The sequence below is a fragment of the Eleginops maclovinus genome, chromosome 1 (genome assembly GCF_036324505.1).
Source record: "Eleginops maclovinus isolate JMC-PN-2008 ecotype Puerto Natales chromosome 1, JC_Emac_rtc_rv5, whole genome shotgun sequence".
Classification (NCBI taxonomy): Eukaryota; Metazoa; Chordata; class Actinopteri; order Perciformes; family Eleginopidae; genus Eleginops; species Eleginops maclovinus.
In genome coordinates, this window is record NC_086349.1 from 21,007,905 (window position 1) to 21,129,800 (window position 121,896).

Here is a 121,896-nt window from a genome sequence, read left to right on the forward strand (position 1 = left end):
TAGTCCTGCTTCTATTCTATACACAGCTGGCTAATCTACACATACTTTTTCCATGCTACAGTAACATCCTTTGACTGTAACAATCATACACTATCTGCCTGCAGCGCTCTACTGTACCTCTCTAATGATTTGAGGAGAAAAAATTCTACCAGGAATCAAAGAAAAACTGCTTGGATCAGGATTTCTTTTGCAGTGTTTAATAAGAGCACACTGGCAACCCAATTAGCAAGGATGCAAAGCTTCAAACCTAATACCCTTTGATTCCCTGTTTGTATTGCTGTAGTTAACACTCACTTTCACTGCTCTTGGCATGCTCATAACATGCTCTTTCAGCCACACACCAGCTGCCCAGCGTGAACATTTGACAAGATGAAGAAGGGCAAAGAAAATCACTTTTATAAAATCTTTAGTCTGGGGATTAAATCCATGTCATGAGACCAAAGGATGACTGGGTTCCCTTTGAAGCTGGATAGATCCCTTTAAGAAGAGATGAATGGTAAAATCGAGGAGAGATTTCAGTGTTGGCACATAGAATTAAGCAAGCTGGGCTGTGCTCTCTAGTTTATTAGCAATGATAACAGTAGAAAGGAAAGGGTGGTTTGATGTTGACAGGGACCTTTGATAGGAGTGCCAAACAGCATGTGGCCTGATACTCTGGCAGCTCAATATCAATATACCGTTGACCTGTAAAATAGTCAACTATGGCATTACTGTACCACAGTTTAATACAATTTGTGACATCTCATTCATAGAAGCTTGAGTAAAAAAGAGAAACATATATGCAGGGTTCATCAGCTTTCAGGGTGGTCTAGCAGCCATGTTTTCAAATAATTCCATTTTAAGACTAAATGGTTTTGCAGACCGGGGTTCACATCGTGGTTGTCACTTGGTTAAGGACATATTGTGGTTTGGATAAAGTTGGATAACATCCTATGTAGCCATGACAGGAATCTAACTGCACTAATACTGTCATACTAATGATATTCATGGAGCATGATTTTTATCTGGAACTGTGCAGAAACACAGGGTTTAAACAGACGAAACAGACATGCCAAAAAAAAGAAAGGCGGCACAACATTCAAATGTTGCTTGAATCAAATTAACATTATGATAAGGTTCACAGCTTCAAAATATTTGATGCAGCCCTTAATAGGCTGCATCAACTGAAGATCTATTCCCAACTTCTTCAATGATCAGTTATCAGTCATATTTTATGCACATATGCCAAACATTTATTGCTTTTAGTTTCTCAATTGTGATATTTTTTGGTCCTTAACCTGTTTGAAAAGTAGCTATGACTTAAATTATAGTAATGTGTAATATGTATTACCTTCACACCCCAGAAAAGCAATAGTCTGTTTTACAGTCACCATTTTCTCCAGTCCAGCTGTCCAGTAAAACCTTGTGCAAAAGGGACGATTAGTTTTGCGTCACCACCCACCTCTGACAAGGAACAAAGAGCAGCTATTCTAGAAGCTGTAAAATAAAAGGTGTAGATACCACACAGGAACATTAAAAAAAATCTATAAAATCATAGACATCCATGATCTTGGTTATAAAGGAACCAGTAAAACTGATACATACGGAGATAAAGCTATGAATATAACTGAGTCGATCTCAGAGATCTAAATCCTGACAGTTTAGCTGAGTTTTTGCACAAAGGACCATCGAAAGAAGAGTCAGTGCTTTTTTCTGTACGCTGGGGTTGTTATTAGGGCCCTGCTGCTATAACTTCCTGACCCCTCATTCAAATCCCCCTTCTTATGCACCATTTGGCCCTGCCAGCATGCCCCATGCTGTGTAATGATAGGGGTGGAGTAAGCCACTTAGAGCACAAGTGACAGGTATTACACTGAATCACTACTGACTGAAAATCAGACAAAATTATTCAACAGAGGCAGGTGTTGTGAGGAAAGTCATAGGAACATTTCTGAGAGTGAACAAGTTACATTAAGTAACAGGTAAAAATCATGAATATCAGGTAGACCCAATGGTGGAAGAAGTACGAGTGATTCCTAAAGAGGCCCTATCATGCTTTTTGGTCTTTTCCCTTTCTTGTAGTGTGTGAGCATTCGGAAATGTAAATGGTCTGCAAAAGCTACAATCCCAAAGTTCCCGCCCGAGGAAGTTTCATGGCATCCAGATATACTTAAAATGTAATTCTTGTAAGGCACATTTCTGAATTATATATATATACATGTCATTCTAGGAGATTTCAAGATTACCGATGCATAAAGGTGTCTACCAAAGTTAGTAAAGGTGGAGCTATAAAAGTATATAGAGCTGCTTGATATATTAACCTATAATCATTTTATATAAATGTTTATTTAGTGGTTTATTTATATTAGTTAATAATCAGAATCTGTGAAGTTACTAGTAATCAAAGCTGTCAGATAAATGTAGTGGAGAAAAAAGGAAATACTAGCATACAATGAAAATACTCTTTTACATTTTAAGTACCACAAAATTGTCCTTCAGTTTAATATTTGAGTACATGTGCTTCACTACATTCCACTCCTGAGTAGGTCAACATATTAAAGATAATAATTACTGATTTGAAGGCAACTGTGTGACAACACTCCAGTGTTGACCAGTCTCAGGCTCTCACAAGGCATGAGTCATTTTGTGAGCCAAATGTAAATGAAGGGGAAGCCAAACCCATTTGGCACAAACCAGCAGTGTGCTGGTAGGGTTTGTAGCTCACTGTTGTTCCAAGAAAACCCCATTTATCAGAAAGGGATGTAGTATTGTCTCCACCAAGGACAGCACCAGCGAAAATGTGGTGCAGGTGTTGAAGCAGTAGAAATCATGGCAGGGAGCTGTGCTGCATTAAATTGATAAAACTCAGGTGCTTGCTTTTACCACCGCGTAAATCTTTGGTGCAGAGGAAGAAGTGGAAATCAACACACAGGTAGCAGTCACTGTATCTCTTTCTGCTCCGATTCCCCTGTTGAACACTTGGACCTCGTTTTTTAACTGGGTCTTTGGTCAGTGCAGACAATAATACATCACTTTGATGTTTACAGTTTTCAGGAAATATTTCTCTGTCATTGTTCCTCAAGTATAATGTTGCCTTTGAGTCCTCCAGGAACAGTCAGCTCCCCTCTGCCTCCCACGTCTTTATGTAAAGGAACTCAGATGAGAAGTGAATTCCACTTTATCCATTCATGCATGCCTCAACATTGAAACCCTCTTTGACAGGGTGGCAGCAACCAGGGGGATGCAGTATTCATACAGTCGCTTCTGTCTCCAGGAGCGCAGATAAACCGTGGCTAAACTTAGAAGCTCAATGAGCGATTTGAAATATGTGATTCCTCACAAATACGTCTTTGCCCCCCTATTGTCATCACCAAGGGAGGTGCATTTGGTGCATTCGCTTCGTGTAACAAAACTGTCTCCCCTGCACACTCTGAAATGTGCTCGGCACTCTTTGCCGGCTATTACTTCACTATTAGGGTGCTGCTCTTCGAGAGAGATTTATTGGATTCAGAGAGCGCTTTACATGGCAGCTGCCACAGTCTTCCTTCATTTGATTTCCGTGCAGCACACACCGTTTCATTCTAGCTTTAAAGAAATGTTCCTGTAAGCTTTGTTGTTTCTTCAAACGAAAATGTATCTAATATCAACTTCTATAGGCGGAAATGTACTTCATATCATACAATTCTACCTAAACATGGTTTTAAACCGCTTTAAAAACTGCCAAAAACTCACAAGATACTTCACTTTTCCCGTGAAAATTACATTCAAATTCTAGCCATCATGTCATTTTGACTTCATGTGTCATTCCTGTCTCTCTGTTCCTCCATCTCGCCATTCATGACACTGGTTTATCGATCTGCAGGATACGAGACTTGACTTTCAATCAGTTCGATTGGTTGTATTCATTCTCACTTGAGACCGTAGTTAATGAAGTGGCAGATGTGGAGCAAGTTCGAGAACTACACACATTATTGTTTTATTAATGCCGTTTGGACTGGTCATCTTTTCTGAGTGATGGTTGACGATAAAGCAAACAAGGAGCAACTTATAAGGGCAGTGAGAGCACAGACCTCATCCAATGTCACAATGTGAACAAAGGGGAACATACAGTGTCTCTGTATCTTCATACATATCTGGTCCAAAATGTAATGGGTTCTTCCTTCCCGCCACACCCTTCAACAAAGTTTCATGAAATTCTAATTAATTTCCGTGATCCTGCAGACGAACAGAGAAACAAACATAATCTCTGGCAGCGGTATCAATAACCAGCTGCATTAATGCAATATAAGATGATTGGGATGGTTGCTATTTGAGTTATTCTGCAGCCTTGAATTAGAACAAAAGGATTAAACTGTAGCCGATTCTTCATACTGTCCACTCTTTTGGTCGTCCCATTTGGCACATTTAGGCACATTTGATTCAAGCATTTCCCCTTGCCTGGCTCCTCAACGGCAAAGCTCAAACGGTTCTTTTATGTGTTGATGTTGTAAACTTTGGCGCGACATGAAAAATTAGTTCAAGCTAAGTGGGACACACACAAAGCCTCAGCTAGTGTCTTTTGTTCACTGCCTCTCATCCACACATTTCTTATCTCTCGTTCCCTCTAAAGAAGATGTCTGTCTTGAACACAACGCGGAAACACCGGGACGACATCATATCTTTCCTTCACCCCTACCCTACAATCCCTCTGGCCTTAATTTGTGCATACTATGGCAGGACCTTGAAGGATTTACCCATGAATAATTCACATCTTACATGCATGCATCGAAAAGGACACAAGGTTTGAAACCGCAAAGATTGGAAATTGCGTCATGTGGCACGGAATATGTATGAAGAGTAATTTAACCGCTGCAACCCAACATCAGAACTACGGTTCAATCCCGGGATTCATCTCCATCATCCTGATCCATAAAGGCAACAAACGCAATCCAGCTGAGAGGAAGATTTTTCTCTATACACAGATGATATTCGGTCTGAATGCAGCCTCTATTGATAGATTTTGGTAACAAAGACACCATATGAATTCAAGTATGAACACAGAAAAAATGTATTTTGAGACTATAATCTCATTACGATGTCTTCATGACCTCTTTAAAGAGTTGTTTTGGATTCAATCTGCATTTTCACTGTTAGATGTTCTCCCCAGAAGTCTTGAATCATCTTCCCTGTTAGCCCAGGGCAGTAACACAGACTGTTTGTTAATGGAATCTGCATTCTGCATGATGAAAGTGTTAATGAGTGAATATGAATCGACCCTAATATCCCCGGCTCTGGTTGAGTGAGCTAATGGACAATGTCCTGGAGAGGAAGGAAGAGGGTAATGGACAAGAAGGGGGGATGAGCTTTGAGGTGGGTGTCTAATGAATGCAGGTAGCCTAGAATGTAGAGTTACAATGCATGTAATGAACCTTTATGCACACTCCTCTCTGCCTTTCCTTTCTTCGGATTCTGCATATTTGTTCCTTTGTTTCTGGTCTTACTTTGAATCTGACTCATCATACTCGTAAAGTTTCACACAGATTGAATGTGACAGTGAATCAGAATATGATGCATCCGCAGTGATTTGTGCAATAACTGTAAGAGAGGCGACTCCGTATTCTTCAGAAGAATGTTGCATCTAAGGTCATATCACTGTTGAGCACAGGGATTTTAAATCTGTTGCACATATTTTTACATTAAGTGCGACTTCAAATTTGACATAGGCTACTTTTAATGGTTTCAATTTGCCAGAATGTAAACAGTTATAGATTTACCATTTACCAATTACCACCATCTAATTTACTATTTACCTAGGCATCAAATCGAAAAAAAACAAAGTGCATCCTTCTCAAACGCTATAGCCGGTGAGTCACTGCATTTACAGGATCCGTCACCACTTTGCTCAGCAATGAGGACAGGCTTTTTTTCCCACCGCATTTATCGTCAACAAAACGATAGTCACAGTAATCTGTTTGACGGCAATAATAAAGCCCCTGTTTCTTTGTATTTTAGCTGAAACTGAAACAGAAAAATGTAACTGACATCTCAGGATTACAATTCTCTTCCTCTGATGGATTTAAAATCATGAGACAATGGTAAAATGACAAACAGCTGTGCGTTGAGTCACAAGGAGCTGCTGCAAGAATCCATCGTCTGTTCTGCCCTCATTTGTTTTTCATATGTGGGTGAAGCTTTATTGTAACTGACTATTTAAAATGAAAAAACCTTGATAAAATGCATTGAACAGAAGAAATCTGAAGCCACAAAAGACGTTTATGTATTCCAGCAGCCCAGCAGACCGACAGTGCAGCTCTCTCTGTACTGAGGACTTTATCTCTATCCTCCACTGTGATCATATTGGTCTTTTGGGCCTAAGTATGTCCTCTGCTGAAGCAGAACGGCCAAAACAGCAGTTCCCTGTCGGATTAGGACATCACTGTCAGACGGCTCCCGCTACACGCTGACAGACCTATTAGCAGGACGCATGTCATTGTGAGGCTTTGCAGTGACGACAGGATGTAAAATCGAGGGGTGTGTCTTGCTGCATTTCTTTGGTGCTTTGGCTGGAGAGAATGAATAAAACATCAAAACATGACACCATTATACACGTGAAAAGTATGTGGTATTAGCAGTACACTTGTAGCACCACGATTTCCTGCACATATTATTTATTATTTCTTGAAATAAAATATTCATATCCGGCTGGTTGCATAGCTTACCACATTCTTAGGTCAGATATGCAGATAATAGTTGAAGCTTTTTAATGGGACTCTTGTTAAATAAGAGACTTTAATTGAGTACTTAAAGACTGCTGCGGGTTTTGTTAACAGCAACTATAAAGATGGCTTTGATGCTGCACCAGTGCCAGTTCAAAACATGTGTTGATGTCTTGTCCCTCCGGTATTGATGCTTCAGCTTTCTTCACCAAACAATTTCTCCCTCTGCGCTTTGCTTTACTGGGTCCTCAGGATTACAAACACCAAGAGGGAAGTCGATTGGATGAACATTAGATTGGGAAAAGACAAATACATTTGTTTCATTGTAAATCTCCATTCTTTCTTTATTCATTTGTTCTTGAATTTACTGTAGCAAGCGTCAGTTAAATTACTGGATATAATGTCTAAGAATTTATCCGTACATCACGAGCCACTTGTAAAGATGAAGCTTATTTAAATGACTATACATACTTCTTGGTAAATAAACCTGTAATATACTTTATCATTTATTTACTTTTTACTTCACTGTATATACGAAATAGCTGGAAAGATATTTAGTTTCTGATTATTGACCGCGGTTTGTCAGAAGCAGTCTGACCTGGTTTGAGTTTGCTTTTCTTTCTGCCGTGGTGTTGGCTGGAGAGCAGCCAGAGGCAATCTTTGATCATTTGGCAGGGAGAAGGTTTGTACTGTTCTGAGCAGTTTCAGAGGCAGTTCTGAAACGTCCCTTCATTCTCTTTTAGGATTTAATAGTTTTCCAGCTCTCCAATATATTTCTAAATCGCAAAGAGAGGCTCCTTAGTGAGCATTAAACTTTCGCATTCTTGTAACAAAGTGTGTAAATTGCACTTAATTATAATGTCAGAACAAAGTGTGTGTGGTGCTGCTGAAAAGAGCTTTCATTAAAAAATAAATGCAGGTAATTGCTCTGGAAACAATTACAAGATGGATTTTTAAATAATTCCCCAAAATACAAGAAGTCCTTCTCCACAACTGTCATTTGATGTACTATGCAACTTTAAAGAGAATTCATTGACCTAAATCACAGTTTACTCAGTGCTCGGCCTTATATTTAAACCCCCTTTTTTCAAGTGTAAAATTACCCAACATTGACAGAATTAACTTTACTTAAATAAATGGTTGCCACTCACTCAACCGTGTGGGGAAAGCACAGATGCAGACGCAGAAAAAAAGGCTCATAAATTCTTCAGACACTCCAGTAAACATATATTCAACACCTTATATCCAGACGATGAGTGATTCCATTTTAGAGAAACCCTTAGTGGAGTAAACCTTGCAGATCTATCAGCCATCAGTGTGACGGTGCACACAGCAGCGGGGGGGGGGGGGGGGGGCCGTGGTCGAGCTGAGGAAGCTGGAGTCCCTCCACGTCACAGTGAAGGGAGGCGGTCGCCGTGTGGATTTAGCAATTTCCCCAAACTCCCTCTCTCTGCAGACAGCTGATGCATATCTGCTCTGCCCATCTGGGCCTTGTGACTAAACATCTGGTGAAGCTGCCACTGTGCAGCAGTGTTTCAGAGAGTGATGACAGTAAAGGGGCACTGCTGTCCACCCCTTCCCCAAAGATCTTAAAATGCTGGGAGGACTTCATATCCCAGATGACAAGGATTTTTTCTACAACAACTTTTTGTCCTGCACTAAAAACATTTATCTGGTTGTCGTGTTCATCCCAATTGAAGCTTTAATAATCACAATATTAACGGATAAGGTGATGTGGTAATACATTTATTGCCTGCAGCTTTTTCTCTTAATTTCTTTCAGGTTGAGATTATGATCTTGTTAACATAAGCGTTCATACAATGTGTTTTATTCATATGAGTTTGCAGGAAAAGGGCCCTTACTGATCCAAAACATGAGTGTATACAGCTGTGTTTTGGCAGTGTGTTTGAATCTTTACTCTGAGGAAGAGGAACATTCCTAAGGAATCATGAGAAAGTGATCTCCACATCTGTTTTAGATTAGCTGCAACAGGAAAGACATATGAAATACGACATGACTGTTAAATTTGGTTTGCCTTTTGTAGGCGGTGTTTCAACCTGTATAAATGCATTCGAAGCTTTCTGAGGAACTACGATTTTACCTACCATTGAAAACATCACTACAGTAAGTGAGAATATACTGAATAATTGACTCTGAAGCGGAAGAGGGAGAAAATGAATGCATCCACTGTTGTGTTTGACTTTTTAAAACATTTAAAATGTTTGCTTGTTGTCGTTAGTGATTGTTAAGGTTTGTCTTTTAAGTCTTGTGTTTTATGGAATCAGCTGGACAGGTTTCCCATGCCTGCCGGACCATTCAGAGTGGATGGGTTTCCCACGTCTGCGGTTCTGATCGGTTGGAGTCCGATAAAGATTTGAAGGAGAGCTGGATTCTTGCTTTTAATCTCAGGGTGGTCATTGCCCACTCCTATTTGAGGAAAGTGGAGTTTGTTACACATGCCTGCCGGGTCCGTTTCGGTTGAAGTCCGATGAAGCCGAGGGAGTTCTGGTCACTTGCCTAACAGCCTTGTGCACAAGGGGGGTGAGTCAGACTCACGCTTTTACTAAAGGATCCTCTCTGAGTTTAAGGCTCAGTTTAAAGCGCTGAATGATTTTGGTACTCATTGTTTTTGGCCAAAGAGCTGGGAGATTTACAGCTCGAAGTTGTCTGTATTTGTCTGGGAAAAAAGTACTATTTCACACCCCTTTCCTTCTGCATGCCTGAAGGGGTTTGTATTTCTTATTATTTTGTCTCTCCGTCTTGTGTTTTCTATGTTTAAAATAAGTGGAAAGATCAGATGAGTGATCTGAAGTCGAAATGAATACTTTGAAATGAATACATAAATGAGTGATCTAAACTCGGAGTAGATAAGTTGAAAAAAATGAAGACATTTTTACCATTGCTGCATTGTGAATTTCATGGTATTTGTTAATAATTAATCTTGTTGATTACATTTGAGAGGGCTCCAGGGTTAATAAGGGGAAATGCAAATACTTAACAGTAAAGGGTTAAAAAAGGTTTACTGAGTATATGAAGTACATAGATAATGGATAGAGTACAATACTAGTGGAGGCTAAACTTATAATTTATTTACACCTAGAATGGACATAAAAAAAGAGAAGCATAGATAGGCATCTTGAAATGCAAATGATTTCAGGCTGTGTGATTTGATGGGAGGAGCTTGTGAACAGAAACAGCTGCAAAGCACAATCTGAGAAGAGAGAGGAACAGATGTATGTCACATATTTGGAAAGCTTGGTCATTGTGCAAGAGAGTGTTCATTTTATTATAAAATTCCTAGATGTGAAGTATTGGAAAAACATCCTATGATTAACCGCCAAGTGAATGGCATGAAAATATATTGTTTTTTAATAGATAGAGGAACAATATTCTTATGTAGGTCAAAACAAAAATAACCATTTACAGCTGCAACTATACTCTCTTTAGTTTAAAGAAAACAAATGTTGAAATTTAGAACAGAAAAGCATGCTAGTGTAAAAACAATGTTGTATTATATTGTTTTTTAGGACAAAGAAATAAGGGCTAACTGATAAGTTATTATATCAACTAAATATATGGATTTTCTCAGTTTGACGCTAACAGTAATACAACATTTATGTTAGAGGCACAATGTCCTCGTTTTGCTCATTGACTTAGAACTCAAGTAAAGAGAATAGTGTTTTATGAAGACTGTCATTCCTCATGTTTGGAGTTAAACCATCAGTTTTATAGACCTTAATGTAAGTGGACCGAGATATTGTGTTGTTGTACAACTAAATAATAATTAATCAACCATATCTGGGTTTGAGCTTCATTGATCTTTCTCTGTTTATTCTCTCATATTGTGAGCGATTGAATCCACGACAATCTCATAAAATTATCAACAAACATTATTATCAAAAAGCCCATCAAGAGAAATTCACATCAAATAAAAAAGTTATTAATGGACCTTCTGTGCTGCAAGTCTTTTCCAAGTAAAGTGAAGCGTGCTCTCTAGAGAATCACTATGGTCTATACAACCAATAAACAATCTTCCTTCTATATGTTCTTTTCACCATGGCTGTTAAGAAGCAGGTGTTGCTCCAGAATCACTTTTAGCGAGTACAGCAGATCCCCTTCCTATTTGCTGATCTGTTTTCAACTCCTTTATAAAAGACGTCACCACTTGTCCCTCTTCCTTCGCTTCTAGGCTTTCCCCTCTTTCCCTCATACTCCTCTTAGGCTTCCCCTAAGAAGGAATTGTTTCGCAGCGGCTGGTAGGCTTTCATCCATTTTACATGATCTGTTTTAGGCGGATGATCCGTGCAGGATGATATAAATATATTCCTTTGGTTCCCAGCAGGATGGGAGAAGCAGCACTAGACAGGCCCCTGTGTAGTGTTACAGCAGGGCATCTTTATTATTTGATTTGATGTCCAAAGTAAAACACAGCTGAGATGCATGAGTGACTGGCAGACGGCAATACTTGTTTGTAATTTATGAGTTGGGGCGAATCTCTTGACACTGCCATTTCAATGAGATGTTTCTCATGGAGGTATGTCCTCAACATTAGAGAGAAAGATGGTATTGCCAGCCACTTCACCTCCATCCCCAGTAAAATAATTACAAAATATCACAGCTTCAGAGTGACGAGTTCGACAGCTGCTGCAAGGTAGCACGACTTTCTATTCCTGAGCGAGGTCTTGCCCTCTGTGCCCTCCGTTAGAGGCCGCAACCCTGCAGGAGGCTCTGATGATGGCATACAAAAGCAGCATGAAGTAAAGCCAGACAGATACGTGTGTGTGTGAGATGGTCAATTGAGAGGGAGAGGGAGGGTTGCAGGACCCCCCCCACTGTGTCCAAATCCTCTGCTCTAATAGTCTGGCACTGTGGGGGAGGCAATTCTACTGTTGAGAGAACACACACACATACAGTATATAGAGTAATACTACCACCATACAAGGGGAAGGAGATTATTAAGGTTTCAGATGTGCAAACAGCAAATGTGTTCATAACCCGAGGAATATTGTTTCTTTGATTATCAGAATCCCATGCTCTTAATTTTAGTGCTTTATTTCGTAACCTTTTGGTAAAACAGTATGGAGAGGATCCACATGAGCAGAGTAGCGTGTGGTTATGAAGTATATGGAAGGGTGCCAAGCAACAGCGTATCAGTTATGCTCAAGGCACATAGAAATAATTCATTGCAGTGCACTGAAAGCAGGGGACGCATGGGTGCAACGTGGAACAGATTTCCTGTGTGCAGTGCTGGGTTCAGGTATCTGCTGGAGGTTTAGGGTCTTTTCTATGCAAATGTGTTGCTCTGAATATGATGTCAGTAAAAATATGGAGAGGGTGACATTGACTACCATCCATTTATTTAACCATCTGATTTTCAATCCCTGTTTTTTTTTTTGTCTTCTTGTGTTATAATGCTTGTATAACCTCAACCCTGAAAGGCATAATCAAGTAATTATTTTAAGGACAAATTAAGCTATCAGCATATGTAGGCTTCAAGGATGTATCATTTAGAAAAGGTGTGTTAGTGACTAATAGTAGGAAAACCAGCTGCATAATTACACTGTAGATCAGATCAACACAATTCCATTTGATTAATCCATTACCATAGAAAATGCTTTGAGTTGTCTCTTCAGTGTCTAACACCTCTCCTCTCTTTTTTCAGGAGCGTGCTGCTAAACCCACTGGGACCTCTCATGACTTTCTTGCTTAAAGGACGTAAAGGCGAGCTAAATGCACCCGAGTGATCCCGGAGAAGCAGAGAAGAGAGAATAACTTCCCACCTTTGTTCTTGCCTTACGAGCACGCTCTCTGTGGACTCTGTCTCAGCTCACCCTCGTACTGTTAGTTATTGCATTTAGCCACCGATCTCAGGTGCAGTAAAACAGTGAAACACGAAGAGGAAAGAAGAAAGAGGGAGAGATAACGAAAGCGAAGCAGCATAATTATTACAAAGTTTGTGTCAGAGGCAGAAACCATGAGAAGAGGCTTCTGAAGACGACTTCTCTGAATAACATTGCGGCTAACCTTCAGGACATTTGTATGTGTGTGTGGGTATATGTGTGCACGCCTCTTTCATTTTCAAAGGACTTGTATTTGGATGCGGATTTAGCCTTTTCATTATGACTCTGCGAGGAGGCTTTGAGAGAGCTTGGATTGGCTGCAACAGAGGTGTCTGCTGCCGAGTGTTGCTGCTGGCTTGTTATTTCACGATCGCCTTGGCAGCCAAACCCAAAATGCCAGGCCACACACACCTCAACTCAATACGCATTGATGGGGACATATCGCTAGGTGGGCTGTTCCCTGTGCATGCTAGAGGAAACGATGGCAAAGCCTGTGGGGAGCTGAAGAAGGAAAAAGGGATCCACAGGCTGGAGGCCATGTTATTTGCCCTGGATCGTATCAATAATGACAATGAGCTGCTGCCTAATATCACTCTGGGGGCTCGCATCCTTGACACCTGCTCCCGGGACACCCATGCTCTGGAGCAGTCGCTGACATTTGTCCAGGCCCTGATTGAGAAAGACTCAACTGATGTCAAGTGTCTCAGCGGCGGCCCGCCCATCATCACTAAGCCTGAGAGAGTGGTGGGAGTGATTGGTGCCTCCGCCAGCTCCGTGTCAATCATGGTAGCCAACATTTTGCGTCTCTTCAAGGTAAGTTTCTTCCACAGCTTCTACTTCTTGCTTGACTTTTTCTCCAATATCTTTCTGGTTATTACTGCGGTGTGGAGGTATATTAAAGTATTCCCTCCAGGATATTCTCGCAACCTACTTTTGGATATCAAACCGAAAACAATACAAACAAAAGGCAAACTTTTAATCCTACATTTTGTCAATAGCCCCACACTGTGAGCAAGTTAACTTATCAACATGCACACACAAACACACAAACACATCCACTTGTCATTCAGCATTTTGTAGTCTGTGTTCTTTTTCTTTTGACCTTTTCTTTCTCAGAAAATCCCATCATTTTCATTTCAGACATGTTTTCCCACTGTCCACAAAACTAGGATCTATTCATTACGCAATAATTCTCATCACTAATGACAATAATTTGCCAGGAGTCCTTAGTGTTTCCTTCTACTAATTAATTTGAGGAAGCCATGCATAGCACCATGAGCTCATTGCACTGCTATTGAACATGGTGCATAAAATGTCTTTGCATTGTGTTGGCTCAGCAAATGAGTGCAAGATATAGCAAACACAATATGTGAGCCTTTTAGTATAACTTCTTATTGCTGTCAAGCCAAAAACAAACTAATGAGCACAAGGATGTCTCAAAACAGGTTGTTGTTTTTTGATGTTGTTAATTATTTCAATATTCATGCCAGACTAGATGGTGAGAGAAGACAGTGAATATGTATTCCCAATGAACACAAGTGAGGGCTTGTTATAGGGCTTTATAAACTGATCTGTTTTAATCTACTGACCAAATGTGCATGTGTGTGTTCATTAATGGTCATACTTTCCCTGTTCTTTATCTACTTTTTGGTTACGAATAAAATGGCAGAGAACATGGCGAGAACCACCATGACGGTTCAAATAGCAGAAAAATACAATATGCAGCCATTATTCCTTTCATGCTGGCTTTATCTTCTAAAAGGGCCCTAGAGAAGATGAAGTCTGAATTCCCCGCTGTTACATTGATTGAACAGTGTTGTACCTGCCTGCCCGATTCGATGTCTGACTAACTGCTCAGCAGAGGCCAAGAAGGTGAACAGTACGATACGCCACGTCACAAGCTTTACTTGCATGACAGACGTCAAACACACTAAATGCTGCATTCCTACATCCTGCTGTTTTTGTTAGAAATTGATGGATGAGCATCAGTATCAAGCCATCACTATGGTCGTCTTCTCCTGGTGTCATGCCCAGACTTGTCACAGGACACCAGCATACACATACATTATTATTCGTAGAGCTGAGCAAACACTGTCTAAAGCTCAGCAAAACACACATAGGTTGGTCAGTAAGCTGCCCAATAGTCTGTGTCACATGCCAACATTTTCACAGCCTGCACAAGAAAGTTTTTTATATCCATGCACCCCGTCTGAGGGAGATGTTTCCAAGGCAGGACATCAACAACAACCAGTCCCCTATGAGCCATTCTTCTCAAACACAGGGTCTGAGAGACAGCAACCTTGGAGTTTCATCTTGGCACATAGCACAGGGGGGTAGAGGAACATAAACCCATCACAAATGAATATACTACCCCATCCATGCCACCTTTACCTCCCAGCAGAAGCATATATCCAGAAAGGCCAAAAAAAACACAACCCCGCTGCCAGACTCTTTTTAGAGGGGACATGCATTCAACAGGGCCTTGTCCACTCACAGGCTTTTGAGACGTCTTCACACAGCGAACTGACAAGCCACTGTTTGGCCAATGAGCAGTTACGCTCCATATAGCATGCCAAATGCAGCACTGTGAACAAATAATTTAGTTTTCCCCTTTAGTCCCTCCGAAGGGGACTGAGCTGCTTCATCCAGGACTCATTGTTCTTTGTCTAAAAGAGAACAGTGCTACTCTGGTAAGGCAAACAGCTGGGATGGCCTGAAAGGGCGCACAAGTTATTTTCCTTTTGAACTGAAGTCAGAGAGATCAGGAATCATTTTCTATGATGGACAATAGCCTTAAAAGTATATTCCCAACAGCCTGTTTGAGAGGGCCTTGAACACGACGGACAAACCCCGCTAAGGGACAGATGAGAATGCTACAGGATGCTGCCACTCCACTCCAAGCAGGAAACACTATATTTTTCAAAAGATTGATACTAAAAATCTACCTCTCTTCAAACTCACTCAAGGCCAGAGATAGCTGACACGTACACTTTGAAGTTTAAAAATGACATTCAAGTCTCTAGAAGGAGAAAAATGCAAGGGTGTCCACATTTCAACTGTAGTAAGTTATTCTAGATAGTCACGCAAGCATTGAATGGCCAGTGTTTCTCCTTGATATAATACAAGCACTGAGAGGTATTTGGAGCAGCCATTAGCTGAGCATGTTCTGCATATCCCAGCACTGCAGCAGAACAACCTGTCTGCATCTCTGCATCAGCAGTGGGCAGATAAAAGAAGGGAAAGCGTGAGAACAGGCTTTCAGGTTTTAGACGATGTGCAAATGCATCCAGCTGCTATGATGGATTCTCATTGGCTAACGGTGGTAAAAAAAATCACAGGGTTTTCAGTCTGACATGAACACTTTGGATCATTAAAGCTTTAAAAAGCATCTGGAAGTCTTGAGTCAGCGGATGATGACACATTTCAGGTTTATTTTGTAACACCAACATGATATTGCAGTATATCCAGGACAAGCATGGATGGTAAACAGGAAGTTTGGTCATAGTGCTGCTATTTGTAATGTGCATATATATATATATACACACAGTATATAATAACAAATCTAACCTGGAAAACCCACAATTGTCCTGGCATAATAGGAAGGATTCTCCAGTTTTAAAGATACAAATGCTTTATTGTAATATGCAGATCAGTTACAGCATTGTTTTTCTAGCTTGCTCTTCCAACAGTGCAACATACAAATATTTAAGGAATACAAAAAAATAAAGAAGTAAAACAGTGCAATTAACACAATGATGCTCGTAAAATGCAGGAATAAGTAAACCACATTCATGTAAAATCGAATAAGATAAGAAAGAATGTAACATTTGTTAATGTACAGTAGAATAAAATGGTGTTCTATGCTATAATATATAAATATGTTGACTATAAACAGATGTTTGTGCTGTAAACATAAGCAAGTGATAAAGCTTTGCAGAGGTCAACTTCATTTGAATATGTAAGTCTGTGATAATGCGTTGTAAGGTTATGAGTTACACAACTTTCCTATTTGAGCTGTTCCAGTCGGCCAAATAAACAGTGATTCTGTTTCTATGAATAAAATGTGATGGACAAAAGCCTGCCAACGCTGTCTGAGACACAGAAAACTTACAGTGTCACGAAATTGAATATATTTAATCCAACAAACCAAACATGTCGAAGTGGCTTTCCCCCTGGCGTGTCTTTTTCTTTCTGTGTTTTTTGTCATTTGTATGTGTTTTCTTTATGTAAGCAAAATGCCAAGTATATAGCAATAATTGCAAATAAAAAAGAGGAGCAGTCAAAACACTGGCGACTCTTGTTCTTTAGATTTTAATTCCTGTAGTGTTTCAAATAAACCTAAGAAAACTGGGAGGCTTTAAACGCCTTTAATCGTCTTATCTTCTTTTTTGCACACGACAGGCGGAACCATTTTTCATGAATCACCCTGATAGGGAAACAAGAAGCCATGGAAATGTGATTTGTTTTGGGCCCAGGAGTGGCCCCAGGTGAAAAGAATAATACTGGGTTTAATATTTTTAATAATATTAATACACTGAGTCACAAGATGATGCATGAGGTAGACCGTGCAGCTATAATTTCACTTATTGTAGTGAACCAAATGCATATCTTACCTTGCTTTAGTACATTATCACTTATGTTTCCTTCAGTATATAAACTCGAATCTGTAAACTAATGTTATAATGAAATCAGGTTGATGAAATGTTCCTTGTGTGCCTAATTAATCTTGTTATCGCTACAATACAAACTCTCTTTTTCACAGTTGCATTACGTTGGAATTACCTTGATATCTGTGTTTGATTTATTATAATTCCCCTGGTATTTTGGTCAAGATGATTTTTGGAAGATTAATATTCCATAACATTTTTGCTGAGGAGTTTATTCTAAGGGGGAATGAATTACTAGAGGGATGAGTTTAACTTTTGGTAGAAATGCATGATGTTGAGAACAAAATTGTGCTCATTCTCTGGCAATTAGTACGTGGGAAATGTTGGAAAAAGCAGACAATTACTCACTAAAGCAGAGGAAGACGAATTTCAGGATATAAAAGTCAGCGAAACCCATCAGAAACCACTCTGCTGCAATTACATGCAATCATCTGTGCTTGGCTTAGGGATATTGACTAATAAGTAAAGCTAAGGTTGTACTCTTGCAAAGCATGGCTTGGCAGGTTCCGGCTCTTTACTCCATCATTAATGTCACTTTAAACCATAAGTAAGAATCTCCTGAGTAGCATGATGTGTTTCACTGCTCACCACTTCCCCCGAATGACTTCAAAAGTCAGGTATCTTTAAGCCTTTCAAGCTGGAAGTCATTTTCTCACCTTAAATAATAATCATTTAAATAATAAACAATACAAATATGTTGTATAGTTTCTAGATTGTTGTGGATACGAAATTGATTGAATCTATACTAGACTCCATTGGGGTTTGTGCTGGTCAGTAGCAGCTTTTGGCTCTACAGCAGGTCTGCTGGGTTGTTGCAGCTCACTGTTTTCTTTTCATGCAGTGTTCTTTCTTTTAGACTTGCTTCATCAAATTTTCATGTTTATTTGATGATTTAATAAACACAAAGAGCACACGCATGAAAGCATACAATAATCATAATAAACCTCCAATATGATTTTGGAACTACTGCTGTCAGGCTGCTTGCTATCTTCACCAGGGAAATCATTTTGTTTCCTGTATTTGGCATGCAATTGTTTTTCCAGCTCCTTTCTTTTGGGCTTTTCCTTATCCTGCTCACAGTCTTAGAGTGGCTGAGGGTGAAGTGTTTGCTCAGCACTTCAGAGCGGGCAGGATTCCGTCCCCATGGTGCTTCATGAATATTTTACTATATTGTTACGTAATTTACGCTCAGGGATTGGGGTTGAAAGCTCCCTCTTTGCATCCCCGCATAGCTCGGTCCAGCTCTTGGTCTGTTCTCATCAGTTGAGTTGTTATACTGCTATTTATAAGCAGGAACAAAGTGCACCAGCACTCGTGGTAATTAGTGGTTGGTGGCTTATAATACGGAAGACTGAAGCCTGATTTGAACTAAAGCTTCAATCACTGACTGTGTCTCGTATGCATCACTGAAAGTAGATAAAACATCTTAAGATGTAAGGTATATTGCTGCAGCAGTCAGAAACTGCAGAAGCATGCATTGTTTCAGCTATGTGAGTTTACTTGCTGAGACAATCATAAGCTTTCAGACAAAGAGAGGGTAGTTTGGGCAACTTCAACTCAGCAGCTTTCTAAATTGGGTACAAGCAAGCACAGTCAGTCTGAAGGACTAAGTCTTTCCTCTGTGGAGGAGTGAGCTTGGAACTGGGAAGACAGATGAAGTGTGGAGAGCAGAGGTGGTAGCTGGATATAGGCTGAGCAGAAAGAAACAGGGTTATCCGGCTGCCTGTTGTGTGTGAGGGAGACCTTGCAGCCGTCTGTCTCTTCCCTCATTAGAGACAGAGGCCCCCAGGCACACAGCCTTACTCCCCCCTAGCATTTTACTGTGTTGGATTACCTCATCTGCTGACAGTGAAGACAGGCAAAAAACTTTAGAGGTGAAAAAAACACATACTTTTACCTATACATGTTCAATGTCTTATTTTAGCCATGAGGGTAAAACATTATTTTCAATTAATGGTAAACATGAATAAGAAATCAGCAGCACTAAATTACAATGTTGTATGTAAACTGTTGCCATGGAGCTATACAGATTTGTTTGACAGGGTACGAGTTGAAAAAACGTGTGTTTGGCTATGTTTGATTTTCAAGTCAGTTTGACAAGCCCACTGCCATCCACCCTCCTTGAACAGAACATGCCAATCTACCAACTAAATCTTAAGTTCATCTATAGTTAAGGTTAAACATTTTGCACAATTGTGATGTAATCTCTGTGTCTAAATATGTTCACATCAGAATTTGAAACACAAAATGTAAGTACTCAAAACCCCCTCTGTTATAGTTCCCACTACGGTGTTATCCAGGAGCACATTTTACCAAGAGGATGGACACACACACACACACACACACACACACACACACACACACACACACACACACACACACACACACACACACACACACACACACACACACACACACACACACACACACACACACACACACACACACACACACACACACTATTAGTGTTGAGGCAGGTAAATATGGATCTGTGCAGCTTCAAACTGCTTTATTTCTTATGACTTAATGGACATGTTGTCGCCATTAGAAGTCTAATGGGTCTATAATGGCAAAGGCTTCGACTAGCTGGCCTTTCAAAAGGCTACAGTGTGGTCAGATGTCCACTGACTCACAATAATAACAACATAAGAAAGGCAAATGTTGAAGTGTATGTGCTCAGCAGGACTAAGATTGTCGCACAGCTAGACACTGCACTCTGACTTATAACACCTGGACAGTGCTCCTGAGGTGTGCTCGGTCACCTTCACAGAGCTTCAACAACCTGGAACTAGGTGGTTATTTAGAAGGGAATGAGGTCTGGACAGGAGAATTGATTGTGACTAACTTACTCCCATTCTCTGCTAAGTGTAATTTGGTGCACGCTACATGTGCTCATTCATATGTTCACAGAAGCCATTCACCAAAGCCCCACAAACGCACATGTTCACGCCTTAATCCTTTCACCCAGAGAGTCCAACCATCACAAACAAAGAACCCTTAAAAACAAGCAGAAACCAATTGTTTTCAGAGTGATAACCAGGGACCTTCCATCTGTGCCCTTCAAGTTGAATTTTCACAACTGAGCAGATTCGATCCAAGAAGCTGTCTCTCTTGACCCCAGTTAGCAGACAACCCCCAACTTCCCTGCTCTGGCTACAAAGCAGCTAACTAAAGGATCCTTCAGTTCAGTATTAGTTCCAACTCAATTCACTTTGCCCACCCAAGCCCAAGCGGTCAATTCTCAGGACGGTCATAAGTGAAGGCTGCCCGGAGCCTTGCCGTTTATTCTTGGCACTATTTTATCCTCTTTCTCTTGCCGTTTGTAAATCCTTTTGCAGGAAATCAGAACCACTTCTGGTAATCATCCATGAAAGAATAAAAAAGCTGCTGTGTGGCCGACTTCTTCTGTGCAAAGTCCTTTTAGATGTGTATGGTTTTACTTTAATTTCTAGCGTTTATTTAGTGTGCACGTGCAGCAACACTGATGGGATGCTTGCATTCCACTTTTTTTTTTTCTGCTGAGCATTGCTGTAAAATTCTCAAAGCCTGTAACACCGTAAGGGTTTGCTTATGTTCACTGTCGTGGAGCTGTCACTTTACCACATTAGTTGCAATCTCTAACATTTAAGGTGCATCTGGTACTCTGCTCTGACTTTAAAAAAAGTTAAAACACGACAAAAAAACCTTGCTTCTTCGGAGAGAACAAACAGAGCACAGACATCACATAGTTTCCCTGAAAAGAGCGTGGGATTAAAGGCTTGCAGCTGTCTCACCTGCATAATCTCACCATCAACCCAGCAATCCATCACTGTCCTGCTGTGTTGAAACTGTGCTGGTTAAGATTGACTCAGAATTAAACAAAGGCTTGATGCCACAAGGAAGAGAAAACAGAAAACCGTGAGTAGCTTGAGCGTATTTAAATAGGAAGTAATTGATTGAGCTATGACAGCTTTCTTATTGATTGTGGGAGAGTGATTTATATTTTTCTTCAACTTGAGAAGTGACACTGTCAGCTGGAGAAAACAATAGTGATGAACTGAAAGCTCAGTTATGAGTTCCTTTCAGCATAACTGTGTATGGTCCTGCTCTTTACTAATAAATATAAAATGTACAAGCAGCAAAAGGTCAGTGTAATAGAATATTCGTATGGCCACTGAAAAGTTGCCCGAGATATTCAAGGGTTTGTTCTGTCAGCTTAAAGCCAGACGATATTTTGAGCCGACCCAGCAGTGGGGACAGAAAATAAAGTTTGGCCGCCTTCAGGCTAAGTAGCTTGGACATCATCCAACCTTCCAGCACATGAGACAACATGGAGGCTCCCATGAGTCACTGCTTTGTCACACAAAGGGACTCGCTTTCTGGTCAGAGGCAGTTAGGCTTTACCATGAAAAACAGAGCAACAAGCTATATTTCTTTTATTATATACTGTAGGACTGGGGCAAACTCTATACTTTTACCTTTAGTTATCTGTCAAGCACTGTGATATTTTAAAGTGACATCATTATGAATGTCTACTTCCTATGCCCCAGTTAGGTGAAAGACCTACATTGTATTCCATATGCAACAATTGATGTAAGCAAAGACCAATATTTTGGCATTCTTCACAATATTTGATCATTAAAACCATACTTTGTCACACAGCCCTGCAGAAAAAAACAAGACTAGGCATCTGTAGCTTTGTTCACATGCTCAATGAAAACAGGCTAATATTAAACAGATGCAACGTTCACTATGTTCAACATCTTAGCTTTCTTCTAACTATCACTAACTCAAAGTATTGCAGGTATAAGTCATAAACATGTAAACACGTATTGGAAAACTTGTGACAAAAATGTGGTGAATGATGATAACAAATTAAAGGATCATGAAATTATAATTTGTTTTGTGGGAACTGTGAATATCTGTACAAACTTTCATGTCAATGCTCCCAGCTTTTAAAAAAATCACTGAAGACTAAAGAGCTTTGAAATGCTTGTGGGACTAGAGGAAAGGTCATTAGGGGTTGGTCCTCTGGAGAACACTGATAACTGCTCAAACATTCATGAGAATAGTTGTTGATATAATTAATTCGGGTTGACAAAGATGCTAAATTGTCCTTAACTTCAGGCTGATAGTCAGGCTGATAGTCATATTTGCTATTAGAAATGAGAATTTCCAGGCAGAAATCATTAAAATTGATTACACTAATCTCACTCAATATATTTAAAACATGCTCCAGAGACATAATTTAGCTTCTTTATGGATAGATATATTTAAAGCAGGGTTATCCAGTCGATGAGTAAGGTTCTGATTAGCTTGATGATATTTTCTTATCCTTTTTTTTTGGAAAAGTGAGACGTGCCAAGAAAAACTACCATGGGGACCTATTTCCAAATTAGTAAAAAACAAGTCAAGACAGAAAAATCTCCAAAATGAAATGGTTTCAGTCACTGTGACAGATGATATTTATGTACGCCAACAGCCAAAGATGAGATGAGGAAAACAACTTTAGAGTGCCATTAAAATATTTAGATTTTGAAGGTTAAAACATATTCATTCCCTTTGCTTGCTAATTCCTAAAGCCCCTGTATATGTTGTTACACCATATAGTCCCACTGGTTTCATACATTTGCTTACAATTCCTTCTATTATGATTCCTTTGAGCATTTCATCCCTCGCTGCCATCGAGGAAAGAGACTATTTGGATGGCTTTATAGCGAATGCCATTTCATGAAGTCGAGTTGATATTTAAAAACCTTTGCCAATGAGACTGGCTGCAAAAATGGAGACATCATGCATGCTTTCTAAATATTTGCACACATTACCAGCTGTCAGAGGGGGATCAATTCTCATTTACAGGCTAATTACTGTCTCAGTTGCTTCCTCACTCGGTATAAACACAATAAGTCCTTACAGACTATGCTGTTTTGTCACAACCCCATCACCTTGTTACTCTAACCCAAGATCATTAAGTCATCACAATTCCAAAGAGCTTCCATTACAAACAAACACCTGGATATCGACCCAGTGTCTTCGAGCTGGAGTAAAAACATGCCTCATTTCCTGACATGTTTACCTCGCCTCAGTGTTTGGACGCATACAGTGCAGAAATGGATTATATTGCTATTGATTTCTCAAGGTGACATGTTGTTGTAACATTTTAGATGACTACTACATAAAACCAACAAAACTCAGCCATCTGGTTCTTATTCTGAGGATCGTTTTCTAATTTATTTTCATTAAAGGGTCTATCAATAATAATTAAATCCTTGTCAGTGGGGCCAGTTTGTTTAATTCTGTGTTATCTTTCTAACCTTGGCACCAACAGATATAGCTGTCTGCACAATAACAGCAATAAGAATAGTAATACAAAGGAAAAGAGTCATCTCTCATGAGGCCACTGAGCCACGGATTCATTGTGAAGCATTTTTCTCGGGAACCAAACATTTTGTGTTCCACGTTGAAGTTGTGTTTTGTATCCTGAGGTGCTTTGAATTAGTCACTGCTGATCTGTCGCATATAATTCCATTTATTACACAGTTTAACATGCGGTTTGCTCTCTGATGTTACATATCTATTATGTCATCTTATCTATTCTTGGTCGCCATGCACTATAGATGATGGTTTCTTACTTTCAGACCCCTGCAGTATTTATGTATTCAATGTGTGAAAGTGGACCTTGACATATGCCTCATAAATAACAATAACATAGATAATGTGAGAGGAGTGTTTGTGGCAGTCATACTTGAAATGTAATTCTGCATCTGAGAAAAATGATCAGTTGTTTCAGCAGGTGTACCTTATATATGTAACAAACCAGGACTTCTCCCTAGCAACACAACTCTTAAATCAAAATGATATATTGCCAAATAGTGTATTACTACGATTGAGATATTGCACTAGTACATATTGCGAACAAAATGTATGATTCATTGTGCAGCCGTATAGTTGAAGTACGAAATCAAGTAGTGGCAGTGGTAATTACGACAGTTCGGAGGGGAGACTGATTGGACAAAGACATCTTGTACATTAACACGTATTTGTTTTCAACTATGGGTCAGTTTTTTGCTCAAACTGTGACAATAATACCCTATTCAATTCAATTTGATTGTATTTAAAGCTCCAAATCAAAACAGAAGATATGTCAGGTCACACATAGAGCAAATATAGACTCTTCTATAATATTATTATATTCCGACCTTAACTTGTGTAACACTAAAGGAGCTCTATTATGCTAATTTTCAGGTTGACATTTGTATTTTTTGCCTGCACTGTGACATGTTCACGTGGTTTAAAGTTCAATAAGTGCTTTTATTTTTCTCATACTGCCTGTGCTGCAGCTCCTCTTTTCATCCAATGTCTGAAGCCGGAGCCCAGTCTGCTCTGGTTGGTTAGCTAGCCATGTTGTGATTGGTCGATTGCTTAGAGATGTCCCGCCCCTTAGCATATCAATTACAATGTTTTTGAGTATATATATACTTTGGAATTCGAGTTTTTGCAGAAAATGTACATGGACAAACAAAACACCGTGAGTATTTGGGGTTAATTTACACAAGCCATTGTGCAAGTCAGTTTACAGTTGAACACTTTTTTCACATACACAGTAAATGATTCAAAGCCACAGAACAGCCACAGGAGTTTTTACTCTTCCTGTTTGTCTGCACATAACTTTTGTAGGTTATACAGATTTGACTGAGGGAGTCCTGGGTCATTGCCAAGGGTGTTGCAGCTTCAATCCCAAACTGCTTTTAGTGCTTTCATATACCATGATATCATCTCAGGGTTAAGATCTCTCCGCCGTTGGGCTCCTACATAAAACTCTATAAATTGAGACATGATCCACAGCCTCGACAGTGTTGTGGGCCACTGGCAGCTCACAACACTGCTGATTCGCAAGTAATGAAATGTCAACACAGCGGTGGTTTAATCACATTAACAACGTCTCATTCCGTATTTTGTCATGCATGACTTTCCTAAATCAGAAAGAGGGTTTTTACTCTTTATATTACAACCCTCCTCTCTTTTGTTTGACCCCAGATTTACAGTCTTATGAGTCTCAATGACACTGCAAAGTCAACATAACAGATTGTAAAACCCACAAGATCCCATTGAACCCAGCTGGAGCATGACTATAAGTTCAAACCTGAGTATAGTACCGACACAGGGATTAATACAGTGTGAGGATGAACTTGTTCCAAAGTCATTCAAAGGTGTGGTGGCATTGCATTCAAATGATAGTGCAGTTTCTGTGTGGGAAATCAATATCTCTGAATAAGGATAACAACACTTCTTAATATAATTTCTGTTATTGATATGTTCAGGAAACAAATGCTGTTGATACACTTTTGCTTGTGTCAAATGATCTGTTCTCTGCCTTAGGGGAAACACTTGGAAATAAATTACAGTAGCTATTTTAGAAGTGTTTGGCTGGAAAACACGAAGCACAGATTGTTCCATATTATGTAAATCACAAGAGCAATATTCTCAATTTGTTTTGGATTATTTTTGAATAACAATTCAGATATAGTCTTGCACATTAGATATACTGTATGTCTTTTGGGTTATGCATAAAGAGCAACATCGATTAAAAAAAAAACATACTCTGTAAATATAGAAATAGAGCTTACAGTACAACAGAAGATGTTCCTCCCCACAGGTAATTAAGAAGCCAAAGGGAATAAAGCTTTAGATAATTATATTAAATTAAGGCAATCAGTTAATTATGCCCATTGCGAGTGTGAAACGTACTTTTACACAAACACAAATCAGTTCAATGGAGCTTAGAGTGTTCTAGATAAACCCAGAGGAAACTTTGACTTTAAATCAGGTGGTTTTCTTCTTACGGTTGGATCGGCAGCACAGTATAAAGGTCATGGCTGGATAAGGAGGATAACAAGGTTTACATCAATCATGTAATTTTGTCCGGAGCCACAAAATGAAGCCGCCTCTTGAACCCATAAACACAATGTTTTTTAATAACAGAATAAGACCAGACAGCACTCCCATGTCACTTGTCCCCAAACAGCATGTGTCTCTTCTAAAACAGATTACCCGTGCAGAGATGAAACTTTTCTATGAAAGCCATCGCCATTGACGCAGTGAATACATTACCTGCCTGTGCACTGTCCCCACAGTTTATTATCAAGTCCGTATTAATGGAGGCTGCAGATCTTGCACAAACAATGACTCTGGTCAGCCAACATGGTGTTAATATTGTCTACTGCTTTGCACATTGATCACATGTTCTACGTGCTTGAATGCCTTTTCCGGCCATTTAATGTAACACAATAAACTACAGTGATTTCATGGAGGCACATAATCAAAGTCCCTTCAGTTCTCCACATTAGCAACAATAGGTGGTACGTGACATTTCCTTCTCTGTGCTTACAGCATAGGAAAATAACATCTTGCATTGACAAAATTGTTACTGCTCAAGAGGATCTACAAACATCACTGCATTGATTAAAAACTAAAAAAAGGCTCTGTTGATCATCCTGGATTACCCGGTCAGAGATACATGCTGCTCCTATGATTTTCAAAGGTAATTTTCCAGAGATGTGAGCACCACAGACCATTCTAGTTTATATAATACTTCTATTGTACTGTGTGGTACTGCTGCTACAGTGACTCTATTGTATAAGGATCAATATGGGCCTACTGTGGACACATTCTACACAAAGCCTTGTATTTCAGACTTAAAGGGAGATTCAGAGTAAGTGCATGAGTCAAACACCTGCAGCTTTAATGGATATCAGAAAGCCCTCAGCAGCCATGCATTTTTAAATGCTGTGTTTTCAGAAGTCAGCAAAAGCATTCAAACCATGACTTAATAAGGAAACGTGGAAGTTTTGTTAAAATAATTAATTTGTCTCACTCTAAAGTAGTGGAACAACAGTCTGGAGAGTTTTACTTTATTGTTCTATATTTTATGCGGCCGTCAGTGTTTGTAAAAGCCACATCGAGAGTATGGCACCTATTTTGTTTGATTTCCATATGCAGGTCCTAAACATCAAAGATCTACTGTACCTGAGGTGAAAAGCCTGGTTTGCTTACACATGGAGAAGCTGGCTGTCTGTCGGCATCAATGTCAAAGCCCACACAGGAATGACTAGATTGAAACACTCAGGCAATCAGACTGCACTGCTTACAGACTTTAGCTAGGCACAGCTTGATTTTGAGCGGGAGAGACTGCAGGCACACTCACTCAACCCACTCTGTTGTCTCATAACTGCTGCACACTGCATGCGCTATCAATGCTTTTCACCGCTCCACTTCTTTTTTCTGCAAGTTAAGCCTAAAAAAAGGGGAGTGATGAAATATTTATAATGCAAGTATTGGGGTTTTCAGAGAACTGCCTTTGTTTCTCTCCGAATACCTGAGACGTTGCACATATAGGTGAAGTTTGACAATCAATTACCTTTTTTCCAATAGAATGAAACAGAAATAAAGTGAAGACAGGTAAAAAAGGACAGAGTTAAGGTAAGATGTTGTCTATTGGTTCAGGTAAATGAATATACTGTTTCCACTTGTTAACATCAGTATTCAAACTGTTGTCAACTGGGACACTGCCAACTTTGTGCAAACAAATGCAATTTGTGATACATCTTAAATAATTGAAATGCTTCTAAACAAGGCCACACAAGACGCACAACATGCATTTAAAATGTTAAGCATCTAAAAAAGGATTTCAACTTTTACAGATCTTTCTATTCTTGGTGGTTTTATAATGAGACCACACTGTTGTATAAACTTTGTTCAGTGTTCTAGTAAAATGTCCTTTCTGACCTTAATGAGCACAAACTAGTTTAAATAAAAAAATCCTTTGCTTTAATGAAACCGTTTTATGGTCTGTCATAGAAAACGGAAGAAATAACCCTATTACATCTTTTTTTATTTAGAAATGGGGTTTTAATAGCTTTGTAATAGATAATTAAGTGGTACTAATCATTTGCCTTCAAGTACTTAAGGGATTTTCAGAGGAGACTCAAATCCCATAATATTAAAAGGACGGATAAAACTTACCCTAGATTTATTTCAGAGTTACAGAATGACAACACATGATCCACATAAGTTGTAGAAACTTGGCAATGGGATGTAAGAGTTTAGTAACATTGTAAAGTGTTTCCCTTATAAGTTTGAAAGCCTTAAACTTTTTTCCACAATCTTTAATTTTGATGATTCAATACACATCCGATGGGTTACAACCAAAGCACACAGATCAATAGTGCAGTCGGAGGCTTTAAAAGCTGGCAGGATGAAGAGATGACAGAGTCCTTTGAATTATTCAATGGCGCTGTGGATCTATCTTTTTGCGCTGACCGGACTGTTTACACGAGCTTCACTCAGACGAGCAGCAACCAAGACGTTAAATATCAGAGCAGACATCAATGACTGAACACCAGGCTTGGGGAGTAACGGATTACATGTAATGGGATTACTTAGTCAGGATACAAAGGTGTTGCCTTACACATATTAAAAAGTCAGGTTACTGTGATTTCTTTTAAATACTGGGGATTACTTTAGTAGGTTCTTGGTTTCTTCATTTTTAAGGTTGCATTATTCTGTTGTCTTACATCACGCACTTTGGTAAAAAACACTGTACTGTTATTTCTTTTCACTTTTATTTATCTGCACTGTATTTTTGTTGACGTTACCCAGAAGTTTCCGAAAGCAATCAGGTTGAAAAGGAAAGACATTTCTGTTTTCGTACTCAGATTAAGTTACTGATTACGTTTTTTAACCAGTAACTAGGATAAGACTGTACCCTAACTGGGAGTTTTTTTCATTGCAGCAGCATAAAAAAACAAGGCATTGCACACAATTAGACATCAAAAGAGTAGAAATAAAATATTCTAAATTATAAACATCTAAAAATAGAAATAGAAATAAACCGGCATTAGAGAGTAGAAAAAATACAGATGACGTGAAGAAGAAGTTGGAATGGGATACATTTTTGAAGTAGTCCTGTTTAACATCTAGAAAATAAATACCACACCAAGAAATAAGCTTTCTTATTGGAAACAGGCAATGAAATGTATATCGTTTTTAAAACAGATGTCAAATAGATGTGATTCTAGCTAAAATGTGTAGGATGATATCTCAAGCTGTCCAGTGCAAATGAGAATCCTGCCTATTATGCAAAACATGCTGGTGTCTAATGCATTCAGGTCTATTACAGAATTTAGACGACACAATTTTCCCACTGATGAAAGCAATAACTGAAACACACTTCCAAACAACAAATTGGACCCAGGACTCATCAGTGGATACTGTTTGAAACTATGTCCAAGCTGTATTTTACTGAAACAAAGTGTGGCAGTCAATCGGCCTCAGGTCTTGAAAAACTATTTTAAATAACGGATGCAATTTTCCAGCCATACAATTGTGATGTACTTGACTTTATATAAATACACCGGGACGGACCCAAGGGACCAAACCAGTAGATAACAGTGCAACACGTCTATCAAAGGCAATTCAACAATAAATATTCATTAACCATCATCTAACATCAAACAATCATTGCTTCAGCCGTGGAAGATTACAGCTAAAGGCACAACATGCTATCTCGAAAATATGTGATACCATTAAATGAAGTTGACGTGGAAAATAAGTTGCACCATGTTGTTATTCCTCACACCTCACTAGGGTAATCTTAGGGTGTCTGCAATGCTCTGCATTAAAATGTTGTCGAGGTCATGACAGGACGCCAAAAAGCAGGAATACTTCTCGACGTGACTGTTTTCTGAAAACAACAAGAGGAGCATGCTTAGCAGATTATGTTCCTCATATTTCCGATAGCTGCCCACTGCTCCTAGTACTAGGATGGGTTAAATGCAGAGGACTAATTTCACTGTGTGTGCTCTGCTGTGTGCATGTATGTGACAATAAAGAGGGTTTCATCCTCCGGTTCTTCTATCTATCTATCTTAGCTATAAGCAGGCCGGACCCCTATCATGAGCATTGGCAGGAGTAGTCTACCTGTGGCACCGCTCATTAGCCTCGATCGACCAAGGTTAAAACTGCTAAACGTAATTGGTAAATCAAAGCGAAAACAGCTCTGGGCAGCCACAGTGACTGAGAACTGTTGACTGTTTTTAAGCTGATGGTATGACCTCTGTCTGTCATCACACAGGATTGTTGACAGTTACTCAGAGCTAACAAATCTTCATGAAATTGTCAGCTAAATGAAAAAAAATGTTAATCATCGAAGTGCAATTTACCAAATCTTGAACTGCAGACACTTGGGTGCACTTTTTGAGTACTAAAAAAAGCAAAATGAAAAGTTACTGGCAGTCAACAGAAAATAATTTGCTGACATTTTTTATATTATTATTAGCCTTTAAAAAAAGGTCATTTCAGTTACATACTGGCTAAGGGCTATGACCGGTATCTACTATACTTTAGCTCGAGTTTGTTAGGTGAGAGTCTTACATTATATTGTCCTGATTAACATTTACATGTTTCCTTCCTTGAGTATTGTTTTCAAGATCTAGGGGCTACATTCTTCTTTTTCCTACAAAAGCATACAGGACATGGAGACCAAAATACAAAGTCACAGAGTTCCTTTCATTTCCCATTAGGCTTAACAACGAAGGGTGATACTCAGAAACTCAAGCAGCTCTTAAATGAGAAGAAAACTTTCTTCAGCTGTAGATTTTCTGCTCATTAGCTGGAGCCCATCACAATTTTAAGCCCATTTTGTTCCCAAAGCCAATATAGTTAGTGCCATAAAAAGCCATAGGACATTTCCCACTTCTAAGAAATGGCAGACAGAGAGTACTCTGAGGTTGAAAAGGGAAACCAAATTGGTTTGAAGAGTTTGAGCAGAAAATGGATTCCAAAAGAAAATGAATCAGAGACTTTGTGAATATAAGTTGAAAAAGTATGTGTAGCACTTTAAAGTCAAAATTCTTTATGATGTGAACGGATGTATTGCTTTATTGTAGTTAAACTGCTGGGTTCTTGCTCTAAAATGTGTAACAAAGAGATATTCACTCAATAAAAAGCCACAGCTAACACCTAACATTAGGTTAGATATCCCTATTGAATGTTTCCATAGTGCAAAGAGGATATACAAGAGTTGTAATGTATTTTAACACTTTTCTAGAGAGGACTAGGCTACCTACAGCTTCAGGAAAGTTAGATTTAAGACGTTTTTAGACAGTTTTAATGCTATGAGTTACATGTCAAATAAACTTTACACTAACCTAAATAGAAAAAGAATCACATGACTGGTTACCACAGTTACTAAGATAAGGGGAAATGTAGTGGAATGAAAAATAAAACATGACTTTTACTTTCAAGAGTGAAACAAAATATTTAAAAATAGTAGTTCTGCCTCCCATGTCCTAGCATTTTAAAGACTTTAAAAGAAGATGTTTTGAATACCAATTAATGCTTATTTAATTCAGTGTGTTTTAAATTCTTAAAGTGATCCCTGAAATCCCTCGCAGACGGTGTGAAGATCATCATAATGGACAACATTTTAGCAGGGAGATAAATTATTCATGACGGTACGCACTGATTATGTGACGTTTAATGTTCAAACTGTAAGCGTTCTGATGTCCTGTTGCACTCATATAATAACTGCAACAACAGACTCAGTATGTTTGATGAAAACCTTTGGAGAGATGCTGGCGGAAGAGTGGAGAAAACAAAGATGCACTCAGCTGTACTCAAGTCAACACCTGTTTCCATTTATTCCAAAAGACTGACACACTGCGACATGTCAGCCGGAGCTCGGGGGAAACGGGAGCTAATTAGCTTTCGCTCCTTAGCCGCGAACCACAACCTCCGTTTCCCAACTCTAAACCACAACTATACTTTATTACAGATACTCCACAGCAGAACAGTTACTATCAACTTCCAATTTTGAGCTATCTGTAAAAGCACTTGAGTGTTCAGATAATTAGTCGCCTTGGAAAACGAGGAGACTCTCAGTTACTGTATGTGTCGTTTTAGGGCAATCTTTGGGGGAAGATTTGTCAGAAAAGAGATAGGTGAAATAAAACGGCACACAAAAGGGAGAACTAAAGTGAATGATTTTGAAGAGACGGACTCTAAAGTGGTGCAGGGGAGGAAAAAAATCTCGCTTAAAAATCTCCTGAAGTGCTGTAGCAGCCCGTGAAATGACTTCCTGAGGTCTTGTAACCCCAGATTGTTTCAAGTGGCTCTTTATAACAGCATGTCTTCAACCACCTCCTACTAATCCACTGCAAACATACGTACAGTAACTGTGGGCAGAGTCTTCAGGCTTTGTTTCTGTTTGTGTTTATCAGGCATCCACAGATCCCTTCCAGTGTAGGCGTCCGGAGTAATGGATTAGAGTTCTGGTGCCAGAGATATCATGGTTGAGAAAGAACTGCATATTTTAGAGTTTCTTTGTCTCCATGTGCGGCCTGTGTACTTCACTGGTGAGTTAGACTGTTACTAAAATGTCCCCTGGCATGGAGGCCCAGTGTGAGTATAATTAAGTGCAACAACACTGGAGCACCCGAGGGTGGGGAAGAATGGTGGGGTAACAGGCTGGAAAGAGAGGATTTAACGTTAGAGTCACTTTGTGGCTGCGAAAATAAGGGTTTGTTTCTGCATACAAAATGCAGCGATCAACATTTAATTAAAAACTACTGGCAGCAGTTATATGTACTGTATGTATATGTACTACCTATAGTTTTAGTCGTGCCTTTCCTTAAAGCTAAATTCACGCAGATCTTTTTGGTCTTTGAAATTGTGTTTCTGTTGTTTTGATTATTGGAACAACTGCTGATCTGTGAAAAACACTGTCAGAAATTACTAGCAAATTTCAACACTTCACATCCGAGTCATTTCTGTTCCCTCACCTTATTGCACACATTTCTCTGCTGTTTACAGACAGATTGTAGAACCCAGTACAGGTGTAAGTCATCATTTTCAGTAACCATGTCGGGGGAATTTTTCAACAAAAACACAGAAATGTCTAAGACATCCTCTCCAGTAAAGTACATTGTTACTGCTTCCCCCGAATACATGTTCTGTCACAAGCGTTCATTGATATTTGCATCATCCGTCAGCCATCAATATCAAAATGGAACCTTATGGAAGGAACAGATGCAAAGACGAAACAATGATGAAACAATAATGAGATGCTAACTGACATCCCTGTTCTTATGGATACTTCCTGAAATCCTGAGATGCATTTATTCTTCCTACGTCTCCGGCTTAAAGTTGCACAGCTTCATCTTAATATTTGATGTCGTCAGCTTGCATTCTTTGGCTTGGTTGAAAAAAAGAAATCCCACCTCATCAATATTTCCAAGTCAGATTTCCTTTGATTTAAGCTCAGAGCACGTAGCCTGCATCAGTCACTACTGAAGATTCACATTTGTGCATACCATTAGTAGGTTGAAGAGGAATCCAATCCATTCGAAAGGCATCTATTTAAAACAAAGGGGAATTTGAAATAAAGTGCTGTGGGGAAGCGATTATTATCCCTCTGTATAATTGCTTAGAAAGTTGGTTAGAAATCCCTCCTGATATAAGTGCTCACATCAGTCATTCTTGTAGCCCACCTTGGCTTAATCATAGCCCAAAAGGACGTGGTTGAGCTTGTGGATAATCCCTCACATAACTCCTGTCTGCTCGTAGTTACCCACATACAGAGCAAAATTGGGGGCCAAATTTAGGAGGCTTTTGTAGAGCTCAAATGCCAGAGACAAACATGTCAAGCCTTTAGAAAAAGGATACTCAGTTTTCTGATATGTATGAAGTAAGATAATATAACACCTGTATTGACCTTTCATACATGTAGCACAGAATGTGAGATTGTCCATGTCAGAGGCGTTTTAACGTACTGTAAATATTATGTTAGGTTACGGCAATGAGTGGCTCACAGGTAAAGTGCGCAGGATGCACAACATAATGCTGATTACAACACAGTCACAGAGCCAGTTTGTAATTCGGTCACAAACAACCAATTCTGTCGCTTGAATCCGTTGATGTTTTTCTGCCATCTGCCTTTACCGATAGGATTTCCAAAACAGAACTTTTTGTATGCATTGGTTTAATTGACACCCTTGAAACCAACATCAACACTCACTGTGAATACTGCAGACAATGAGGCAATCTATTCCCAAATGGCTCAATCGGACATTACACAGACTTTCTACAGGGAGCTGGCAGGATAAAGTCCTCTTCAACAACTCCTGAATGAAATATCTGGCTGTTAAGATGCTTAATGGTCTAATCTGCTCACCGGGTAGTTACAAACTGTGCTGTTTGTTGCTGATCAGGTTGCATGCTGTAGGGTTTTAAACCTTTTTGTTAAACAAAACTAGCCTGCCTGCTCCCAAACAACGCTGATGGGAGCAGAGACAGAATCAAAAACAATGAGCTGAAAGGAATTGAAGAGCCAGGTGATAATTCTCTGCGGGTAATATATAAATATTGATTATAGCAGGTTTCAGTTTGCTATATGACAGCTTTAGTCATGCTGTTACAGGCTTTTCTTTCTCTTTTAAATTCTGAATCAGCACCAATCCTTGAATTCTTAGTGGGCTAGTGCTTCTCAAATCTAATGCAGTGTGTAATCATCCTCTGTGTGTGTTCCTGCTTCTGTGGTTTTTGACTGTTCACGATTCTCAAAGACAAAGAAAGCTTTGCTCTGCTTGTACTGAGAGGGCAAAACAGCACACCTTACTCTCTACCACACGAAGAGCGAAAAGCAGATCATTAATATGTTGGTGCTTCGAGCCTGACTGGCTCAGATGGATGTTCAAAACAAGGCAGACTGCAGCAGTAGGAAAAGGAATTCAGACTTTGAGATGAAGAATTAACTAGAGGCCTTGCTAAGCCGGACCGAATAAAAATGAAGCTATCCCTAAACCCCCAGAACCAAGCATATGAGCGAGAGAAAGTGGAAAGCCGCCATTAATGCTGAACTAATTAACACTACATGACAGCAGCCCACTGCTTGGGAGCTGACTGGGATCATTATTGAATGAAGTGAGGTAGGAAATCACTACCGGCATTAACTCTGATTTAAAACAGCTGCTGTGCTGCCTGATGCTCAAAAGGCCGAACACTGAAGTCATACATCAACTGATTGGACAGTCACCACAAATCACCCAATTCAAATAAATCTACCTGAACTCTGCTGATGCGTAATAACACTGATGCTGTTTCTGATTTGCTCCTCTGTTGCTACATGCCACTGTAACTAATTAAACCGCTGCCAGTGTCAACACCCGTTAAGGGACCGAGGGTCCATACTCAGATTACTTTAAGCCAATGGCCTTTCCCCATATCAAGGCCTCACTCAGTCATAAAGTCCTGCTTTAGGCCTTTGAAACCGCTCATTATCCTGCTCCTTTCAGCCCCAGCCAACCATCCACTGGGTGTTAAAACACTGTAGATGAGAACACTTTTCCTTTAACTTATTAAACACCAGGGCTTTTACTATGAAATGATGTTTTAAAGATTTTTCTTTACCTGAAAAGACTGCGGTGAAATGCAGTCCTCCTCACCTCCTTTAACCTACGCCAACCACATATCACCGCCTGGATCTGACTCACTCTCATCACACAACAATCTGCACTTATTTTTTTTCTCTTGAAGCTCAAAAAGCATACTATAGTAAAGAATGATAAACAAATAGTAGAGGAACAGTGCGAGATGACAAGATTCACAGCCCTGTCGGATGTGTCCATTAAATAAAAGACTACAGACAGCAGCCACTAGCCTGACTTAACTTAAATACTGGAAACAGGAGGAAAAGTCCAATGGAAACAAAATGATAGTAAGCTAAGCTGAAGGCTGCTGGCTGTAGCTTCATCTTCATTATAGATATGAGTGTTATCAATCTTTTTATAGTTCCCCCCGCAAAACAAGTTTGAAAACTGCTGTTGTACTGTATTCTGTGGAACTGATTGAATATACATTGACTGCAACTCTGGTCAAGATAGAAAAGCATAACATTGCCTTTTAATATGTAGGATTATAAATCATTTTCTCAATAATAAAACTACGTCAGGAGGTTAAATATGTTGTGGTTAATATGAGATCAAGACTGTATCAAGGCATCCTAATTCAGTTAGTAATCTGAACCTATAAAGTTGTGTGTACAAGGAGATTTTTACAATACTTTAAGAAGCGTAACGTAAGAGCAGAGGGAAAGTAGCTACAGTGGACAGATAAAAGTGGTGGAGAAGTATAAAGTAGCATACTATGAAAATACTCAGTCAAGTACCTCAAATTTGAATTCAAGTACAATATTTCACTAAGTGTACTTCACTACAATACACTATAGGCATCAAAGAGAAATACAACATGCTGTTTCCCTCCCAGATACATGAAGGAAAAGGACTGAGATATTGTTGTTGGCTTTATAGTTTAGTGCCGTTTCCAAAGTGCTCTTTGCAAAATTACGGCTTTTTCTTTTTTTTTAAACCTTTTTTAGTTTTTAATTCCTGTGCTCACACAACTGTTTGAAATCATTGGGGAACTATCTTGGAGTGTAGAGCACTTTATGCCAAATTCAGTCTTTTCTGAGTGAAATGGAGCATTGCATTTATTCGGGCAGAACACTGCAATCATGCACTCCATCAGGCGATCGGTATTGGCTCTTACAGTCACCAATCACACTCAAAAAAGTCAATGAGCTGGTCTTCATAATCTGACAGCAGACACTGTCCCTTTGGTGATCATTTCAGCTTATACAACACCGCAAAATAACATTTTAAAGATGGCTGTCGAGTTGTCGTATATCCTGATCAGGAGCAGGTCATCTATAACTATTTACTTAGATATTTTGTTACTGAAACACTCTTATTTCTTTCTTATTATCTGTACTGCTCATTATGGATGGTTGAATATGGTACTGCTCATCCATTGTTTGTGTAACGCCTTTAGACAATCCAATCAGCTTTAATTTGTCAGTCACTGCCACTTCACAGACAGATAAATGTAAGTACTTGACTTTGGAAAATATGGAACTATCTTGATTACACCAAGGTAAGCAACGGGGCGTAATTAGCCATTCGCTCGTAATTAGCATTGACATCATTGTCAACAACAATACAAAATGTTGAGGTCTTAACAGCACTGTGTGAGTTTTTGTGAGCGGGAGGCACACTGTTACACTCATACAAGTGACGGCATTGGCCTCATCCAGGAAAAGTATTTGATTATTAATTGGATGTAACGTCTTGGCCTGGTCTTTAGCCTTGTTCTAATTATGGATTTAATCCACTTGCAGTCTGTTTTGGAGCAGAAACTACATTTACTGTTGTCTCATGAATAAAAGATCCTTTTTTAAATACCACACGCTTCTCTTATTCATCAGCGGGAATCCACTACACTTAAAGACATTCTGCTTACACTAATGTGTTTTCAGGATTTTAGGACAGAGGGTGAGTAATGCATCATTTGTGAAGTCCAGAGAACATTGCACAGACATTCAGTGGAATAACTGTGAGAAGTGAATCGGGATTATACTACAGTCAGGCTGAGTTTGGAGTGCTCAATATTGGTGGAGTTTATAATCAAAAAGAAGGGGATACCATTTTGATGAATCCGATGGGCTTATCCACAGACAACGTATAATAAATTCAAATCGCTCTCATGCTTACCAAACAGAATATATGTTTTTAAATCCAGGAAGGAGACATTTTGTTTTCTATTGAAATGCTAATCGTGATTCAAAGTTATTTTGTAGATCTGCCTCTTCATGAATTAAAGAAAAATACAAAGAATAGATGGTGTTCACTGCATTCAGTATGCTGTATAGTCGAAAAATCTGCATGTTAAAACCTTCTGCAATGCACACATGCTGTGATAGTGTCTGTTTCAAGGTCAGTATTCTCCACATACAGGCTAAAATATGCCCAACATGTCCGGTGAAGCTCACAAGTAAACATTTAGGTTTGTCCTTCTTAGCCTGACTGGTCCTGCAGGATGTAAAGCTTGTTATCAGTTTGCACCACACATATGAGACAGATTTATGTTTATTATAATGAGACATTTACTTTAAATGCCACAGTAAGACATGCCAGTGAGTCAGCATTCATACCACAACGGTGCTGAAACTGGAGATGAAATAAATCCATCTCTAATTGTTATTGTACTTTTCCTATACCAGTGTCTCCATTACATCCTATTGTGTTTTTCTTAATACAATGAGGGAAATAACCAATAAAACATTTCTCTAAAGCAGCATGGTGTGTTTTGCATGGATCTGAACATCTGTATTATAGAAGACATGATCGGATACTGGGACGGCTTGATGGAGTCTACAATACAAATAACTTCTGCTTCAGATGCCTTGCAACAGTTGTTTCCAAATGTGCACTTTGTTTCATAGCTGTATTTGTCAATCCAAACTTGTATCTAATTACCTTTAAGCTCGGTGTGAGCAGTGTGTAAATGGGAGGACCAAAGGAACACAGTAACAGCTGTGCGGTGGCGCTGGAGCCGTTCATCCAGCTTGAGAAATTAAATGATTCTGAATTGATATGGTGTCATTTATCATGTTTTGATGCCTGTTCGTCATCTTGATTACCATCACTCTAAAATATACCTGCCCTCGGCTCATGGCATCTGTTGGCATGGCAGCACACACACCATCGCAGTTAAACTGGCACCATCAGTGGAGCTAATGTTTGCCTTACTAGCTCATTAAGCTGAGACGCAGAGTGAATATTGTTAGCAGCAAACATGAGAAGCAGTTGATTCTTGGACACAAAAAGTTGTCAGAAATGCTTTAATTTTTTTCTTTATTTCTTCGTTGCGTGTGCCATTTGGGTATCTTTACTTATGTGCATGTTTGTTGTCGTTCTCCTCCTGTTCATTAGCAAAGAGAGTTAGCTTAAAGGCAAGTGGCAGTTTCAGGCTTACATTCAACTGGAATAGCGCAGTTAAACAAAATGTTGTGTTTGTGTGAACACTGAAGAACACTGAGTTGATTTTTGAGAAGAAAAACAAATGACTATTTGTGGTAGATGTGCGAGTAAGACGAGTATTAACTGATGTCACACATTATATTTATTAAGCATTAGCTTAATAACAATTCTTTACTAACATAACATCAACAAGTCTACATCTGTGCTAGTAGCTCTTTCAGCAATGGTCTGATTGCTGGTCACTAGTAATAAGATACCCTATAGTACCAAGAGCAATTGAATCTTTTCCATTCAAACAAAACTTGCATTTTATTCTTTTTGCACCAAGAGAAATGTCCTATTTCTATATTATTGCTTGTAGCCAATCTCCACAAACGGTCTTCGATTTAATGCAACGTGTGAACAGCTTACTTCTGCAGCAGCTACAACTCATTTAGTCTGTAAGGTGGGGAAGCCGGGTACATTGGTAGCATTTTACTCCAATAAATCCTACAAAATGGGCATCAAATTAAGTACTTGCTTGGCAGGTTTTGGAATAGTATTTGTATTAACAGTAAGTTATAATTGTTCATTATTTCATCAGCCGTTAGATGCAATGTGGACTCACTGTTCTCAAAAGTCCCTTATATCACATATGACTGCATATTCTGGAGACTGAATGCTACAGTATTATATCTGTCACTATAACTTAGCCAATCCCAGAAGCCGCAGAAGAAATAGCTTTTGTTTTTGCATTTTTTATCATCCCATATGTCTACTTGAAATAGTCATATTTTCTTGGAGACTGTAGAAGACACAAACACACTTGAAGGCTTCTGCCAACAAATATCCTGTCTTATAGAACAGATTCTGTTCCATGAAAGGGGATCTTTGGGATACACATTGTTTTCATCTTTTAGCAATGTGGTTTTGTTCTTCACATTTGTAGCACAGGGGGAGAACATGTTCCAATCTTTAGAGATACATGCCAAGATACGATGACCTCAAATCCAAACATTTTTGCTCTCAATTCTTTCGTGATTTGAGAGCAATATATCAGGATATGTACATTTACTAATCCATAATTAAAGGTCTTCGCATCAGTAGAGTTACATTGTCTTTTACACAAATCATTCAACCAATCTTCTCGTCGTGCCATCAGTTTCACTGCTGTAACTTTTCTTGAAAATATAAACTATCTAATATGAAATGATGTTTTATGAAGATGATCTTTATACATTGTTGAATGGACTACCAAACCACAAAATTGACCCATCAAAAAACTGTATCAAAACTTAAATTCTTGCTTTACACAACCGCATTTAAAATGGCTGTCTTAGTATTTCAGAGGATGTAACTCTGCAGGGCCTGGGACATACAGTATTTCACCAAACTAGAAACCATTTCATCACTGTTTACAAACCTGGGGAAAAGACTTAGGCAAAAAAAAGCTCCAATATTCAAAATGAGAAGTCAACACACATTCAGTACAGCTGAGTGGATAAGGCTTTGAAAAGCTTTGTCTGACTGAGTTGGGTAGAGAGCTATTCTAAATCTTGATTGAAGTTTTCAATGCCAATATAGATAGACATTTTATTCAGGATTCAAACTTACATCCAAAATCTTTAGCGATCTCAGAAGTAGACATAAGTGATGTGAGTTTTATTTTTGGTTAAATGCCCAGAAAAGTTACAACAGTGACGCTGAGACATCCCAGAGAATAACGAGAGACGAGGAGTGACATTTGTTTTCTCAGTTTTTGAGCTGAACCCAAGTGGGTGAATGCTCAGTACATTGTGACAAACGTGTTTACTGCTGTTTGAACAATAGGATATAAAGAGAGGATGTCGTGCAAAAGAAAATGTAATTTGTTTTGGCCCCTGCAACCTACCGTAGGCACCACATCTGCAAAGCAATACTTGTAAGTAGAAAGGCGAGAAAAATCAATCTGCAAAAGTCAGAAGGCAATTATCAAAACACAATAATGACTTGTCGCTACACAGATAATCAGCTAATTTCCATGAATTAATGTGTCTCTTAGCATTATTGATGACTGTATTTCAAGGTTCAGCAAATGTAAACAGTGTTGATTTATGATTTCAAATAAATGTTCAGTCATGCATTCCCAGGGAGGATTTTTTTCTTTACCCTTCAGCAGAAACATCAGCAGAGCTATCGTTTGTTTTTCTCTCCTCCCCAGTGCACTATTTACCAGCAGGGAGGAAGTAAATCTCTTCATCTAATTCAATTAATCAACATACCACAGTTTACTGAAGAAAGACGAGACCTTCATATGAGTGTAGTCAAACATGAATGCATTGGAAAAACAAATTAGCATAGGTTAAATATTGTAACCTTAAACTAAATGTTATTCATTGGATTGTTGTTTGGGGTTGTCCAAATAAAAAATCTGAGGTGAAAGATTAGACACTGACATGCAATGAGTTATATTAGGTTTAATCTCGGGGAGCAATGGACTACATGTTTTTTAGATTGACTTACTTTCCTTTTAGAAAACTGTAGTACGTGGTTATGTGCACTTTCATGGTCTATGGACTAGTTCCTGACTGTTCTTAATAAAAGTATCAAGTATTCATATTTATTTTTCTCTTTTTTTCCTATTTATATGCATTGCATTTGATCAGGTCACATTACTTTTATGAGGTTACTGATTGCAGTTTTTAAAGTAAACCTCACAACTCTGGTTTTAATTATGATGGGGTGTATTTAAGGATAGCTGCAACTTTCACCCAACTTGCCAACAAGTCACATATCGTTAAGTACAATAGTACATATTGTATCGTGTATATGTGAGCAACAACAGCTGTAAACATATCATATTTTGTTTCATTTTGACACAACCTACTGTCATTAATGAACATTTAATGATGTACCATCTCAGAGGAATTTGCACAAACAGGATTATAAATCTACACCAAAACAATAAGGTATCAGACCCTCAAAGCCTGAGCCTCTTTTTAATCTCTGGGTTCACAACATATTTCTAATTTTCCTGTTTTATTTGTATTTTATAATGAACACAAATCCGTCTACATTTCCTGCAACCACCTATCCAGCAGCCTAGAGCAAACAGGCCTCACCGTTGCCTAGGAAACAGCCTGATGCAGATTCAACAAGGTTTTTGTTCCACAGGGATCTCGGTCAGTGCTGACTCCAGCAGCTTCCTCAGCAACAAATTCACACACAAATGCTGTAATACCTAACTGTAAAAGTGCTGTGCTGAACTCTGGGGACTGCTCAACACGTGTTCATAGATATCGCTTGAGATGGATGGAAATGCAATGGAAAGGGAAACATACATATTCATCTGGTGTCTCAAGAAATGACTCAGAACACAGAAGGCTTCTCATCGTCACAAACCTCTTAGCTTCCTGAGGCTTTTTGGGGGTGGATGAGTCAACCATGATGATACAGTGAGGACTTTTTCCAGCCGGTGAATAAACCATAACAGGTGTATGCCCCAACAACGTGTTACTCGGGTAACAATGACTTTGCAAGGAAGCTTAGAAGGAACAGCAGCTAGTTGAAGCAATGCTTGAGATATCATCCCTCTGAGGAGTTATGCAACATACTCAGCACAAAACAGAAGGGTAACTGATATACTGGGAACACTGTACAACAGAGTTAGTGACGGGCACTAGCTTATGGTTAGTTTTAAATAAGACTAAGCTATTTTCTAACTTGTGACACAAAACCAAACATATTCACAGCTGTGGCTAGGCTTGCTACATTTTTTGAAATGTTATCAAATCTGGAAGGGAAGGAAGCGCAGTAATTGGTAAAATATGCTGCAGAGGAGTTCTAAGTACGATCTTCGTAAAGAAAACCCCATCATGATGATTTTAATATATATTTTAATGATAATGTGAATACATTTTCAAAATGTATCATTCACTCTACTACCACAAAGCATATCAAAATTACGATATAAGTCAAACTAATCGCAATGACTTATTATTTCCAAACCATTTAGTCGGGGCTCATTATCTCATTATGTTCTCCATTCTTTCACAATGTATTCATTCTCAGTCTACACTTGTGGGTGAGAGCAGGGCTGCATTAAAAAGGAAGGTACATTATTCTTCTGGAGAACAAATTTTTAAAACTTGGAATGCAGCCATGTAGAGTTAAACCGATGTTTCAGCAGAAGCAAGATGGAAAAGTACCTTATGGTATGCCACTCTTGTTCAAGTGCAACATGTTGAATGGTTTGGTATACTATTCTACTGAGCTGCAGCCCGTACAAACTTCATGTCATGGTCACATACCACTTCTTACATCATATAACTATTCTTACTGACATTTCCTGGTTGCTATATGCTGCTCCTGTATTTAACTTATGAACTGTTTTATCTCCTGTCTTCCAGCAAATTTCACTTGACCAACACTGTCCTGCTTATTTTATATAGGGACTTGCTCGACAATCTATAGGGCTTCCTGAGCACATACTTATTTATACTCATCCTCAATCTTTTTCTTAACTTGTCCCGCACATCTTTTTAAAAACTGCGGCCGTTACGTTTGAATTGGTGGAAATTGGCATCTGTAAGTTGAACATAAATAAATGCTGTAAAATATGTCAGTGGATAATAATTGTTATACAGTCTCTGAGAAGTGGAGTAAATACGAAATTACCATTTATTAGTTGCATAAGTCGGTTAATCGACAGTGGCATATCACTTAGAATCCAACAGCTACTACTAAACCATTACCAGCAAGCCATCCATCACCTTTAGCATCAATTTAACGTTTGGCACACTATGTTTAACCATTACTCAGCAGGTATTTGGTGCGCCATCTACCGCAAAATCTATTAAATTCTCAAGTTGCACATAGGACTAAACCTGCGTGTTTGGACTCAAATTGCTTCTCTGTGCACTTACAGTAAATTGTACTGTATTTGAATACCCAATGGCTTTCCTGATAGCAAAGGTCTTGCCATTCTCCTCTGACCTCTCCAGATAATGAGGCATCCACTGGTTGGCAGATAACCATGTGTTGTTGTTTTGCATTTCATTCTATTAAAACTCTGAGCATGCGAACCCAACTCTAAATGGGAAACTTGAACAAACTTCCCGAAGATCCAATACAGAGGAAAATATCCAGAGGGAGTTCATTGGGAGCATGATAGATTACATGCTATAGAAATATTGGCTGCAGTGGATAATATCGTATGTTTCGTGTGTATCATTTTTTCTCTATCAGCAGTTCTTACTCTTACACTAGTAACTGTCACTCTGATATTTGCATGGATAACATGTCTAAAGGAAATTGATTCATGTTCTTCATTTTGTTTGCCCTAAGGGATATTCATAACTCCAGATTTTCTGTAGGAAACCTGATAATGTACATCATAATGAAAATGTTGAAGGGATAAATTAGAAGGCATATTTTGAGATGTAGTCACGGGGCTATTACCAGAGTTCAGATAACGGCAAGTGCTTTTTTAGGATTTTCTGTTACTCAGCATGCTGCTGTTACTGGAATTTAAATCTCTGGTGCAAACCCTAACGACAGTGGTGCAGAGGCCCTGCTTCTCCAATTATTTAGAGGTTTTCAAACTCACATGATTCTGTCTGGGAAGTCCCATTAGCTCGGTTATACTTGGGATATGTGGCTGAGGGGAGGGATGTCCTGGAGCTCAGTCTGACATTGTGATGCTTTGATCCAACAGCCAGCCTCTCTTGCCCTAGGTGCTGCTGGGTGCTGCTGGGTGTAGCATTAGACCCGCATACAGTAAGTGTAAGACCCTGGCTGTAGGAATGTCTCTCTCTCATTCTCCATGTGCCCTCAGGCTCAAAAACTGATCCACACTGCTCTTCCTCCACTGATGCAGAAATCTGTAGAGGACAGCCAGGATCACAACAAAACAATCCTTCCTCTGACTTTATTGCAGCAATGTGTCTAACTTTGAGAACAAACACAAACAGTGAGGTGTGAGTTTCAGTGTCCATCAAAGTGAAACATATTGCACATTTCTTTCCCCCCGGCTTCATCTTGCCTTCATTCAGGATGGAGCTCTATCTGTGTTCATTTCTGGTTTCTCAGAGAGAGCTACTACTACTGAGCTGGGCAATTCTTTTTTTGGTCTTCCTGGAACTTTTTTCTGCAGAATACTAGCCACAGTCTGATAGAAGTCAGCATCCACAGCAGCACGAGAACATTCAGAAGTTGAAACCTTTGCAAGAGATAAAACTTACATGAAATACCTCCAAAATTGTGTGGCTTAAAGGAAATGGTGTTTGTTAAGGGTCACTTCAAAAGATTGAATAAAACCATATCAGATCGCATTTTAAACACTTCCTTATATGAAATTAATCCCATGACACACTGTTGAGTAAGGCTTTGTTCCAATAATTGACTTTGAGTTAATATCGATGTTGCATTTTATATCTCATTTAATATCAAGCTCACTTATTTCTATGACAGAATAAAGAAGTTTCACTTTTTGTCCACAATTTAGTCAGATTGCATAAAACGATATAAAACAACAGCCCCATTTAGTTCTCAAAATCAATACCAGTCAAATACCAGGAATCTCGATACCCAATTTAATGCAATGGGAACAAATAAAAGGTATGCAATATTACAACAAACTCAAAGCACAAAGTTTCATCCTAGCCCGTCAATGGTGGAACAGGTTGATAAAATAGAATAAACCATAAAGAAAACCCATTCATTCTCTTGATTTCATTGAAACACTCTTACATCTAATTAAAATGTTTCTTTATGTAACTCAGTTTCACTCACAAGTCACTCTCTGCTTAGGTTGTTCATGCTAACAGTTTGCCTATTAAATAAGTAAAGACATATCATATTGGAGTCTTGTGTTTTGTAATGACCGCTTTTGTCCCTCTGGTCTGTTCTTTTACATTATGAGTATGAGGGGCTGCGGCTTGAAAGTGATAAAAGTATTGTTGGAATCTCATTGAGAAAGAAACAGCACAAGGCTGTCAAATATGCACCATTTTTGTTTAAATGTTAGCCCCACTTTTTCTCCTCCTCCATTAATGGCTTCAAAACAGACGCGGTTAAATACGCTGAGCCAGAGAAGACCTTCTTGTTCGTAAGAAGGATAATGAAGAGCAAAACCCTCTTGCTTTTTTTCTGGGAGTGTCTAATGAGAAGAGGTGCCCTACTTTAACAAAGAGTTTATCTTTTGCAGCGCACACATAAATCCAGACAAGACAAATATAGATAACATAATTAAATCAAACAATGTGGAAGGGAAATAGGAGCTCAGGTAGAAGGGGAGCTCAAAATGGTGAACTGGATACTGAACAGCAAAGCCCTGGAGACATGGGAGACATACAGTTAAGATGATTTCTGGGTGATGCTAGTTATTTTCCTGATGCTCTGAAGGGATTCAAATGTGGGTTTGACATACAGTCTTTAATTAACACTCAATAAGAAAAAAAAAAACAATGCACCCCCCCTCTTCTATTGTATCTTCAGAAATGTGTGTGCTCACTTCTTTAAGTTGAAAAAGAGTCGAACATTTTACGACACATGAATCCGTAGTCAGGTGATTAAAGACATAGTAATGACAGGTCTGTTTTTTTGCAATCTGCATACTGGAAAAATCAGTTCAGGTGCAGTCAATCAAATGCACAAGAAAAGATCCCAAGGCCTATAGCTGGAAACCTTTTAGATGTTGTTACAATAACACTTTGTAATACTATAATGCAATACAAGCAGATGAAGAGACATTGTATCACTCCTATTTCGGCGCAATTGTAAAAAAAACAGTCAAGTTATACTGTATTATCAACCACTCATTACCAATTTGTAACAGATGCTTCATAGAAAAGGTTATTACTGTTGGTAAAGACATTAATAAGGTATTTATTAGGGTTTGTATATTTGTAATTAATGGTGAATAAGGTTGATATGGAGAAAATAACACAGCATTTATGCATATTTACACTCAAAGTATGACTCAAGCTTGTGTCAAAATTACATAATATAATACACCCAGTACCTCTTTTAAAACAACGTATCTGTAGGCATTTGGAGATTCCAAGTCAGCATACATGTGGACACAATAGAGTTCACTTAGTTTTGTCACTTTTCCAGAGAGGAAATGAGAAATATTACGTTGTTTGGCATTGAGAGACAGACTTAATAACAGATAACAATGAACACCTGTAAGCTCGATGACCTTGATCACTGCTTCTTTGTGGCAGGTGCCATCATAGTGGTTATTAATAGAATAGCTGAAGACCGCACTCCAGCAGGTCCTCCATGTCTGAGGCATTCAAAGACTCTGATCGCTGGAACTAATGGCTTTCATTTGGATCTGACAGCTTGGTATTTGCTAGTCCCTCTTGAATTGATAAATTGCATAATTTGGAGTCATTTGTTTACCCGGCCTGTCTTGTGTGAGCTATTTTGCCTGCGTAGAACTGCAAAAGAACAGAGCAGGAATAGGATGTGATTAATAGGGCACATTATAACGTTAAAGCCGATTCTTGTAAAATGATACTTGTGTGGGCATTAGTTTCTCCCTGAACTCACACATATTTTCCCCAATAAGTGTCAATGTTATTTCTGCATGATGACAGGTTTAGTAAAAGTCTTGACATACTGTTTGCACATTAGATAGAAACATTATATTGTTAGCTGAATATTCCTCATTGAGATCAGGAGTGTTGACGTCTAGACTCACTCAGGGCTGTTGCTGCAATGTGGTCTAATCACCAACTTGCATAGCAGTCTCCACACACAGATGACAAGATAATCAAATCCCATGCCCAAGCGGTCCAGAGGGAGTTTGTATATGAAGGCAATCTCTGAGCATCTCTAGCCAGGCTGAGACATGATCAAAGACATCAGAGCTGTGATGCTGTAGGGAGGTGGAGGGGCTGCACTGAACACTACAAGAAACTCACCACTGAACAGTGGAGGAATGATGCGCCAAGGAAAGCGTTCATTTTATACGTGCCGTTTAAGAGGAAAATGTAGATTTTCAAAGAATTACAACATTCTCCTTGCCCTCGTTTTGAACCCAAGTCTGATGTGTCAGGTTTTTACTGATACCAACACTGTAACGCTTGATATTGATAAGTGACGTATGCCACAGCTGTTTGTTTTCATTAGACTTCTTTTGATTCATGTGAAGAAAATCTTGGAACACACATGTCAAAAGGACTGCAGTGGCTCACAGAACAGAGAACTATCACCCAGACTGATGTGTCGTTATGTACGTCCTTCATGTCAAGGTAACCAACAGCATCTGGCTTTATGGGTGGAGAGAGACGCATCAGGCCAGAGAGAACAGACTCGAGTAGGGTTGGCCACATGAATAGGAGACACGCCAGCCCACATACACAAACCCAATATGCCATAAGCCTCTCTCTTGAGAGCCTTTCTTTTTATTTACTTCTCCTTTGATTTGAGGTGGTCATGCAGGCTTCATAACGCCCATGGAGGTATTGCATGTGCACAAAAAAACGCACATGCTTGCTTTTGCAGCATGCACACAAATGCTGTGAGTTAAGTGAGAGTGACAATCTCAAAGACAAAATTAGGTTTCAAGATTCTCCTCCGAGCCTTTGTCTTTTTCTCCCAATATTTTATAGTCTATTAAGTCCAAAAATAATGAAATGCTACAAGCCATTGAAGTGGAAAACAACTGTTCATGTATAAGAGTAAATAACTGTACAGATTGTTAACTTAATTAAACGTTGAGATACAATCAATCTGTGTGTCTTGACATCCATGTATTGGAACTCAAGGGAGTTTAACAGACACAGGCACAGTTCAATACAATGTGATATATCATAATAAGTGACAAAAAGAGTCCTTTCACTCTGCACAGCTGTAATCAATTGTCCTCAAATCTGCAGCCATGCGATGAAAGATGGATGTCTACAACAAGGTTGACAGATTGAGAGCACATACGTATACTACCTGATGCAATCAAATGCAATATATGTTTGTCTTTGGTCTTGTCTTTGCTCCCTTCACTTCCAAGTTCAAAAGGCAAAGTAAAAGTACAATCAAAGTGAAAAAATAAGCACCATATACACTCAAAGGTCTTACTTCCCTTCCCCCATATTTGTTTTGACAGGTTGTATCTCATTTTAATGATAGATAACAGCCAGTGTGAGTGGCATGTGGTATTTGGTTTTGCCGCTTTGTAGGGAGTAGACTGCCATATTCAAGCTGTGACACATTGCTGCTGCACAGTGAAGAATGTACTGTATTACTGCATCACAGCCGCCTGCTTTTCTGCTGAGCTGTAAGTGCATTCAGCCTCTCGTTACAACTGAAATTTATGTTAGTATGTAAATAATTCCAAGAGCTGTTTGTTCTGCATTGTTGAAGAACTCATGGAGAGTTGGTATCACAGTATGAGCTTGCTTTAATGATTTAATTGACTTTCAAGGAATGTGATAATACGTCTGTCTTAGGGGCTTACTTTGGTCAGATCAGGGCAACGAGTGGGAGAGGAGGTAAGGCCTGATGGGAACATTGGCTAAATGCTAAACTGTGTAGGACTGTGATGGATGGTTTGGAAGAGGGAAGCATGGTAATATTTTGGGAGGGAAAATCTCATTTTCTCCAAGCTACCTTAAGGGAGCTCTGAACTCAATAAAACATAAATGTAATCAAACATGTCACTGCTCTTTGTGGCCGTATTGGGATCTCTCAAACCACGGAGGTTTTCCCGTTTTTCTACACTTCCCCCACTCCATAAACAAAGACAGGGTGGTTAAAAGTGCACTAGGAATCTACTTTATTGATTCTGTTTGATGAAATTATTCAGTTTTTATATTACCAGCCCAGGCTCACATTTAATAAAAGGCTATGGAAATAATCTGTTAACAGAATACAGTATTTCAGATTAGATTAGATTAGATTAGATTCAACTTTATTGTCATTGCACAGAGTACAAGTACTAGGACAACGAAATGCAGTTTAGTATCCAACCAGAAGTGCAAGTAAAGCAGTAAAAGTGCAGAGAATGTATATACATATGAAGGTAGTGATATATAAATAATAAAGGATATGAACAGCTCGAATAAGGTATGTGCAGTAGAATGGTAAAAAAGTAAACAGAGATGAGTTTAAGGTATGTATAAGTAAACAGCAGCAAGGTAGTGCAAATGGCATAATGTATGTAAAGTGCAGGTGAATTAAAGTGATGGTAGAGGTAAAAATTGCAGAATGAGGTAGGTAGTGAGGTGCTGAGGTAGGTACAGTGTATAAACGGAATAAATATAAAGTATGTACAGTAACATTTGTAAGTAGTGCAAAAAGTTCAGTGGCTGGGGGAAGGTGCATGGCCGCAGATGCTGTGGTGTGTCTGTTTAATGTTACAGAACATGCACAGAACATATTATTTTACAGAACCTGAGATAACTACGTAGACAAAGAGGGCATCAGTTTATGGCGGAGAAGACCCAGACAGGCGGCTGCTGTCGATATCTGCTATACGTGCAACACTTTGAGCGCATCAGCACGAAGCATACATTACATCTCTGGGGAAAACGGAACCATGGCAGTTTATTGATTAACGGGCCCCTCCATTTGTAAGACACTGCTCGCACTGAAGATATTTTCAAAACTCTCTGTAGGCGTGTTTTGAAAATGCTGACACCTAGGCGGTGCATAGAGATTGCTATCTCTAAACAATGGGGTTGTTGTGTAGTACACATGGTGAAATGTACACAGAGGTATAATTGAGCCACTGTGTCCCCTGTCTGGCTGTATGTGCTGTATGTGTATGTGTGATTGGCTTTGACTGTGCCTGTCTGAAGGCATGTGTGAAAACACAACTAGGGATCCAGGGAGATGCATAATGAAGGCCCATTAGCTGGACAAAGGTAGGTCAATGAGTCTCAATCCATCAGATCCTGTGGGATGCATGTGAACTGGTCTGAAGGAAAGAAGTTCTCAGCCTAGTACAAAGACAGCACTAAAGGAAATGATGTGTCTTCCGTTCTTTACCATGACTTGTTTCCCTGTTTTCAAACATATCCAACATAAGTGAATTCCAAACATTTCCAGCAGAGTCCCCTTTTGTAAATACAAATATTTTGAACGCCCCCACTGATTGCGTCCCAGTTTGGGAGCCTCAATGTTTTGAACAATTATCAAGGAAGAGATGTTTTTAAACAGATTTAACAGCTCAATCCCACAATTGTAACATAGTTGAAGAAAAAGCATAGATCTTGAACACGAAATTCAACCAAGATTGGTAGTGAATCAGCAGCAAGTCGTATAGTGCATAAAGGGACTTAAGAAACTATGTTGTCCTTGAATAACTTACATAACACGTTTGGCGGACCATCGCTTCAAGAACAAAATACAACTACAAAAGCTTTATGGATTCAATAATTACAAAAAACCTGAATACTGCTATCAATATCGAACAACTTCACCAGCGTTCAACAAATATGAATCAGACATCGGGCTGTGGCACAGTTGAGTCATCATAAAGCCGAAGTTTAAAAAGTTAACAGTATTGTTTTTGGTTTGAATTTAACTTATGATTTGTAGTGACATACCATTAGGCTCGAACTACAACATACTGTATATATTCAGTACAAACTTACTCATTGATAGTAGGTTTTCTTTCAATGCACTGCCATACTTATATCCTTATATAAAAAGCATTTGCAGCACCCCTGTAATGTGTCTATATACATTGGTAATCCATGTGAAATAAGAAAATCAGATGCGAATGAAGCCTGTTTATCAGAGCACTGAGAAAAGCTATAAGCTACCTGGATATCATCCTATACAGACAGTTATTTCATTTCAGAGGGAACTAAATTATAAGGTTGTTATTTCCATCAGAGATACTAATAAAGACAGAAAACAGTGTTTGTTGTCCTCAGTCCTTATAGATGCAGTGGGTCCTATTAACTGCGGGTTTGAGCTCAGTGGTTGTGTTTCTCCGCCAACAGAGCCGAAAAATGAAAACATAGGATTGCCTAAATTGCAATTTCCCAAAAGCTGCTGCATGATAAATAATGTTTACCAATGGACAATTACCATATCAAGGGGATATGCCTAGCTGAAGTGTAGTTGTGTGGAATGAATAAGAGAGGAACATGTTCAGAGGTTCACACAAAGGTCTCTTCCATTAAGGATCATGAGTTACAAAAGACTGGCAGGATTACAGGTTGTGATTTCTCAAGCAGATTTTCTGTTTGCTGATGGGAATGTGTCAAATGCAAAAGTAATCCCAATACAATGATTGCCTTGGCTTTCCTGAAAACATTCAGTTAATAACCCTGCTTTGGAAATTATAGATGACAGATGTCTACTTCCTTTTATGTATTGCAGTGGGAACAACTGTATCTTTAACCAATGCCATTAAAGTAAAAAACATACAGCAGCTTAGTGGGTTTTGTAATCCTTTTTATGTGCATGCTCTTTTTAACCCTGCCCTCTTCTATCTCAGAAAATGCTTTGAATTACAAATAATCATTGAGAGAGATCACAGCATCGCAAGAGGACTATCTGTCCATTGTTTCCTTTTTCTCACTGATCAGATATGAGCCTATTATTTGTATAACATGCATCAATTAAAGCTGAACCATCAAATGCATTACCTAAATGACTGTTATACTGCTGCAAAGGCTCCTCTTGGATTGCACATTTCATTTGAAGTATTGATAAGGTGAGGCGGGGATTGATATTGGTTTGAGGAAAAGGTCATGTTGAATGACTTCCGAGAGCTTCATGCCAACTTTGAACTAGTCAAATATTAGGTGAGTAAATATCAGACAGAACACAATTTAATCAAAGTGAAAAAAAATAAGCAATTAGTTTTTCCTCCTCCTGCTGCTGCTTTGCTACTGTAAATACAGACAGCACACTGTCCTCAGTGAGCAGGACTTGTGAGCTGTAGATCGATTTCAAGGAACTTTGTACAAATCGCTTTAGTTAGATACTGATGTCCAAACTGTTTCAACCCCGCTTATCGTACAAAAGGTGAACGTTAGGAAGTTTAAAATCTCCTCTAACTGCTGACAAAGCCTGACACTCAATGGTCCCTAACCTGTTTCTGCATGTTGCACTCCAAATGTGATTCGAGCTTAGACTTACTGAATACTAGCGCACAGTAATTTAGTTCTAATGAAAGCAGAACCTTGAGTTATTGAGGCTACACATGTTAATGAGGGCTGAAGGATACCAGGACAAGCTCTTGAGCTGTTAACCACCAAAGAATCCAAAGAAAAGTTGATGTGATAACTTTTCTTCTGGGGCCACTTTAGTCCTGTTATGCACTTAGGGTACAGAGGTACTTAAGGAAACACTCATTTCACTTTCCTATTAACTGCCAGTCCCCATGTCTCCATCCTCTAGTATATTGATTTATCACACAAATAGGGCCTTAGACTAGGCTAAAACTGCATGGGTTTAGAGTATTTTACACCTTTGAAATGGAGTGGGGAGGGTTAGTGTTTGTGATGTTTGGCATTGCTCTACAACATTGATTGTAATACTCTATATATTACCTGATCACCCAACAATGTTTAATGAGTCTACGCAGCCTAAGATACCAGATCCGATAGACATGAAACAATCCACCAGCCTAAAGCGCCGCTCACATGAGGGAGTGGTGGACCAAAATAAATGTGCAAGTATTGGCGAAATAATTGGTTTCAGAAGTTTAATGACAAGGCGCCTTCTCTCGGGGATGGATGGTTAATTGTTGTAGCTGGTGGCTAAGTGTGAACACGCTAGCCATCCGGGACATGCTGGTGCTAGTCAGACACAAGCTCTATTTCTATGTAATTCACTTTCTTATTGGATTGTACATCACTTACTATGATATAGATTATTTTCAATCAATTAGCACGCTAAGTAGCTAGCTTGGTTTTAAAAGGGTTTATTGAAACAACTCCTCTTCTTACAACATTTGTCAAACAGTTTATACTGCCAAAAGAAACAACCCTAACCCTTCAATGAAAAAAAGAAACGGTTTAACATTAATATCAATCTACAAAAGCTTCCTCAGTTTTGGACTGTTTGGCTTTGCTACAGCACTGTTATCTGTCAATAGCGCAAAAACAAGGGAGTTCTGCAATATTGTAATTTGCAAATACTTTCTCATCAAAGCTAGTTTGGTTTTTTTGGTTCAGTGAATGTGTCCACCATCCTAAGAAAGAAAAGCAATGTGATAGTTTTTGAATTGTGACCAACCCTTAGAAACAGTACACTATGTACCTGTTTCAGCCCCTGCTTTTCCCCCAGTCTCACTTAGTGGGTCGTCTACAATCAGCGGTAGTCACACGCAGATATCACAGACTTTCCATCATACCATCGCTCTATTTATAAGCCTCCCCATACACCAGCACCGCTCTCCAGGGAGGTCATTAATTCGCCTCTCTGTCAGTGGTATGCCCCACAAAAAGTCCATCAAAACTTGCAGGCTGCTTATCTACACGGCTGCATTTGCTTCTCTAGAAATTATAGCCGTGTGAATTCTCATTAGAAAGAAGTAATTGAATTACAATGTCAGGACAACCGCTGTAGGAAGCCTTTAATACAGATGATATGTCTTTATTTTGCATTTGTGTTTTTGTTTCAAAGTTAAAAGGCAGTTTTCACACTGATCTAACAATATGTTTGACTGCTTTTAGAAAATAGGACAAACCAACCTTCTCAGTGTCACAGCACAGTGCTACACATTGGCTCAGAAGGAGGACAATCTGTATTACCCAAAATGTTGATTATATATTTAATAGTATTCCTCACTACGTTCCTGTAGTTCAAACTTACAAAGATAAGATGTGAGGGACAGAACAAGGTGGAGCAATGTTTTCCATTGGAGATAAAGTGTCTCCAGATAAATGTAATGCAGTCTGTGACTCTGATAACCTCGGTTTGCTGTTGTGTGGCTCTTCCCTCCCTGCTCCTGTCTCAGCATTTATCAGCGGACTGCTATAGTAGGTTGACCCCCTGACCTGCATGAGCTTATATCGTGCTTTTCAATCCAAGCATAGTGCCGCGGTGGCTGTGGTAGGTGTTTAATGAACTGTCTTGTAAGGATGAGGTGGTGCTTGCCCATCAGCCCTCCTCCCTCCTCCCTGTTTCTGCATCACTTTCTTATTTACAGCCATATCTCAGCTGCTTTTTGCTGAGCTAAGGAGTTTTTCCCGAATTGGAAAGCCCTGGAGGGGTGAATAGTCCATCTGCAGAAGATGCATCATTTGTCGTGATTTGCATGTTACAGAGGAGAGTGGGAAGAACACAAAATGCTGGCTACCTGAGACTGAGATTTAATCCACCTGATGTAACACACAGAAAACAGAGTGCATTTAATCTGAGAAAAAGCGTGAACACATCTTTTGTAGACAGTGAAATCTAAAGGGATGGATAAAAGATCATAAAAATACTTTATGTGAACCAAACAATAGAATTTTTGGTCTTAAAACACCAGCTACTAGTCGATGGTTCTTAGTCAGAATCTGGTTGTTGATTTATTCAATATTGATCATGGAGGTTAAGTAGTAAGTAAGGTTGAGTAAGGAGGTTAAAAATAGAGAAAGGGTTTTTGTACATTGTTGAATGATTGCATATTTCCAATGTTCTTTTTCAAAATTATTATTTTTATCTCGCCACAGAGACTGACTCTGTGCAGTCCGCTGTCTTGAATGTAAAATGATCAGATTTTGCATTGTGCAGAGCACTATGAAAATGCCTACAGAGGAACACATGCACCAGGTTAATTCTAGTGCAGGCAAAAGCACCCCACTTGGTTTCATCTTGAAATTATTTCCCTGCAATTTAGTGAGAAGTACGTCGAAGCACTAGTCATCATTTCTAAAAAAGTGTACAAGTTACTATAATTCAAATGTACTATTATGTATCGTAAGTCAAGGGAACACTAGAGACATATGAAAAGCGCAAGTTATTGATTTTTTTATGCTTTTTGTGTGCTTTTCAATTCAAAATTGGGCCATGTTCTCAGATAGTGAATGTCTGTTTCTTTTTGCTGTAAAAATTGCTTTTGAATAGGTAGTTGGTAGTTTGTGCAATCTAATAATAATACTTGGAAAGCCCTTACTGCTTGGAGACATTATAAGAAAGGCGTTTCACCTGCTGTGCTCTGTAAAAATGAACATGATCAGAAATGTCTCAAAAGGGCTAAAAGAGTGACGCCAGATAATGAATCCTTGACCTAGAAAAAAATAAATATTGCAAGTAATAACATGCTGATCTACACTTCAGGTATTTTATTGATTTATTTAAATACATCTCTTATAACACTCCATACTGACATTTAAAGCAATACGCGATGTAACTCCACCGGGGAAAGCCCTTAAATCAAACAAGTGTTTCTGTTCTAACTGTCTGTCTCTCTGTTTTGGCATTTCTGGAGGAATTCTTTTAGCACCTCACAGAGCTGTTTATATGTAGACAGGGGGAGAGGGAAAATAATGTAGCATCATAAATATATAATAGCCACTCCATTGTTACAAAGCTTTGTGCTGAGTTTGGATTCCTTCCTGAACATTTACGTAAAGATCATAAAGTCATACAGGGAACAACCCTACTCATTCTTTAAGGAAGATGTATGGCTACAATGTGGTGCTTATCCTTTACATCTTCCTGCACTTCAACATTTCATAATTCCCATGGGGATTTATTCCAATTAAAAAAAGTGACCCATAATGTCGAGAAACACTTAACCGATACACCGAGCGAAGAGCCAGTCTCTCTTGAACAAACTCTCAACTTGCATAATGGTTTAAGGTTACTGCAGTGCAAAGCAAACACAATTAATATAATGGTTTAAGGAGCAGGAAGTAGCCTGGAGAATATGTTCTCGTATTTACAGGAACTAAATTAGATTAAAACCATGCTGTTTGTTCCCTTGCAGGTTTAAAAGTTGCAGCATAAAGGCATGCGGTGTACATTAATCATTCATGGGATCAACACAGAAAATATAGTGCACTGCCTCACCTCATCCACCATACCTGCCTAATCCTGCAGGTAGAAAACATGTTGTAAATGGTTTTAGTTTCGAATTATATAAATGCTTGACGTTAATGCTGCTTTAAATGTTACTTTTCTTGTGGGAATAATTAAGTCAAAGCCTTATCATGTGTTTTAAAGGCTTGCTGCTGGGGGTTACATTTCCCTGCTAATGCTGTTTTATTTAGACAGGCTTGAGCTGCCTGCCTTGCAGTTCTTATTTCTGCTCTTCAGATAAACTACAACGCTTGTTTACCTTGTTCACTTGGGACGAGTCTTCACATTAAACCCTGGATTCAATTTTGCTTGGCTTCTTAGTTTGTCTTTGCCCACTAAACAACCAGCCGTGCTCTATCTGACCTCTATTTGTGAGCGTTATATCCCCTCTAGATCGTTCTCACCCAGTGGAAATTGTGGAAATTGTTTACTCAGTTATGAGGGTGAAAAAATGGCTGATCTAAGCCTTTTGGTAAAAACTAATGAATAGGATATGCCGTCTTATACACCGCAAATATTTGAAGCAATACACTTTCTGTTCATTAGTCAGGTTTGGAAGACACAGGAGTTTATTATGTACGTAGTTTTAACATAAATAATAACGTAGGAGAAGGTAAATGGAAAATCTAAATCCGACTATGTGCAGGAAAATTTTGAAAACGAAAATACAATATCATTTGCTCACATGTGAAACACCCACTTAGAAAGCCAGTTATTTTGGGCAACTTTTATAAAGATAAAAGTCAAAGGCAAAAAAACGTAAACAACAAAAAGCTACGATGCTGACTTCCTTGGAGATGTTCAGTATTACACAAATGGGACACACTCATAGAGGATCATCAGAAAAGTCCCAAAATGTGTGTTAATTCAAATATGGCTTTTGTACACAGAATATAAACAAATAGATAAAAGTACATTATTTCAAAGTCAAAGTCAAAAGTCAAGTCAAAGTCCACTTTTTTTAGTTTCCACATGTGTTATACATACAGAACATTGAAATACCGTTTCTGGCAGTCCCACAGTGCAAATATAAACAAGAACATATAACATAAAAAGATAAGAGCGTATTGTGTATTGTGGACCAATCTAAGGATGTGATATATATTAGATTTTTATTGATGTGTGTATTGAGGATATTTTAAAATACTTACATATAGCTGAATATACTTCAAGGAGAAAGATTCTTGAGATAAAAGTTTCTACATACTTTTAAAACACATAAATGTTCAAGGTTGAACAGCTTAAAGAACCTGGGAGTTGCCTTTAACAACCACAGCCCGCTGGGTTAATGGTAACTTACCTTAACATGTACCGAATAAAATGTCATTTTAGAGGCTCCTTAGAGGCTCACGAATCATTAATCGACACTTCATCTTTCTTGCGAAGTTAACGCAGACTCCTGCACTCTTATCTGCCTTTTCTCTGCCCCACTTCATTCCTAAAGCAAGATGTGTAGAGGTGAGAGATAGGAGGAAGTAGTGAAAAGCTGTCAGGCATACCGAGGGCCAGTTCTGACTTCTCTGGTGTCCTGAGCAATATTCTCTAAGGTGCCCTCAATGACCCTTGAGCTGTGTAAACCATTTGACCGTCACTCCAGTCCTTCTGAACAGTATCTGTTGCTTTAAAAAGAAGAACAAATAACATTCATTTAACAGAATATATTTCATAAAATCACAAGATAACATAATATTAATAAAAATAATACATTTTAGAAGTAATGGCACTCATCAAACTTCAAATTTCATGGCAATCAAACCAATATTGTTTTTATATTTCATTCAAATTGGAAAGTGAAGTGAAAATGTCAGGGTGTCAACAACACTTGACGCTATCAATACCGGAAGTAAATAGCTCATCCAACAGTTGAGAGGATATGTCAGTAAAAGCCACAAAGGTCAACGTGCTGGTGATGGAAATACATTATTATCTGTACAAGATCCATCCATTAGTTGTAGAGATATTTGCAGCCAGACCTAGTCCAACGGAGCGTGAACCTATTGACTAAAGTGACCATCATCAGACATGAGCAGCTCAATGCTCTTCCTGCTGGATAATTCTTTATGTTTGTATTTTAGTATCTTGATTGATGATCCGTGGCTATTGCCTCAGTATTTTTCCGTCAGTGTAGGCACTAACATGCTTATGATATAATACACAATAATACTGCTGTCGCCAAACTAACCACATCCTCTGCAGCTATAGAGGGATATACAAAACTAACAGCCTAATGCTTGCCTCTGCCTGAAAAACTGAATCAACAAATAGTGTTTTTCTATTTTGTGTCATTTAAGACTTCTTCTTCTTCCCTGAATGGTCCCCAAAAATTGGAAAACTGGCTCTTAAGGCAACAACTTACTGATGTTAAATAAAAATTATAGTTTTTTTATGCAGTCCTGCTGTATTACAAAATATATCTCCTGCAACCTTTCCAACACAGAAATATAATAACCCAGAATACATTTCACGCTTATTATGCAGGAGGTAATGGAACTGGTTAAGTAAGCCACATTTAAAATAAACTACAATAAATTGGAGACACATTTATGCTTTTCTATTTATAACATTTCCCATCAGATTAAGGGTGTATGCTCAGGAAAATGTGATGTGATGCAAGCTCATTATTTTTAATTAGCTCCATCTTCTCGCTGTGTTATCACCAGTTTCACTGTTAACTCTGCCGCCTGTCAACATTTGTTTGTGCCTGCTGCTGATGTTAACGGCTACTGCCAGAAGACTACAGCCACAAATATAAAAACTTTAATAACCTGGCATGGTCTGGATTTTTTTTGGGTCATAAATCAGTGACAGAGTGGATTGAATCAGGCATGCAATCATACAAGGCATTTTCGAATATGCCTCGAAGCATCTGCAGCGTCATTGGTAGAACCCATGGTTGTGTCTGGTGTGGCTCCACCAAGCAGAACTGGCAGTGCTCCTTGGTGTGAAGCTTTGTAATAAATTCAATCCAAAATTCGTCAAGAATTTATGGTTTGTCTGCAGGAACAAATATACTGTAGATGAGTTGGGGGCCACTTCCTCATGATTTTTAAGACTAGACCAGATGGATGAATAAAGTATGAATCCGACAAAGCGTGCAAGACTTCTTCCGAATCTTTCCCAGAAATATTAAATCCTTTCATATCCCAAGGCTGTGTTGAGAATTTCCCTTTTTCCATTCATTCGCATCTTTGGAACCAATGCAGCAGAAAATGTGAGATGCCTGGGGAGCGGAGGCAGAGGAGGGCACTAGTTAGAGATATCCATTGTGTTAACTTCAAACACAATCAATTTCATTATATTTCACCTTTACTAATGTGTTGTGAATCTCTCAATAATATCTACTTAATAAGGCTGTCACTCGAGACTTGGAAGAAGCAATTGTCCACTTCTGCAAAGTTTCAGTGTTTTTTTAAATCACATATTCAAAGTTCTCCAGTTATTTAATGCTTTGGCTAATTCAGAATAATCAGAGCAGAGCAATAATTGCGCTTTTTACAACTTTCTTTCCGATTTAGCAGTAAACAAGTGCATCATTGTTTATCCCCCGATTCATTAATCACAAATGTGATTTAGTTAAAATCTCAAGACATTTCAACCTTTAGCAGGGATAATTTGCATGTTTAACGCAAGTAATAATTCAATTTGTAATGAGATAATTAATCACAGTTGCCAGTGCTCAAATGAATGAATGCCACAGCCTAACAAATAGAATATGAACCCTGTGTAGGAGCAGCATGGAGTTGCTTTCAGAATGGGAGAGAAACAATGAGTGCCAGGGCACATCAAATATTTAATTCAGCTGCAATATTTTTTGTTTTGTTTTTGCTGAGGCTAAGCATGAAAAATGAGCTCCCTAGTTGTGACAAAAGGTTGAAAATGAAATGGAACAGGGGATCCCTGCAAGAATGGAAAACAAATGTTATTTCGTATTGCCTGTCTGATTTCTCTCTTCCCAGAGATGCAAAGATTTATGCAAACTGTAACAATACAGAAATGGCTGCTGGCTGCTGTGTTGCACTGCGTTTAGAGCGTGTGCGTGTGCATGTGTGTGCGTGTGTGTTTGTGTTAAAAGGTACAATTGAATATCCCAAAAATGACTGGTACAGACCGGTTTGTACATCCTATTACATCCTGGGCTTTCAAAAGCACAATAGTAAAACAGGTCTTGACCCGAGGATGTTCGGTGTCAGTGACACGGCTGCAAGGTGCCAATCAATCAATTAAGCTACAACGTGCAAATGACAACAAATGTGATTAATCCAGAAACTTAGAACACCAGTACATTTAGACTGTGTGAAAAGGGTGGATTGCACTATTAATTGCATGGTTGGCAGTTTGTTCCCGTCCACAGGTCAAAGTGTAACAGATCATAACACTGCACTTGAAGTTGCACATGATGAAAAGGCCAGCCTGTGTAAATGTGTGTGTGACTGGATGAATGAGAAGTAAACTCTTAATCGCAATGTACTGTAAAGGTAGAAAAAAGGTTTGCAATCCATGTACCATTTAAATTCATGCGTCATAACTATCGGCACTTTGAAATCTACCTCTGAGGCTCATTTGCTGCAACTCGATATGCTGTATAGCTGCAGGGGAAGGAAGTGACAGTGAAGAACTGAATTACAACAACAAACTGAGAAAAAAACATCTCTATGGAAAAGCCATCAACTGCATTTTAAAATACTGTGTTATACTACTTTTACAAACTTTGTGAGCCGTCATTTTACTTTTGTTCTATATAAATGACGCCCGCAAATGAACCACAGCACACATTCCCTTCAAAGTCATTTTCTAATGTGATATTAAGATTTCTGACAACAATAATTAAGTAGTATTCCTACTTTATAGAACTGTGAAGAAAAGAAACGTACATAAAGCGATAGGAAAGCAACCTACCAAAGTGAACAAGAAATGTTAAACGCTGTTGCATTTTAAATTACTTCTTTCGTGTTTGAAGGTCATGGTTCCCTAAAACATCTCCACTGATTAGACATATTCTATTTGGCAGAAGATTCATCAAAGTCCCTTTATTTAATATACAGCACATAGGAACATCTGCCATTTCCAGTAAACATGGCTGTCATGGATCCAAACAACATACGTGCCAAGAGCTGTGTGAGGAGAGGGAGTCGTTGAGCTGTAACACATTATTTTTAGTGTACATGTATGAATGCATAATATCGCTGTCACTAAGATTGGCTTGTGTGATTGATTTTTTTCTTCTAATCCTGGCATGACTGGATGGGCAACGCTGCGGTTAGGAGAGGAAATGTGTACTGCATCAGAAAAGGAGAAATGTACTTTAGAAATTGGCAATGGTTTTGTGTATCAAACGTGTCTGGATCTTATGGACATTGTTGTGTTCCGCTTTGTTCGGCATCATCGAAACGTAATGGTATTTTGAGTTTCCATGGCTTTCCAACCCATCCCGACCTGAGAAGACAGTGGCTGGTGAACATACGTTGGGATAGTTTCACCATCTCCTCTCACACAAAGGTCTGCAGCAGACACTTTGCCACCGATCAACTCATAGAGCCAACGACACTTTTTGTTAAGATTAACAATTCAAACCATGTTTCAAAGACTTGACTTTATCAAAGACATAAACTCCAATGCAACATGGATAAGGGATAAGCTTCCTCTGGTATGACTTTTTTTTAGGAGACATAAACCTTTTTTTTCTGCTGCTTGTTATTTAAAGTAAAAAACTAAATCAAATTTAGTTTAAGGTAAGAATACCAGCCTCTAGTTCTAATTTTAATTTGGAAGTGCTGCATGTTCTCAGAGCATTGAATAAATTTAAACTATACAGCGCCTGTCATGAAGTGTACTGTAAGTCTAAACCAGTCTTAAACCAATTATTTTTTGAGTAGCCAAGACTGTGTCTGAAATCATTCCCTCATTCACCAATTCCTATTTAACAACTTAAATATTCTACTCGACCAGGAGCAGGAATCTGATGCTGGGACAGTGAAGTAATGAATCACTGACTGGTGTACAGTTGTATTTTTGGGTAGGGTATATTTAGTGCACAGATTCCAGAAAAACTAATCTTAACAGACGCTGCTGGAAGCACAAAGCATCCACATCCAGTTTTGGGAGAGTTGTCAGTGGACTTTCACTAAGAACGGAAGTTGGGAGAAGTGCTTTACCACAGCTCTTAATGTCTGTGTTTTACTTCCACCCATTGAAAAGTAATTTGAGAAGTCAGACAGTTTTCTCGGTCTGGGGCTTGAGAGTCTCCTGAATCTATGAAGAATTGAATTTATTAACAACACTGAAGTTGAGGGATCCACACTGATAATGTTTCGCTGCTAGCAAGCAAAACTTTCAGATTGCAGGAAAGGATGGTGGGGTCGAGCTTCAGTTGTGTAAATTCTGCTTTTGATTAAATATTGGCTCTGAGACAGTCTCACATTTCCCTGGGAAGCAAACATAGCCAGAACTTATAGTCATTACACAAAAGGAGAAATTATACGAATGTTTCAAAATGGCTTTTTTCTATGCACAGTGGCGACAGCAGTGGCAACTTTCTAATCATTAAAGAATGTTATTTATCCCTTCGTGGTAAAAGGATCATTATGGATCTAATGGTAACATATTTTTCTGTTCTTTACAAAACATCAGACTGATACGATTTAACACAGATAACCAAGCTTATTCAGAATAATCCGTAAAATCAAACAACCATCTGCGGAATGAGCTTCGGGCTTTATCAAATCATTGAGACACTAATTCATCACTTTACAACAAATGCCATAACATAACCTCTTATAAATAATAGATTGTGAATAAATAAACTCATAAACTATGCTGTCCTTAACAAGCCTGACTCATGGAGTTGTTTATAACACACATTTAGACATCTGCTGTCATACTACATTAGGCCTAAATTGATTCTGATCTAATTCATACTTATTTTTAATGTGCCATTTAACAAACAAATGTGCAAGGTGCCTATTTCCCTCATTCAGATAGTGTAGCAATAACAGATCATGTTATTGAGCGTAAAAAGTTACTCAGCAGTGGGTAAAATAGCTGAGAGCGGTCAAAGGGGTAAGAGCTCTCCAGCGTATCTCTTCAATTTACAGCCTTTTGTCATTTAACGCTTTTGAAAAAGTTAACTAGATGAAATATTTCCAAGTGGACTGGGCATGCAACTCGGCGTTGTGCAATTTCAAGCACATCTGGCGACAACATCATCTGATATATTGTTTTTTGTCCAAATGCAGCACAGTGGAAATAAAGTGAAAAGTGTTTTGGTGCTCAGGTCCTTCGGCAGCCACACAACTGCACCCAGCTCAATCATTCGTCGGCTGTAATAGCCGTTTATTAAGAAGTCATTTATTTGAAAACTGTGGGGGGTTTTCAAATGTTGTTACATTGAGTAGAGTGGAGGGTATTTTATGTGTTTTTTAAAGGTCAATGAGGTGGTGAAAATGCAGTGTAGATAAGGCTTAGGGGCCCTGCTTTAAAAACAGAAATACAAAAACTAAATAAAAAATATCAAACTGAGAGCATAAATGATTCAATCAAGAATACAAAGAGTCCCTCGAGGACATAAATTATTGTGTTTTCTTTTTCTCCATACCATCCCTCCGGCCCGCATACCTTTATGTTGATTTAACTTATTTTCCGTTTGGCACACAGTCTGCCCTGAGCCAAATTAAAGTGTGGTTAGAGCAGGAAGGGACACAGCAGAATTGATAATTTGTTATAAAGGGAGATAACACATTGCTCATAAAGTAACTAAACATGATCCTGCTATCATAAATGATTAACTAAAAGTTGTTTCACTCATTTTTGAAATTTGGATAGTGCACAAATGGCTGTGATATAAACAATGCAGAGATACAATCTGTCATTGTTAGACCTAATCCAGCCAGAATCAGTGATTACAGACATTTCATGGCATGCACTATAGCTGGCATGATACTGATCAATAATTACATCACAGATTGCTGTCAGTAAATCATATTCATCCTCTAATTAGTACACCATTACTACAAATGCACAAAATGGACGCACAAACTGTTGGAGTAGGGCTGCACGATATAAGGAAAACATGCTACGTGCAATTTCGTTGTTGAATATTATGATATAAGTTGGAGTATCTCCTCAATGTGTTTTTTGCCCAATTTGAAGCAAACAACTTATTAAAAATGATATATGATGCAGCCCTAACTTGAGAAAATTAGGCCTTATATACTAACACTTTTCAAGAAGCTATTCATCTATTGTTGAGGAAATATTGGGTATTCTTACAAAGAGTTGTAAACAGGGAATATGTCTAATGTGTAAAGCCTTTGTGATACATCGCAGATGGAAAGTTAAGATCCTTGGCTCATCTGTGTGCAGCTTGCATTGTTCCTCTAGTCTCACCATATTGATCCAAGTAACAATGGGTTGAGAGATCTCAATGCGCTTTATGACTCAGCAGATTGGCTCTGCAGTTAGTCACTGGGTCAGGCCGAGCCGTAGAGAAAGCAACCTTTCTTTAAGTTGGCTGAAACAAAGTGTCTACAGTATGACGATGAGACTGGAAGTGTACAAATGAAGAAAGCACATGAAAATGCTCTCCCTCACAACAGTTTGATCAATCAGTATGACAGGAAGAGCATTGCTTAACTTATCCCGGGTAGAAATGGAAGACAACACTGCAGGGGATTCACTGGTGGGAAGCTTCACCTTGGATAATATCCAGGGTGGTTTGCTCCTTAATTGAACGGTGGAGGATACTCTTTGCCTGAAGGTGCTGGCGGGTGTCAGGCATTTGGCTCTGAGGGGGTCCTCAGAGAGCAAACACAGTAACCGCATTCGCAACAGAAACCAGGAGTGAAACTGTTATGTAAATTTCTCAAAGATGCAAAGAGTCAGGAGTCAGGTTGAACTGACCCCCCCCCCCCATATTGATGATATGCCACTTAATGTATACGTCTTGAGTTTTGAAGATATTTTGTTAGCCTTAAAGCTGAATTTCCGTCATACCCAATTTTGTCTTTGCTCACTAGGTTGTTAGTTGGTTCCATTTCTATGTCTACCTCCCCTGCTAGCTTGTGGCCATACAAACAGCTGTCATCTGATTGGTTGGGTGTCCGAGGGTCAGCAGTAAACAAGGTCAAAGAGGAAATAATTTGAACTTTGAGTGCAGCGCTTGGCGATAATTTTGAGTGTTGTGTGACACTGAGGGTAGTGATTTTGCCTAGTTGGGCGACACCGCTCTCCCCAGAAACACAACATCAGCGTCAGTGCAGAGCTGTTTGACCGCATATCTTGTGAATGCAGCTTTAATTCAACATTACTCAGCTGATTTTAAGGAAATATATGCAAACGTAATAGGGTCTTAAATATTTATGTGACGTCTACATACTGTATAGATGAAATAATGTGCTGAACACATCACACATCACAACTCTGGAGTTTTATGTCTCAATTGTTTCACTCATAATAATTTTGGATGAAATATCAAAGCCGCACACACAGTAACAGCAGGCCTGCATAGTCAACAAGACTAACGCATTAGTTAGTTCATGCAAATCTTTTTTTTTTTCGGTTTTCATAGAGGAAAAATATACTTGAAGAATAGACTCGAACATTTCAAGATCCTGACAAACACTTTTGTTCCCCCCCCAGCAAACAGTACAATGTACAATATTTCTGTATGGTTCTAATGAGCATCATTACTTCTGCATTAATGCAGGGCCAAATGAGCTCATTGAATTTTTAAAAAGGCACAGTTATTTAAAGCAAGTGATTTGAACATTAAATCTGCATCACAAATCGGCTTGAGACTCACATCACAGTAATTAAGCATATTTCCCAAGCCCATTAGCAATTAAATGGATAGTGTTGGGGTGCAGATTAAAGTGCTTTTATAAACTTGTGTAGGAGGGGTGAAACATTTTGTGGTTTACTGTCTGAAGTGTTGGGGTCACAAAGAGCTCACATCCGTGTACAGGAAGTGCAGCCTGAAAAGATTGCTGGTGCACAGAGCTTCACTAAACTGGAGCCACAAACATTTTCCAACAAAGTAATAAGATTTTTACCACACAGTCTGGCAGTGAGTATACTGAGCCATGCAACATTTAACGGCACGATGAGGTTTCATAAGTCAAACTTCTGCCAAGATATTCTCTCCTCGTCTGCATATGGCATATTCTCTTTCCATAACACACCACGTCTTTATGTTTCCTCCCAATCCCTGTTTCTTTTGATTCTCTATAAGGGGATCAGAGGGGGCCTTTGCTGAGGAATTAGATTTCTTGACTCAATACTAAGAAGAGACTGTTTTCTATTAGAGGAAGCATACTGTTCAGCTATCGCTGTAGTCCAGTGAGCAAGAAATCTCGCCAACACAAACACGATAAGCTCCGCCTGTCCCGGTTCTTGACAGAATACTGAAATTGTGGGATTGTTACAGCAGGGAAAATCCCTCAGGTAAAAAATATAACATGGGGCAGCTTCACTGCGGCTCCCACTTATTTGGCAGATAAGGGACTAGGCACGTCACCACAGTACCAGAAGACATGGCAGCAGAAAATAGAAACAAGAGAGAGATTTCGGATCTGAGAAATAGCCTTACTTAGATATTTTATGTGTTTTGCATGACTGTATTGCATCAAAACTGTTAAATCCAAATTCCAAAAACAAAGCTATATTTTACCATCGTTTTTTTTACAATCTATTCTTTTGCAAGACCTTTTGAAAAAATGTTGAATATCTACTGTAGTACACAGTGATAACAGAGGCAGAACAAGCAGGTGAAGTCAAGCATGTCAGCAGCAATTCTTACCGATACGATATCTTTGTTGTTTTGTTTTGAGAGGAAAGTGTGAATAATGCTGATGGATGCCATGAAAAAAATATGCCAGATCTTTATAGACATGCAATCACTTATATTTTATTCCGAAGATCGTACCGTGCCTATTTTGTATAATTAACAAATATAACTCCAAGTTGAAGGGTGAATTGAAGGTGCAAATGAACTTCTTTTCACTGTGCTGCTGTGTGCTGGAACATTATTTATTCTAAATTGAGATATTATTAACACCTTCCAAACACCTTTGCATAACAGTTTCAGCTCGCTAGATACCGCCTCATGACGTCAAAGCACTGTGAGAAGGAAGAAAAAAATTGGTTCCACACTGTTTCTGCTACCAAAAGGGAGAGACACACATGTGTAAAAGGCAGAAAAGTTTTGGAATACCGTCCAGGCAGATATAGAGTGAGCGAACTTGAGGCTCAGGTGTATCACCATTGTTACCACAAGCTGTGAAATCAACAAGTCGGTTGACTGCCGCCAGTCAGGAATCAAAGACGTCCCGTAGGGTCTCCAAGAGGAACACGTGCATGAAGCATGTCAGCCTCCAACAAGGATATCATTCAGTGCTCACAGTTCATAAAGGCACAGCAATTGTGCACAAGCAATTATAGCTGAAAACAAGACAAGTGACGCAGAAATGTTCATGGACACAGTGCGGTGTGGGGGCCAGGGAGAGAGAGCCATCCTTCCGGGTGGCTGACATGCAACATGGTCCACAGAGATATCCCTTCCATGCCTTTTCTCTTCTTTGAAAAGGAATTAAATTAATAAGGCTGCTTTTGACTTGAATGTTGGTCGCATCACAAGACGCTACCTATAAATCCGAGCGAGCACTGAAGCATAACTCTTACATATTACGATGAAACGACACAAAGGGAAATCTTTTACATTCATCTATGTCAACTTATGCACTCACTGCCCGCTGCGCATGCTTTACCCAGAGGATCGTTTTTCCAAGAAGAAAGTGTGTGTGGAGTCACATGAGCTGTTAGACGCTGGGGGTCACAGGCACAGAATAAACAGCTGTGCTTCTAACAGGCTTCAGGGACAAGTGGGGAGCACAGTAGTATCAGGATCAGTGCAGAGCTACAGCTGACTACATCAAAGGCCTCAACTGTGTGGGGTGGGGCCGTGGTATCACTGCCACAGTGGTCTGTTTGCAGTTAACACTGGTACCCACACTGCTACCTGCACATTTAAATGTATATATACACTGTATATAACCTTTATACATATCTGTATATGCAGTATGTACATTCACCTGTTGAACTCATATCTTTTTTGTTATAGCTCCTATACTTATACTACATTATTTTATTGTTTATTATTAGTTTTGTATTCTTATTATCTCATGTGTACTGTACCATCTGTGTTTTTGTTTTATTCTGCTGCTGCTATAACACCTGTATTTCCCCAGGGGGATCAATAAAGCTTCAATGTATCTTATCTTAAGACTGTCGGTGCATATAGTTTACATTTATGTAGCATTACTGATGTATGGTACATTTTTTCCTCAAACATAAAGTGTTTATCTTTTAATTACGATTTATAAAAAGCAGCAACGTCAAGGGATATATATTCTTATCCGTCACAAATTCATGTAGGTTTCTTAATGTTTTTTCAGTGCCGTATTAAGCTTATCTATCTGTCCTCACATCCATCCATTTCAGCAGGGATGCTCAAAGGTGACACATTTTGCCCAAATTCCCAGAGCACTGCTGAGCTGCCATGACAAACAGTATTTGAAAAGGATGAGCAACATTTCATTCAAGTGTGAGTCATAACGTGGAAAGGCACAGGCAAAGTCAACCACTTTTGGCTCCTTTTTTATCTTCAATAGCACTAAGAGTTGGAGCTGTACATTTAGGAAAAGCTCCCATGATTCGAGAAAAAAAGTAATGCTTCCAATTAGTATTATCTTTTCCCACTAACATTATGTTCTTTTGTTTTTCAGTAACAATGCTTTTTTTGTCCTCTATTGTAAAAAAAAGATACATGATTTCTTGGTTTGATTCGTCCTAAAAAGCAGAAGTGGCTCCAGGAGAAGTATTCCACTCTCATACTGCGCTGGGTCATGCACGTTACAAGATGTTCACCCACTGACTCATAATCAGTCAAACTCTATTCTGGTTTAAAGCAGCCGCGACCGTGCCTTTTACATCTATGGGCTAAATTCATCAACCCTAAAATCAGGACAAAAAAAATGCATCGGCATAACAAGTGTGTCTGTATTTGAAGTTTAACCATGAAACACGTATAAAATCTGGTCAATCAACTTCCAAACTGTGCAGCACAGAAGCCATAAGAACATCATAGAAGATTTAAACGCTATAAGTGAAATATCTTGAGCAAGAAAAAGTTGAGATTACATACCGACTAAGAATTTCTTCTTAAATAAGCTCCTAAAATACTTTTATAGTAAAACGAAGAATGGTAAAACCTCTGATAAATGGACAGATCTTATTTGATTTATTTATTATTTGATAAAAGCATTTGAAGAGATATATGTATTGAATTGAAGACCATTTTCAGCAGTTCAATAAGCTTAACTTCTATTATTTCCAATCTATTCTGCAACATTTTACCTTTTTCGATTAATTTCTTATTAAAAGTTGGAAGCAACACACTAAGCTTATTTGATATTTATGGTTTTCTAGCCTTTCCTATTAAACAATAACTTCTTTGTGATTTTTGACAAGAATACAGGGTATTATTGCAGCTCTGGAGGCAGATCATCTTCTGCTTTTATTGTTTCCACACCACATGCATCTCACATTATGTTAGAAATAAGTGTGAATTCCAGAGCAGATTAGTGTTGCTTGACTGGTCTGGAAAGTATACTTTAGCTACAGCTTAGCCTGTGATCATCGGTACTATTTAAAGCAACAATGTGCCAACCATAGAGGCTGAATAACAACCAAGGAGCTTTTTCAGATTTCCGCAGATGTTACATGTAGGTGTTATACTATAACAACGTAATGTAACAGCAATGTACTGTCCTTCTGAACATGTAATTTATTAACACAAAGTTGATTTGCTAAACAGTCCCCAGCGTGTAACAACATCACCTTCTTCTCCTACAGATTCCTCAGGTGAGCTACGCCTCCACAGCTCCAGAGCTAAGTGACAACACCCGCTACGACTTCTTCTCCCGGGTGGTGCCCCCAGACACCTACCAGGCTCAGGCCATGGTGGACATTGTCAAAGCCATGCGCTGGAACTACGTCTCCACTGTAGCCTCTGAGGGAAACTATGGGGAAAGTGGAGTGGACGCCTTTATTCAAAAGTCTCGAGAGGATGGTGAGTCTTTCTTCAAACTTACCTACAAGGTTCCTAAAGATTGTTCAGACTCATGTGATAATGGTTCTAGCAATGTGAATGTCATTATGATAACCGATGAGAGCGTTCTTGTGATCAAATGAGAAATGTATAGGCAAAAACACTAAAACCAACCTGCATGAATAAAACCATAAGGCATTGTGTAACTCTGGAAGTATACAAAAAGGATAAAATGCACCCCTAACTGTGCTGCCAAGCAAATACAAGAAGAAACAGTGTTGGTGAGCACTAGAGCTCGCAGTCTAAAAATATGTCCCTGTCTCGCCTTGTTTGGTCTGCTGTGATCTTAGTGCAAATACAACATGTAGACTTTGCCACATAGATAAAAGCAAACAGATGCAAAACGACAAATTTCATCTCACCTGATGAGCAAGTTCGAAAGCTAATATCATTATCACAATTACTTTTTTAATCCGACCTGAAGACGAGGCATCTAGAGGTTGCCTAGGTGATGTGTAAATCATGGTATTTAGACATCAGAGGTTAAAAAAAACGATTCTTTGTGATTTAACTCAATATCATCAATCAATCAATATGAAAAAACAGCTTTAGTAGTTAACCATGTTCATGAGTGCAATCTTAAGAATCCAATAAATCTGTAACACACGATGGAAACCATCCAGTAAACCTGCTTCCTATGCTGTATTAGTTCTATCAAATGGCTTGGAGATCAGTCAAACCAAATGCTACTTAAATTAATTTATAGACAAAATGGTGATTTGTACAAACTAAGGGCCGGGTCACTGTTACATGTGGGACTTAAGGAAATTCACTTCACCTGAATGGAATCGCCAATATCAAAAGCTTCACTTGTAAAGGAGAAAGATTGGTCGAGTTTTAATTACTCTCTGTTGCCCAATGACAAACTGCCTTACCTGTTTTTACCTTTTTGAGACAACGAGACTGAGGATTTCAAAATAAAAGTTTTTGTTATTAAGTTATTGTTTTATCCAGTGCTAGCACATTCAACATTCTGTTATAATGAAAGCTAAGAAGCTCTTTTTTAATTTAGCTTCTCTTGCACTATAAAGTCAGCTTGTGATGACATTTCATGCCAGCTCTTCCGGAGGAACAAGAACATTTATAATAACTTGTATTTGCTCTCACTGTTATCACAAAGTGTACTGTACTGTAACAGTACCGAAGGAGTGGGAGACCGGGGTGGTGGTCCCCCTTTTTAAAAAGGGGGATCATAAGGTGTGTGCCAATTACAGAGGCATCACAGTACTCAGCCTCCCCGGGAAAGTTTACTCTAAGGTGCTGGAAAGGAGGGTCCGGCCGATTGTCGAACCTCAGACTGAAGAGGAACAATGCGGTTTTCGTCCTGGTCATGGAGCGACGGACCAGCTTTTTACTCTCGCAAGGATCCTAGAGGGGGCCTGGGAGTACGCTCATCCGGTTTACATGTGCTTTGTGGATTTGGAGAAGGCGTATGACAGGGTTCCCAGGGAGATACTGTGGGAGGTGCTGCGGGAGTATGGGTAGTATCCAATCTCTTTACTCCCAAAGCGAGAGCTGTGTGCGTGTTCTCGGTAGCACGTCAGACCAATTTCTGGTGAGAGTTGGCCTCCGCCAATCCTGTTTGTGATATTCATGGACAGGATTTCGAGGCGTAGTCGTGGGGGAGGGGGTCTGCAGTTCGGTGGGCTAAGGATTGCACCACTGCTTTTTGCACATGATGTGGTCCTAATTGCTTCATCGGTCTGTGACCTTCAGCACTCACTGGATCGGTTCGCGGCCGAGTGTGAAGCGGCAGGGATGAGGATCAGCACCTCCAAATCTGAGGCCATGTTTCTCAGCAGGAACGCGATGGACTGTCCACTCCAGGCAGGGAATGAGGCCTTACCCCAAGTGTAGGAGTTCAAGTATCTCGGGGTCTTGTCCTCGAGTGAGGGAACAATGGAGCGTGAGATGGGCCGGAGAATCGGAGCAGAGGGAGCGGTACTGCAGTCGCTTTACCGCACCGTTGTGACGAAAAGAGAGCTGAGCCAGAAGGCAAAGCTCTCTATCTACTGGGCCATTTTCGTTCCTACCCTCACCTATGGTCATGAAGGATGGGTCATGACCGAAAGAACGAGATCGCTGATACAAGCGGCCGAAATGGGATTTCTCCGCAGGGTGGCTGGCATCTCCCTTAGGGATAAGGTGGTGAGAAGTTCAGTGATCCGGGAGGGACTCGGAGTAGAACTGCTGCTCCTTCGCATTGAAAGGAGCCAGTTGAGGTGGTTCGGGCACCTAGTGAGTATGCCACCTTGGCGCCTCCCTAGGGAGGTGTTCAAGGCACGTCCAGCTGGGAAGAGACCGAGGGGTAGACCTAGGACCAGGTGGAGGGATTATATCTCTTCGCTGGCCTGGGAGCGCCTTGGAATCCCCCAGTCAGAGCTGGTTGATGTGGCCAGGGAAAGAGAAGTTTGGGGCTCTCTGCTGGAGCTGTTACCTCCGTGACCCTGGCGGATAAGCGGGAGAAAATGGATGGATGGATGGATGGATGTTTCACAAAGTGAAGACATGTTTACTGCCACTGTATCTCTTATAAAACAGAGACCTTTAGCCATGATTGATGCTGTAATGTTCTATCAATGCAATCTGACTACACTCAGCTCCCAAATCTTGACTCCAGGGAATACTTACATCTGACATTCACAAGCGCAGACATCAGACATAATGCTAATTTAATTTGATTGAAAAGCAGTGACAGAGTGAGAGTAAGGCTGCAGTAATAGCCCGTAGCTACAAAAACATTATGGGTTTTTACAGTGTTGGGAATATAGAGGGTTTGGTGCAGGGAGCTGCTGGAACACGCTCAGTCTGACCTCTGACCCTTTCTGAGCAAGAACGTAATCACTACCGACATGTCCAGTACTCTCTGTGCCACTGCGTCCCTTTCTTTCCTGCCAGCTCCACGCTGCTGCCCATCATCAGTCATCCCGGAGAAGCACCAGCAGCAGATTACTCCTGCAGAGAGCCCTCAAGTCTGTCCGGCTCAGCTGCCTATTTGCCTAACCATGTAAAAGGGGCTCAAATGCCAACGCAACCAAGTTTTCTCTCTCCGTCTTTTTGAACAAAAACACAATTGTTTGTCCACATCTAAATATACTCAGACAAATGCTGATTAAGGCCTATTCTAGCACATACATTTGAATATTTTGGTAAATCAGTTCTTTAGAATTCCTATGTATTTGCATCATAACTTCAAAAAAGTCAGATTGTTGTATCTCTACTTAAAAAAAAAAACTGTTGATAAAGGATGATAAAAATAACATTGTTTTCTGTAGCGGGAACTGTGGTACTGATATAATGCATTAAGGGTCCAAATTATAACAAAAATGTCTTCAAAGGGCAAACATCCTCATGTATATTCTCTTTATTTAAAGGGGCCCTATCACACTTATGTCCAGGTTCATACTTCCTGTGCTGCAGCACCTCTTTTCACCCTCTGTCTGAAACCAGAGCCCAGTCTGCTCTGATTGGTTAGATGGCCACCTCTGTCCTGCCCCTTAGCCTATCACATATAATGTGTTGGAACGCTAGCCAATAGAAGCGAGAGTGTTACATACTGATGTCACTGTATTACGGAAGTAAAACAAGGAGTCCAATGGAGGCGTTTCAGACGGAGTGTGTGGGAGGGAGGGAATTTTGGGAATTTTAGCCTAAGCAGACCATTTACATATACACACACATTATACACTACAGGAAAAGGAAAACCCCCAAAAGCCCAATCAATAAATGCAAAATCAATCATTTTCCTGCAAATTCTGTAGACCAAAGAAATAATAATTAAATGAAGGTGAAAGTAATCTCATTATAGCCCGTGTTGAAATACATTAGTATGGCTCTCGAGTATGTAAATCACACAAGTCTCATCCCTCCCTGGTTTGATGACAGAAATGTCACAGAGATTAAAGCAGTGTCAAGAAAAACTTCAAGTTTGGAACATTTTCGCACACAGGGTCGAACTTAGGAGAAGCCTTTTAAGATTTTATGAACACTATTCTCAAATTTCTCTGCCACTTGACTGAAACACCTCACTGCAGAACATTGTCAGCACGACACACAGTCAAATCAGTGTTCAGACTGCACTCCCTTCACTGCCTGCTTGTAAACAAAAATGTAGACAAACATCTGTCAAGACTTCCTCCCTTCAGCTCCTTTAAATCTGACGACTAGAGTGATTGTTGCTAAACATTTACATATGTCTGTTTGCTGCGTGTGGAGCGATTGTTTGATTCCCCTGAGCTTTTTTTCTCCAATTCGGGCTTTGATTGATTATATGACAGGCAGGCAGCCCTGTCAAAACAAAAGCCACAGGTATTCTGGCTGCTAAATGGCTTCTGCAGCATTCTGCTCGGTACTCACATAATAAAACAGCCAGATCAGAACTGGCCAAATGTTCTATCTCATTAAGCAGCTATAGGCCGTACACTGAGCATCAGTCTCACCCACATAATGTCACAGAGACTGCTTTCAATGTGCAGCTTTATATAGGGAAAAGAGCTTTAGCTTTGAACAGCAGATTTGGGTTTGTTGAAGCAGAATAAGTAGATTGTTTAGGCTTTGTCAAACCAAATGATTATTTATGTATGTTCGCTCAATTTCTGCTGTTTGTGAAATAAAGTGTGACAATTTTTGAAACAAAGGAAAAGGGGAAACAGCAACTACTTTAATGATCTTAAAATAGACAAAGAAAGAAAAGTAACTTCAGTCTTATCTATGTTTATATTTCCTTGGACAAGATGGGATTACTGCTTTCTATTCAAAGTTTCATTTTGTTTGTTTTGCTTTTCTAACCCACTTTATAACATCTTGCTTTTCATTTTTGTTTGTATGCCTGCATGAATATTTTAGTTCTTTAAAACATCCTTAGGTATGTAAAGCGATATACTTGAAGGACTATTTTAAAATTGCTCATTATTTGTTCTCAAGGACATCTTAGCCTAGATGCTAGGCCTAAAGAGATTGTGGTGTTGACCCTCAGACCATACTGCATGCCTGTGCAGTTCTAACATCAACAAACTGCAGCTGGTGTGTTTGTGGTACGATTCAGTTGTGATTCCTGCAGTCATAAATGCATTTTATGGCTTTTTAAAAAATATATAATTTGGCTTCTTTAAAAAGCACCCTGCAGTTAAATGGTTGTATTTAGGGCGAGCTAGAGGGCAAGTGTAAAATTCTCTCCCATCATGTGATAAAAAAGACAGAATAATCAAAATATCAAAAGTAGTCCAGCATTTGAAATAGACATTTGGTTTTACTGCCTCCATTTGTTTCATGGATAAGGGAATACAATTTGTTTGGGTCACATAAAGGTTTTTAAAAAGTACATTAGCATGTGTGAGGTGATGAGGTTTTCTTTAAGATGGTAGATGACACAAGATCCAGCTGGAGAGAGAATCATTTGATCCCAGCTCCTTGGGCTTTCAAGTGAAAACAGAATTAAAGTGGAAACTCAGTATTTGATCAGACTGACTGGACCTGAGTATCGGTACTGCGAAGTGGAAACAGTTTGACACTTGGGCAGTCGATATCTCAGAGGAGGTTGAAAATAACCGTTAGTGTTTCAGTGAGAGCAAGCATGAAGTGCAGCTGATCAGAATGAGAAAAACAATTAAGACAATCGAGAGGCTCTTTCAGGTTTCTGTGAGACGAGTCTTTTGTACATTAAGTCTACAACAGGGTTAAGATTACTTAAAGGATTTGTTTGATGTTTTGAAGATGAATGACAGTTTGTTCCACTAAACACTCACAGCATCCCCTGTTGTCAGTGATAATGTGTAACCATCAGTGTTTAAACTCAAAGTGAAGACAATATGTTCCTGACAGAGTTCTGATAATCCAGATGGTGCTTCTGACAAAATGTCTTTCTCTGAACACAGCCTTCTTTAAGTAGATGAATGATAAATCCTCAAAGGCTCTTTCAGTTGCTTAGTCTTTTCATATTCATCAAGAGCCAGACCTAATGTACGTAGCCATGTATGAGCATCCTAATCTCAGTTTTAACTCAGTTTTTTTTTTACAAATCTGTTCTTGAGATTAGACAGATTAGAATAAATCCATGCTGTGATGCATCATCATCATCATCATCGGAGGGGCAAAAAATACATATGAAAAAAAGCCTATATACACACGCCCACCTTATCACCTGAATCTCCTCCCAGAGCATCATGGTGTTTTTTACCCAGGGGCGTGGGGAGAAGCAACTCATTTGCATTAAAGCTACAGACACAGTATCAGCACCTTTCAAACAGGGCTGAAACAGAAGGGTATGTGGCATGCTACAATGCATGATCTGTTTGGTATTTCCAGCCAAACACTTCAGAGACATGTTTTGTATATTTCCGAGACCTATATTATTGTTGAAAAAGAGTATAATAAGGGACCTTTAAATTCAACATTATACAATATGGAGTGTAATAAGTCCCCCTGCATGCTAAAGTTATAATTGTATTGGTTCAATAGGTGACAACGACTGGTAATGCAAAGAAAGTACAACTTTGGTAATCCTGGAAACGCCTCACTGTAAAGTCATGTTGGTGGCAACTCGTCTCCTGTTACCATGGTGATTGTGCACTGCATATTGTGCATCATTTGAAAACTGAAATTCAAAAGTAAATTATGTTGTCCCTTCACGTCAACATATCCAACTGGTTGCATAGTGAAGTATTTCTCACACCGTTTCCAAAGGAGGCTATACCAGAAATGGTGCAGTCATTCCAAAACTCTGTAGAAATGATACAGTATGGTGAGAGGAAAACAGCAGAGCCAGTAAAATATTTCTCAGCTGTGAAGATGCAGAAGAGATTACAGCTTCACATAGAGAAAACTTGTTTGCATTGGTCTCCAAAGTGTGTCAGCCTCTGAATGGTGCCATCATCAGGAGAGTTTTCCTAATAGTAAATCAATATGTCAAACATCATTTCATCTGCGGCTGCTGGACTGTCACTGAAGCGTTCCACCTCCGATATGCAGAGCTGTGCTTTCATTTGGGTCATTCCCATTGTATAACATCTATCAAACCGCCCCTTGGGACGACGGCTGGAGTGTCATTATGGAAAATGATTACAAGAAAAGAGCGATTCTTTTTCTGTGGGATGTCTTTCTGTTGTCACCCTTAAAATGCAGGACTGTCCTTGATGCGAAAGCCTTTTCTCCCTCAGTCTTTCTCTCTGTTTGTGTTTCTCTGCTGTGCCTCCAGTGTCCTTATTAGAGACTGTACAGTCCTCTACAGTTATGGAGGCTGACTTTTTTTTTATCACCCTGTAAAAGTAGTAGTGTTTTTTTTCCCTCTAGTGGATATTGCACTCTTTTCTATTATTATATCCATGTGTGTAATACAATCGAGTGGATTTTAGGAACTCAGCTGGTGACACGTTTAGAAATAAAAGCATTAAAAAGTTTACACACTCCTTTTGTTTCTTGGTGTTTTCTTTTTGCAAGTCTGTACGCTGACACTAACCAACGGTTGGATGGATAATTTCAAATCATAATGAATCTTTTTTAAAAGACAGTTGAGGCAAGAGGAGGAGGAGGGCAAGGATGTCACAAAGCAGCCCAGGGATGACAAGGAGATTATGCAAATGTTAGAAATGAAGGTTGCATACTGAAGGCTTTGTCACCAGGGAAATGTGAAGAGGAAGGACTTGAATACTTGTTAACCTGACTGACAGAGGTTTTTGATCATATTTTTAAATGTATTGTATGGGTAATACAAATAAGGAAACCTTTGTTACCGTTTCCTTTCCTGCAGTGTGTTTTATAGTGCCTGTAAATGCGCTGCAAAGGCTAAAATCACAATGTTCCCTCAAGAGCGAGTTTCTCTCCCACACACATTTAGTTGGAGTCTTGATTAAGGACCATTGTTGTGAGCTCAAGGGACACAAAATAAGTAGTTTCGAACATTAAAGCATGTAAATAAGTCAGAGAGTCCCAAGATGCAAATGGAAAAAAAAAGCGTAATCATGCAATGATGAAATAAATACCTTATTCATTTATATGGTATTTATGCAAAGACGTAGCTTCAACAGTGTTTTCTGTCAAATGTGCTTTCTTATATTTGTACTTTGAGTACAACACAGAAAAAAAAGGAAGGGAGGCAGTATAAGGAGGAGGAAGGGAGGAAAGAGAGTAGGAGTTCATGTCCCCTTGGCTCAACATGTCAAACACAGGAAATCCCTGTCAGGCTCAGACAGCTGCTCATCCTGCGTCAGGCTTCACTGAGTACTGATGAATGCCGTGTTGGGACACTGAGGGTTAAGAGAGACGTTAGGTGAATTTATTTTGAATGTGCAACCACTTGTATCGTTCTTATTTCTCCAATCACCCCTGGCGCTGTTCACCTACTAGCATTATTCATACTACCGAACAATCATTCAGGTGAAGCTGTGAGCAGAATATTTGAGTGGAGGCCAGGGAAGTTCACATGTTTAACAGCTACATATATATGATTGTGTACTTGCCGTGAGCCTCGGTCCCAATGCAAAGACCTGGGGTTGAATTTGAGCTTGGGACCATTCATGGCGTGACACCACCTCAGTCTCCCCCTTTCAACACTGTAACGTCGATAAAGGCACTGGTTCACCAAAACTATGTAAATACACATATGATAAAATTGTGTTGGCAGATTTTAGGGCTTTAAGATTTCATGATTATTAGTTTATCTTTTTAAATAGTTCTGCTTTCTGTACATAGCTATGGTTAACGATTATTCCTTGCTACATATTGTGATCAAATAAATCAAACTAGAACGCATTTAAACGTGTCACAACAAAGACAAACATCTGAACCAACACTTTTTCAAGACACAGCATGCATTTAACTTTTGATTTGACTGAAAGTCTTTTGCTTAAACGGTAACATTTTAATTGGATTTCCTCTTTTTATAATTTATCTTCAGTTACATTGTCATGCAGCTCTGCTCATTTAGCACTTTTCCATTTTGCACTGTTCATTACCTTGTTTGATTAGCAGTTTGCAGCATTTTGCAAATGGTTTCATGTCTTTGAAACTGTCACATCTACCCGTCCACGGATAGCTTCATTTTCTCTGCAACCACCTGGAACTTCCTCACGACAGTTTGAGAATCACTGAAGGGTTTTAGCTACAGGTGTGCAGAGACAGAACAATTGTCAAGGCTCTGCCACAGATCTTTTTGCATAATGTGCTGTATCATTATAATGTCACAGAGACTTGCTAACACTGCAAGACTAACTTCTGTGGGTTTGGTAGATCCAACATAAAGATATTCTCTGTAATCTTTTCCTTTTCATCATTCATTTGACAGTTTATTAGCTGTGATAAGAAACAGAAGGTGATCTATTCTTCAAAATGTGTTGTGTTGGTATTTACAGTTGTGATTTACTAAAGGGAATAATGTTTAACATGGTCCACTTTGAGGCCATAAGCCTTTAAAACAATATTTTGGCATTATAACAATTCAACAAGAGGAGCATTGATCTGATGATTGTTCATTACTGTACTGGAGAGGCTGTATGCAGCCCGGTGAGGCTGGTTTGGCCTCTGCAGGAGCTCCTGGGGCTGGCCAGAGGCAATACTGAAGGTGAAGACACTTTATCATAAAATGGATGAACCTTCACGTAGCTGAGTCCTGCAGCAGCTCAGGGGGCACCGGTTCTGTGAACCTTGATGGACTCTGATGATGCAGCACATCCTTAAAAGAAGTCAGAATGGGCAGTATTTCTGTTACTTATACTTGAAATACATTTGGGAGAAACGTATTTGGTGCCATCAATGTGACATCCCCTTATTACTGATAAACTTTTATCAGCGTTTTAAACACTTTAAAAAATACATATTTTTGGCTCGGGGAAAAGTAAAACCCTGTTACCACAATTAAAAGATATATTTTGAATGTTTGATATGCTGATTAGATACCAAGTTAACTTTTTAGTAAGTACACAGCTTTTTTTCCCCACTTTTTTCAACTATAAACAGATTTTTTCACTAAGATTTTATCAGATGATAATTTTCCTGTTTATTCAATTAAAAAAAGTAAGACAAAAAGGTCAAATCAGGCCGTATTGATTTCCGACAGACCAAAGCGGTGTAATTTAATTGCTTTATTGAGGTAACCCACTGCCTTCAGACGATAGATATAATCAGTTTTTTCTAGATACAACAAAGAAAAAGCATCATATCCCTACATTTCAGAAACCGAAACTATGAAATCTATTAACCACAGATAATAAGTCCATTCCCAAATGAGCAAAATTCCATAAAGCCTGATTAAACTGAGTAACTGAAGTTGGAAACCAAAAAACACCACCGGCTATTTCTTACTGCTACAGCTCTTTGTTTGTGACCACACAGCACTAGCTGCCGGGAGAATCAGCAGCTTAAGATGAAGAATGGCGTAAAAGCCAAAAAGCTATTTATCACCTCTTAAAGCACTGATCAAGAAACTATAGTGATGTGCCAGGGGAAGAAACACCGGGATTTTAATGTAGACTGTCAACCATTATTTCCCTCATCTGTCGTCAGAAATGTATGCTAGCTGCTGAAGGTAACAGGACGGCTGATAGAGGCTGACAGTCTTTCATCGGGTATAGTTGCCAGGAAGTTTTCTGCCGCTCTTTGACAACGTGAGAATGTGCTCCTCAAGGCCTTCTGCAGCCGGCTCCTCACCGCTGCCCACGCCTGATTAGACAGCACCGTTAATGTTTGCTTTGACAGGAAGCCATATACACTTTTACACTTAACTCTTGAGCTGAGCTTTAACATTTTCATGTTAAGAGATTTGCCATATGGATTATTCTCGGTAAGAGGAAAGTCCCATACTTGTCAGGTAAGTCATTTTACCACAGAGCAGAACAGCTTATTTCACAGTGCTCAGAGGCCTGTCTTTGATTTATAAATCATTTTCACTGAGAAGGAAGTCATTCAGGTTTTAAAAAAAATCTAATTCATCTTTGCCCCCGAAACTGTTTTCATGGTCTTTTTCACTCTGGATCTGAGAACAAGACAACATGCTCTCAAGCTAAACTGCGCGATTGTCGACAATCACATCACTGCTACCATTGTCTCCAGAAGGAAAAGACTATCAGATTTCTGTGTATCAAAAGTGTATCGTCATGTCAAACTGGCACTTTTGTACAAAAATCGTTGCTATTAAAATCACTCAGAACTTTGCCGCTGCTGGAAAATAGGACACTGTTGGATTTCTCAAGCTCCTGCCGACGCGGACAAATAACTTGTGCTGACGCCGCTGAGTTGAAATAATAGTTTTTAATGTGAGGTCATGGTTGTCAATAAACTGTGCTCATCCCTGTGAGCAGCAATGTGTTAAAAGTTAACTTTTGAACAGACAGCTGTCCTAACAACGATTATTTGTATGTGTATCTCATTGTCGTGACTGTCTAGATTGCAATTCAACACCTGTTGCTGATTTTCGGTGACATATATGAAGTGCAAACCAAATTGTTGAATCTAAAATTAAAGGCCAGACGTTGAAACTTAAAAGCAAATAACATACATGTTAATGAGAAAAGCATATGTTTTTTTGTGGCAAGTCAATTTATTTTGGTTAATTTAGTGAAGAAAAGGGACATAAGTAACTAGTGAAATTGCAATTTTAGATTTTCAAAACCTCCCTCAATAGGATAATGTACTTTCTCTAATGTATTTTGCTGAGGAGTAAACTCATATTTCTAGCATGTGGAGGGAACCGTGTGGGATTAATAACATGTAGAAAATCACATATTCTGTCACTGCTGCCCTCTTGCCCTCCATGAGCCCCCCCTGCACTGTGGGGATAAATAGAGAGCGGGTCCATTTCCCTCAGGGACTTAAAGCGTGCTGATATCGGAGCAGAGTTGCTGACAGATGTAATACCGGGACCCATTGCCATTTGGCTTAAGAAAATAGCCATGCCAACAAATGCTTTGAGTTGATCCATCAACTTTGAGGCCAGAGAGTAACTACATCCCTGCCCTGCTGTGTTCTCACATGTACTTTCACAGATTGTTAGCTGGGTCATCAATACGAGCTAAAGTGGATCATTTTTTATTTCAGAGACCGAAGATTAGACCCATGCAGTTCATAACACTCAATTTAACAAGCGAGTCCAGAGAGCAGCACCTGTTGGGGCACTAAAATTGCTTTATCGCTCCCTTTCCTTACATTTATTATAATAAAGGCAAGTCGTCAGTCTCAAACTAAGTGCCCAAGCTTTTGGTGCCAGGGATCTTTTAAAACACTACCAGTAGCTGCGTGTAATGCAACCCATCTGCCAAAATATTGAAACTCTAAATGTCCATGTAGTCAGTTTAACTTGTATTCTTAAATGAGCCAACACACAGAGGTTCTGTATTAAAAAAGCTGCCCTTTAAATGTTAAATGGTTTGGTAAAGTATTCAGATTTATTGAGTATCACACTAACGGCAGGCTGCTTCACTGCATTGGCTTCAAATTTGTCATATTTTCTCACTTTCAAACCAGCCATAAGATATGTTTCAAAATATAGATTTCCTTAAATCCAGCAAATCCAACATAACCTATCCATCAGTCACCTTGTTGGAGCTTAGCTGTCAGTTAAATGCAAAGCAAGCAGCCTGACTGTACAGGCATTTCTGAAGTGATATCTTAAAAACATTTTCCTTGTCTTTTAAAATATTTTGTTGAACTGAATTTCTCAAATTTCAACTGGACAGAAATAGAGCCGGTCTGGTCTAATACCTGAAATCAGTTATTAAGTATTTCTCTGTAATAGATGGACAAAGATACATTTATAAAAATACCCAAATATTATTAGCATTTGAGAAACAATGATGTAATGACAATGACATTTAAAGAGTTTGGTAACACTAAGAAAACTGTCTAAAACCTAATAATCAGTTCAATTAAAATATGTTTTCTTAATAACATACGTATCTTACAGAAGAAACATATAGGAAAGAGCCTCAATGCAATCACCGTTTCTCTCAATCCAATCCAATCCAATTTCACACATCACCATGCAGATGTTTTTCTTATTAACATCAGATCATCTCCCCATGAGTACATTTCAAAACCCATCGTCAACGGTTACAGCAAGCGGGAAAATAGCTTCCTGTCTTTTTTTTTCTTCCCATCTTCTGCATCTCTCAGGGAAATGTTCAACAGCAACACTTTGTCTCACTAACATGGCAGAGACAGGTAAAAGGGCAAGTGTACGGCTGGTTATTCAAGAAAGAACAAGAACTAGAAATTATAACGAAGGCTTGATTGATTAGTTTCCTTTATGTCAATCTCACTGAGGGGTGAAAATTACCATTGGCATAGTCCCTTCTACGCGTTCTACCCCCTTATTCTGATGCTCTGACCACACCAGCTTCGAACACAACCTTCATTTTGAACTATACGTCTTTAAAGTTCGCTGACTGCATTTTGCACTGTTGAAATTATACTGCAACTGCGCGCGCACGGCACATACACACACACACGGAAATACCTGCATCACTGTCACGGTAGGAGCTAGATACAAATTTGATATTTGGTTATTCATAATGCAAGGCCATTTCAAATCACAACATAATACAGGACTTTGTATTTTTCTCGTCTCTCAGTCTCATCGGCTCTAGACACTTCTTTACATTAGCAGAGGCAGATAGAGAGCCTGCTTTACGTGCACCTCAGTCTCATCGGAGAGGAGAAACCTGACTCTCACCAGCTTCACATGCAGCCACAGTTCAGCCTCATTTTCCTAGCAGTACATCACGTTAACCCCGGGCTCATCATGTGATCCAGCCCAGTGCTGCTCTCAGATATCAACCTGTAGACTCAGCAGGTCCCTGAGAAAGTATCCACACTGAGCAGATAATGCCCTCAGACATCCATGTGTTTAAAAGGCCATGTATATTTAAAAACACTGTCTAGACACATACTGTACAATATCGTAGGAGCTCTTGGATCCAATGTGGAGAGTTATATGCAGAGTAAAGGTAAAAGACACATGGTCCTAATAATAAAGGCGAATTACACAAACAAATTGGGGTAATTCTTTTCTATCTTGATAGTTAATATAAAAGCCATTCAATTGGTTCAAATTAATTGTTATGCAAGTACTTCTGACTCGTATAATTTTTAAATTTATTGATATTTTCCCATGTTCCATGCAGTGGCAGGTCATACATTTTAGCCAGTCTCTTTATATTGCAAGAGGGGATGAAATTTGGTAGTTTGGGCTATCTTTGTGGCTCAGCAGTCTATAATAATTATAATGGGATATTATTCTGTAATTGATCCCCTGAGGAGGAATTCATTTCTTTTTATCCCTTCAGCCCTGAACAGGGATGGCAAAGTGGATTCAGTGACAGCGCCTCGGGGACTATGAAGGGATTTAGTGTCCTGCTCTAAGACACTTCAGCAGGGCGTTTGTTGGAACAGGCGACTGAACCTGCGACTTTTCTTTCTGTTCAGGGTCAGTTTCCCTAATGATTTCAGCCCACGGTTTCACACGGTCTCCTCCCAGTATTTCACTCCCACTCACCCGCAGCTGTATTTCTGATAAGGGAGAAAAACACAATCTGTGGATAATGTACCAATAAACTCAGCGTGCTTCCTCGAGTTCATTTTCGCCAACATTTTGCTACCAGGGACAGCCAGGATTTTACCTAAACTGTTGTTTTTCAGGCATAAATCAATTCCATTTATTTTTCTCTCCCTCTCAGGGGCCTGAGCAAGTCCCAGCATGCATTGGATGAAAGGTAGAGACACATTGGACGAGTTGCCAGTTTATCACAGGCCTCTGATCAAGTGATTTGCATGAATCAATTGGTGCACAGTTTAATAAATCAGAGGGGGATATTATTCATCTCCGTAGTGCTATCCACATCTTGTTATGGTTCACAACATTTTCATTACTTTGATCTTATCTGAATGTATTCGTGAAACGTAAACCGCTTTGATCACTAAACTAAGGCAGAGCTGTTCTGTACATTAGACTGCTGTCAGCAGCCAGACATTACATACAGGACGATCAATTAATTGAAAAAACTACAATGCTGTCCAAAGCAGATCAAAATTCAAAGCTATGCTGCTGCTTTTTTAATTATGAACTGATTGTCACTGTTACCATACCATACCATGCTCAGATGCTGCACACGCAAAATCAACGGCCAAGGGGGGGCTATCTATACTATCACCAATTTGTTGTTGCTTGAACACTCATTGACGTGTTTATGTTGTTAAACATAAATTAGAACTGGCCAATGGCTAAAACATGGCTTACGACATTTCTTAGACTTAACAAAACAGGCTGACAGGGTTAGATTTGTAAACTATCCAATGCGTCATTGAAGCACTGAAAAAAGCACAACTTTTATTTTTAGCACTCAAGTGTTGGCCGTCATTGTTGGCCAAAGTAAGTAGCAGTTGGTGCTGATATTTCCATATTATTGAAATTGATTTATTTTCTAAAATTATTGATAAAAAAGCAACTCGAGTGTAATTTAAGATGTTTGTATTTTAGCTGTGATGTTCTCCAGCTGCAAATTATGATTCTTTGTGCACGCTTTCCCACTCAAGGCATCCCAATAAAAATGCTATTCCTGCACCTTGCCCACAATGCCCACCTGGGTGTATTTTGTTTTGCTTTTGCACTACGTTTCAGCAAGCACAGAAAATGTGCTACATCCGACCACAGAGCCAGGGAATTTTTAATGTTTATGGCAGCCTTGTGTTTCCCACGGGTGTCCAATGAGAAGGAATATTAGTGTTCTGAGCTATTAGGAGAGCAGAGACTGAGACTGACAATGAGAGACACGAGAGAGGAGGCTCGCAGTCTCCTCAGCAACGGATATTTTTAGAGGTGGTTTTTTAGACGTGGCTCAGATGTTAACAGTGGTATAGGATCAGTGTTGTGGAGGGGAGAGAAACACAGCTCATGAAGTTTCAGCAGTATGAGCAGAAAAAAGCCTCCCCTATATCAGTAGACTTTGCACTTAAATTATTGGATTTGGCACTTGCTTAACGTGAAGATTAATGAATGTTTTGACTAATTGTTGAGTTTCTGAGACCTAACTCACTACCCAGTTACTCAGATGAGTTTTACACAGACTACTGATTGTTAATCTGCATGATTCTCAGGTAATTAAAACATGAACTATAATTAATCAACAGACAAAAACACAAAGGGGTGCTTACATGTCCTTCAAATGTGCAATGAATTGCTTTATAATTTTCTTTCTATATGCTACAAAGCAGTATTAGGTGAGAAATGGTCTGATGAGGAGCGTGTGCAGACAAGAGGAGGACTCTCCCTAATTAAATCTTAGTCTAATGGCAAATTGGAAGCGTTTTATTGAAATGCTGTTACATCTTAATGAAACTTGTTAAAATGATTATAAAATATGTAATGGGCATGACCTATAATTACTAAGACCAATTAAAAGCCACTTAGTTTGTATGCAGAATGCAGTCTGCATAGCTAAATTAACTTTAGCTATGAGGTTTTTCCTCCGATGAGACTGAGGTGCACGTAAAGCAGGCTCTCTATCTGCCTCTGCTAATGTAAAGAAGTGTCTAGAGCCGATGAGACTGAGAGACGAGAAAAATACAAAGTCCTGTATTATGTTGTGATTTGAAATGGCCTTGCATTATGAATAACCACATATCAAATTGGTATCTAACTCCTACTGTGACAGTGACGCAAATATTTCCTTGCGAGTGTGGTTTGTGTGTGTGTGTGTGTGTGTGTGTAAAATAAAGGTGTGGCATTGTGATATAGATGGGGGAGGTTAAGAGGACCCTTCAAATAGAAAAAGAGAAATTCATATTTGGTTCAGGTAGGCGTGAGAGTCGTGTTTAGGAGCTGCTTCCTGTCACGGAGTTTGAATCGGGGTCCTCGATTCAAGGGACCGTGTCTTTGCCCATCCTCTGCTTGGACAGCAATGGATAGACAGGTGCATGGATGAATGGGTAGTGTTAGCAATAAAACAAATTGTGGTGTCTACCATACAACTAACAGAGTAACAACACTGGGCCCGTGGAGGCCCTTGTTCAGTGTGCATCACCTCCCCCAGGCTGGGCTCTTATCCCCCCTGCTCCTCTTGCTCTTCCCTCTGTAGGCTGAGCACTGCTGCAGCCCGCTGCTGGTGCTGTGAGAAGAGAAGGAAAGCAAGGGATGAGTGCTCTGCTTCTACATAGCAGATGCTGGGGGAATGTGGGACTGAAGTATCAGCGAGGCAAAGACATAGCATCTAATGATTGATAGAGTCTCCAAGAGCAGAGAGCTGCTGCTGCTAAATTTCCCATGTGCCTCTCCGGGAAGTGTAGGTGTAATGACACAGAGAGGCAGACAAAAAAACCTCTGCTTCAGTTTAAATAAAGCGTCAACAATCAGAAGGATGACGTTTGTAGAAAAGGAAACACATATTGTTGACTAAGAAATGCTTTACTTGTATACCAGTTGTACCTGTTGTTGCTAGATGTTAAAACATACTTTAGTAAGTGCAGCATAATAAGTACAACAATAAGAAGATCATGAACACTACAGAGTTTTACAGAAGTCGCCCTTGTCAATAGGTGTATCTGTGGATATATGAATGTGCCACTTGGGTATACTTTAAGTACAAGTCATGGTGCATATGTAGTGTGTAGGATTTTGATCCTCTGTGGAACTTCAGGACGGAGCCCAGAACAGATTTCCTTACGGGGACAATAAAGTATATCGTGCCTTGTATCATACCACAATGATGCTCCCAATGTAAGTTAAATGAGTGAATACATGTGTCATAAAGATTAGAATATTCATAAACAAGACACCTTTATCAAGTATAATGCCCAGCAACAGTTTCAAACTCAAGACTTTATGAAATCTTTGTTAACTGCAATATTAAAGTTGGGGTTAAGAAAGCGGAAAAACAAGTAAATAAAAGGTTGGTTGCTGCTGGAATGAAAACAGTATTGCCTGATTGCAGCAGGAAACAGCCCCAACAACAACGACATGGACCAGCACACACAAAGGAATGAGTCTTTTCCTCCAGTGAAGGAACTGCTGATCCATTAACCAACCGGCTGAATGTATCAGGCAAAACTGTGACATGCATCACATCAGGAAACCTATACACCCGTCTATTTTGAAGAAGGAAAAAGAATACAGCCACAGTGAAATCAAGAAAGCACAAGAAAGAAAACATCATTAAATTCCTCCAGAATCAGAACAATGTTGTGTGCCACGGATTGAAGCCCTCACTGACTTAATAGGAAGTGACTTCTTGTACCCATAGGCCCCACACCATTGTTAATTTAATGGCATCCCCTACTCTTTACTCATCTTTCCAGTTTCCTAACCCATTACTATCTGTGCTGGGGCCAGCCTTTGTTTTATGGTGTGAGTGTGGCTGCCATGGACTGAACTAGAGGTTATTATTCTGCATTGATTGTTCATTGGGCTGGCTTTGTACTGGGTCACGAAAGGGAAATTCATTAGCATGCGCATTCTCTCTGTGGCATTTTAGCAGGGCGAAAGAACAGTTATCCTGAAATGTTGCAATGGGAATGAAAAAGCCTTTGCTTGTTGGTAACCAGGGGACGTCCTCAGCTGCTTTTAACCTCTTGTTCAATACCAGAGCATTTCTAAAAGGCTGAGGGCTCTGTTTAAACTAATCTGAGGGGAATTACTGCAGATATTGTTCTGGCTGGTGCCTAACAAGCTTTTCTAAACTAAGCAATGTGGAAAATATTGTACTGTAGGTTTACCAGCATGTGAATGCGCACTTTAATTAGAAATGCAAGTAATGTTTTTTTCAGGTTTATTCTCTGTTTCTCTCACAAAATTGGCTCAGTCTTCAGGCAGAGATTGAGTGAACCATAGATTTTACTTTGACCTAAATGAAATAACCCGTGTAATAAGAAAAATGACTCTGAACAAATGGAACCAGTTTTCAATTACACAATTTATGTACTTTCAAATGCTACCAAATTCCCCTGGTCTGCCTGGCAGGACCATAAACAGAATTGATGGGTCTCCATGTCTCAAAGTTGCCCCTTGTGGTCCTGGGAAAGATTTCTTTTAATACCGTGCATTTCTCTTGCTCTGAAATATTGCACCCGTGTCCATATCATAAAAAAGTCCAGAGGAGATTTGTGTGGGTTAAAAGAAAGAAAAAGAAGAATCCAACAAATATTTGTGGTGATCCAGTGTTTGATGAAAGACACACGGAAACTGCAGCATTAATATGCATTTCACATTATGGCTGATAATGAGATCAGTTTAAAGAAGATAAGGTTGTTGATTTTGAATCTGTTTAATTCCCAGTTTCTCTTTTGTCTCCAAATTAGGTGGTCTGTGCATTTCCCAGTCTGTGAAAATACCCCGAGAACCGAGACCTGGAGAGTTTGACAAGATAATTCGCAGGCTGAGTGAGAACCCTAATGCCCGAGTGGTCATTATCTTTGCCAACGAGGACGACATCCGGTGAGTTTCCCTATTGCTGATATTTTTGGGGGGCTTTTTGCCTTTAATCGGATAGGACAGTGGAGAGTGAAGAGTGACAGGAAAGTGGGAGAGAGAGTCGGGATGGGATCCGGAAAGGACCACGGGTCGGGAATTGAACCCGGGTCGCCGGCGTACGGTGCAGGTGCCCCAGCCAGTTGGGCCACGGCCGGGGCCAGTGAATAGAACTTTTAACCTGACTCATCTAAACCCTTTTTGTTGATAAGTTGCGAGGAAACGTAAAGGAAGAGTTATGTAAGAGTTTTTCAAAAATCTGCGAATGTCTTGAATGATAAATGTTGTTAAGAAATGTTTTTACCCAAGGCTGAATTTGCAGCCAGCATTAGAATGCCACTAATGTTTCCTCTGTGCATAAAGAATTAAATAGCCTTTTGCTGCTACTTTCCTCTGCTACTACAGTACGAGTTAAAATGTCGAATATGATTATATTTGGCTATAATCACATCTGCTAAAGTGTTGTCTCCAAAGATGTTGTAACCGGTAGATTTTAGCCCTGCAAAATAACTTCACAGTAGAGAACCTGTACATTTCTGAGGACTTATTCTTCACTTGAGGATTTCCTTTTCATGTTGCCTTATAAAGTGTCTCTTTGCATGGTAATAGTGCATGCATTAAGCCACTTACTTATTTCACAAGGCAGGTTAAATGGACATACACAATACACATTCATTAAGTGGTGATGCACTACAAGGCCATGTTTGAGGTCATATATGTGTTCCATATGAGGGGCATTATATTCAAAGCGTTTCTAATATTGTGTCCACTCTCTCTTCCTTTCAGACTAAAAGCTCTGACATTCAGTCTGGTGTCCCTATCTATTCTGACCATACTATTACAAACGTACAATAAACAGTGACTCAGCTTTCCTTGAGGGGACACAAATGTATCAATTGAAATTAATGATCTAATATTAAGACTTCATTAAGAGCTACTTAATTAGCTGTAGGCTGAATCAACACTCACAGCTCTGTTGTGGCTTTGTAAGGGAAATGTTTCCTGGCAACCAGTTAGTAGGCCAGTGTATTCCTGCTGGAAGTGGGCAGTGATTTGGGGCGGTCTCTTGATGATGTCCAGGGCAGAAGCCCCAGTGCTCATTGACTTAATCCATTCCTGATAAGGGGTAATAGTGTGGATATATAGTAATTACAGAAAGCCAGGGGGATTTCAGCACTGCTTGCCTGCTTTATCCTTGAACCCAGTCAGTGAGAGCTGGCAGCAGCTTATTAAGAATCCAAAACTGTATATACAGAAGTATGAGACTTGAGCACTTTTGATGGAGCCCTATAATGTTAAACAAAATATAAATATACTTCCTCATCTCAGCCTCTTGAAAAAAGGAAAATTAGCTTTGTTTTTATAATCTCGGGTAGACTGGTTTGTGCTTGGGTGTTATTGGGAAAATAACATGGTTTCATATCATTAAATAGTAACCATTAAACACGCTGATTACTTAATAATAAAACACAATGTAAGTCTCAGTCACATAAACACATTGTACTCACATTAAGGAACGTTTAGGGTATTTTTCAAATCAACTCGCACTCACACATATCCCTTCTGGCGACAAGTCATAACAAACAGACCACTTGTTCAAGCTTGAGTTAAAAACAAACGTTATATATGTTGAGTCCTTTCCATAATGTTGTCGGACACTTATTTGGCAATCGGAGCCTGTCAGCGGACAAAAATAAGCACTTATAGCACATATAAATTGCCCTGAGGAATTGCGATCACATTGCAGTCTGTTTAGCTGCTGCCATCTTTAGCATTCTCGCGCAATACTGGACCAATTTCAGATAACTGTAGTCCCTATTAGTCACTCAGACACCAAAACATGGGGAAATAGGGCTCAGGTTTATCTTTGTTGTGAGTTGGAAAGTGAATATGAGTCATTGAAGTTGAAGGGAACATGCTCATGTGCAACCTCGGAGCAGCACCTTTACTGTTCTCTGTGTTAGACTTATCCGCCTGTTGAGTCACATCTCTGTTATGTAATCTCCTGACAGTAAGAAAATCCATGTTTCGAGACACGCTCATTTCACTTCATTTATAGAGCCAAGACTCAGGGAAAAATCATTACCAATCAAACAAATGTCCCTGTGGTGATAGAACTAAGGTAAAAAGACATAAAGTTAATTGGATTACTGTTTGCCCATCCACTCCACATAGGACTATGAGTAGAAATATGTAGCAGGCTAATATGTTTTTCAGTATAGCATCCTTCTTTATACAACTGCAACACCGTGAGATGTTAAGACCGCATATTCAATATAAAATAGGTCCTGTTTAAATACAACAAGACGCTTGATTTGTTTTTGCTTGGTACACACATCTTTGGGAAAATATGAGGGTTGGAAATGCTTCCCCGTTTGGTGGCTATGTTTAAATTTTATGTTTCTGTGCTCAAGCTTTAGTGATATACTGTCCCTTTGCTGCTACAGCAGAGCTCGCCTGCAGTTTTTTAACAGCTCCCTAAACGTACTTCCATTGGCAACAAGCCTGGACAAATGTGGCAGGGGTGTCATTGTGCCACAGTAAGGCAAAAATACTCCGCACTGGGGATGCAAAGTGTGTCTGTAGTGGCTTTCCAATTCTACTAGTGCCTCAATGCAATCCTAGTTATGGATAACCTGTATGACACTACACTTATTCATAATGATGCATTTGAAGAGCCTTTTGTAAAGCAATTTTTTGTTTATAGAGAAATCCTTTAAAACTCAACATTAAATGCAACTATTAAACTTTACTGTACTCATGTGTCTCTCAAAGGCGGCTCCTCAATGCAGCGAAGAAGGCCAATCAAACCGGCCATTTCATCTGGGTAGGTTCAGACAGCTGGGGCTCCAAAATCTCCCCCATACTGAACCAGGAAGAAATGGCAGAAGGAGCCGTCACTATCCTACCCAAACGGCAATCCATAAGAGGTATCCATTACTCAAACACTAATATAACTTCTGCCACTTGTCTGCTTACTGTAGTGTCTTTTACTTACAACATACATCAATTTTATTGAGGGATTATCTTTTATGTATATTATTTTTTTATCCCACTAACAAGCAAATTTGCTAAATGTAGACTAGAATCGCTACTTCCTACAGCACCTTTTCATATCAATTGAATTAATATTGTAGCGTATCAGTGAATATTCTCCACACGCTATTATTAGAGCTACTGATTCCTTGTTGTTAAGGCTAACAGAATATACCCTGACAGACCTTTAATATATAATGATATAATGTAGTCAACCTAACCATAGCAGATTTGATTGTGTGTTTCCATGTCATGTATTGATTACATTCTCTTGGAAAATCAGCAGAACATTTAGAAGACGTTTTTTTTTACAATGTCAAAGAAACTTTATCACAACTCATCAAAGTCAGTGAAATGATAATGTGTCATTGGATCTCTTTCAAAGGCATGGCAGTTTCACTGTTTAGCTAACAGCAAACCAAACTGAATTTGCATTGCTAATATTTTTGATTGCTGAGCTTCTGTTCTCGCTGGGCTTCGAGTAAATACTTGGCTCATTTGAAATCATCACCAAAGATATCCACCAGGATACAGGCCCAAAACAGTTTACCGTTTGCTTAGCATATTCAGATGTAAAACGTGGTAAATTAAATTTGAACTGCCTCATTTCTTTCAGGTTTTGATCGCTACTTCATCAGCCGAACCTTAGAGAATAACAGAAGGAACATCTGGTTTGCAGAGTTCTGGGAAAATAACTTCCAATGCAAGCTCAGCCGGCACGCGGTGAAGAAAGGATCTGGCATCAAGAAATGCACAAGTGAGTCTACACTTAATAGCAGAGAAAGTACTCGGTCAATGGAAAGCACTCAATCAATGACCAAGTATATCGATCGGGTCTGCTGTGAATACATTGTGTGTGTGTGTGTGTGTGTGTGTGTGTGTGTGTGTGTGTGTGTGTGTGTGTGTGTGTGTGTGTGTGTGTGTGTGTGTGTGTGTGTGTGTAGATGGTATGCTGGGTGGATGTATTTGTCATCAGGAAAAAAATAATCCGCTCCTCTAATTTAGGTTAAATCTAATGGGTTTAGATAAGTGATGGGGAATCTCTAAGTTTGTCCCGGAGAAATTAATGTTCCTATTACTCGTCTGTTGGCTACTTCAATTTGAAGTGGTCGACAATAGCAATCACAAAACTATGCCGCCGAATGCGCTTGAAACATAATCAATAATAAATCCAATCAGGCCATTAGAAACAAGCTTTCAGGTCGTTAAAATCAGTACGCTCTCGAGGCCCGTCTCATCCCAGTGTGCAGGGGAATGCTGCATCTCAAGTAGTCACGGCTGACAGATTTAAAGCTTGCACCTATAAAGTTTCCAGGCAATACATTCCTATATGTATGGTGGGTAAACTCACAAAATTGCTCTCTAGGAGCTTTCCTGCTTTTGAGAATGGATTGTCTTGAAGGCTTGCACCTGTCTTTCATTGGTATAGACTTTTTAACTAACGCTGCCCTTCTGTCAAGTCCACATAAATTGCATGCTGCTTACAGAGACATAATATACATATTATTTTAAACAATGTCAGATGGAGGATACTTCCAATAAATAAAGCAGTAGTGCGATAGTGCTTAGAAGAATTTGTATGCTTTCAATCTCTAAGAGAGGGATGGCATGTCATGTTCATTCATCTTTAAAAAGAAAGGAGAAAACTCCCACACACTGTCGCTTACTGCTGAAATGTTTACGTTATGTATTAATGAGGATTTGGTCTTTTTCCACTTTTAGTATATAAAAAAGAAAGCATTAAAACAGTCCCATGAATAAACACATAGAAATATCCACAATATCTAATAAAAGAACTAGAAGTCGGTTTAGTTGGTGAGCAAAATACTTTTATATATATAACAACCACAGGAAATGTTCCCATCCCAGTTTAAGTATCATAGTGAGTAATGACACACACAACTTTGAATGGTTTATTAGATAAATAAACTGCATTTACTGAAAAAATCTTTACTTTAATTATTATTTTGTAACCCTCCTTGAGATAATATGGCACTTTCACACTAGATTTTTTTTTATGATCCTCTGGAAACTGGAACCTCAGTACTATAGGAGACAAATTAAATTGTTACACCAGATGAAAAATCATGGATAAAATAATAAGCAAGGATTTAATAGTCACCTGTCGAAATATAGAAGTGTGTCCCTTGGCGAAATCAATCCACACTTTTTAGATTTAAGGAGAATGCATGCTCTTGAATGATTTGTGTATTTATCAGTTGTCATGGTGGATGCTCTTGCTTTAATTTGCTGTTGGCTCTGTTCTTCCTCTGAGTAGCCTCATGGGCACAGTAAATATCTACAGGCAAGAGGTACAATCATTTCAGTCTGAGCCCTTTGCAAGAACCATGACTATCTTCCCCATTGTTCATTTTGAAAGCACGATTATTTCATGTCCCCACTTCCTCTGTTTGTTAGCCATTTCAATACCTTATTTTAAAGACCATTCGTAATTCAACCAGTAATAGGTTGCAAGCAATTTATAGGAGAACATCTTAAAGAATCTGATGTTATAATGATTAAAGTTTATAGTCATAGCCTATAATGTCAACAGTACTGTTAACAACGCACCTAATGATTAAAAATGATATTGTTTTCCTGTGTAAAGCTTTACATAACCACCAGTGATTTGAGAAATATGTCCTTTAAGTAATAATATATTAAATCGGTAATTGTAATTATCCTTTTTGTGTTTAGCATTAGTAGTAATACACTGCAAGGCATGGCAACAGATTTATGGTCAGGTAATTTTCCAGCACCGAGACTGAAAGGGACAGTAGAGAAAACAACACTGTGCAGATGTATAATTCAGGTGCTTTTGCTATCGTTTCCTCCCGTTGTTTTTTGTATCTGCTGCCCCAGAGGCCACAATTCACTTTGTAGCTTTAGAGGTACAATGTAACCCCAAGATCATATTACTGCTTCGTGTGAAGGGTGCAGCAAAAATACTATCCGAGGATCCGAGCAGGTCATAACCTCATAGTTTATTTCTCTACATGTGATCAAATAGACACAGTGTACTACACTATACAGAGAAACAACTCTCAGTGTTAAGCAATACAGTTCAACAACCCCACACAAAAATGTAACTCAAGTTGAATCGACACTTCTTTAGAAAAGTTACAACAACAATTGAACATTATAACGTGCAGGAAGTGAAGCTGTTTTTTTTAGGACTGTGTCATTTTAAATTGAAACTCAGTAGATGCTAGGTGCAGGAAGCCAGGCAACGCATTTAGTTGGGATTGCTGCACCGCTTAAAAACAAGGGTATTCAGTGGGAGGCAGATCTCCACCAGGGGCAAGGTAGAGGCAATTTGTTTTCACAACCATCCTAAACATGGGGTCAATTATCCTATAATGAAAGTGATGTTCCTCTACTTTATTTGTAACATCTACAGTATACTTGTCAGATGTTAGCAGCATATTTAAAAGCATTGTTGGGGTAATAAACAACTACACGTTGTTGCTAGCCCTATAGGGAAAGTCACACTTATAGATCAACTTTCAACAAGATTCATTTGACAATAATCCACATCTATATGGTTAGCTTCTGTTTCTTGGTGTTCTATATTCATTGTATGTAAAGCACTGTGTAATCATTGGGCATGCTCCATTCTTTTAAAAGCTTTCCATCAGTATCATAGATAAAACATGGTTGTTGGTTGATTGAAGGAGACTGGATACTCATGATTACAGGTGCATATTACACATGTGAGGAACAAACTGAAATTCAACAGAATTCTTCGCTGAGTTGAATCCAATATTTCTCAAGGTTTCTATCTGATCTGCTCAGATTATTTGCTGTATATACATCGTACTAGGTTATGCTGTTGAACCATAAAACATGATCCTTTTTTTTCAGAGATCAACGAATGAGAATAGTCAACAAACAAGACACATTGATAATAAAGAAACACTTTGCACATTATCTAGGCATGAGATTCACCCCTCCAATCCCATCTGACAAAAGCAGGACTGAAACATCAGCAAAATTGCGTTGGTGTTAGTCCTCAAATCTTCCTCGTTGAAAGTGCTACAGCATGAAACAATGACAAAAGATGTTGAGTGCTTGAGTACTTAGCGTATCCTAAAATATGCAACATACATGAAAGTAAACAGAGTGGAGCCATTTGCCAACATCCATATCATGCAGCATTTCCTATAATCAACATCATGATCTCCTTTGTGTTACTTGGCTGTAGGCATAGATGAAAGCTCTGCAGGTGCGCTGCCTTTTTGTTGACATCGCTTCAGAAAATATCGAGGTTTAAAATGAATGAAGCATCTGAATTGAGTCACTGCGTTGCTCTGAATCCCTGCAGTTATGAGTCATCAAGGCTACCAGACACGAGCACATGCATGCATGCCTCCTCAATTGTCTGATGTCCATTGCTCACTGAAGACGTTAAGGACGCCAGCTGCAACCGAGCAATAATCCCTCACTTCTTTGATTCTCTCAAGATGAAGCACAACCATCAAGCTTTAAATAAAGATAGGAGAACAGACAAAGAGACGTTCTATTAACTGTGGAGAAACAGTGACTAACCTGCAGTAGCTTACAGTACTTTGAATGAGTTGTCAAACACATCCTATTGTTATAATGAATTTCCCATTTTAGACGTTTCATACAACTATTTCTTAAAGGGCATTTCAATGGTTTGAACCGTTTGGCAGGCAGCAGCACCATTTAGTTTACTTCGTATGAGCAAATGGGATTTTTTTTGAGCGAATGAGGATGGTTTGTCATGGTTTTCTACCAACGTTTCCAAGCACCTCACTAAGGAGATCTTTTCAACAACTATCTAGGGACAGATCTGACCAGGGGTGGACAGTTCTACAGTATTATATGTTTTCTCATACAATTTGACAACGATGTCAGTTCAGTGAGGAAATGTAGAAATAACCCTGTTCCTTTGGTAATGTGGCACAATTTGAATGAGCTCCAAAATAATACAAATAAAAAATGAATAAACTGGAGATATATAAAGAGGTATAAACCCAACCCTCTGGGTAAAACCCACACTGACATGGTTAGCGCTCGCCAACTTCACGCAAAAGGGCTAAAGCTGGCCAGTGCGCTGATAATATACATCACCATTTTTCTATAATTGAGACCTAAGTCAAAATGAACTTGCTTCCAAGAAAGAAGCATCTATCCTTTAAGAACATCGGACAGATTATTCTCAGCATCACAAAGAAGCAGGAGTAGAAAATTAAAAATGTTAACCCTTCCACCTCGAATGAAAAGGATGCTCAGAAGAAACGATGTGCCTCCATTCAAAAGAAAATTGTGAGCAAGAGTGTACTGTGTGACCTGGGACTTTATGGATCATTGTGTTCTTTCAGAATCTCAAGGTTTGCGTTGATAAAAACTCCTTGAGCACCGATTTAAAAAAAAGAAAAAAAAAACAGTTGCAAGGTTTCATCTTCATTCACATCAATACTTGCTTTGCACTGCTGACTAACCTTCACATGTCCAGTTACTGTCCCTTGTCTTCATCCATCATCCGAAGGAGCCATGTTTGAGAGGAATAAACTTGTTGATATACAGTGCATATCTACAGTGGGATGTGTTTTGGAATTTTCTCAGGTTTTGTGGAAGGGTGATATCTGTTCAAACTAACAAAGAAGATACTTCATTAAAGATTTATTTAACCAAGGCAACTATTACAAACAAATGAGTTCATGTCACAAATAACTAAGACAAAGTATACACCTGTCGGAGATATACTTATGCTCAATACCAATAAAAATAATCGGCATTTAGTCATAATTTAGACGTGTTTATTTCATTGTTTGCCCATTACTTGAAATCAATATACTGGAAACGTTCGCCTGCACTATATGAGGTCATGATCTTTGCAAGAGCATAACATGCACATAGTGCTCTGTTTAAACGTTAAAGTAAAAAAGATTGTTCTTTTTTGGCTGAGAACTGCAAACTTCATATAGAAGCTTTTGGTTTTCAGCTAAGAGTACAAACCTCTGAGGTATCTTGCCATTATTAGGTCAAATTACTTTGTCTGTGTGTAAAAAAGAGAGAAATAAAACAGAGACATGACAGCCACAGAAAAAGACAGACTGAAATACCATGCTTCACTTTGTACATTCACAGAATAACTATGGGTATCCAAGCTGCTTAAACATTCAGAGCTTTGTCACTGATGTTAAATTGCCGCTTCTCAGTGAGCAAATACTGTGGGAGCATCTACAGTAGATAATAACAACAATACAAACAAAAACTATTCATCCGTTAAAAGCTAGCACTTGTTAAAATGAAGTGTCTCTGTGGAGATAAGAAATGGTTTCCACAGAGATCTTAAAATGTGTGCAAACTAAACGTGATTTCACTCTATCATCTGCTTCCTGTTGCTTTTTGTTATCTGATCATGATGCTCTGTTTACATCCCATTGTGTTGTGCCTGTCTCGTAAACAAACCTAAGAAATACACCTTAAAAAAGACCACAAATAAGTTGTCTAGCATGCAAGCTAAGCTTAATCGAAAGCAAAGCCACAAAGGACTGAAATGCCGCTCCCTTGATGACAGTAAGCTGGTTATTTAAATCATATGTTTATGTGTAATTACACAATATCAGAGCCGCAGCAATAAAGACCTTTCAGTAATTAAAGCCTGCAAAAGCACAGTGTGGCCAAGACACATTAGTACTCCAAATTAAATATGGTCACTCTTCGCTTTTCCCCCATTATGTGTTACTGACATGAACTTTTCAGAATCACTCTTTTAAAAATCATTCTGTGATCGTACCGATTAAATTAGGTGCAGCTGTAAGGCAAATTACCAAAATAATTCCAAACTGAGTAGACTTTCAAAACAGGGGATTTAACGACTCTCGACGCGTTTGACCAATCACAACAGAGCCGGACACATAACCAATCAGAGCAGACTGGGCTCTGGTTTCAGACAGAGGGTGAAAAGCACTAGTTGAACATATAAGCATGTAAACATGTCACATTAGAGACAACAATAAAAAACAGACCTGAAAAAGAGCATAATACAGCATGTCCTCTTTGATGCTCCTTGAAGCTTTATTCAGACAGGCAAGTTAAAATTGTTTTGATATCAAATAGGAAGGCCGTTTGCTCTTCTCTCTCAGTCTGCTTCTCCGATGGATTTGAAAACCGATTAATTACATAGTTGGATTCTTGATTAAGGACTATTGTTGTGAGCGCAATGGACACTGATATTCGCTTCTCACAGTGAATCCACTGATATTTCGATAATGACATATTTAAGGATTTTAGCAAGTTCAATTTAGACCCGTTTTGCGACAGTTCAGATGTATTGAATGAAAGGATATTAGGGTAGCATTCACCGTATTGTAACACGCTGTGTGTAAAGCGTTTTGCTGGACAATGTTTTATCCATCCATGGATTTTAAGTGAAAATCGGACCCGATTATTTTCAACTTCTTTTGCCTCAGGGGAGAAAACAGCAGGGAGCATATTCAGACATGAGAACACCATGTCAAATTGCCATTAGATGAACCTAAGTAGTGTTTTCCTACTTATGCTCCTTCAACAGACTGAAACTTAAGGAATCTTGTCATTTTTCTGTTCCAAAAGCAGTTAAACGTTTCCTGCTGTCACTCTTTCTGCCCAAACTATCCGGCAGCGCATTGGCTAGGAAAAAAGCGTTGCGTTGATAATTGAAACCTTGCTTGGCTGTTAACACATTTTCAAAGCATTAGAACAACCCCAGCCATGATTAATATACACCTGTCATAACTAATTACATTAACGCTGAAGAATGATTAAGCCTGTCTTGCTGTGTCTTCTACTCCCCCGCTTACCACTCCATCACGCTCTGCTTTTTTGATTAATGGATGTGAGGTGGCACATGACTTTGTGGGGATAAACACTTCACATATTCAGTTCACATAAACCAGACCTGAGAGCGCTCCACCTTACTGAAGCACTTTCCCAACATATATGGAGAAATATTTGCTTTAAACTCGTTCTTGAGGATCTTTACACGATGCTGCAGAGTATTGCAAAGGCTGTTCTCTGCATCAAGTGAGACAAATGAGGATAAATGACAAAAGAAATGTCTTGTTAAATAATCTTATCTGTGACTGACAGACCATTATGACATAAGGCAGCACCTTTTTGAAATGTTGTGATGTATTATAGATATACTGTAGAGGTTGCACATTTTGTCAATCTTAAAATATATTAAATATGGTTTAAACAAATGATGGGTTCACAGTTGAGTAATCAAGCCTGTTGAAAGGCTTTCCCTTGGTGGATTTTATACAGCATCATTGTTTATGTCTTCCATTTTTAACCGTGCATCAAGGACTCAGACATCAAGAGACAGCATGCAAACTTCTATAAAGTAAATCAAATCAGTGCCTATCTCCTGCATTGTTTAGGAATCTTTCAGGTATGTCAATTCATGAGTTGTAATATCTGTTTTTCTTTTAGACCATGAGCGGATCGGGAAAGACTCATCCTACGAACAAGAGGGGAAGGTTCAGTTTGTGATTGACGCAATTTACGCCATGGCTCATGCTCTACATAACATGCACAAAGACCTGTGCCCTGGAAAAGTGGGCCTTTGCTCAAGGATGGAAACCATTAACGGCACTCTGCTACTCAAGTACATCCGAAACGTCAACTTCACAGGTGGGTACTACGAATCCAGCAGTGAAGGCTCAAGTGCATGCACGTACTGTATATAAATTGGCGAGTTTTCTGACAAATGTACAGTATATGGTAGAATAAGAAATGGATGTAGCATGCTTGGGTACACAATGGCCTCCAATTACCAGGCTAATTCATGTAAATTACTCCCAGCAAGAATAACAGGCGGAGATCCGTAGGAGGGTGGACAATCAGCAATAGAACAGCGTGTTTTATCGTACTTGATGATGTGCAGGAAATGTCCTTTGTGAGATTTCATGCCTTATCTTGTCAGCATTGAATTGCCCACGTAAGAGATATCCTGCTTGAAGTGCACTGGCTACAGATTTAAAATTGTACAGAAATGAGAGGGGGAAGAGAGTTACCAAAAAGCACCTTCAAATACAGGCATGAGTAGTTTCCCTTTCGCTGTGGCTGTTCTCCGTAAACTCAAAATCAAGGTTTTAGTGTTACTAGGAAATACAGTGGGTTGTCATATCTGGAGTCACACTAACAAGCATCAGCTGAATACCTTCAAACAATTGAATGAGCCATCGTTTTAACATCACTTCCGGTCTAGCCTCTGTTCAACTAGCTTTTGCAACTCAATGCAACCCCTCTGAGCACTTCTTTATTCAGTTTTCATATTGCAAGACCAATTGGTATTCACCACTAGAACTACACCAATAAATTAAGGAGGCTGTTTATTTCTTTTTACTGTATTGATGTATATACTGCTTAGGTTGATTAGTAACAAGACATTGCTATACAGAAATTCCCAGTTGGACAACCACTGACAACTTGATTTGTATATATAAAAATGTCAGACATTTTAACAAATCAATTTCTACACGAGTATCCGCCTCAGCATACAGTTTAAATCAAGTTGGGAACTTGTTATGAAAAGATGCCGCCAATGGACTCTTTTGTCTAACCGTCATCTCCATACCGTATACTGCTGTTTTATCATAACAATGCAAAAACCCTTTCTAACATGAGGGTGCCATGTAGGCAGAGAAAAAGTGGCACCCTGTTATGTACCATTGGTTTCCCCTCTTTAGAGGAAAATAACAACTTTAACATTTAAATACAGAACAACAACTGAGTGGACTGCACTTAAACGCTCTTTCTCTATAGTGCCTAACGGGCTTACATATTGGTTAGTTCATTTTTTCGTAGATTTTGATCAGCAATAGCATTGTTTGCTTCATGTTAAATCTCGAGCTTAATAAACTAATACCTTCTCTTTATATTAGATTGCTGTTGTTTACAAACCCATGAATATTTATACAAATTCAGCATTATCACAGCAAGTAAAGATTAAAAGATTAAAGATTCAACTTTATTGTCATTGCACAGAGTACAAGTACTAGGACAACGAAATGCGGTCTCTGCATTTGACCCATCCTAGTGTTAGGAGCAGTGGGCTGCCATTATGTACGGCGCCCGGGGAGCAGTGTAGGTAACCAGTGTCTTGCTCAGGGACACCACGGTGGCACTTGGTCTTTCGGGGACTTGAACTGGTGACCTTCCAGTTCCCAGGCCAAGCCCCTATGGACTTCGCCACCACCGCCCTTAGATGCACTTTGAAAAGAATTCCTTTAATGCCATTGCATGAGATTTGATGATATTAAATAGCAATGCCGACGGCGTATATAAAAAGTGATGAAGATAAGAAAAAAACACATTTTCTATTCCCAATAAAAATAGTGAGATGGTATGAAGGAATGTTTGCTATGCCTCCATACTGTATATATACAAGTAATACAAAAATGAATATGGGAACAATTTCATGCAAAGAAACACAAGGCGCACTTGCAATGTAAACATGTGTGCAATGTTCAATATAAGGTTAGTCACTTTCAAAACCTTTATAACTTATAGGCTTATAATGATATAATGTCTTTGTACAGTATAGGAGCTGCTTTCATAGGAGGTCGTGAAAGCAGCATGGGCTGGTTTGTTTAAAATAATACAAATGTATGCAGAACAGGGTCTGCCTCAGGTCAGCGTTAGCGGTTACCTCTTGAGTTAATTATACGTCAGATCAGTAGAGGGTCAAAGTGTTCGTGCAATCAGGCACGATCTAATGCGAGCAGTTTGACACAATCTCAAACTCGCTCCACCCTCAGAGATGATTATAGAGTAAAGGACACATTTATTGGTATGACAATTACAGGGTGGGATCGTGGGATGAGGGGGAGTCACGGCACTGCAGGTACACAACAGGAATAATTAAAAACAAAGGAACTTCTGCATGAAGTAAAACACTGCTGCTGAACTTAGGGTTCATTCCCAGCATCAGTGATACTGTGTGGCTGCATGATATAATGAACCCAACTGGAGGTGTAAGAAACTCCTACTGGTTAAGTCAGTGTGCAACCCCAACCTTCAATGGGAGGGGGGATGCATACATTTCAAATGCACTGTTCTGGAGAAAATTATTATTATCAAGAAAATGATGTATAATGACACCTGAGGTTATTTTTATAAAGGACAATCTTTGTCATTTGCTTAAATACCAAACAACGTATTTTGTTGATGGCTGGTTTGGATAAATGGTTGAATAACATTTCATTGTTAAAGTGGACCTATTGTGCTTTTTGTGTTTTCCCTTTATATAGGTTTTGTGCAAGTAAATGGTGTACAAAGGACGAAATTTCAAAGTCCCACCCTCCCCACACACCTCAATTGGAAACCTGTGTTGACTTCCTTGACATAATGACATCACTTCATAACACTAGGGCTTCTATTGGCTAGCGCTCCAACACAGTGTACGTGATGGTCTAAGGGGGCTAACATCTCTAAGCGGTCGACCAATTACAACAAAGCCGGCAAGCAAACCATTTAGAGAAGACTGGGCTCTGGTTTCAGACGGGTGAAAAGAGGAGGAGGCAGGCAGTCTGAGAACAATAAAGAGCTTTTTGAACATAAAAGCATGGAAACATTTCACAGTAAAGACACAACATACATATATGAACCAGAAAATTAGCATGCTATGTCCTCTTGAAATTGCATATCAGTAAGTTGTGTTAACTTATTTTCTTTGACCTCCAATTCCTCGCTGGTCCAGGTCCTGAATCCTGAATAACATTGTTGTTTGATGAAGGCACATTGTATCTTGCAGCCTCAAAAGGGCAACAGAGGAGGGATGGCAGAAACAATGATAAGCTTAGTTGGTTAATAAATTTTAAATTTATAAAACCATTACAGGCAAAGGTATGATGTGGCATTTACTTCCCTAGAGGTGGTTTGGTTTATAGAACCACAAATCCAATTTTGTAAAAACAAAGTAGTAAAGAGACAAGGCAACATGGGTATGACTTAAATATGGATGAATTATTTTAATAATGTAGTCATCTTAACCTTTATTGTTCGGGATATTAAAGGTGAACCTGACACTTTGTTTGCAGCGGTTAGATTCATCCCTAATGGATATACAAAAGAAAGTCTGCAGCACTCAGTGTTTTATTGTAGGCCACATCTTCAAAGTCCACACAGAGTGCACCTGCACTCAGTGTGCTTATTATGCAAGCAGGTCAGTGGAATGAAGATGTTTTCTGGAGTCATATTTGTTTTGATTTAAAATATAGAGCAATTTCTCAAGCATTGGAGTAGAGCTTTAATCTGAAGGGAAGTTTAACAGCCCTGGTGTTATTGAATCTCAGTGAAGCATTTTACACTGCGGATCATAAATACTTCTAAATAGACTGGAAAATTAGGTTGGCTGACGTTTAGTGCTTACCTTGATTGTAAGACTAAAAAACAACACACATCAAGTGAGGATTTACATTTCAGTGGCTAGATTAACGCTGTAACAGAATAAGTACTTTGGCATCCTAAAAACGCTGATAAGAAACTCATTTAAAATGCTGCGGATAAAGTACTGACAAACAGCAAGAAAGGAGAACACATTTCATAATGTATTACATCCCTGAACTTACTTTAAAAAAATCTGTATAATTGTTTTTGAGGCCCTACTTAATGTGGAAAAGTCATTTAACAGGTTTGGCCAACATATACAGCCGTGGAAAAAAATAAGAGACCACTTCATCAGCATCTCATCATTATCATGTTTGTGTTGTTTGTATTGTATTCTATAAACTACTAGCATTTGTATCTGTGTTGGAATTCCACAGACACTGGGATGGCTTCCATACAAATGTGTGAGTGGTTCACATTTTTTCCGCGGCTGTATATAAATAGCAGATATGTTTGCTAGGTGTAAGGGAAGACTGCAGGGACGAGAGAGCTGGTGGTTTCAAGAGTTCAATCAAAATGTGATGAGATGGTGTATGGCTATTATGTGTGCACTTCTGAAATCAGCTCCCTACGAACTAAGTAATGCCCAAACTGTAGCCGTTTTTTTTTTCAAAGTATAAAGACTTTCTAACTGTTCCTTTATCAATTTGCTTTTAAACTTTCCTATACTTTCTATTGATCTAATGTCACACATCTTTTCCATCAATTGCCTGTAAAGCACTTTACACAGAAAAGGTGCTTTATAAATAAACTTGCCTTGAAGTATAGCCGGCCATTGTTATAGAATTAAACTTCAATTCCTTATGCATTCCTTTATACCCGGTGTTATGTTACTGGATGGCTTGTCAGCACTGAAGCCTTTGGGCTTACTACAGGGATGGCTAAAAAAAATCAATGCTGCACTTTACCGGATACTGGCTTTAAAGAGTCTTTCTGTACAGAATTTAAAAGGTTTGTAGGAAAACAACGGGAATGTCCACATGATTCCAGTATATTCCGGGAATTGTCTACAGATAATCGCTGCTGCCTGAAGGAAAGAGGAAACCCAAGCACTACAGATATTGCAGATTAAGATAATACTTATTGATGTTTGGTTTTAAGATGGTGATCCTATGTGCTGCTGGGTATACTCACAAAAGGTATCAGTGGTTGTAAATGCAAGTTTTACAGTTGACAGTTGATTTTTCAAGGTAATCTAGCAAAACCTAAAGTGAACCTGATTGTAAAGCTGTGAAAAGATTGTGATAAAGGTTGGCTGTAAGATCAGCTTTACACACCGTCAATTAAAGCTGACAGGGTTTTGTATGAGGTTAGAAAGCTATATTCATTTGGATGTGTCACAGGATCATACAGAGCATTATATGGTGTGTTCATATATACTGTATATCTACTTGATTTATTCCTCTGTTCCGATCAATGCAAGCCATTACAGCAGTCTATGAAAGGATGTCAAATTAAAGTGTCTGCATACTGCTTAATAATGGATCTTGCCTGTCCAGGGAACAAGGAATATTAGGCTTTGCAGCAAATTGAGAGGGTACGATACAGTCAGGGAGGATAAAGTATTCCGGAGGTCTGTGTCATAAAAGAGGGAAGGCTGAAAAGATAATCAACACTGGCCCTTAACTCTGCCCAGTCCAATGACCAATAAACACGTAAGGCTCGGCTTCCATTTACAAAAGGAATAACTAACACACCCTAGCTGCTCTGAATCTTGGTTCTTTGCATTAAGGCATATGAGGAGAGTGAGGTAATTATGTTGTATTGTTAGGGGTGTAGCAAATGCCTTCATCAAAGCGGCGTACATGCTTCAATCAGCAATATATATTACTTGTTTTGATCAGATTGTATAAATCATTGCAAACACATTTGATCTTTTTTTGGCATCTGCGAATGGGTTTTAATGGATTAGAGGGGTATTTTATTTTAACTGCAATAGTGAAAATGTATGATTTCTGCATATATTACCAAGAAAGGCTTGGAATGTCAACTAGCAGACTAGTCACTGGGAAGATTGAGACACATTTCGAGGATCAAATACAATAAAGCCTGATTTCATAGCCATTGTCAAATCTGCTGTGATTAAATGCCGATCATGTTTATACATCTGTATTTGTTCACACACACACACACAGCTTTAATTCAAAGAGATATTTATGCAGTGTTTTTCTCCAGAATCTGACCTGGTTATTAAATATGCAGATTGCTAAATTTAGCTGTCTGTGCATGAAACTTGCAATATAATTTTCCAAGTTACGAGGTGAAACTAATCGATTAAGGAAATCAAATTAGTAGAAACATACATCCCACACAATTCCCTGTATTGCTGAGATGGGCAAGTACATTTTCATAATTGCACATGACTGCCTGCTGTTTGCTTAGACATGCCCTCTAGATAATGCAGCAGGATTATACTAAAGCAATAAATCCCATGGGTTTGATCAGATCTTTGAGCCACACAAATTTGCAGACGGGTCTGCTCTCAAAGCCTGACTCACAGGTTTCCAACTTTGACTCAGAGGTTCAATCGATACTGAGACTTATTCAAGGGAACAACACACTCAAATAAATAATTCCTTTTATTCTTTTGAGGGGAGTGTACTTGTTGAAAATAGACTCCCACCCAAATGCTGGAAAACACAGAGTCTGGTGTCTGGACATGATGAATATCCTTTGCACAAAAATGCACTCTTATCTTTCTGATGAAGCTCTCTGATGTACTGTACACAACATCCAAATATTGACTGTGGGAAAAGTTAACTAGGGGCATTTTTACCCTCACTTTTCAATAACCACTACAACATCTTAGAGAATTTGCCGAGTATTCAGGGACTTGAATTGAAGGACTGAAAACACATTCGGAAGGAGCAAACAGACAGAGATGGGGATGCTATTAATGGCCCTTTGCTCAGAGATGCTCTGTGGTGGGCTCTCATCACTAAAGCTGTGAATTTCCCATTCCTTTACACCACATTTAATAACAAGTTGTGAAGTCGGAAAGGGGTTTTTAGGTTGACTCAGAAACAGGAAGCAGAGAGATGAGAGAGATCTCAAAGTGGTAATCAAAATCAGTGCTGTTATCCATTAGCACTCTGGATGGACCTTGTGGATAACAAGCAATGGGGGCAATAAGCAGAAAGAAGGAGTGTGAAATGATAAGGGAACATGAGGAGACAGCAGCCCTGACCCTCCTCAGAGGACCAGGACAACACGGCTGTCAACATCTATTTTGTTCCCTTCATTAACACCATAACAGCAGTAGCTTGAAGTCCCCTTGCGTCCTTATTTCATCTAAGAGCATTATGGGAACTGCTTGGTGTGTACTGTATTGTTGAACACTGGACCCCTAAAACCCACAATAAGTTTTTTATTTTCATCCTCAGGAATTGCTGGCACCCCGGTGATCTTTAACGTGAACGGAGATGCTCCCGGACGCTATGAAATCTACCAATACCAGATCACAAACAACAACACAGAGTACAAGATCATCGGTCACTGGACAGACCAGCTCTACTTAGACGTATGCTTTTCTTTTTTTAAATACCACTTTAAATATGTCTTTCCCTAAAATCTGAGTGCCAGTTTTTTGTGCTGATCATGCTCATGAATGATTATTTTCCAACAGTGCCAAAGCAGTGTCTTCACAACTACAGTATATGTAACATTTCTAACATTGTTACACGTAAAAGAGCTTAATTTATACTTATCACTGCTATCAAAGAAGATAGTAAATGCATTCAGCTTACTGTATGACTGTATGGTTTAATTGGGGCGACAGTGACAGAATCATATGAATAATAAGTTGTCTTCTTCCTGGTTGGCTTGGGAATTTATAAACACAAAGGATAACAAATGCTTTGCATCAATGCAGAGTTAATTGCATAGTATTAACACTACATTTCCACCCACAGTTCTGCCCCTATAGGTCTCCAATAAAAGTAATAAAGCCATGTTTTTGGCCTCATCGTTGTTTTGACGATTGCCATCATTGCGTGATTCAGGAGTTTATTTTCAATAGGTGGAGCAAAATATGATAGTCTTCTACGGTGTGCATTTATATACACTTATAAATGTTTTGAATGCCAAACTCTCTGAGCAACAACGCATCCATTTGTGGTCATGCATCATTTTTACATAAGCCACAAGTCATTCTTATTTTGTACACTCACATAATGCAATTTTTAGTCATTATCGTTGATAGCAAGAGTTATACTTCTCCACACTGATACACTTATTATCAGCCTCACCTGCATGCCAGATTCATCCAAGGAAAATCAAGAATGCGATATGGATTCATATTTACATAAAACCACCATCCATATTTTTATCTGAATGATTGAGTACTCCCTTCCACAGCCTAACTAACTTTAAAAAAGGCCTGTGAAGCAAACTACAAGGTTATAAAAATAAACAATTTCAGTGAAACAGCAGAAAGCACAATGCTGTATTGTTGAGACTGCAGTACCACACTGACTTTGTTTACTTATCTTCCATCCATTAAGTGAAACATTCCTTGGAAGTAATTACACAGCGAAGTTGCTTCCTGTTGAGTTATAATTCATAGTTCACACAATATTGTTTTGATAAAATGACTGAAGCTTTCATGTGGTGAGTATCCGATTGACTTAGTTTTTCATTCAATCATGCACTTGTGTGTAAACAAATCCTCCAAGTGTTAATTGAATTGTGTCTTTATGCATTATGTATGAATATGAAAGCGGCGGGACAATATGTAGAGAGTTGTGTTCATGTATTGGCCATACTGACCTTTAAAAGGTGCTTTTTAATGCTGGTTATTAGCTTTCCCAAATGTGATACTCAGTAATTGTGCAGTAGTTATGCAGCTGTTTTGGGTTTTGTGAGTATATGAGGACGTGAGTGTAAAACAGTGTTAGTATGATGAAGTGGAATAAATGGGTAGTTTTTGTAATCTATTTTCCTTTTCTATACTTTTCCCTGCAGACTGATGAGATGCAGTGGCCTGGTGCAACACAAGAAGTCCCCTCCTCCATCTGCAGCCAGCCCTGCCGCCTCGGGCAGCGCAAGAAGACGGTAAAGGGAATCCCCTGTTGTTGGCACTGTGAGAATTGTGATGGCTACCAGTATCAGGCAGACACTTACACCTGCAAGATGTGCCGCTTCGATTTGCGGCCTAATGCAAACCACACTGGCTGCGATCCCATTCCCATTGTCAAGCTGGAGTGGAGCTCCCCGTGGGCGGTGATCCCTGTCCTCATCGCTGTCCTGGGCATCATGGCTACCCTGTTTGTGGTCGTGTCCTTTGTACGCTACAATGACACACCCATTGTTAAGGCATCGGGTCGAGAACTGAGCTACGTGCTGCTGACGGGTATTTTCCTCTGCTATGCTACAACATTCCTCATGATCTCCACTCCTGATGTGGTTATATGCTCCCTGCGAAGGATTTTCCTCGGCCTGGGTATGAGTATAAGCTACGCCGCACTGCTCACCAAGACAAATCGTATCTACAGGATTTTTGAGCAGGGCAAGATGTCAGTCAGTGCCCCTCGATTTATCTCCCCTGCCTCGCAGTTAGTCATCACATTCAGCCTGATATCAGTTCAGCTCCTCGGAGTGTGCATCTGGTTTGGTGTCGACCCGTCGCAAGCCATCATCGACTACGAGGATCAGCGTACAGCCAATCCTAAAATGGCCCGTGGCGTTCTGAAATGTGACATATCAGACCTCTCCCTCATCTGTCTGCTAGGTTTCAGCATGCTGCTCATGGTCACCTGCACAGTTTATGCCATCAAGACCAGAGGGGTTCCCGAGACGTTCAACGAGGCCAAGCCCATCGGCTTCACCATGTACACCACCTGCATTGTATGGCTTGCCTTCATCCCCATCTTCTTTGGGACCTCACAGTCAGCAGAAAAGGTAAATACTAATGACCAATGAATTTGTATTCCTATTTTCATTTGGTAAAAGATGCCAGAGCAGTTACTAAGCTTCATCAAATGTATTCACAAAAAAAGGAAAAAACTAGAAATGAATTAAGTTAAATTACTAATGGATGTTGGCTGTCAGTTTTCCATTTTGAGTTCTTTGATGTTTCGTATGTGCCTCTTTGTGAAGTAAATGGTCTCTCAAATTATGTTTATTGTAAAGCAACAGCCTCTTCTGTTTGTAGATACTGCCACTATTCATCATTATATGATGGGCTTCGTGCTCTACTGCTGGGATTACAAGGCTTTTTAAAGCTGTTACGTGAGGATAATTCATTCACCTCAAGTTTGCTTGGATATGTTTTTTTTTTTAATTGTGTTTCCGTTAGTGTTTGATTCAGCTCCACCGAGTGGAAATTCCAAGTAGTAAATCACTGCACATTCATACACATGGAAATAGATAACGGGTATTTGTGAAGTAGCACAAAATTACTGCAGCTGCTGATGTTTCTTGTCAGTTGAAAGTGAATCACAAATTAGCTCCTACAAGTGTTACATTTCAGGTTGCTCAACACAGATGTAAAAAAAAAAGGAAAGGAGTGGAAAAGTCAAACTACTCATAGCAACAGAATCATCAGTATGGCACTGCATAATAAAAATATATAGCAGCCCTTAGATTTTCCTTAAGGTTTGTGTAAAAAAAAAAATGCAAGTAATGCATGGAGGCATGAAGTGCCTTAAATCCTGTTAAAACATTTCTATATTCAAATATTTTGCAAATAACTAAATGTGTCTACATTCAGAAAACTTGACTCCAAAACATTTGGGTAAAAGGTAGAACCATGAGTCTACGTAAACAAGAGTTCTAATGCCTCATGCTTCCAAAAGGCTTGATAAAGGCTGAGCCCTCAGAGGTTCCTGTCCTCAAACATGTTCCCTCGCTGTTCAGTTGGAGCAGATTGGCAATCATATAGGTGTGTCAGAGAACATTTATGTCACCAGGGCCAATGGAAGTGGACAGCGGTCTTGGCTCCCCTCACAGAGCGACTCCACTCTGTACTCCAGATGGGTAGCAATATTGTTCCGAACTCACCACAGGCCACGTGTAATCTTCTCAGGAGATTACAACTCTCCCCCTCCTTCACCCAGGACTGCTCGCATTGCAGTATGATGGAATTCAATGTCCTATCACTCACCCGCTCTGACATCTTTTTTTTCTCCAACTGAAATGGCTTGAGGGAACTTAATTTTTGCAAGGCTCCTCTATAGTTTGTTTTTATTGCATAAACATATATCATTGTCACTGTATGACAGGTCATTCTATTCACTTTATATTGTCCATCTTTGCTTTCAGTCTTAATTAATGTCCTAAAAAAAAGTAAAGCCTTACCTACAGGTTGTACAGTACAGTATACAGTACCTATCATCCTAGTCAGATTAATACTGATGGACATTTACTTACAGTGTGGCTGCAATGGTTTGTCAAAAATCTGTAAGCATTTTGAAATGTGAGGATATATGCTGTACTACTGTAGCTGACAAACAAACATATGTCATGACCCCATGCTGGGAAACATCACTTATAACTGTTGACACACTCGTGGTTCATGGCCCTGTGGGCTATTCCCATGCCAAAAGACTCAGTCATTTGTGCGGCCTGCAAATATAATGTCAGAGCAAACCTCAGGCGACTCTTTTTGAAGGATGTCTGCCAGCTGTGTTGCACTGTACACTCTTTGCCCTGTGTTCATCATCTTCAGGGGACCTTTATTATTAGATTTTTATTGTTAGAGCAAGAGTAGAATAACTGCAAAAAATATCTTCAAGTTTGAATACATTACTTTGAAAATGTTTGTCATGATTGGTAATGAAAGCAGAGAAATCATATGTTCTTATTCCACATGCAAGTGTCAATATCATATATGATCTACCTATTGTATTTTTCACAGCCCGGGCGCTGACTCACCACATTCCCTACATTCAACAAATCAGAGCTGGACTTTGTCTGAGCTCTGGAATGATTATCATAAATGAAAAATCACTTGCAGGGACTTTTAATATGTTGCAGGATGTTTCTCTCCGCTCCATAGCTTTTGCCTGCGGCTATATATCTGCTGCCCAGCTGTGAGCTGCATCTGTCACTGGCTTTAGCACACAATCCGTATGCTGTAGTCTACAACTTCATGGTAAAAAAAAAACATCTATAGACTACATAGACACCTATCAAGGGTGTACTTTATTAGATGACTTGTGTTTCATTAGTAAACAAACAGCAGTGAAAGTGGAGCTCATGAATGATGAACCCAGCACATAAAAAAAGAATAAAGGGTACCGTATCCCATCACCATGTCTTATATGCAATATTGTGTGTCATCACCTTGTCTTACATGCGATACTGTGTGCTGTTCTTCTATATAAGAAGGTGTGATTCTATATATGAAGCTGTGATTACTATCCATATATTACTTGAGTAGGGCAGCGTCTATCTTTCATGAGACCTTAAAAGCCTTTCTGTATTGGCCATCACATGACCTAGAAACCATTCCTCTTCCTGCAGCTTCATTAGGAAGTTGACTCTCAGAATAAAAGTAATAAATCATATTTACCTTGGACTTACTCAAACTTTGCAGGATCTAAAAAAAGTGTGTGCTCAGTTAAACCTGGATTATATAACGTGCACATGACTATCCATCCGTCAGTGCAGGCCTCTACAAATGATTCTGTTTGCTTGTGTCTCTGCTGTCTCCTCCATAATGCAGATGTATATCCAGACCACAACCCTGACCATCTCTGTAAGCCTCAGTGCGTCGGTCTCTCTAGGAATGCTCTACATGCCGAAGGTCTATGTCGTTCTCTTCCACCCGGAGCAGAATGTACCCAAGCGCAAACGCAGCCTGAAGGCTGTGGTCACTGCAGCCACCATGTCCAACAAGTTCAACCCCAAAGGAGGCCTGAGACCCAACGGAGAGGCAAAGTCCGAACTATGTGAAAGTCTTGAAACACAAGGTAGGTATCATGCCTGACGAGAGAAAGTAATGTGTTCAGAGAGGAGTTAACCAGGAGTTGATTTTATGCTGATGCAATGAGCTGCCTCTTTCTAAAATTAAAGCAGTGATATAATACACATGGCTACTTGAAAATAATTAACTTCTTTTATGTGAACATAACTGATGCAAGTGTTGTTTTGCACTTCAGCAGTTCTGAAAAATTAGCAAGACTTACGTGAGCATACAGGAAATGATGTTGCCATGTCGGTGCAAACTAAAGTAGTGTTATATTAGGCTTTCTTTTTGAGTCACTGCAGATGACAAACGGAACTGTGTGAATAATAAGAAGGGATAGGAGGGGTTTCAATTCAGCCTCTAGCATAGCCCTTCAGCTTTCCCAATTCCCATTATTTAATGATTTCATTGACCAATCGATGGATAAACACATGCTTATAGCCTATATTTTATAACTGAAATATACACTGCATATTGCTGTTCTTATAATCAAACTTTGATATATATTTTTCAAGTTTTTTTTAAGTACCAAAAAACATTTTCGGAAGAAGTGACTTTTCTGTTTCACCAGGATAATTGTACACATGGAACAGAAAAATATGTTCCATTCCTACCATCTCTGACGACAATGGATTTGTGAATCAGGAGGTGTGAGAGGGTATCCACACTACTTTATTTATGAAAGGGTCTAAGCAAAGGAGAAAACAATATTTCAGTCACCAAGATAAAGTGTATAGGCTGTCCCTGTGTGGGGGCAGGCTTTCAATATAATCAAGCAACCCCACATGTTCTGATTACCCAAAGCCCTGATGTTATGCTCTGACAGGCTGAACAATGTGGAATGATATTTATTAGGACTGAAAAAACGGCACCCACGCTTGCATGAATTTTTTCTTCTGACCTCAGAATGAAGTCATTATATCTGAACCTATTACAGAGCCCATTTATAGGTGCTGATTCTCGCCCTCTGGTTTGAACTGTGAATCTAACAACTGCTCTTTGTGCTTATGCATCAGACTGTATTGAGGGAAGGGAGCCTTGTGAGGGACTTTAGGCTCTCAGGTAACCTGATTAGATCATGACTTTACCCTTTTGTTATCTGTAAACACTTTTAACCTGTTAATTTCTGCTAATGTTCACCACAATACCCGTGCCTGCCTGTAACACACAAAGCATCCCTGCTGCCCCCAGCTAAAATACAGCACCCTGAATGACACGAGGCAGTAATCACACCCTCACAAACCCACCCTTGACCAACAAACATTAACTTGGGTAGACAATATTGGCGAGTGGTGCTGTAAAATGGCCAATCGGCATGGTAAAGCCTGTTAATGCGGGAAGATGACACCACTCTGCCTGAGTGCAGGAGACAAGCGATAGCCATGTGTCCCCTGTAATTTGTTTCCCTGTTGACAAAAGGATGAATTTGCGGTAATGGGACAACAGCAACAATAAGAGAGAACAGGAAAAGACAGATGGGTCTGCCAGCTCCAATTCTTTCTGGACCATCTATTCTTTATCTTGGCCTTGCAGCACATAAATATTCAAATAAGGTTCATTTATCAATGCTTCTCTTGGAAGAGATGCTTTGGATGAAATGGCAAGAACGCCACCCCCCATTCATACACCCAACGTAGCACTGACAAATATACAGAAACATTTACCATTACATCTCTCTCCTCTGCAGCACTTTGGCCCGTCTCTGGCTTTTAGCTGTCTTGTGATTGGATTCATCCCCTCTGACATATTCAATCAGCCAAGCCTGCTTTGGGCAGATTGGCAGATTGGTAGTGTGATTACCACCACTCCAAGCATGCTCGCTGAGGACAGTTTTATTTAAAAAATGGCACACATGTACATGCTGACACTTGCACACAGACATATGTGCGCATAGGAGCATGATTGCACATACACAGGTACTTATAATGTATGACAGTCATGTTTCACCAGCGGGTTGGTCTTCTCACGGCGACTGTGGTCTGCCCCGCGGTCGTCTGTCTTGTATGTTTTATTCCCAGCACATAAAAAATTCCCTGAATCATAAAAAATTATGTTAAAGAATAATGAGCACGGCTATCAAACATTGATGAAAACACGTATAGTGCCAAGTCAGATTACATATTATCTCATTTACCTTACAATTAAAATTGTTACTGTTATACACTGACTGACTGATGCATGTTTTGCTTGGTGCACAGATTCAGGTCTTTGCATGTAGAGAAATACTTGCATTTGAATGGTTACTATTGCATTTAATAACACTGCTGTGATCTGCCCTGATGCACTATATGTGATGCAATTTCTGATCAAATTGAATGATATTACAGCTGTGAAGAAAACATAATGATAGGGGTTTCTCTGATTTCAGTAATGGTAACGTAATGGCTGGCACTTATGTTGATATGAACCTTGCCAAAGCCTATTCCATCTGATTGCATCTACTTCACTTTCTTGACAGATATTTCATAATGGTATCTTGTTAGAATGTCTACAAGGTTTCCATTTAGATTCCCTTTAACAATAGTTCCCTCCCTAATGCTATGAAGATGTGCAAAATGCATTGTTTAATAGTATACGAGTCCATTGGAGGAGATTTAACACATAGCTTTTTTGAGAATTGATGCATTGTTTCAGGCATTTTGAACCAGCAATTGAATATTGACAAGAATAAACACTGAAGGTTTCTTTTTAAATAATGAGAAAATGTCCTGCAGTTTTATTCAAATGTTAAAAAACGATTTGATTAATTCAAGATATTTTATTTTTGCATCACTGCAGCAGTTTTCTACTGTCTTCAGTTTTATAAATTACACATTTCTCTATAAATGCAATACAAAGATAGAACGGACGTCATTCCTTAAAATACAGCTGTCAAATTACAACACCCTGCTATTATGATTGGTTCCACCTGCACTCATTTGATGAAGTCATCCATAAATAGAACCCTCCATCAATCTGGACTCAAACATGTGCACTGAGAGATTACCGTTTCACGCACATTTAAATCTCTCCTATTGCATTTTTAACTCTTTCCTCTCTTTTCCCACTCCTTCACTTACAGCGCTGGCTTCCAAGCAGACATACATAAGCTACAGTAACCATGCCACCTAAGCCGGAAAAGGAACAGAGGAAGCGGAGCCAGGGCCTGCCTGAGGAGAAATCACCTGATTGTGGGGAATACTGGGGATATACTGGAGGACTTCCAAGCTGCTACAGTAGAGGAGGGCTGGGGTGGAAAGATGGGAATTTGTCACTCCATGAATAGAAAGGATGTCATATTTTTTTAGAGCATCAGGTAAAAGGCTTGAATGCCAAATGTATGAGAAATGATTGGATATACAGGAGATAGGAGATGTTAGGGAGATTGGACAGTGAATTTTCCTCTTCCCACCCTTTCTCAGACACAAGTGAGCGTTGAACAGTGACATTTCCAGATGCAGGCTGAGCAAACCACCTGGAGTCTACAGTATGTTTTCCTTCTGAAGTGTAAAGCACACCATTTCAGTTCAGCTCTCTGAGGCTCAATCTTTTGTCTCATTTCAACAAAGACGGGGAGAAAAAAGCGTTCTGTTTTAGCTCAAGTTAAATGCAGTCGACAAGATGAGACAGTATAAAAATAAAGTCATTGTTTTGTTGACTGATATTATTAAAGCTGCAGTACTTTTCAAATGGTACATGCCTTACTACAGTACATTCAGTATTCCTACATGATCTCACCTTATCTGAAACACCTGAAAATAAAGCAGTGGGTCACCCCAGTTTTCTTTTTTTTTTTTATAAATGTTTCATAATAATGATGATTTGGATGATGATGGTGATGATGATGCTAACATCATCTCGGCAAACCTAGTGTACAGTCCCAGAGCATGCTTATGGGAGCATCACGTGTACTGTGCTGTGTTGTCAACGTCTTTGGAATGCAACATTTGTCATGGTTGTCATTCACAGTGGAGATGTCATTTTGGACCATTACCCACAACTGGGTTACCCTCCTCTGAATAAGGAATCATTTTTATACATAAAAAGGAGTGAAACTCACAGCGAATTGCCATTAAGTAATGTCTTGGTTTACACCACAATCCATAAACGTCAGCCAGTACTTAAAGACTTGATGAAGCATACATCCCAGCACCCCGTATTTATTGGCCTTTATTTATCAGGCACCTGTTGAAGCCTTAGATAAATGTGAGCGGCTGGAAGATTGTGAGAAATTCATGTTTCCCTATTTGTTAAACTTCCAATCCAGCAAATATTAGATATAATACTTTATCGTTATACTTTTCTTAAAATATACACCAACTCTTATTTGCTATAATTGTGTAATTGTAATTAAGACATATAGCACTTTTTTACATGTATAATTTCTACAGCGTGATGTTATGATTATATAGACTCCACAGGAGAGTATTACATGGGGACCTCCTATGATTTGTGATAAATTAGCATTTAATCTGTATTCCTTGCAAAGGATTGTTTTCCTTTTTCTGGGTCATGAATTTTGAAGCTCCATAGGAAATGAATAATGAGAGTTTTAATAGTATTTTGGGAACAAACTTAGGCTCATGCAGCTACTCAGCATGGAGACCCATTTGGAAAAGGTGCAAGCTCTGTTCCCTCAAACAGCATAAATGTTCAAAGTTAATTAGGTGGATGACAGGCATAGAATTTCCTAAGGAGTGCTTTACCTTTCAATAGACCCAATACAATCTCTGTAGAGCCAGCACTTTAGTACGGTTAACATTTTCTCCACAGTCCTAGAGAAAAGTGTTGCTAATTGTTCAATTACATGTGCATATAAATACATTAGACACATAATTAAGCCAAAGTGGATTTTGTCTCATGAACTTAAATATCTTTTTGACTTAAATCGAAGACTCTATTCAGTTTTCAGCTTTGTTCATCTTTAGACGTTACATATAGTTGCTTCTCATTCTCCTAACATTAATCGATTTTTAAAGTAATATTGTAACCTCAGATCTTAGATGATTCAACTGCTTGATAAATAAGGGCCATTGCCTCCGTTCTGTGCCTCATCCTCATTCAATTACTCCTGCCATTCTTTCCGAGGATCCTTCATGGTGTCATTTGCTTTGCATCTATCACCTTTCAACATGAGGTGGAGAGGACTCAATGTAAAATTTATATTTAAGTGTGTAAACTCCATTTCTGTCTGCAGTCTCTAAAGTATTCGTCATAAACAGTAACTCTGGAATTTGTCTCATTAATGTTATCCTCAGCGATGCAAAAATATGTATGTTGCATGTCAAAACTCATAAGAAATGATGTGAACAACTTGAGAGAAAAAGGTGTAATGTCTAGAAGGAAAACTACTGCAGAGGATTCTAAATTTAACTAATTTGTTTTGGGTCAATTGATGATTCTCTCAGCTTCATCAAAAGTCTGGGGTGTTGCTGCAAATGTTGTTTTTCTCATCAGTTGATAAAGTATTGTTTGTGGAATTGTTTGTGTTTTGTGAATATGATAATTTACGGCTTTTTTTTTTGTTGCCACGACCCCCCCCCCTCTCCCCTTTATTTTTCTAAAACACTTTGTCTGTGTTACAAAATAGAATATGTAAGTGCTGACTGAAATTAAGTGGCAAGTTAATGTACGTTATTAAAATGGATTGATCATGTCTGCTTTATGTACTGAATTATAAAAAAAGAATTACAGTGCCTGGATATTTATGAATCATCTATAGAAAAAAAATAATAAAATGTGTAGAGCATGTTCATTTTTATACAAGATATTTCTAATAAAAGACTGTTTTGCTAAAGAAAAGGCTGCTTTAAATTATTGAGTCTCACAGCCATTCAATACAAAACACAGTATGATTCATCATTAACAGAAACAGAGTGTTGCCATAAGTATAACCACAGCATCATCAACAATTCTCATCACTTTCTACCCTCAAACTCAACATTCATTTTGATCTCGACACATCACTTTAGAAACACCAAATCAGGGGATATGAAGTGGGGGGGAGCAAATGTCACCTTGACCCAATTTTCAAACGCCACCTTGATGAGGTTGGCCCACAACATTACTGTAAGTGTTGTTACAAAACCAAATAATGGGGAGTGGGAGTGGGTTATCAAGCCCTCCAATAGTGAGTCTGCATCTGTCCTGACTTCACCTGTTGCCCTACTTTAACCAAACAGGAAGTGGTGTTTGTTTGTGCAGTGAGAAAGACAAACCAAGAGAGTTACGGTACATTTTATTTTGAACAAAGTGTACACCTTTGACTCTCTAATGCTCATTTTCCTGTGCTTTTCGACGTGATATGAACTAAATAACTAATCACTTCATTGAGAAAAAGAATTGGGAGATTAATCAAAAGATGTCAATAATACCTAAAAGCATTAAACGCAGTAAAATTGTAAAGTGCTACAGAATCAATGATCTTGTTGTGATCATAAGGGCTTTTATCGAATGGCAACCTGAGGTTATGTGAATGCACCTGTCGACTGATGGATTTATGCTTTCATGATTTATAAAGATTGAAAGAATACATTAAGATCATACGACATCCCACCATTGGGGGGAGGTCCAGGGTTAGAACGTGTTCTGGTCACATAAAAAAATCAGGTTTTCAATCTCGTCATTTTACTGCTGAATCATAAAGGGTTGGGATTGGCCTGAGGAGAAGCTGTCAGGGGGATGGGGGGGAAAATGGATTTCACCATCAGTGAAAAATGCTAAATTGGAAAGCAACATGGGGAAGATCTCAAGGCCACCATTGGGCTGCAACTTCTTTCAAAGTTGGCATTGAATGACAACGCTGCCTGTGTACTTTGAGTTTCTGCGATAGTCAGTGGAGCCACGACCTTAACTTCGGTTTGATGGTGGATCGATATGGTCGGCTACACCTGCAGCATAAGCCTTGAACAAATTGAGAAAACATCATACTATCAATAAAACTGACACATTTAAGAGCCACTCTTAATGAAAAGTAGAGCTGGTGAAACTA

At 39.1% G+C, this 121,896-nt stretch overlaps 1 protein-coding gene across 1 annotated transcript; it reads left to right on the forward strand.

Moving 5' to 3' along the window:
* The first annotated feature begins 12,393 nt into the window (after positions 1-12,393).
* On the forward strand, positions 12,394-120,666 carry LOC134864096 (metabotropic glutamate receptor 4-like). Its single transcript, XM_063882872.1, has 10 exons — positions 12,394-13,327; positions 70,878-71,094; positions 90,406-90,541; positions 93,350-93,504; positions 94,227-94,367; positions 102,059-102,259; positions 109,402-109,538; positions 110,981-111,916; positions 114,684-114,930; positions 117,988-120,666. Exons 1-10 carry the CDS (start codon positions 12,794-12,796, stop codon positions 118,035-118,037), a joined length of 2,754 nt encoding a protein of 917 aa, XP_063738942.1. The 5' UTR covers positions 12,394-12,793; the 3' UTR covers positions 118,038-120,666.
* Positions 120,667-121,896: the final 1,230 nt, after the last annotated feature.

Bases quoted from the DNA above. Each gene is read 5' to 3' on its own strand.
- LOC134864096 (XM_063882872.1), top strand. From the start codon at position 12,794: ATGACTCTGCGAGGAGGCTTTGAGAGAGCTTGGATTGGCTGCAACAGA. The intron at 13,328-70,877 runs GTAAGTTTCTTC...CTTCTCCTACAG, and splicing joins ACATTTTGCGTCTCTTCAAG to ATTCCTCAGGTGAGCTACGC. The intron at 93,505-94,226 runs GTATCCATTACT...CATTTCTTTCAG, and splicing joins CAAACGGCAATCCATAAGAG to GTTTTGATCGCTACTTCATC.